Source organism: Hevea brasiliensis, chromosome 12 (assembly GCF_030052815.1).
Source record: "Hevea brasiliensis isolate MT/VB/25A 57/8 chromosome 12, ASM3005281v1, whole genome shotgun sequence".
Classification (NCBI taxonomy): domain Eukaryota; kingdom Viridiplantae; phylum Streptophyta; class Magnoliopsida; order Malpighiales; family Euphorbiaceae; genus Hevea; species Hevea brasiliensis.
In genome coordinates, this window is record NC_079504.1 from 20481799 (window position 1) to 20625977 (window position 144179).

At 32.7% G+C, this 144179-nt stretch overlaps 3 protein-coding genes and 2 long non-coding RNA genes across 8 annotated transcripts; all 5 read right to left on the bottom strand.

Moving 5' to 3' along the window:
• Nucleotides 1-5365: 5365 nt before the first annotated feature.
• On the bottom strand, nt 5366-7866 carry LOC131171352 (endoglucanase 9-like). Its single transcript, XM_058131252.1, has 6 exons — nt 7566-7866; nt 6927-7430; nt 6619-6768; nt 6425-6536; nt 6094-6257; nt 5366-5993 (listed from the first exon to the last, which is right to left on the bottom strand). The coding sequence occupies exons 1-6, from the start codon at nt 7761-7763 to the stop codon at nt 5661-5663; spliced, it is 1461 nt and encodes a 486-aa protein (XP_057987235.1). The 5' UTR covers nt 7764-7866; the 3' UTR covers nt 5366-5660.
• A 5776-nt stretch (nt 7867-13642) lies between these two features.
• On the bottom strand, nt 13643-16482 carry LOC110651982 (uncharacterized). Its single transcript, XR_002494296.2, has 6 exons — nt 15860-16482; nt 15590-15692; nt 14895-15117; nt 14422-14485; nt 14051-14338; nt 13643-13957 (listed from the first exon to the last, which is right to left on the bottom strand). It is a non-coding gene; the product is annotated as an uncharacterized LOC110651982 (long non-coding RNA).
• Nucleotides 16483-47086: 30604 nt separating this feature from the next.
• Nucleotides 47087-47497, bottom strand: LOC110667968 (E3 ubiquitin-protein ligase SIRP1-like). The gene has a single exon (XM_058130586.1). It carries the CDS (start codon nt 47495-47497, stop codon nt 47087-47089), a length of 411 nt encoding a protein of 136 aa, XP_057986569.1.
• An 8672-nt stretch (nt 47498-56169) lies between these two features.
• Nucleotides 56170-57447, bottom strand: LOC131171353 (uncharacterized). The gene is made up of 3 exons (XR_009142025.1): nt 57426-57447; nt 56920-56978; nt 56170-56342 (listed from the first exon to the last, which is right to left on the bottom strand). It is a non-coding gene; the product is annotated as an uncharacterized LOC131171353 (long non-coding RNA).
• Nucleotides 57448-79705: 22258 nt separating this feature from the next.
• On the bottom strand, nt 79706-105353 carry LOC110667969 (SCY1-like protein 2 B). 4 transcript variants are annotated; one of them, XM_058131253.1, is made up of 14 exons: nt 104569-105353; nt 101989-102093; nt 100857-100967; nt 99558-99740; nt 95573-95699; nt 86637-86698; nt 86406-86492; nt 85995-86081; nt 85238-85351; nt 83801-83929; nt 81763-81825; nt 81400-81561; nt 81186-81304; nt 79706-81023 (listed from the first exon to the last, which is right to left on the bottom strand). In XM_058131253.1, the coding sequence occupies exons 1-14, from the start codon at nt 105061-105063 to the stop codon at nt 80084-80086; spliced, it is 2784 nt and encodes a 927-aa protein (XP_057987236.1). In that variant the 5' UTR covers nt 105064-105353; the 3' UTR covers nt 79706-80083. The 4 variants fall into 4 exon arrangements, with proteins under 4 accessions (XP_057987236.1, XP_057987238.1, XP_057987237.1 ...); XM_058131255.1 differs by having other exon boundaries at nt 100857-100974; nt 104569-104715; XM_058131254.1 differs by having other exon boundaries at nt 104537-104677.
• Between the last annotated feature and the right edge of the window lie 38826 nt (nt 105354-144179).

A 144179-nucleotide genomic window follows, 5' to 3' on the forward strand; every position in this document is an offset into this window, starting at 1 on the left:
GTTCCGGTACACAGTGTGACATATCTTGCTCGGCTATACTGTAGACGGGTAATGGGTGTCATATATTTTTTTGAAAGATTTATGTTAATTGTTATTATTCTTTATTGTTAATGATGAATAATTTAAGCTTTTGAATTGTTGTGCGTTCATTATTGATTTGGTTTGTGTTGTTGATTATTTGCAATGACCTGAGAAATTATAACACAAGAGATAGAATAGCAAAACTAATGAACCAAACCGAACAAAAAATTTTTGGTTCAATTTGATTCAGCTTTCCATATAATATGTCCAGTTTGGTTTTTATAATTTCAAAGTTCAGTTTTGCAATTAGTTTGGTTTGATCCATTCGGAATCGAATCGACGAATTGTATACCCCTACTTTCACCCTTCTCATCTCTCCCTCTCTCTCTCTCTCTCTCTCGGTCAAAGGTTAGTTTCTTATTGAAACCGATGGTTCCTAACCCTTGACAAATTGAATAGGAGCTGGCTCGGCTGTAAATAGTTGAAGTCAATTCAAGTTCCTTCTCAATTTCAAGCCGATTTCGGTTCAATTCAAAAGCAGTTATGGGTTTGATTTTGATAGTTATGGTTTCGATTGGGCCCTATTTGGTCCGATTCGAGGCCGTTTTCGATTCTAGTTTTGATTTTCAAAGTAATTTTTTTTGTCAACAATATAAATTAATTACATTGATTATTAGAAAAAATAAAATTGATTTTTATTTGAAGATAAATTTTTATGAACAACTTGCATTTTTATTGATATACAAATTTGTTACGACAATTGTAAAAATAAAAAAAAATACAATTGAAATTATACAAATACATTAATCTTGTTGGAATTATAAAAAATTTACAATTTAAAGAAAAAGAAAAAAAAAACAAAAAATGGCTTAAACTTAACTATGTAATTAAATTAAGTTGCCTACTTATCCTTTTGGGTTAGAGAAATCAAAGTCCTTATAGTTCGCTTGCTGTGAGTTTACAACTTTCTCCCACTAACCTAACTAATCCCAAATGTGGCCATGCTATGACTTGTGAATTCTTCTTCTATGACTCAATTACTTTATGTGTTTTATGAGTATAAGTTTTTGTCCAATCGTCCAACCAAGTAAAGTTTGTGGAACTAAACTAGAACACTTTTCATTTAGTATGAAATTATTTACACTAAGTAATAGATTAATTGATGTAGTTAATGCTGGAACCGCCAATAATTCTCTTGTCATTTGATTCATTTCTGATATTATCTTCTGCCTCTGTATTAGATATTGTGAACCTCTTCTAAATTGAGAAGAAACTTCTTCATTTGATTCATTTGTTGAAGTGAATGACCTTTCACTTGAATTATACGATATGGCTGCCATATGAGAATCATACATTATTATAACATGTCGTCTTACCTCTTAAACAAATTTAGGTGCATCAAATTCCATTTCTTTAATATTTGGCATTTGATTGAACTTTAAATCTTCAAAATTCTTGAGCTTTTGCCTTCACTCACAAAAAATGCACTTCCTTGATATATTTTCATGGCTCAACATTTTTGCTAGTAATAATTTAAATTAAAGAAAATAAAATGATATTGGCTTAAAAAATATGGAAAATGATTGCCTTCAAAAAATATAAAAAATGATTCATATTTTTATGGAACACAAATTAAATGGTGTCAATCAACAAAATGTGTACTTTGAAAATTATAATAATTAGAAAGTACGTAATTAAGAGTTAAGAGAATTTAGAGATTTGAAGTATTGGTATTTTTTTTAAAAGATATTTATGGGTATATATAGGGTTGAGAAAATTTTTATTTTCCAAAAAAAAACACCCTAAGTAATGATTGTTAATATTCTACTGAGAGGGGGGATTTTTGTCTTTTTTTTTTTAAATTAATAGAAAAAAATAAAGAAAAAAGACCTTCGGCCAACGGTCCATTTTAAATGGTTGTAGTTGTGCATGTTAGAGAGGCTGCCACATGGTAGCCTCTCTGTGTGCCACGTGTTGCACATTAAAGGTTTCACGTAGCCTCTTATTGGTCTCCAATCCAAGGACCAATGAGACGCTGCCATGTGGATAACTTTGTGTGCACCATGTGACACACATAGAGGCTACCACGTGGTAGCATCTCATTGGATAGTTCAATAAAAATAAAAAAAATTAAATTTAAATCGAAACTAGACCACCGGTTCGAATTCAATGGTTCTAATTCTGATTCAAGAGAGTTGAACCATAACTAACCCACCCTCCAATCTTGGTTTGGTTTAAGGATAGGAATAATTGATTGGTCCGATTCCAAATTTGACTCATATTGATTCTGGTCCAGTTCATTATTCAAACCGGAGCGTGGCTAGGTTTAATCTCTCTACCCTGCAAGATTACACTGTGAATGTCAATTTCCAAAAAAGGATTAAATAGCAGATGACAATGAGAAGTAAAAGTACATTAAAAGTAAATTACTACTTGCTCTCGTAGAAGCAATGAAGCCTGTTAAGATTGACTCCACAAAATATTTACCTCACAGACTCATAATGTAGTAAACCAGGAATATAATGATGATCCAAAGTAAGAATCAATGTCAAGTAACTACATGTGGAGAAGTTTGAAATCTGTCAAAATTGAAATAGAGAAAAAAAAAATTAATGGCAACGTAAAGCAACCAGAATAATCTCAACAAGCAATGTAGCTCATTGTGGCACAAGATTGAGGGTGCATAGAAAAAGCTCACCCAACTAAATATTGTTTTGTGATACAGATTAATCGGAAGTATTCAGAGCTCCGGCAGTTGATGCTCTTACAATTTTTTTTAGGCAGCGCCGCATACCTTCATTATTGTGTAAGGCACTAGAGAGGCAATGCCATTAGAAAAATTATAAGATGCTCTTGGTGCAGTACTTTTTAGTGCACCATATATTTATAAGAATTTAATTATTTTATAAATTATGAGATATGAGTCATATTTATTTTAAAAGAATGAGCCTATAATCTTGAAACACCTAATAAAATCTCGTACCATTATTGTCAAAATGAAAATTAGGAACAAAGTACTATTTTCTTAATGTTATTTTTTATGGTTACTTAGTTTCATATAATTTAAAATTACTTTGTTGAAAAAATTAAATGATTTAATGTAAATTTACAACTCATCTCAAAAGATTTTTGTGAAATGATTTTTTTAAAGTAATTAATTACAAACATTTTATTAACTTAACAGAAAAGAAATAAAGTTTCCTTATAATATTTTTAATAATATTAAAAAATATTAATTATAGATAATACCAAATGAGGTATAGTCATCTTACATTTCACATTTAAAACCTGATTAGATTTTTTAAAAAAAATATTATATGTGTTTTTTTATGTGAAAAAACTTTACTTTTTTTTATTAACTTAATAATTTTTTTAATTAATTATTTTATAAAAAAAGGTATCAATTTATAAAATTTTCATGAGATGAATGGTAAAATTTTATTAAATTATTTTATTTTTCGTAACAAGGTAATTTTACTTCATAACAAAATTAAATAACCATAGAATACACCTTCTTCAAAGAAAGGGGGAAGGGAGGAGGGATGGGCAAGGAGAAGGGAATATATTTAAGGGAGGTTAATTTAGTAATTTTATTACTAATTAATGGCAAAAGGATTAAAAAAAGAATGGAGAGACTACTTAGTTGACGGAATAGAAAATTAAAGACTTTTTAATGTAATTGTTAAATTATAAAGACGAAATAATGAATAATAACTCTAAGGATCTTAGTGTAATTCACTCTTTATATTTTAATTATAATATTTGCATTATTTAATCTTATTTAGTTAAAGGAATAACACTTAATTTTGTAGGGTCAAATTCGAGTCATCGGTCTCTTAATTAACTCTACCTAATTATAATAAAAAAGGCATTGAGCTTTTTTACTTTGTAATTGTACTACAAATAATTATAATCTTACTAATAAACTAATTATTAAATCTCTATATTAATAAAATTTATTTTATATTTTATTATATAATTTAAATATTTATAAATTAAAATATAATTTGCCTACATGAAACGGCCAAGCTCAAAAAATTGCACATATAAAAGTAAAAAATGGGATAAGCAAAATTACCTAAAGACCCTTTGTGATGAAATTAAAATAACTAATAATCATGCTCATAATTAATAACTAATCCATAAATATTCATTAAAATTTAAAATAACTAATTAGCTATTCCTATTTGTAATGAAATGCTTATACAATTATGCAATTTTTATTCATAAAAATTGACAAAAAGAGTTTTAGCATATATAAAGAAAAAAATAATTTTTACATAAAAATTGAAAAATACACTAAAAATGTTTGAATTATTTTCATTGTTTAGCCTAATTTTTGTCATCCTCTTTATTTGGGTTTGGGCAAATTCTTTAGAATTGTTTGACATTATTGTTGGAGTTGGTATTAAAAAAATATTTTTTTATATATAATAATTAAAGAATATTAAAAAAATAATTTAAAATTAAATTTTATAAGTTTTAATTACAAAAAAAAAATTAAAATAAAAATATAATTTTTATCAACTTCTATTTTTAATGACATCTAAAATAATACTTAAAAAAAAATTAATCCTTCAACCTGCCAGACAAACACTTAATAAATCAACTAATATATGCTTTTACAAGTAAAAATGCATAAAAACTATAAAATCAGTTAAAATTTGAAAAACATCATAAATAAATAATTAATGATCAAATTATTTAATGTGAATGTTAAAATTCATGATTATGCAAAGGCCATCATGACAAATTTGTAAAATTTATATTAAATAACAAATATTATGCACAAAATTCATAGAAATAAAAATCAAAATTGAAAATTTTAAGCTTTTAACTTTTTCCCAGTTTGTTTAAATGTCAATTCAAAATTACTAATATATTTTTCATGTAGTTTGTAATTATAAAAGTATAAATTGCTAAATTCTATACAAATCAAGGACCAAAAAAATCTATTTATATTTCTATTTTGCTATTTATATTTTAATAAAAATACTTTTAAATTATTAATTTAATAAATTAATTAATTATATAAATAAATTTTATCTAAAATTGTGTTCTTGCTACCTTTGCAAATTGATAAATTATTAATATATTCTGTATACTAAAAAAATAGTGTATCACTCACTCATAAAAAAGTAAATTTTCCTCAAATTTAGGAGCACAAAATCTATTTTTCTGTAAGTGAACTGAGAACATATATAATTTATCTAAAATATAAAAAAAATTACAAAAACGACAAGATTAATTTTATCCAAAATCACATCACAGAATATATATATATATATATATATATATATATATATATATATATATATATATATATAAATTAGAAAGTCCTCACTTGGATTTTCAGGAGGCATATGAAAATTTAGATTACACAATGAGAGACTCTCCCATTACCTAATCGTCACGAGACTCCGAACATGTGCTCTAGCAGAAATTGAATTTAGGATGCCTAAGCAGCTTAGGCTAAGCTGTTATCCTAAATTCCTACAGACACTGCAGATTTTGAAATAATAATCAAAACAAAGTAGACTTACTTCACCCTAGTTTTGGGTGGCAATGGCAAAGACCCCATTTGGGGGCTAAGCATTGGGAAATATTTACAACATTAACTATCTAGCAAGGGATTTCCATTAGTTGCTATAGCTCCCAGCAAAAAATGCCAAAGGACCAACTATAGCAGCATTGATATATGTTGCAGGCTCTGAGTGACTATAGTCAGATCGATCATCTGAGTACCCATCATTCTGGTTCGGGCCGCCGACGATGGCTCCGATTAAGATGTTAGGGTTAGGGTTTGCTGAATAGTAGAAGGGCTGGAAACCTCCATCACAACCTATAGCTTGTGGGTGTCTTGCTAGAGATGGCAATGAAGATCCCCTGTGGTGAATTCTCTTTGGATAATATGGCCCAAATCCTACCATATATGACATTTTTATTGGGTTCACCCCAAGGATGTAGTCTACCTATAAAATAAACAATAAAAAAATTAATTAAATCAATATTTAAAAAATATAGAATAATAGAACAATTTAGAAGTAATTAAAAGAGTAATTAGTGACTTGCCTGTCTTTTTGCTACATATAAGATGGAATTAGGGGTGACAAAGAGATTGCCACAGTTGAAGGTGTGCTTTGTTGCTCTCATGTACTTGGCATATGTCGTGAGCAAAAATGTTATGGATGTTACATATTGAAGGTTACTTTCAGGTAGCTTGTACATGAGTCCCCCTGCATTTCAATTCAATTATTATGTTATGGATCTTCTATATATTATTAACAAATTATTAAATTTTTATTTATATATTTTGGGCAAAAATTATTATTAAATTAGGCTATGCCTAGTTGGTCCACCCCCTTCTGTTCATGAAATTAATTAGTCAAATTATTTTTATTACCTTGTGTGTATTGTGTAGAACTAGAGGGAGAGTTGGGTAAGATCTTGCATATGAAATTTTCAGCTTCTTCTTTGTACTGCTCAAAATTCTTGTCATTGTTGAGCAGAGCCCTCTGCAGAGGAAAAAAAATATATTTTAATGGAAGATATATAGTTTTGTACTTATAGATTTAATTCTATGTGCTTGTGAATTACCCTTGACAAGAGCACATGAGCGCCAGCATACTTATTGTCCCAGCTGAAAAGGTCTGGTTGGTCATCAGCTCCCAAGGATTTCAACAGATTGTAGTAGTACATTTGATTTGTTGCCCTGAACAGCCATGCCGCTCCCCATAGCAGCTCATCCTACAAATATCCATGGAATAACAGAAACGAATCAAGGGTTAGGGAGCATTTTTGGTAAATAATATAACATAATGATGTTCATTTAATTGCCTAATTTGTGTATTACAATTTTGTAAAACTGGTCTGTTTTCAACTACTAAACTATTAGCATATCTTACCTTATAGCCAGAATATGAGCAATAAAAAGGGCAAACAGCTGATCCAAGTGAATCACTATAAGCACCCTGATATTGCAATGCAAATTGCATAACCTTCTTAGCAGTGCTCAATAGCAACCTGGAGTATGCTGGATCAGCTCTCCGAAAAACCATGGAAGCAGCAGCTAGAGCAGCAGCAGTTTCACCTGCAACATCAGAGCCAGGGTTGCTTGGAGACACCGCGTACACTGTACGGACAGTGTCCATGTCCTCAGGCCTCTCCCAGCATTTATGATCAACATTAGGATCACCTACACCAACATAGAGTTTTCCAGGGGTGGCTGTGGCGCATTTCAGAAGATAATCTGTAGCCCAACGGATTGCAGCCCTTGCATTTTGGAGTTCAGGGCCCATTCTTCTGCCATATTCAAGGGTACCCCATGAAAGCATTGTAGTAGTGAAGGCCATTGGGAAGTTAAATTTCACATTGTCTCCGGCATCATAATAGCCTCCAGTTAAATCCACCTGTTGCAAATGAAAAGTAATTTAAAACCCAAAAACCATTAATTCCAAGAAAGGCAAATGATTCAACATGATGGAAGCTTAATAAGAAAATTGGATAATTGAATAGTTGAAAAAATGATGAAAATGGGGACATACATGGGCAAGTAAGCCATCAGCGAGGCCAGAAATGGACCTCCAAGTGATTTCTTGGGAAGCAGGGAGCCTCCCAGACTTCTGACCTTGAAAGAACAAAATGGATTTTGCCAAGGCATCCTTGTAGTTAGGACTGGCTTGGACAAAACCCAAGAGCAAGAAACACAAGGAGAACACAAGGCAGAAAGAAACTCCTCTCATTGTTGTTTTTCTCTGGGGTACCTTTGTCTAATGAGTACCCTTGCTCTTAGCACCAAACAACAATGCTTTTGTTTTGCTTTGCTTCGCCTATGACTTTAATTCAACAATGACAAGTGTTTATATAGTAGAGTGTTATTAGGCTTTATCACCAAAGCGCCAATCAAGGCTTTTCCATTCAAAAATTGATTTCTTTATTGTTGTTGAGTAATAAATTTTAAATTATCTTTTTGGTTTTATTTTATTTTTTTGCTATATGCATGTTATTATTATTATTATCATGTTGAAACATCTTGTCTAAGTAATTTAGGGGTTAGAATGATGAAAAAGTGACCATGCAATGTATATAGTAATTATGGCCATATATGGAAGTGCTTATGGTCTTAATTATGCCAACTTAGTTGACTAAATATTGGTGGGTCATTTCCTTTGTAATTGCATAGTTTAAAGCATAAAGAAGCAAAATTTTGTTTTAAAGTCTTATTCTTGCCCAAAATTAAAGCAAGCAAGAAAATGTTCAAGATTCTAAGGGAAAACCAATGTTTATCAAAAAAATTTTGCAAATATATAAAAAAAAAGTGTCAAAAAATAACTTATAATAACATTTAATTGTAATCAATAAGCTTTAGTTTAATTATATTAATTAGAATGGTCTCAAATGCTGTGAGATTTTAAATTTGAATTTCAATTAAAATTAATTATATAAAAAAGTTAATTATAAATTATGTTTGAAAAGATGGTAAGGAAAATTTTCTAACATCTCATCAAATTTGTTGATTGTTTAGCACATAGAAAAAATGTCTTTTTAAGTAGTCAAAATATGTAATTTTGCCATTTTATGTGCTTACTCAATTCATGGGTATCATGGATTTTCCTAACTTATTAACTTTATGGTAATTTGGTTTTCAATAGTGGAAAGATTTCAATTTTCAAATCTCATTGAATTAAGATTTGATAGTTAGTATGCCTTGTATAAATTAACTAATGAAATTAAATTTTATTTGATAAACTATTGAAAATCTTTTCCATATTAATTATATGGTATATTATTAAAGGAGAAATTTCAAGATTTTTAAAATCTAAACGTTTTATTTAATAATTTAGAGGTTAAAATGTTTAACTAAGGCTTTGTTTGTTTTGCAAAAAACAACTTATATATAAAAAATATTTTTAATGAAAAATATTTTTTAAGAAAATATTATTTGATTGTAATATTAAATTAATACTATATTAAACTAATATGTATTTATATCATAAATATATAAATGTTATATTTTAATACGATTGTCAAAATTTAAAAAATGGCTTGCTCTTTTAAAAAGAAAAAATTATTTTTTAAAAAAATAATTTAATTTTTCTTTCAATCAAAAAAAATATTTTATGTTGATCTATTTTTCTAGAGTATCATTTTTCTAGATACTCCAAACTTTAGAAAAATGTAAAAAATATTTTTCACAAAATATACTAGCCTAAATTATAATTTTTTTTTCTAAAAAATAAAAGTGTGTATATAATTTTAAATATGTAAAACTAAACTATAATGAAAAGGATTTAATGGTTTATAATAAAACCTAAACTGTAAAGCTGTTATATATATATATATATATAAAATTGAGTTCATAGGTAACAGAAAAGTTATTAGTTAAATTAGAATTTGAAACCATAATGGAAGTTTTTGAGGAAGAAAACATGGCTTCTACCTATCCTCCATGTTTCCACTGTAGAATCATGTATAACTTTTTCTTCCATAGAGCCCATAAATTGCTTACCCTTTTCCCCTTAAAAAAATTATTGCTATTGACCACAATTTGATTCCCAATTAGAGAAAAAAAAAATGCTACATAGCTAACACCATGTTTGGAAGAAAATTTTTAAATTTAAAAAATAAATTTATTTGGGAGATATAATTTTAAGGGATGTAAGATTTTTAAATATTTCATAACCTTTAAAAACATTACTTTTTAAACCCACCAAATTAATTACCAAAATATTATTAATTTATCTTTTATTATTTTACCTTTTTTATTTAAAAAATAAAAAAATTTTCCACTTCATCCAAACACACCATAAATCAGAAAAATAGGACCCAAAAAGGGCAACTCTGTATTTCCCGACTAACCCACATACACACTCAAGTCACTCATGCACAATGTCTCTTCATACTGTTTGGCCAATTCCCGACCAAAATTAGCATCTTCTACCAAAAATTGGGCATCTGGGTTTTGTTTAGTGGGAGAAAATTAACGCACTATTACCGAAAAAACTGCAAAAAATAACGGCCAATTAGTGGAAAATTTTAGGCCAATTTCTTTCTTTGTTTGGCTTCTTTATGTTAGGTTATTATTGGTGAAAGGAAAAAGAAAGACTTGGCGTGAATGGCGCGCTTTGATAGGCCCTTGGATCGCGCTAAGAAATCGGCGCCAAATGTTTAAAAATTTATATAAACATTGATGCTTTTTTGAATGCATTGATTATTGTTTTTTCTTTTGTCTTCTTGGGATTCCCTTACTGCCATGCTTTCACCTTGTACTTTAAGACCAAGCTTGTACTTTTACCCACTTTGTTTTGAGTTTTTCTCTGTAATTTTGAGATAATATTTGTGTTTTATTATTATATAATTTGATTTAATTCTATATGATTTGAATTCAATTTCAATTTAATAAAATTTAATAAATTGTAGGGACCAGGTTAGTTGTTTTCAAGTAATATTTTAACTTGGTATACTAAAACTATAAATTGACTTTTTTTATAATTAATTTTAATTAAAATTTAAGCATACTCTAATATTATTGAATGAAAATTATAAATTGCCTTTAAATCTTATTATTACAGTTTGTTTAATTATTTGACTTTATTTTTAAATAAGAACTCTAAGTAGCTCAACATTTTGAATTCAAATATCATGAGAATTGATTTGGGTAGCTTTACTAGTTATCTCACATTGGTTTGAGATAATGTGTCTGTAATATATGAGACTAGGGCATACATTTTCTCATCTCCTTAAGCTAGCTCTAAGTTTGATTTATTTTTTCTGTATGGTATCAGAGTCTACCTCACTTCAATATATGCTTTTTTCATGCTTGGACATAAGAGAGGTGTGTTGTCTTACATTGATTTAAAATAAAGTGATTATACTATATATAAGACTTATGCAATCAAGCTTATTTGAATTCATATTTGATACTTAAACTATAATTAATGAATTGACTTGGAGTATTTAAAGTATTTTATTGAATTGAATTTGAGCTCTAAAAATGTCAAACTTAGTCAAATTTGGTTGAATTTTAAAATTAAATCGAACTCAAATGTAATATAAAACATAAGGATCCTCTAAAATTGAAGTTCAAAATATATGTGTTTTGATTGAGAGAAGAAAATAAAGCTCTATTTATTAATATTGTTCAATTTGAGATGAAATTTGCAGCCTTTAAGCTTGAAGTCAATGTGAATTGGATAAGTTTGTGTTCCAATTTGAAAAAGCTTTGTCAACAACAGGAAAGTATACATATTCATAAGCTTTGTCAACAGGAAAGTATACATATTCATACTTCAAATAGGAAAAATGTGAAAAAGGAAAATTATTCACTTTGCATTGCAGATGAAAATAAAGAAGATAAAACTACAAATCAATGTTCAACATTACTTTCTTGTAAAATGTGAACTTTACTTTTGTGTGTCAGTGCAACAAATTATTGTAAAAAAGAAAACCTATTTGTTATTTATAGGTAACAAATTAAAAAATAAATTGAAAAAAATAAACATGTGAGACATGTTGAAGTCCATTTTCATATAATCAAAGTTAATTATTTACTTATACTGCCGTAAGTCTTTTCTTTTTTTATCAATTTGGTTACTTTGTGAGTTTGTAACACAGTAAAAATAGATGAGATCAATGGCCTATTGGCTAACAACTCCGATACTTAAATTAGTGTTTAATTCAGAAAAAAATTAATAAAGGTAAGAGTTTAATAGCAATTTTGACAAAATAAATATATCTGATTTATACGCTATTCTGATATTTATATGTTAGTTATTGAAGAATTGCTTAATTTCAAAAATTTTAGTATGCTCAGTTGCTATCTCGAGATCCTCATCTATAATTTTGCCTCTTATGTTGACTCATTTTGCTAACGCTTTGTTAGTTGTTCCTTATGGCTTGTTAGGCAAGCATCCGATTTAACTATCATTTGGATGGTTTCATTTAAGGATATTTTCGGTTCGGATCAGTTCGAGCCATACGATGCTCATGTTAGTCATTTCTAGACTTTCTTAACCTCTTGATTGTTGACTTTTTGATCACTGTGCTGACTATTTAACCGGGTGTTGAGCCTTTAATTCAGTTTTGGACGGGCTATGTCATTAATATTAATTAAATTTAATTAAATGATATCAAAGTCACTTGGGAATCTGTAAAGTTAATTGAACAAAAAACCCACATAAAATCAAATTAATAAAAACGTTAATTAATTAAATAATAACTGAATATTATGTCTTCTACTACAATTGACGTCTTAGTATAATAGTAAATGGCCATATATCTTGATATCAAAATTATAATCTAAATTTCTTGATATAAATAAAAAAAATTCAAATTTTTAAGTTAAATTTCTTGGTTTAGACTTATTTTTAGGTTACATTAATCTTAAATTGAAATTTCTAGGCTAATTTAGATAAAAATAAAAAATAAAAATAGATTAAATTAAACTTCTTTAATAAATACAAAGATTTAATTGAACTTTAAGCCAATAAAAATAATTAATTTAGAAATCTTATTTAGATAAATAGTAATTGATTTTAATTTTATTTTATAGTTGAACAACATATAATGAAAAATAACTTCACTTTTCTTTAATGTTTTACAAGACAATATAGAATAAAGAAATATATTATATAATGCCCCAAAACATATGCCAACATAATCATTTACCTGTTGAACGGCAAAATTTTATGGGATAAGCTTAATTCTAGGAAAAGTTACTTATTAGAATTTTGGTGATCATTGAATATCCATGGGGTATATAGCACTTTGTTGCAATTTGAAGTCTTGGACTTGAAGAATTGCTTAACACCTTTTAATGCATTGCATTGTGCTTAGTGTTCTAATCTCGGCCTCCAATAATTGAATCACTTTATTATTACTCTTAATACTTTGTTTGCTTTTAGAGAATAAAATAAGAAGATAATCACATAATTAGAAAAGTAAAAGCTAACATAATATAAATTTGAAATGCAAAATTACAATTTTACATAAAAAAAAAATTAACATAAATTAGCAATTACTTTGATGAAGAATCTAATCATATTGATAGAGCATTTGAGTTCACTGTTAAGTGAGAAGGATACTCTACTCGGTAATAATTCATCACAGTTCAATTTTATGGCCTTTTCTAAAAGTCTGATCTAAAAATCATCAAACTTTGATCACTCCTGCCAAAAAAACAAAACAAAACAAAACAACTAAAAACTCCAATGATAAAAAGGAAAAAAAATTATACCCTTACAATGGAGGAAACAATAAATCTTAAAGACTAATGACATGCACAAGTATCTTAAAGATTGACCAATTTTAGACCATTTTAAAATCAATAATCAACTGAAACAAAGTTCCTTCAACTTGATTAGTCATATGAGAGAACTAAGTTGTCGGACAGTAGTACCGAAGGCTCCATAAAAGACCAATAGACTTCTAAATCCTTTTAGAAGAAAACTTGGTCTAGTGGAGATGATCAACTAAGCAATCGATAAAGAAAAAGGAAGGAAATCGATGTGGGTTGGGCAAGCAATATGAGAATAAAAACTCCTCTCTTTCATTTTGCAGCTCCATAACTAACATAACACGCTTAAAAACAAAAGATGGGACTTAGATAGGACTTATTAGCTCATGAAAGGAATGTTCAGAAACATTAATTTAATTTTAAAAGCAGTCACATGAAGTAGCTGTTTGCTGACCAGGTACAGCAGCGATCAAGGAAGATTCTGATTGCAAAGAAGCTAACTGAATTGGCTGATTGCTCGAAAGAGGGCGATCAGGACTTATGGTTCCCGATGATATCCTTTCAGAAAGTGCATATAGATTGCATAATTCATTTCTCAGTTCTCAATCTGGTATTCTCACGCATATATTTGGCAAACTGCTGAACATTTAATTGTTGGGCAGTGAGAAGAGGGAAAAGCTCTGCTACAAATTCTACTCCATACTGACAAGAATTAAGAAAAAGGACAATGACTCAGATTCCTCTACTATAATCAATGAACGCAAGCTAAAACACGAGTTGGTTAAAAACTATTACCTCTTTACGAATTGAATTTACAATTCCAACCCCAAGGGTTAACATAAGGGTGGGAGCAGAATGGTCAACAGCTTAAAATGTTGAATTGTTTGCAAGATTTCCAGAACAGCATGTTTATCAAGTGTGTGAACAAGATCCCCAAAGCATAAGAGAGCATTGACTATTACCTAACAATAGATACAAATTCCCAGCTTCTGATTAACATCAGCACTTCAACAAAAAGCATGGGTGCATTGTAAATCTCACTGGTACACCTTCTCTTTAGATATTCATATGAACAGATACCAGCTTCATTAAAATTAGTGACATTAAAAGACAGAATAATAATGAAAGAGAACGTAAATGATGAATAAATACAGAAACAAGCATACTGGAGCAACAGTTGTTTTTTAGTGCTAAGTCATTGACATGAGGCAAAATTGAATGTTTCACTGGCTGCAAAGAATAAAATAAAATCAAAAGAGATATAAAGAGAGAACAAGATAATATAGACTGCAGATTTTGGTACATCCCATTCCTGGCAAGTATGCCAGCAAGAATAAAATATCAATACTAAGTAGTATTTGTGGCGCTGCGCCAAACCCCGCCCCCTTTCTTCCCTTTTCTCTCTCTCTCTCTCTCTCTCTTAGTGCTACAATGTGAGCAAAACTAAAAAGGGAATATGATACCAATAATTATGCAAATGCAAGAGTGAAATGCAAAAGTTTACCTACTATCAGCATGTGTGATAATCCAGTTTATACAGTTTTTCTTACATTAAAAAATATCATTAAATTGCTACTAAGCTCCAAAGGGGTACTATCTCAAAATTAAGAGAGGCTTATACAAATGAAAAGGAACTTACTTAATCAGAAGCAATATGCTCATCCAGCAAAATTCTGCACCAAAGACAAATGAAAAAAAACTGGTCCCCTTCTAAGGAGAACAGAAAAAAATTTTTTTTACATAATTTGGACCGCACCCTGAAGCTGCCTACGTACCTCCTTACAATACAAAATGGAGGATCAGGTCCACGTAGTTCTCAAATTCTCCCTAAAAAAATAAAATTGTACATTTCACCACGTGCCCTGTTAAAAACAAATAAATATGTATCAATACCACAACAATATATACCAACTGAACTAATTTCCCATAGGAAAATGAATTAATGAGTTATTTTCAAACATTGTACATCAAAATTGAATGAAAAAATATCTAAGGGAACTTTAAAAATTTTTAATTATTTACAAATAAAACGTAAGTGCTGGAGGATCATGGAATTCTGCACTAGTATGATATGAATTATTGCATTATCTACTAGTACTGCAAATAAAACATGGCAATGACAAAGTGAACATGCAAAGAAAACTTATATTCAGTGAAAAATCACCAGAGATTAATGATGCATGTGATAGATCAACGTGGGACAGGAGAAAAATATCAGAGATTGCCTAGTAGCCAAATCAACTGGTATGCAAATCAGGCCCTAAATCAGTTGCAAATAGACCAGCAAGCACCACTATTCTATTTCAAAAACAGAATGCACATATGCAAACCAACCTGTTGTAATGGCCCGATAATATTCTTGACATCCGAATAGTTTGCTTCGCCTGGAATCCAAGTCTTTTGCCCAGAGGTTCTCTTGATGAAGAAATTATCTCTGCTACGAAATAATAATAAAGAAAGTATTTTCAAATATCTTTTTTAACAAATCATCAATTAATCTTTAAATAATTCTTGAAATTCTTGAAATAATTAATCTTTTCATCTCTGCCACAAAGCCAAAGAAAGATCATTATGAGAAATTAATCAATTAGGAGTAACCATTACCATCCAATGAATCTTTCCAACGATCGATCAACTCGCTCGACATAAAGGGCATGTCTTGCTCTTCTTCAGCCACTCCTCGATGCAATTGCCATGATAAAGATGCGAGCATGGCAACCGCCTACCTTCCGACCCTATCGACAATTTATCCAAGCAAATCGAACACTCCAAACCCGATTCTTCGATTTTGACCGTCTCCAGCCGTTCAACGAACTCGGCACTCGCAGGCTGTGTCTGTGGATCACCATCATCAGTTGCTAACTCTGTCATCATCGAAGCATCATCTTCGTCGCCCATCAAAACCAGTAACGGTAAGTGCAAATCAGGGGAGGACTCGTGGGAACTTGCTCGTTGCCCCAAGAAACCCTCAAGATCTTGAGCGAGAAAATCCTCAAATTCTGGGTTATCCCCAAAGAAAAGAGTAGAGAATAACTCCGACATTTTTCTGAAGCAATGAGCAGAGGCAGAGCAGAGAAATTTATGTATTGGGGAGGGGAGAGGCGGCCAAGATTCATTTCATTCATAATCCCTTGTTTGTTTGGAATCAAACTTAGAATTTTGCAATGAATTAAACTCAATAGATTTCTTTTGATCAATCCTACGTCGGAAAGAAGAAAACGTGACCGTTCAATTGAATTCTTTGTGTCAATTGACCCATTTAATTTTATTTTAAATATTTCTATTAATTACCTACATATTATAATTTTACTAATGGACAAAAAAAAATCACATACTAAAATAATTTTTTTATTTTATTAAAATATTATTATATTTAATAACTAAGCAGAACACATGCGCATGATAATATATATATATATATATATATTATTTTTAATTAAAAAAATTTTAATATTACTATTTAAAATATTAAAATTTTAAAATATTAGTGATAAATTTTAATCAAATAAGTTAATAATTACTCTCAAATTAATGAACTTAATAGTTATAAATTTTTTTTAATGACCATAAATTATTTTTCATATATAATAATAAAAAATCATTTTAAAATAATAAAAATAAAATAAAAATAAAGTAAATTAAAATTTATTAAATGTATAAATAGAAGAGAAAAAACTTTTAAATATTAATTTTTCTTCAAAATAAGTATGAGTCTTAATTTTACTGTAATTGACTTTTTAAATTAAAAATTAGGAACATAATAACGTGTGATAATTATATTTAGTACTTATATTATATCTGTTTAAAAAATAAAGAAAATACTTAATGTTGACTTTCTCTTTTAAAAAATTAAAAATTAATGAAAAAGCATTACCTTTAATAATTCGACATGTTTAAAAAAAATTAATTATTAATTTCTCACAAAAAATTAATTATTAATTTCTCATAAAAATTCAAATATGCTTGATTATAATTTAGAGCAGATATTTTAAAAGAAATTAAACTTTTAGTTATAATAATAATTAGATAATCATTATAATATTAGTTAAATTTTAAAATTAAAAGTTTTGAGTTGTCAAATTATTAGTAATTAAATACTATATTTAATTGTAATAAATATATTTAAAAATATTTTACTTTCCTTTAAATAACTGCCATTAATTTTTTAAATTAAAAAGCAGGAAACTTGTAATGAATGTCAATTATATTTAGTAATCAATATTTTTCTATTATTTAAATTTGAATCAAAATAATTAAGAATCGTACTTAAAAATAAAATTATATAATAATTATATATTACAACTGTTTAAGAAATATAGAAAAATTGTTATTAATAAATTCAATTAAAAATTACTGCTTTTTATAAATATGACAAATTTAATATCCTATCTCTTCTTGAATTTATTTTATAAAATCTGAAAAACATCTTCATTAAAAAGTGAATATGCAATATACATAAATTAGTATATGTGTGTTCATTGAGTATAATTAATAAATTAATATGATTAACTTTTAGTTTTTCCTATATCTAATTAAATTAAAATTTTCTAAATAATAATAATAATAATAATAATAATAATAATAATAATAATAATAATAATAATAATAATAATAATAATAATAATAATAATAATAATAGCTACTTATTATAATATTAAAATGTAATAATTATATAATTTATAACTTACATATACATAATTTGAGAATTAGTAACTTAATCATAATTTATAGAAATTGTATCATTAATTAATTTTCCTAAATAATAATAAAATAATATAACATAATATGATTAATATTAACTAAACTAATAATATTAATTATTTATTAATATACTATAAAAAAATATCAAAAAAAATAATGAAAATCGAATATTAATTTAAATTTATTATTTACCATAACTATGAAAATAAATTTTTATTTCATTTCATTTTTTCATAATTTTTTTTATATAGTATTCAATATATAATTAAAAATATGTCTTTATTAAATGAATACTAAAATAAGATAAATAAAAATAAAATAACATTAAAGTAAATTAAAATTTATTAAATATATAAAAGAGAGAGAGAAAGAAAGCAAAGTATTTAATTCCATGTGATTACTTTCATAGCATAATTTTAAGATATATATAATTCTTAAATATTTTATAATTAAATGAAATAATTAAAAATTTAAGAATCATTAAATGAGAAATTTATAAAATTATTAAAATATGCCTAATATTTTTAATTAGTTAATCATAGAAATTATAATAATAATGATAATAGTAAAAATAATTAATGATAATAGTAATGATAATAATTAATTACATTAATTAATATAATTATTAAATATAACATATATATATATATATATATATATATATATATATATATATATATATATATATATAATAAAGAGTTTTTCCTATATTTAATTAAATTGAGGTTTCTACATAATAATAATAATAATAATAATAATAACTACTTATTATAACATTAAAGTAACAACTAAGTAAATAGTTTGTAACTTATATACACATAATTAAAAAATTTAATAACTTAATCATAATTTAAAAAAAATTATATCATTAATTAATTTTTCTAAATGATAATAAAATAATATAACATAATTAATATTAACTAAAGTAATAATATTAATTATTTATTAATATACTATAAAAAATATAAAAAAATAAAAATTGAATATTGATATAAATTTCCTATTTGCCATAACTATGAAAATAAAATTTTATTTCATTTCATTTTTTCATAATTTATAATATATATATATAATAAGTAAAAATATATCCACTGATTTCTTATTTTAATTTAAAGCATATATTTTAAAGAAAATTAAACTTAATGAAAATTTTTATCATTAATTTCTAAAAAAAATTTAAATATCTTTTGATTCTTAGTCCTAATTTTAAATAGATATTTTAAAGAAAATTAAACATAATTATAGTACTTAATAAATTTTCATTATTTAAATTTGAAAGATCACATTAATTAAGAATTGTATATAGAAAATTAGATTATATAATAATTATATATTGCAACTATTTAGAAAATATAGATAAAATTTAATTTTGATCTTTTTTTTAAATAACCTTTAATAATTAGACAACTTTTAAAACAAATTCAATTATTAATTTCTTATAAATATTCAACTATCGTTGATTCTTAGTTTTAATTTAGAACATATATTTTAAAAAAAATTAAATTTAATTAAAACTATTTAGGAAATATAAATAAAATTTAATGTTAACCTTTCATTTTTTTTTAAATTAAAGATTTTTAAATTTAAAAGTTATATAATAATTATATGTTTCAACTCTTTAGAAAAATACTAAAAAGATTAGGTCTCTAAGGCAGAGTTTTTTTTGTAGTTACCATTCTTTTCTTCTTCTCCTTCAAAATTATATATATAGCAAAATTACCATAAAGAGTGGTAGAAGAAGTGAGAATCCAGAAAGAATCATAATTGGGATTGTCATTTTAAAACAAAACACTAATAAAATGAAGGAGAAGAAGAAAAAAAAAAAAAAAAAATATATATATATATATATATATATATATTCATTTGACTTGGTTACACTCGGTTTTATGCTCTGTTTCTTATTGAGATTATTGATTTTTTTTACTTAATTTCTCTAAAAAGAAAAATATTTCAACTTTATTTTCAAAGAATACGGGAAACCTTCCTTACCAAGAAGATTGTTTTTTTGGGCTTGTTCTTTTACAAGAATATGATCATTATATTCTAATGCCAGTTAAACAAAAACTGCCTTTATTTATTTATTTATTTATTTTTTAATACTATGGGAGGCATGTTTTATTTGTTGAGGTGAATCTGATGATAGATCTTCCTAGTGTTTGATTTGTAAATTTGAGATTGTAGTGCTAATCTAATAATATATTTGTGGTACAACCTCCAAATGAAGACGCATGGCCTGCAGTGATTTCTTTATCTCACTTCAAGTCTGAAGAATCATTACAATTCACAAATGATAGAATTTGGATCACAGATAATAGAATATTATTCTCTTAATTTCTTGTACTCAAGAAATTGAACTTTGATATTAATAAAAAAGAAAATATGTGTATTTAGGCATATTGAAGATCTTTTTTATGTGTATTTAGGTAGTAAAAAGTTAAATTTGGATTATAACTTAAAAATTAAATAAGAAAAAAAATTGCTATAAATAAAATTAATAAAATAAGGTAAGGAAAAAAATTGCTAGTAATAAATTCAATTTAATATAATTGGCATACGTGGGAAGGAGAAAATATTGCTGGCAATAAATTCAATTTAATATTGTCACTTGGCATTGCCACTTAGCATAAGAGAAAATTTGACTACTTTAAATAGTGCAACGTGACATAAATATAATTATTTTAGAATCCTATATTACAGTACCGGGGGAAAACCTATAATTAGTGCATGTGGCAAGGCAATAAATTCAATTTAATATTGCCATTTGGCATATTACAACTTCAGAAAATATAAAAAAATAATTATTAATAAATGTAATTAAAAATTACTAATTGGTATATATATGATAGGTTTAAAATCTTACCTCCTCTTAAATTTGTTTTATAAAAATATGTACCACTTTTTTATCAGAAAGTGGAAATACAACACATATAAAATTAATATATGTTTTTATTAGGTAAAATTAATAAATTAAATCAATTAATTCTTAATTTTTCCTTTCTCTAATTAAATTGAACTTTTCACGTATTTATAATGATAATAATAATAATGATAACAATAATAATAATAGTTATTTATTATAGTATTAAAATATAATAATTAAATAATTTGTAACTTATATATGCATAATTAAAAAATTAATAACTTAATAATAATTTAAAGAAATTATATAATTAATTAATAAAAAATAAAACTTCAAGTGAAGGCAGGTGTACATATATATATATATAAATTTTCTAAATAATAATAAAACAATATAATATAATTAATACTAATATTAGTTATTTATTAATTATACTATAAAGAATATAAAAAAAATTAAATTGAATATTAACATATATAAATTTCTTATTTTTCATTACTATGAAATAAAATTTTATTTCATTTTTTCATAATTTATTATATATACATAACATTCAATATATAATTAAAAATATATTTTTGTTAAATATGTGTTAAAATAAAATAAAATCAAGGTAAATTAAAATTTGTTAAATATATAAAAAAGAGAGAGATGACAAATTTTTTAACTCCATGTGATAAGAGGACAAAATATTTAACTCTATGTGATAATTTTTATAGTATAATTCTAAATTATTTTATTAATTTTAAGATGTATAATTCTTAAATTTTTATAATTAAATGAAAAAATAAAAAAGTTAAGAATCTTTAAATGAAAATTTATAAATTTTTAAAATATATCTGCTATTTTTAATTAGTTTATCATAAAAATTATGATAATAATGGTAATAGTAAAAATACTTAAAAGGAAATTAGAATTAAATAAAAAAATGAAATTAAATACTTAATATAAAAAATAATAATTACTTACATTAATTATTATAATTGTAAAATATAATAATTTTTATATAGTAAATGCCACGTGACAACACTAAAATTTAGAGTTCCACGTGGCAATAGTAAGAGAAAATCTCATTGCTTTATATATATATATATATATATATATATATATATATAAAGTAATATAATTGGTATATGTGGCAATGCAATAAATTCAATTTAATATTGCCATTTGGCATAAATGTATTGGTTTTAGAATCTTATGTGCCACCCCAGGAGAAAACTTAACTATTTTAAATATTGCCATGTGGCATAAATATGAAGATTTTAGAATCTTACATGACAGCGCCAGGGGAAAACCTATCTGCTCTGCCATGTAAGATTCCAAAATCTTCATATTTATGCCACATGACAATATTTAAAATAGTCAAGTTTTCTTCTGGGCTGGCACATAAGATTCTAAAACAATACATTTATGCCAAATGGCAATATTAAATTGAATTTATTACATTGCCACATATACCAATTATATTACTTTATATATATATATATATATATATATATATATATATATATATATATATATATATAGATTTCAGACTTAAACCTTGTTTGGTATTGAGTTTCAGAGGCTAAAACTGTTTTTCTGAATAAAAGTAACATTTTAGATATTGTTGAGAAAATCAGTTTGGAAAAAACTGTTTTGTTATTTTATTGTTCTTATGACTAAAACTGATCAAATTTAATTTTTAATTATTTTTTAACACTCTCTAACTAGTATATTTAAAATGTGATTTTCTCAACAGCAGTTTTAACACCAATGCCAAACAGGCCCTTAGTGTTTGACAAACGTACAATTGGCATTTGCATTAATAATTATTTTAAAATTAACAAGTGAAAATTTTATTATATCCATTAATTTATTTGCTTATAAAATTAATGTTCATGCCACATATTATAATTGTAAGTATTTAAAAAGTATTTCTGCAATAAAAATTATGAAAACTCAATTTTATAATCGAATTAGAAATCAATCATTGAATAATTATTTAATTATATATGTTAAAAGATGTCTTTGACAGTATTGATAATGAAGTAATAAAATACACTTTCAAAAAATTAAAACTCAATGAGAAAAAGTGTAAATTTATATTATATGGATATTTTATTACTTTATAAATTTTTTTTTTCTACTCAATTTTCATTATATATAAAAAATTTACATATATTATTATTTCTTCTCCCAAGAAATAATTTATTATTGTATACATTATTTTCTTTTTCTTTAAATTAAATAAAATAATTTTTTTACCCCACTGACTCGTTTTCCTTGCTCCGTACCTACTTGCAAATAATTTATATTTCAAAAAAAGTCAATATAATGTTCCAATATCATAATTTTTTTTTAGGAAAAAAATTATGCAACTAATAGTAAATGAAATATGAGGTAAACCATATTCAAAAAAAGAAAAAAGAAAAAAAATAACAAACAGTTTAACATTAAAAAAAATCAAAGTTCAACTAAGTTAATAGATTTAATAAGATAAATATGGAGTATAAATAGTAATTGATTTTAACTTTACTTCATAATTGAACAACATATAATGGAAAATAACTCTTAACCTTTCTTGAATATTTTGTTAGACAATGGCATTGTTTGCAATATTAGCTTTTCTAGTAGCTATTAGTTATTTTAGTAGTTGTCCACTGTTTTACTAACTGTTAACTATTAGATATTAGTCGTTAGTAGTTAGTTATTTATGTAGTGATTTAAAGTAGAAGTATTCGATAAAAATAAATGTTGGATTAGCGGTGTTGAACCTAAGTCAAAATGCTTCCTCAACCTTGTTAGGAGGGATAACTTTTCTTAAACTACTCTCTTAATTTATATGACATTAATATAAACATTATGCCACGAAAAAATATAAATAAAAAATATAGTGTTTTGACTAAGGTCAAGACACTAAACATTATGTTAAAAGCTGTTGCTGAGTAGGGCCAATACAAAATAAATAATATATATAATATAGGCATGTCATTTACAGAAATTCCCCAAAACGTATGCCAACATATTCCTTTACATACCCATAAACAAATTTAACTGTTGGATGGCAAAACTCTATGTCATAAGCTTAATTCCAGGATAAGTTGTTTATTAGAATCCTAATGATCATTGAATATCTTTGGCTTATATAGCACTTTGTTGCAATTTGAAGTCTTGGACTTAAAAAATTCCAGGAAAAGTTAGACTTTCGGTAACCGAAAGTCCCCTCGGCAGCAGGTGTATAAATAGCCATTTCAATTCAAATTTCAAAGAAAAAGTGAATTTTCCTCTCTCTTTCAAACTCTTTGCATGCAAAAGAATTTTTGAAGAAATTTCTTGGATTTGAAGCTTGAATAGTTGATCCTAGTTGGGGAGTTCAAAAGTTCAAGAATTTTTAAAAAGTTTACTCAAACCTCCCTCTCACTCTTGGTTCCAAGAGAGAAAGATATTTTCTCATTTTCAATTGAATTTTTCTATATGTTTTTAATATACATGCATGGGTAAAAGAATGTAGTTTTAATTGCATGTGTATTCTAAGAAGTTTTTGAACTTGGTAAGGTTAAGGATAATTATTGCATGTTAGGGTTCTGGTAACCTTGCTGCAATTAACTATTTTGTTATGAGTTTTGTTTAAGTTTCATATGTGTATAGGCTTAAACTAGCTAGTTTTTCCTAGATGCAATGAAGTGATATATGTTAATATTTTGTCGAGTTAATTGGATATGTTGATCCTTATTGTTTTCCTTGAATCAAGTTAGAAAGAATCTTGAATTCTTGTTGTTGATGGATGCATGTAGCATCGAAGGATGCATCTAAGTTCATAGATGCCCTAGAAATGTAGTTTTATAATTTGATTGTGTTTTGAAGTCTTGAGGTTGATTTTTGAGTTATTTGGGCAAGGTTTTCTATAGGCTTACAATTTGAGAATTCTAAAAATTTCTAAGTTTGGCTGCTAAAAACCATTTTTCTAATAGTTGAAGTGGCTGTAGTTTCTCGAGAAAGTCTGAAAATTTTCAAGTTTGGCAATCAAAGTCCCATACTTTGGCAGTCACAGTCACTATTGGACAAAAAGGGCATTTAAGGTTCAGAGCTTCGGTGGTCGAAGTTGGTTCTGCCAGCCTTATTTACCTTTTTATTTTAAGGCTCCAAAACCTATTTTAATGACCCAAAATTATCAAAACTAAAGATTTAAGGATCTGTATATGTTTTTAGAAAGTGTTGTATATAGAATTTATATGTTTGTTGATTCATCACTTGATTAGAATTAGTGATCAATGTCTACGGAAGTTAGGCCCTACGTCAGTTTGATGTCAGAACACCTAAGGATCACGTGTAACACCCCTCACCCATCTACAGTATAACCGAATAAGGTGTGTCACACAGAGTGCCGGAGCACTTGATTTTATCTGATTTCATTATAGTTCTTGATTTACTTGTTCAAAAACTTTATCTGAGGTTTAGGCTATTTTTACTGTTTATCAAAATCTGACTAATTTGGAAATTTTAAAAATTTGAACGACAATCTGGCAGAGTGCTAGCTGTAATTTGGACTAACAGTTCTTCTGAACCTGCCAAAAACAAATTCAATATATACTCAATTTCATAACTCAGATTATCTCAAGGCATTCTCAACATTTTCTCAAACTCAGATTCAGTATCAAAATTTCTCAAACTCAATTTCATTCAGAATCATTATGATTAGATAATCAACTCAAATATCAGAATTCTTATATTTCATTAACTTATATAATTTGTCAACTAAATTACATAAGTTTGTCAAGTACAGGATATACAAATAATTTACAATATACTTAGAATGAACAAAATACCTAACATGTGTAATTATGAGTCCTATCTACATGCATTGCTGAGGAGGTGACAACCTAGAACTCTTCTGACACTTCTACAGATCTGGACTCTAAAAATTTCAGTCGACAGTCTACTGGTTTTACCTTCAGTACCTGCGCGAGGAAGCAATTCCATCGTACTAAGCATTTCTGCTTAGCGGTGCAATAGTATAACAAGAAATAATATATACAAATAAAGAAAGGATAAAGCATAATTTAAATATTGAATAATCAATTTGATTTACTGGAATGTTTCTAATATTAACCATCTTATATACTAGTTTGTTCCTCTTTGGAAGTGCTAAATTTATAACCTTTCAGTAATACTATCCAGTATACAAATTATTCTAACTGTATTGTATTTTAAGTCTCTACGGTTTTGCAAATTATATTTTTTTTTTGTTTCTATTGCTAATCTCTTTTACTCATTTCATTCAATACTTAATTTTATTGTACTGAAATTTCATTATACTTAACTTAACTTAACTGCCTGAATTGAATAATGTTTTAATTGACTGCCCGTGTAGCCTATACATTGACCAGACTGGATAAATGAATATACTAGCACTGGGTACCTAGTACCTCAGGCCGTCACACCATCAGTCACAAAGTATCTCCCGGTATGCAAACAGTGTAGCTAAAAAGCCATATAATCAATCAGGCATTAAGCCGAGTATAATAATACAATCTGTATAGCCATAAGCTATTAAAATCATAGTATGGCATAATAAGCCAGAAAACACAGTATGACGTGAAGCCATTTACAGAACAGCTGTTAGAATCCTATTGGCATGCCAACCTATCCAAACTAGTCAACTAGGCAAACTAGGGCATATTACAAGATTAAATATTTTTTTTAGGGTTTACTGGTCATTATACAATTCATTGGTCAATAAAAATGTTGACCTTTTCATACATCATGCATAAGTTGATTCTAGTATCAACATGTCACAATTCGCATTTCAATATGCTACCAGTATAGTGCAATTTACAATTCTCACAAGTTGGCATTTATTGCTAAATTACTTCAAAGCTTCATTGTATGTTAATGTCAAATTTTCAGTTTTAGTGTGCTAGATTGGTCTACCTTAATGTCCTATTTCTCTTGGTTTTTAGCTTTTGGTCAAAGAAGCAAAATTGTAGCTCTATGTCTTATTGAACTTTTGGCACAAATTTCAAGTCATTCTGAGTTGTATAGACCAAGATATGGTCAATTTACTAAAACTGGACAGATTGCATCTTTAGTGCAAAATTTGATCAATTTTAAGTCAAATTCAGTTCTGGCAGTTTTGGTACCCTAACTTGGGCAGGCAATTTGACTTGGTTCTGATTATTTCTGGGCTTTGGTGTCTTCATAAGAATTGTAGCTCTATGTCTAAGCTTTCCATGGTATAAATTTCAGGTCATTTGGATCTATTTTGAGTGAGTTATGGTTATTTTAGTGACTACTATTCATATAGTCAAATTCTGGGTTGCAATGGTTCTGGACAGTTTTGTTACCTCAACTTGTGCAAGCAATTTGACTTAGTAAATGACATTTCTGGGTTCTGTGATCTTCACCAAAGTTGTAGCTCTATGTCTAAGCTTTCCATCTATATAAAATTCAGGTCATTTGGAGTTGTGTAGACCAAGATATGATCATTTTACTATGGCTGGTTTAGTTGCACTTATATTGCACAATTAGGTCATTTTTAAGTCAAAGTCAATTTGGCCAGTTTTTGTAACCTAACTTGGGCAATCAATTTGACTTGCTTAATGGCATTTCTAGGCTTGGTGGTCTCTACCAAAGTTGTAGCCCTATGTCTAAGTTTTCCATTGATATAAATTTCAAGTCATTTGGACCTGTTTTAAGTGAGTTATGGCCAAAATACTAGCTATTGTTCAAATTGTTAGTTTTCAGGTTTGCAAGGTTGCAAATCCAGATTTGGTCATTTCTTTAGGTCATTTCTAGACAGAATTTTAGCATAACTTCTACATGAAAATTGGTCCATTACAAGTCTAATTTTACCTCCAATTGGCCTCATACCAATTGGGGTCACACATTTTTATTTATGGCTCAATTTATCTACTGTTTTCAACACAACACAACCTACACATGAAATAACACTTCCAATTGTCATTCCTCCTCCTCCCAAAACTACAATTCTGAATTCAAGACACTTCTATATCATTCATCACATCTCAATTTTGTCAATTTGGGCAGTATATACAAATCCTCAACACACCAAATACAAACCTAATTCACAAAGTCAACATTAACATAATATCTACATAAAAACACCCAACAATTACATATAATTCCAACAATAATTTACATACACTTCCATTAATCCCTTAGTACCATAATTCATCAAGTAAATTCATGAAATCAAGCACTCTTCATTGAACCTCAAGGCTGCCAAAAAATCACCATTGGCCAAAGTCTTCCACAATTTCTTTCAAACCCCAATTCTAAAGCTCATTCACACATACACATGGAATTAGTTCACTAACAGATCAAATTACTTTAATTAACCTTAATTCCCATCAAATTTATGTAAGAATAAACCACTTACCTTTCACTTCTATGGCTGTCCAAAATTGAATATATCAATAACTCATCAAATCCTTCAAATTTCTTCACCATTCAACTTATCTCAATCTTAATACAAACTTTAATGAAGCAAGGGATGCAAAATTAGCACTAACCTTTTATGGAGCTTGATCAAACTTCATCAAATGCTACCCTTTTTGCTCCCTATGTGTTGCTCATGATGTGTAGAACAACTTTAGTGAAGAAACTTATAGGAAAAAAATGGCTTGATCATGAGTTGATGAAGCTTGCTTCATGGACGTCCATGGAGGAACCTTGAGAACTTCAAATCGGCCATGGGAGAGGAAGGTTGAAGAAATGAAATAGTTAGTGGAGAAATCTGTCCACTATGGCCCTTTTATACCCCATTATCTTTAGGTTAAATAATATATATTATACTCCACTAACCTTAGGTTAATTAGTTTAATAATCCACTTTTAATTATTCCAAATTATACCACTCATTTTTCCTTAATTGCATTTCATGTATAATTTCATTTTTCATGTAATTTTCAAAATTTAATACTACATATTTTTAATGGACATTTAGGTCAAAAGTCAACTCTAGGTGTCAATTGACCAAATGCCCCTCTTCGGGTTGTATTTCAAATTTTTCGATACTATCGATTTACTCCTTGTACCACCGATTTCTTTAATTTTCGTTTTTCATTTATATTGACTTACTAAATTTTCTTTGACATTTTCAATGTCAATTACACCTCAGTAGACCTTTAATTAGGTCCCGAAAATATTTTCCCGAGTTCCCCGCGGTCTAAGGCTAGTCAACGGTCCTCGTCGTAACTTCCCAGTGCAGTCACCCATCACTACGAGTTCGGCTTGTTTAACTTATTCACATTTTATCTCTTTTATTTTTCCTTAATTTTTCTCATCACATATTTCATTATTTTATGCTTTCTCACTATCAATTAAGTGTAGTTCCAGACATTCCGACTTTCCGGGGTAGGCATTAGCCGTCGGAACAGTAGGACGTACAAACTACGAAAATGAGGATGTTACATCACGCATAAAGTTAAGGCCTACCTGCCAGACCTAGGGGGGGTAAGTATAATTGAATAAGCTCGACAAGAAGTAAGTATAAACTGCATAATTTAATTTCAACTGCATTTTTATTACTATAATTTCTACTTAAGCCTAATCATGCATCATGAAATGCATTGATATTAGAATGTGACGCACTAGAAATTTGTGTCTGAAACTATCACAAAAGTTAATTTTGTGCAAGGAAGTTAGAATTTTCAAAAGAAAAATTCTAAAAATAAGAGAAAGTTTTCTAAAGCAACAGGCAACAGTACTAGTTATGGCAGTAATAACAAATCAAAGAAAGGAAGAACATGTTACAATTGTGGCATGAATGGGCATTACAAATGTGAATGCAAGTTTCTAAAGAAACATAAGAAAGAAGATATAAATAATAGTGCTTAGAATGTCAATAAAGCAAATATAGTTGAACAAACTACTGAATTGATTGCAATGATATCAGATTTGAATATTGGAATGGTAACAGAACTCAATATGGCTACAACAACCAAATCCAAAGATTGATGGTATGATTCTAGGGCTACTGTTTATGTTTATAATGACAAGACTCAATTTAAAAATTATGAAGAAGTTGTGGATGGGCAGAAAGTTCGAATGTGCAATTATGATTCCACTAAAGTGTTGGGAAAAGGAAGTTTTGAATTAAACTTCAGTTCTGGAAAGAAGTTCTTATTAGTAAATGTACTGTATGTACTAGAAATAAGGAAAAATCTTGTGTCTGCTAGTCTGTTGTGTAAGAAAGGTTATAAGGCTGTTTTGGAGTCTGATAAAATAATTGTGTCCATAAATAAACTATTTGTGGGAAAAGATTACTCTTGTGATGAAATGTTTAAACTCAGTATTAATAATAATATGAATATTTCTGTTTATACTATTGAGTTATCTTTATTTTTGTGGCATGATCATTTAGCACATATTAGTTTTAGTCTTTAAAATTTATGGCTAAACATGGTTTAATTTCATATATAGATGATCCTGTGAAATTTGTATACAAGCAAAAATAATTAAGAAATCTTTTCCAAAAGTTGAAAGCTCTTCTAAATTATTAGAACTTGTGCATTTTGATAATTGTGAATTAAATGAAATATTGACTAAAGAAGGAAATATGTATTTTATAACTTTCATAGATGATTTCTCCAAATATACTTATGTTTATTTAATGAAAAATAAAGATCAAGCATTCCAAATCTTTCATATTTATAAATCTAAAGTTGAGAATCAAAAAGAAAAAAAGATCTAAATTTTGAGAAGTGACAGAAGTGGTGAGTAATTTTCCATTGAATTTTCTTCATTTTGTGAAGAAAATGGAATTATACATCAAATCAATGCACCATATACACCATAACAAAATGGGTTGGCAAAAAGAAACAATAGAACCTTAGTGGATATGCTTAATTCTATATTTGTGAATTCTAATTTGTCAACAAACTTGTGGGGAGAAGCTTTACTTACTGCTTATCACTTATATAATAGAATTCTCTCTAGAAAATTTAAGGTTTCTCTATATGAATTATCGAAAAATGAAAGACATAACTTGAGCTATCTAAGAGTATAGGGTTGTTTAGCATTGTTTAGCATATTATAGAGTTCCAAAACCTAAAAGGACTAAATTAAGTCCTAGAGCTTTGAAAGGAGTTTTTGTTGGTTATGCCAAAAATTCTAAAGCTTATAGAATTTTGAATTTAGACTTTAATGTAATTATAGAATCTAAAGATGTTGAATTTATTGAAAATAAATTTCATAATGATTCTATACATGAGCCCATGAATAATTCAAGTCAAGGCAATAATTCTAGGATTGATGTTAATTTTGAATCAGCTTCTAGCAACAAAAGAAAGTTAGATTCTTCAAATGAAATTAGAAGAAGTCAACGTGTTAAAAAAGAAAAGAATTTACATCCAAATTTTATATCTTCTCAAGCTATTGTCTTTCTAGTAGAAGGCAATAGGTCAGTTGTACTTAATAAAATACCAATTTTGTTAAATGTAGAAGATGATCCTAAAACGTTCCAAGAGGCAATGACTTCAAGGAATGTGGCTTTTTGGAAAGAGGCAATCAATGATGAAATGTATTCATTATTATTTAATAATACATGGGTTCTAGTTGGTTTGCCACCTGGTTCCAAATCAATAGGATGTAAATGGGTTTTGTAACACCCCCCGTTGTATAGCCTGGTATATTTCACTGTTCCGGTGACCGGTGTCGGTCTGGACAATTAATGGGATTAGGGCCACACTTAAGACAAATTGAGAAGCCATAAACACAAATAATTAGTAATATTTAATTAGTTAACTATAAATAAGAAAAACAGAACATAAGAGGTTAAACGAGCCGAGAGTTACAGCGATGAGCGACCTCCTCGGGAACGAATGCGAAGTCATTTTAAACTCAAATTTCGAACCGTAAAAAGTGACGCTGCGGTCCTTAGGACCCTTATGAACACAGTGGAAAAGAGAAAATCACGAAAAAGAAGCATAAGCGGTCAAATAATTAGGTCAGGGAGCCAGAAGAAATATTAGATTATTTGCAAACCGGGATGAACCGGCGAGGGGCAATTTGGTCAATTGACCCCGAGAGCTGACTCCTGACCTAACTGTCAAATTAAATCAGAGAAAAAAAAATTTCGGAATCAAGAATTAAATTAAAGAACTAATAGAAAAATAAAAAAAAAAGAAAAAGAGATGAAAATGAAAAAGTCAAAAGTTATGACATCATGCATGATGTCATAACTAAATTAATAAATTGAATTAATTAATTTGAATTTAGTGGTCTTCCATAAGCAAAAAACGTATAAAGGAAAGAAAAGAAAAAAAAATTAAAACCATCTCATTTCTTCTTCTTCTTGGACGTTTCATACCTCTCCCTCCCTCACCACCATGTGCAACCACCATTGATGAATGCATCAAGCTTCCATAACTTGATTTTAGCCTTTCAAAATAAACCCTAAACCCTAAAAAGCTTCCAATCTACACTAGAAAAGAAGATTACAAGAAGGAAAAAGAAGCAAAAGATAGGGTTTTGAAGATTTAAGTTGAGGTTAGTATGTTAACCCTTTTTTTTATTCATTTAAATGCATAATTAGTTGTGAAAATGAGCATGGAATTTATGAAATGAAATAAAATCATGGGAGAAGGACTAAACTAAAATTTTGGGCTGGTTGAAGGGAGTATGAATTGCATGAATTTAATGAGTTTAAATGAGTGTAGAAACCTTAACTAGTTGAATGATTAGCATTAAAACCATTAATGTAGTTAAATGCATGAAATTGATGAGTTAGGGTTTTGAATGCTAGGGTTTGTGAACCAAAATTTGGAGAAATGCATAAATGGCATGTTTGACCTATTTTGAAGTGAAATAGTGGTCAATTATGACCAAATGAATTGTGTGGGAATGGTAGGAAATTAAACCAAATTCGTAGGTCAATGGTCATCTTTTGCAAAGATGACCAAACCCACTTTGAAGGACCAAAACTCAAATTTTTCAAGTCCAATTGATATGCCACCAATTGGGGATGAAAATAGACATAAAAGAGCACAATTTTCATTAAGGAACCATGGCAAAAAACTGACCAAAACTTGGTGAAACAATTGACCAAAGTGAAATGATAGCAGGCTGCCATCGATTAAATCGACCAAATGAACAAGAATCGCTCATTTGGTCATAACTCGAGTTAGACAGGTCAAATTGACCTGAAATTTTACCAGGGGTTAGAGGAGATATAGATCTAAAATTTCATGAAGAACATCACCCCAAATTATGCCATTAACCCATTCAAATTATTGAGCAAAGTTGGGTTATTAAACCTGCAACTCTGTAGATTTTCATTTGGGCAGTAATGTTTGGATAGCTATAACTCTCTCTAGAAAACTCGGATTTAGGCGATTCTTGAACCGATGGAAACCTAAGACATAGTAGAACATTTCATATGAAGAAAGTGAGACCAAATTATGAACTTAACTTGATCAAATTACTGACCAAAGTTGGATCAAAATCTGCCAGAACCCAAAATTACAGCATGAACAGTGCACGTGAACAGTAAACTTATTTTGGCCATAACTTGAGCTACAAAACTCCGATTGAGGTGATCCAAAAATGAGAATACACTTAAGACAATAAGGAACATTTTCTATGAAGGAAGTTTTGTCAAATTCCAACAGTAGATCGATCAATGGAATAGTGCAACTTCGGAGAACCAAAACCGAAAATTGGCAATTTTGCCAAAATGACCTAAGCTTTAAACAAATGACCAAAACCAACAAGTTTAATGACCAAAATGTGGTATGTGGGTGAAGTTAGAGTTCCCATACCTAGTAAGCCTTAAAAGGTCAACTATTTGACTTGAATAGTATAGTGAATAGTAACCCAAAACACAAAATTTCGAGAACGTCGAATTTAACACGTTAGAGCTAGGTAAATGTGAAGTTAAGTTTATTTTGGATTTATTTTAAGTTTTAGTACTGAAACATTGGAAAATTTCGTATTTCAGTGGAAAAGAATACCGGGACAGAACCCGAGGAGTCGAGTCAAGGCCAACAGGCGACTCGTTTGAGGTTTGTGCACAACATATACTGTTATAATCATCTTTTGCATATCGTTTTGAATAATGTGAAATATTGGATTATGGCATTCTTATGATGTTTGATCTAAATTGTTGAAAGTTATTATGTATATTTGAAAAGACAATGTTTAGCAAATTGTTAAGATAAGTTTTGAAACCACAGTGTCATGACCACATATTTGAACACCTCACTAGCACGACTAGTGGGGGTAATTAGTTTCGAATTTTGATTCCTTCTCTGGAGAAGTGTTGAGGTGTGCCAGTAGAAGAGGATGTGAATGGATATCCATATATTTGAGCTAGCTAGCCTTGTGATATGATTTCTCTTTAGCCTCTGGCTATCGAGATTCATGTGATTTCTCTTAGCCTCTGGCTATTGAGATTCTATTTGTTTCGAATGGCATGATCTAACTGTGGGTTTTATGAAATGTGTTTTGATACCTTGGAATAAACTTGGTTTACATATAAAATCTCACAATGCATGATTGTATTTAATTTTCATGTTTAGTCAAATTTTTGAATGAATGTGCTTTAAGTTTTGCATAAAGATTATTTTAGTATATTGTGCACCACTGAGTCCTAGTACTCAGCGATAGCTTTTATTGCTGTCGCAGATACAGAGACTAGAGGAGTAGCAGACTGAGCTGTTGAGGTGTGAGAAGCTACCAGCCTAAAGTCTTCGGGTATAATTTATACCCTAACTGTAAATATTTCTTTTGATGTATATATTGCACATAAATGTATGGACATGTACATGGGTCTTGAGCAGCTTGTACAAAGTTTGTATAAAAGTTGTAATAAATTTTAGTTTGGACTTTTTGAATGTAAATTTTAGTATGATGAATATATAAATTGTTTATCTTGAATGGAATATGAATAAATGATATTGATGGACAGTATTTTGAAGGAATTATTGAACTTGTGAATTTGAGAAATTGATTGAGATTGAGTATGAATTTGATGCAGTGGTTAGAAAATTATTGAAAGTGCTTTTATTTCAGGTATTTGAAGAACTAGTTTCTCAAAATACAGAGGGAACTCTGTCAAAATTTTTATAAAATTTGCGTAAAAATAAAATGGGCCAAAAATATTAACTAGTTTTAGTTTAATTACATGTTTTAAGTACTTATTAGAAAATGCTCACCACTTATCAAAAATAAGAAAATTGTTTTAAAATCCCTTGTAGGGTACTTAATGAGTTATCGGTAGGTGAAGTGCGGTAGTTCATTAGGTATTCTACGGGATCATGTGATGCCTTACAGAGGGGTAAGGTGTGACAGGTTTTCAGAAGAAAATATAACATAGATGCATCAATTCAAACTTTTAAAGCTAAATTGGTTACAAAGGGTTTTAAACAAAAAGAGAGAATTGACTACTTTGATACAAATGCACCAGTGGCTAGAATAACATCTATTAGAGTACTTTTATCTTGGGCATCAATATATAATTTATATGTACATCAAATGGATGTTAAGACAGCCCTTCTAAATGGTGACTTAGAAGAGAAAATATATATGGAGCAACCTGAAGGTTTTATTCTACCAGGGAATGAAGAAAAGTTTGTAAATTAATTAAATCTTTGTATGGTTTAAAACAAGGACCTAAGCAATGGCATAAGAAGTTTGATTCTGTAATTTTGGAATATGACTTTAAACATAAGAGTGCTGATAAATGTATTTATTCCAAGTTTACAGATGATTTTGGTGTGATAATTTGTCTTTATGTTGATGATATGCTTATAATTGGAACAAATATGGAAGGTGTGAATGATACAAAGAAGTATCTAACCTCAAAATTTAAAATGAAAGATTTAAAGGAGGTAGATACAATCTTAGGTATCAAACTAAAGAAACATAGTGGGGGTTTTGCTCTTTGTCAATCTCATTATATTGAGAAAATATTAAATAAATTTAATCATTTAAAAATCAAAGAAGCAAAAACTCCATATGATGTCTCTTCCAAATTAACTAAAAATTCTGATAAGGCAATTGCTCAAATTGAGTATGCTAGTGCTATTGGCAGTTTAATGTATGTTATGCATTGCACTAGACTTGATATCGCTTTTGCAGTATGTAAATTATCAAGACATACTAGTAAGCCTAGTATTGAACATTAGAAAGCAATTTCAAGAATTCTTGGTTATTTAAAAAAAACTATAAACTTTGGTTTAATTTCCAATTGTATTAGAAGGTTATACAGATGCTAGTTGGATAACTAGTATTAATGATAATCAATCAACTTCTAGTTAGGTTTTTACCTTAGGAGGATGTGCTATTTCTTGGGTATCAAAGAAACAAACTTGTATAACCCATTCTACAATGGAATCAGAATTTATAGCTCTAGTAGCAGCTGGTAAAGAGGCAGAATGACTAAGAAATTTTTTTCTAGATATCAAGTTGTGGCCACAACCGATGCTTGCTATTTCCTTACATTGTGATAGTCAAGCAACAATGTCTAGAGCTTATAGTAAAATTTATAATGGAAAGTCTAGATATATTAGCTTAAGACATGAGTATGTGAGACAATTAATCTCTGATGGAATTATTACTATTACTTATGTCAAGTCTTGTAATAATCTGGCAGGTCTGTTTACAAAAGGGCTCTCAAGAGATATGATAAAAAATACATCTGCTGGATTAGGATTAAAAATATTTTATTAAATTTACTAGCGATGGAAACCCTATTTTATAGTATTATTACTAAAAAAAGTTTAAAGGGTAATAACAAGTCATTAGTAAATGTTGTAATTAATTACTTAGTGTACTAAGTTAATGGAATAAGGATGAGTATTTACACTCTTAATGAAGTTTAATATTATTACAAAGGAAACTTCACCTATATGAACATAGGAAGTGGTTCCGCTTCAACAAAAAATGAGAAAAACTTTTATAAATGTTCATGAAAACAGGAGGTAGCACAAGGCTATATTCGTGTTAAAATTTTGGTGAACTTTTTAATTCGAACTAATTAGTTTATGTATATAGTATTTCCGATTCTATTTAATAGGAATCTAGGTTTAAGCTGAGGTCAACATGATTTCTTTAAAACTTTGAAATACCACTAAGGAAAAAATTTAAATCGAAAGATACTTTTCATTATGCATGAAACAATGGAATTTAACAATACAAGCTAAGCGGGAGATTGTTATAAATAGCTTGCATGTTAGATAATATAGAGAGAAAGAATTCCCACATTATTGAAATACATGACAAGGAAGAAATGAAAAGATATATATATATATATATATATATATATATATATATATATATATATATATATATATATATATATATATATATATTCTGTTATGGCACTTAGCACATATGTGTGTGAAATAAAATAATTATCTTATATTAATTCTTGCAAATAAATTACAAGTAGATGTGTCTATTAATAACAAACATGTCTATTAATAAAGTGTTGAAAATAATTATTTAGACTGTAGAGGAGTTAGAGACCCGAGCGAGCATTTGTAAGATTGGACCTAGAATAGATTTCTTGTAGGCACTGGATGGGCATTATAATTGTTGTTGTAGGCTGAGGCCTTGTGTTATTGCTTTTGGTTAAATTTTCTTGCAGGGGGTTAGGTCCAGTTATAGGGGAGATTCTGCCAAAATTTTAGCAGGACCTTAGGATTTATTTTTCATTCTATAGTTTGAATTAATTAGTTAATTTTTATCAGTCTTTTGATAGTGGTCAATGTGTATGTTTAGATGATCAGTGCCGGCCGTCATCTCCTTCCAGTCAGACTAGTTGTAGTCAAGTCGACTAGTTTATGAGTTAGATATTGATTATTTTTGTAATTTCAATATTACTTATATATTTAGCATATTCATGCATTTTATAAATATTTAATTAGTTAATATGTTAGGGGTATTTTGGTTGTTACATATTAATTATGGTTATTTGTTTGTGATTGCCACTTTGAGGATAATTTTGAGCTTGGTGTGTTATTTTATATGGGATACATGGATATGGATTGGACGAGGAGTTGTGACTTGAGCTAGTCTCGCTGGAATTTGGTCCTTATAGATATGGAAAGTCGGGGTGAGGCACGACTTTGTGTTGATCTCGCTGGTCCCTACACATGGATTTAAGTGAAAATCGGCTTGAGTTGAGCTCGTTGGTGGGATTTGGATTAAGAGAGCTGCATAGGGGATCAACTCCTATATTTATGTATTGGTATGATACACAAGATGCGTGAATAGCTCTAAATTATCTTTTCGTGCAAATATTGGATGAATTATTTGTTATATGTGTTGAATATGCATTTCATGTTAGGATTACATTAGTTGTAGATAGTTATAGAAATTACATCTATAATCAATATCTAAACTCTCTGAATCGAACGCTCATTCCTATTCAAATATTTTTCTCAGGTTGTAAGAGGATCTAGTTTATTTTTTAAGTCTAACCTGTTTTCCTCTGCAAGTTGTGGTACTTCTTAGTTTAGTAGTTTTTATTGTGTCTATTTATTTGTTTATCTATTTATCCATTTGTTTAATTACTAGAACTTTGCTGTTACATTGGCTTATGAATATATTATATTAATTATTGAAAAATTTATGATATTAAATAGTTTGTACATGTTGTGTATTAGGTTTAACCTAGACTTCCCTATTAGTGGATTTCTGATAGTTATCGGGTTGAATTGGCCCCCAAATTAATTTATAATATTTTATTTTGTTTTGTTTTGCATGTTGAGCCTTGAATTTTTGAGTTTGTTCTTGGGTTTGGGAGCAATAAGGCTTACTATGGGTTTTGAAGGACTTATGCTGGCCTAAGTCTAGTGTCGATTTAGCCCATGGAATCGGGTTGTGACAAAAGGTCTATGAGTATGCTATTCCCATGAGAACAATTCTAAGTAATTTCTTGTTTGACAAAATAAGGTTATATGGATTACAACAGTCTTACAAAGGATACAAAAAGAGCTTAGTTTTGTACAAATGAAGTAAAGTACAGTAACAATGATAATGAATGATAGAAACTGAAAAAGGAATTTCTGCATAATGCACTTTAAATTTTAAGCTCTTTCTTTTGAGTACGAGTCTTAGGGAGGAATGAACCTCTCTTAGACTTTAAGAAAAGTTTCAAAATAATTAATTGGGTCCTTAGAAGGTCAAAATTTATAGTCTTAAGCTTGCTACAGATTTCGGCAGCCTTAAGTTGACCTGTTTCCTAGCGCTAGTGATGACCCCTTGGTCAGGTCGTTATAATCATGTACAAAAAAAATGTTCACAAAAAATGTATAAATGAGGTGGAATGTCCTATTTAACCTTATATCATTTAGGCTCCAAATTGATTTATTTTTCCTCTAAAACTATTTCTCTCCAAAATCCAACCAATCATTACCCTCCTTTTCTTTGACAATCAGCTGTCACAAATCTTTAACCAATCACATACCACCAAATCTTTAACCAATCAGTTCTCGCCAATTTCTTAACCAACCGTATATCACCAAGTCTTCAACCAATTAATAGATCCAACCAATCTATTAACTAATTATAGCACACAAAAAATTCAATCAATCATGTATAACCACACTAAAAACTCAACCAACTACAATTGATTTCATGTAGTGTTGTTGGAATCGAACTGGACTAAATCAGTTGAATTGGTTTAACCAAGAACCAGAAAATGCTCGATTTGGTTCAAGCTTCAAACCTTTTATTTGACAAACCAAAATTGAATCATCCCAACTGGCTGAGTAACCAATGAACCAATTAAATCATAAATCAAATAACTATGACCAATTAAATTATAACCAATTAGATCGATTAATCAAGTAACTATTAATAATTAGATTAACTAATCAAGTAATTGTGATCAGTTACATTGTAATCAATTAGATCAATTAATCAAATAACTATTAATCACGTAACTATTAATCAATTAGATCTTAAATCAAGTAATTATGATCAATTATATCATAATTAAGTACTATCGGATGTTTTATCAATTAATCAAGTAGATTATAATCAATTAGATTATAAATCAAGTAACTATGATTAATTACATCATAGTATTTTATTAATTAATCAAGTAAATTATAACAAATTAGATCATAAATCTAGCAATTACGATCAATTACATCATAATTGAGTAGAATAGTGTATTTTATCAATTATTCAAGTAGATCATAAATTAAATAAGTATGATCAATTACATCATTATAAAATACTATCAGGTATTTTATCAATTAATCAAGTAGATCATAATCAATTACATTATAAATTAGGTAACTATGATTAATTACATCATAATCAATTAATCAATTGGATAAGAGTGAGTATTATTCGCAATTTAGACTGAAATAACTAACCAAATTGAATGGAGCTATTTTATCAATTAATAAAGTAGATCATAATCAATTAAGTGATAAATTAAGTAACTATGATCAATTACATCATAATCATTTAATCAATTAGATAAGAGTAAGTATTATTTAATTTAGACTGAAATAACTAACCAAACTGAATTAATTCAAAATTTTGGTTCAATTTTTATAGAAACTTGGTTTAGTTCAATTTTTATTTTTGAATTTTTTTGTTTATTTGGTTTGGTTTTGGGGACAACCAAATATTTTTCTTTTCTTTTTCCTCTTCTAAAAATCGAATTGCCTAACTAATTAGACCATAAGTCAAGTAACTATAATTAATTAGATTAATTAATAGTCAAGTGACTATTAACAACTAGATCAATTCATCAAGCAACTATTAATCAATTAGATTATAAATTAAATAACTATGCTTAATCACATTATAGTTGATTAGATCAATTAATCAAGCAACTATTAATAATTAGATCAATTAATCAACTAACTATTAATCAATTATATCTTTAATTAAGTCACTATGCTAAATTATTTCATAATCAAGTATTATTGAGTATTTTATCATTTAATTAAGTATATCATAATCAATTAGATTATAAATCAAATAATCAGGATTAATTACATCATAATCAATTAATCAATTAAATAAGAGTGAGCATTAATTGATTTAGACCAAAATAATTAACCAAACCAAATCGAGTTATTTATCAATTAATTAAATAGATCATAATCAATTAGATCATAAATTGAGTAACTATGATTATAATCAATTAATCGATTAGATAGGAGTGAGCATTATTTGATTTAGACCGAAATAACTAACCAAATCAAATTAATTCAAAAATTCAATTGGATTTTTGTAGAAATTTGGTTTGGTTCAATTTTATTTTATAATTTTTTATTTGGATCGGTTTTGGAGACAACATAATATTTTTCTTTTTCTTCCCTCTTATGAAAATCAGATCGTCTAATCAATTAGATCATAAATCAAGTAACTATGATCAATTAGATTTGATCAATTGCATTAGAGTCAATTAGATCAATTAATCAAATAACTATTATTCAATTAGATCTTAAATCAAGTCACTATGATCAATTAGATCATAAACAAGTACTATCGAGTATTTTATCAATTAATCAAGTAGATCATAGTCAATTAGATAACAAATCAAATAACTATGATCAATTACAATATAATCAAGTATTATATGGTATTTTATAAATTATTCAAGTAGATTATAATCAATTAAATAATAAATCAAGTAACTATGATCAATTAAATCATAATCAATTAGATTAATTAATCAAATAACTATTAAAAATTAGATCAATTAATCAAATGACTACTAATTAATTAGATTTTAAATCAAGTAATTGTGACCAATTAAATCTTAATCAAGTACTATTGGATATTTTATTAATTAATCAAGTGGAATATGATCAATTAGTTCATAAATCAAGTAACTATGATCAATTACATCATAATCAAGTAATATAGGGCATTTTATGAATTAATCAAGTAAATCATAATTAATTAAATCATAAATCAAGTAACTATGATCAATTATATCATAATCAAGTATTATTGGACATTTTATTAATTAATCAAGTAGATCGCAAATCAAGCAATTATGATAAATTACATCATAATCGAGTATTATTTGGTATTTTATCAATTAATCAAGTAAATCATAATCAATTAGAACATAAATCAAGTAATTATGATCAGCTATATCATAATATGTTTTATCAATTAATCGATTAGTTAGGGATGGCCATTATTCAGTTCAGATTGAAATAACTGACCAAACTTAATTAACTTTTTTGTAGAAATTTGGTTCGGTTCAAGTTTTATTTTTTTGAGTTTTTTGGTTTATTCAGTTTGTTTTTTGACATAATATAATATTTTTTTTTTTTTTTTACTTCCCTCTTGTGAAAATCGGATCACTTAATCAATTATATGATAAATCAAGCAACTATGATCAATTAGATCATAAATCAAGTAACTATAATTAATTACATCATAATCAATTAAATTTTAAATCAAGTAACTATGACCAATTACATCATAATCAAGTATTATCTGGCATTTTATTAATTAATCAAGTAGATCACAAATCAAATAATTATGATAAATTACATCATAGTCGAGTATTATTTGGTATTTTATCTATTAATCAAGTAAATCATAATCAATTAAAACATAAATCAAGTAATTATGATCAACTATATCATAATCAATTTTATCAAATAATCGATTAATTAGGGATGACCATTATTCAGTTCAGATTGAAATAACTGACCAAACTTAATTAACTTTTTTGTAGAAATTCGGTTTGGTTCAAGTTTTTTTTTTTTTGAGTTTTTTTGTTTTTTCAGTTTGTTTTTTGACATAATATAATATTTTCTTTTTTTTTTTTCTCCCCTCTTGTGAAAATCGGATTACTTAATCAATTATATGATAAATTAAGCAACTATGATCAATTAGATCATAAATCAAGTAACTATAATTAATTACATCATAATCAAATAGATTTTAAATCAAGTAATTGTGATCAATTAAATCTTAATCAAGTATTATGAGGTATTTTATTAATTAATCAAGTGGATTATGATCAATTGGATCATAATCAATTGGATCATAAATTAAGTAACTATGATCAATTACATCATAATCAAGTATTATAGAATATTTTATCAATTAATCAAGTAAATTATAATAAATTAGAACATAAATCAAGCAATTATGATCAATTATATTATAATCAATTTTATCAACTAATCAATTAGATAGGGTGACCATTATTCGGTTCAAATTAAAATAACCGACCAAGCTTCATTAACTCAAAAATTCGGTTTGGCTTTTGTAGAAATTCGGTTCAGTTCAGTTTTTATTTTTTGAGTTTTATTTTTGGTTTATTCAATTTGGTTTTTGAGATAATATAATATTTTCCTTTTGTTTCCATCCCTCTTGTGAAAATCAGATCGCTTAATCAATTAAATCATAAATCAAGTAACTATGATAAGTTATAACATAATAAATTAGATATGAGTGAACATTATTCGATTCAGACTGAAATATTTGCCCCCCATTATTGTAGAGTTTGAAGAGTATATGAGATGGAAAATATAAATTTGATTTAAAAAAAAAGGAATACATGAAGAAAATGCTTGATATGGGTTATGAAGTCTCTTGCTTGAGAAGGGTTATAAACCACTTATACAAAATATAATAGCAATAATCTTGATTTAAAGAACTTCAACGTGTTAGATAGAGCATTTAAGTTCATCATTTAGTGAAAAGCACGCTCCACGCAGTAGTAATCCTATATTGTTTGATTTCATGTCCTTTCTACAAGTCTAATATGAAAACCATCAAATTTTGATACGACTTCTACCCAAATATCAAAGTAAAATAACTAACAACTTCATGATAAAAAAAGAAAAAAAAAACAGATTCTCGTGATGAAGAAAATACTAAATCCTCAAGAGAAGAAGATAATAAATCCTCCTAAAAGGGGAGAAAAAACTTAGATAATTTGAGGACAAACACAAATTTATTCTAAAATGATAGAAATATGGAGAATGTTCAGAAAAATAAAAAAAAAAAAAAAAAAAAAAAAAAAAAGACAGTCACTAGTGAAAATACTCACTGGTGACTGTCCCATAAAGCTCATAAGGAGAAGAAAGAGAGATAGGAAACATAAATAGCTATTACTTATATATAAAATAAGTATTTCAAAGATAATTAGTTAGATTTATGCATGATATCATAATAATAATAACAATAATAATAAACTGTATATTTCTATTATTGTATAATACAAAATCCATGGAAGGAAATAAAATATTTTATTTTGACATTACATATTTAAATTTTTATTTTTGTCTATTATATTCTTTATTTTTTTTGCTTTTATAATTAATAAATATAAATTTCTTAACTTAATATTAAATAATCAAGTAAAATATCAAGTTTAATTCATTATGTACATAGTGATATATTTAATTAGTTTTGTCAATAAATTTGAGCATTATGCCTATTAATTATAAAATAAAAAAATAAAGGATGTAATAGATAAAAATAAAAAGTTAAGGGTGTTATGAATTTGAATAAAAAGATTGCTCAGTCGTACTTCCGTTTTGTCATATCTATTTAGCGTTGAGCCTTGTGGCCCTGAATCGACACGTATGGTTTATTTGATTGGTTGATTCAATAAGCTTCCAAATTGGACACCCAAATATGCGTACAGATATAATCCTAAAGATTGACCTATTTTAGACCATTTTAAAATCAATACAAATTAAATCAACGGAAACAAAGTTCCTTCAACTGTATGAGAGAACTGAGCTGTTGAGTTGACTCGATGATGACAAACTCTTTGCTTTGGAGGAAGTTTACGGAAACTGTTACCGCCGTTGAACCAATGCTGGATGCTAGTGCAATCGCAGGTGACTTCTATATCCTTTTAGAAGAAAACTTGGTCTGGCGGGGGTGACCAACTAGGCAATCAATAAAGAAAAACGAAGGAAATCGATGTGGGCTGGGCAAGCAATATGAGAATAAAAACTCATCACTCTCATTTTGGAGCCCCATAACCAACATAATATGCTTTGAAAAATAAAAGGATAGGACTTGTTAGCGGATGGAAGGAATGTTCAGAGACATTAATTTAATTTTAATAGCAGTCACATGAAATTGCTGTTAGCTGACCAAGTACAGCAGCGATCAAGGAAGATTCTGATTGCAAAGAAGCTAACTGAATTGGCTGATTGCTCGAAACAGACGATCAGGACTTATGGTTCCTGATGATATCCTTTCAGAAAGAGCATATAGATTGCATAATTCATTTCTCAATTCTCAATCTGGTATTCTCACACATATATTTGGCAAACTGCTGAACATTTAATTGTTGGGCAGTGAGAAGAGGGAAAAGCAGTGGAAGGACATGCTTTGCTACAAATTCTACTCCATACTGACAAGAATTAAGAAAAAGGACAATGACTCAGATTCCTCTACTATAATCAATGAACGCAAACTAAAACAAGTGTCAGTAAAAAAACTATTACCTGCTGACGAATTGAATTTATAATTGCAACCCCAAGGGTAAACATAAGGGTGGGACCAGAATGGTCAACAGCTTACAATGTTGATTGTTTGCAAGATTTCCAGAACAGCATGTTTATCGAGTGAGTGAACAAGATCCCCAAAGCATAACAGAGCATTGACTATTACCAAACAATAGATACAAATTCCCAGCTTCTGATTAACATCAGCACTTCAACAAAAAGCATGGGTGCATTGCAAATCTCACTGGTACGCCATTTTTTTTAGATATTCATATGAACAGATACCAGCTTCATTAAAATTAGCTACATTAGAAGATAGAATAATAATGAAAGAGAACGTAAATAATAAATAAACACAGAAACAAGCAAACTGGAGCAACAGTTGTTTTTAGCGCTAAGTCATGGACATGAGGCAAAATTGAATGTTTCACTAGCTGCAAGGAATAAAATAAAATCAAAAGAGATATAAAGAGAGAACAAGATAATATAGACTGCAGATTTTGGTACATCCCATTCCTGGTAAGCATGCCAGCAAGAATAAAATATCAATACTAAGTAGTATTTGAGCGCTGCCCCCGGCCCCCCTCCTCCCCCTTCTTCTTGCTCTCTCTCTCTCTCTCTCTCTCTCTCCCTCTCTCTCTCTTATTGCTGCAATGTGAGCAAAACTAAAAAAGGAATATGATACCAATAATTATGAAAATGCAAGAGTGAAATGCAAAAGTTTACCTACTATCAGCACGTGTGATAATCCAGTTTATACAGTTTTTCTGACATTAAAAAAATATCATTAAGCTGCTACTAAGCTCCAAAGGGGTACTATCTCAAAATTAAGGGAGGCTTATACAAATGAAAAGGAACTTACTTAATCAGAAGCAATATGCTCATCCAGCAAAATTCTGTACCAAAGGCAAATGAAAAAAAAACTGCTCCCCTTCCAAGGAGACCGGAAAAAAAATTTTTTAACATACTTTGGACCGCACCCAAAAGTTGCCTACGTACCTCCTTACAATATAAAATGGAGGATCAGGTCCACGTAGTTCTCAAATTCTCCCTAAAAATTAAAATTGTGCATTTCCCCACGTGCCCTGTCAAAAACAAATAAATATGTATCAGCACCACAACAATAACTGAACTAATTCCCATAGGAAAATGAATTAATGAGTTATTTTCAAACATTGTACATCACAATTGAATGAAACAATATCTAAGGGAACTTTAAAAATTCTTAATTATTTACAAATAAAACGTAAGTGCTGGAGGATCATAGAAAATTCTGCACTAGTATGATATGGATTATTGCATGATCTACTAGTACCGCAAATAAAACATGGCAATGACAAAGTGAACATGCAAAGAAAACTTATATTCAGTGAAAAATCACCAGAGCTTAATGATGCATGTGATAGATCAAAGGGGGACAGGAGAAAAATATTAGAGATTGCCTAGTAGCCAAATCAACTGGTATGCAAATCAGGCCCTAAATCAGTTGCAAATAGACCAGCAAGGCACCACTATTCTATTTCAAAAACAGAATGCACATATGCCAACCAACCTGTTGTAATGGCCCGATAATATTCTTGACATCCGAATAGTTTGCTTCGCCTGGAATCCAAGTCTTTTGCCCAGAGGTTCTCTTGATGAAGAAATTATCTCTGCTACGAAATAATAATAAAGAAAGTATTTTCAAATATCTTTTTTAACAAATCATCAATTAATCTTGAAATAATTCTTGAAATTCTTGAAATAATTAATCTTTTCATCTCTTGCACAAAGCCAAAGAAAGATCATTATGAGAAATTAATCAATTAGGAGTAACCATTACCATCCAATGAATCTTTCCAACGATCGATCAACTCGCTCGACATAAAGGGCATGTCTTGCTCTTCTTCAGCCACTCCTCGATGCAATTGCCATGGTAAAGATGCGAGCATGGCAACCGCCTACCTTCCGACCCTATCGACAATTGATCCAAGCAAATCGAACACTCCAAACCCGATTCTTCGATTTTGACCGTCTCCAGCCGTTCAACGAACTCGGCATTCGCAGGCTGTGTCTGTGGATCACCATCATCAGTTGCTAACTCTGTCATCATCGAAGCATCATCTTCGTCGCCCATCAAAACCAGTAACGGGAAGAGCAAATCACGGGAGGACTCATGGGAACTTGCTAGTTGCCCCAAGAAACCCTCAAGATCTTGAGCGAGAAAATCCTCAAATTCTGGGTTATCCCCAAAGAAAAGAGTAGAGTATAACTCCGACATTTTTGTGAAGCAATGAGCATTGGCAGAGCAGAAAAATTTATGGAGCGGCGAGGGGAGGGGCGGCCAAGATTCATTTCATTCATAATCCCTTGTTTGTTTGGAATCAAACTTAGAATTTTACAAAGAAATAAACTCAATAGATTTCTTTTGATCAATTCTACGTCGGAAAGAAAAAAACGTGACCGTTCAATTGAATTCTTTGTTTCAATTGACCCATTTAATTTTATTTTAAATATCTCTATTAATTACCTATATATTATAATTTTACTAATTGACAAAAAAAATCTATATTAAAACCTTTAAAATATTATTATATTTAATAATTTTAGACTTATTATTTTAATAAATATATAATTAATGTTTAAATTAATAATTATTATATTTATCATATCCATTAATTTATTTACTTATAAAATTGATGTTAATATTTCCTATTATAATTGTAAGTATTTAAAAAATATTTTCTGCAATAAATAAAGTGATCCTTCAATTGAATTCTTTGTTTCAATTGACCCATTTAATTTTATTTTAAATATCTCTATTAATTACCTATATATTATAATTTTACTAATTGACAAAAAAAAATGCCTATATAACGTTACTAAAATAATTTTTTTATTTTGTAAAACCTTTAAAATATTATTATATTTAATAATTTTAGACTTATTTTGATAAATATATAATTAACGTTTAAATTAATTATACTTATTACTTTATAAAATTATTTTCTTTTTCTACTCAATTTTCATTATATATAAAAAATTTAGATGTATTATTATTTTTTCTCTCACTAAATAATTTATTATTGTATATATTATTTTTTTTCTTTAAATTAAATAAAATAAATTTTTTTTATCTGATTGACTAATTTTTCTTACTCCGCCTCTACTTGCAAATAATTTGCATTTCAACAGAAGTTAATATGATTTTTCAATATCATAAATTTTTTTACTAATAGTAAACGAAGTATGAAGTAAACCATATTAAAAAAAAAATAGCAAATAGGTTAACATTAAAAAAAAATCAAATTTCAACTAGATTAATAGATTTAATAAGATAAATCAGGAATATAAATAGTAGTTGATAAATTTGGAGTATAAATAGTAATTGATTTTAACTTTACTTCATAATTGAACAACATGTAATGGAAAATAACTCTTCACTTTTGTTGAATATTTTGTTAGATAATGGCATTTTTTTGGCAATATTAGTTTTTCTAGTAGCTATTAGTTGTTTTAGTAGCTGTCAACTATTTTATTAATTGTTAGTTATTAGATATTAGTTGTTAGCGGTTAGTTATTTATGCAGTGATTTAAAGCGGAAGTACTTGATAAAAATAACTATTGAATTAACGGTGTTAACCCTAAGTCAAAATTCTCCTTTAACCTCATTAAGAGGGGTAACTTCTCTTGAGCCACTCATTCAATCTATATAATATTAGTATAAAAACTATATCACTGGACAATATAAATAAGGGAGGTAGTATTTAACTAAGGTCAAGACATTAAATGTTATGTTAAAAGTTGTTACTGAACAAGACCAATAGAAAATAAATAATATACATAATATAGGCATGTCATCTACAGAAATGCCCCAAAATATATGCCAACATAATCCTTTATGTACTCACAAACAAGTTTAACTATTGGATGGCAAAACTCTATGTCATAAGATTAATTCCAGGAAAAGTTATTTGTTAGAATCTTAGTGATCATTGAATATCTTTGGGGTAAAATTTGAAGTCTTGGACTTAAAAAATTATATATATATATAACCATGATTGTAACACCCACTACTCTTTCAAAGATCGAAATTCCTATCATGGATAGAAAATTCTCATGAAACTTGGGGTTTTATGGATAAGAGAAATAGTGATAAGTTCTATATGTATGATATGATATATTAAAAATGTATTTAACAATGAAAATATTTTAATTGTTTTGACTAAGAAAAGTTTTAAGTATTGTTTTTTGATAGAAAAAATTTTGACAACCGAAGGTTGGACTTTCAGCAGCCGAAGTCCTTTTTACTGTTCAAATGTTCTTTTGGACAGAATAGATTTGGGCAGCCGAAAGTCCCCTCAATAGTAGGGGTATAAATAAGCGCCATTTCAATTCAAATTTCAAAGAGAAAGTGGATTTTCCTCTCTCTTTCAAACTCTTTACATACAAAAGATTTTTTGAAGAAATTTCTTGGATTTGAGAGTTTGAATAGTTGATCTTGGTTGGGGAGCTCAAGAATTCAAGAATTTTCAAAAAGTTTACTCAAACCTCCCTCTCACTCTTGGTTACAAGGGAAAAGGTATTTTCTCTTTTTCAATTGAATTTTTCTATATGTTTTTAATATATATGTATGCATAGGTAAAATAATGTAGTTTTAATTGCATGTGTATTTTGAGAAGTTTTTGAACTTGGTCAGGTTAAGAAAAATTGTTGCATGTTAGGGTTCTGGTAACTTTATTGCAATTAATTGTTTTGTTACGAGTTTTGTTAAAGTTTCATATGTGTATAGGCTTAAATTGGCTAGTTTTCCTTAGATTGAATGAAGTGATATATGTTAATGTTTTGTTGAGTTAATTGGGTATGTTGATCCTTGTTGTTTTCCTAGAATCAAGTTAGAAAGAATCTTTAATTCTTGTTGTTGATGGATGCATATAGCATCCAAGGATGTTTTAAGTTCATAGATGTCCTAAAAATGTGTTTTTATAATTGGATTGTGTTTTGGAGTCTTGAGGTTGAGTTTTGAGTTGTTTGGACAAGGTTTTCTACAAGTTTACGACTTGGGAATTCTAGAAATTCCCAAGTTTGGCTGTGAAAACCATTGTTTCGGCAATTGAAGTGGCTATAGTTTCTCAAGAAAATCTAGAAATTTCTAGGTTCAGCAGCTAAAATTCCATACTTTGGCAGCTGTAGTCGCTACTGGACAAAAGGGGCATTTAAGGTTCAAGACTTTGATAGCTGAAGTCCCATATTTCAGTAGGCATAATCACTACTGGACAAAAAGAGTATTTAAGGTTTAAGACTTCAGCAGCCAAAGTCCAAGACTATGGCAGCCGAAGTTAGTTCTACTAGCCTTATTTACCTTTTTGTTCTAAGGCTCCAAAACCTATTTTATGACCCAAAAATGACCTAGAACTAAAGATTTAAGGCTCTGTGTATGTTTTGTAGAAAGTCTTGTATATTGAATTTATATGTTTATTAATTCACTACTTGATCAGAGTTGGTGATCAATGTTTAAGGAAGTCGGGCTCTGAGTCAGTTTGATGTTAGAACACCTAGGGATCACACATAAATTTAAGGCCTACTCACTAAACGAAGGGGGGAAAGTATAATTAAATAAGCTCTACAAGAGGTATGTATAAGCTGCTTAATTTAATTTCAACTGGTTTTTTATTACTTTAATTATTGCTTAAGCATAATCATGCATCATGAAATGCATTGATAGTAGGATGTGATGCACTAGAATCATACCTTCTTGCTACTGCATAAATGCTTATGATGTGAGGTAGATTATGGATAACCCACTGACTCCCAAATGATATACAGTATCATGTTATGTTATGTTATGTATGGTTTGAATCCAAAAAGCTGGGTGAGGACCCTATGAGTCCCATGGCACATGACACATGTCATGTTTAAAAGAGAAAGTCTTGAAGAGCATTTTTATGAGCAAGGCACATTGGTTATATTAAGCGAAAGTCTTTAAGAGCCTCTATATGAGCTGGACACATTGGATTATTAAGGGAGTCACCCGTGACATGATTACCGTGTATGCAAATATTTAATGATTGATACATTCATGTGATTAATAACCATATGTATGTAATTAAAAGAACATGTAATTGCTTTAAGAAGTTTATGCTTACTGAGCTTCCCAGCTCACCCCCCTCCAGTCCAAACCAAAACAGGTTTTATAGGTAGCAGATGTACAAACATCTAGCAGAGCTTTGGCAAGCTATAAGGATAGTTATTATAATAATGTAGATTCATCACAGTAATATAGTGTCTTATGTATAATAGTAAGTTCTAAGTATGTATTCATGTTATCCTTGTTGACATGTAATGTTGTGTGTATAATCCATTAGTGGATTTATGTTAATGTATGGGCATGTATGTAGGGTGTATGATAGAATGTGAATGTGCTTGCAGTAGAAATGTATGGTTATATGTGTTAGTGAATGATTCCCTTATAATGAAATGGAAGTGCGTGATGGAATTTAAATACATAAGATATAATTGAATAAGTATAAGAAGGGAATGTGGAGTCCCCTAAAAGAAAATAGTTGTAAATAGGGAAGTGTAAAAGTTTGAAGGGTAAAACCAACCAGTCAAGCCCTCTCCACAGTTAATTGAAGTATGATGCATAACCAACGCAATATTTAAAAGAAAGAGCAAATAATGGCCTACTAATTACAATTAACATGAGATATGTAATGGAAGTCTACTAAGGTAACAAAAAACCCTCTTGGGCATTTACATACCAAGGGTAGACTAAATAATAAAAAGAAAAGCCATGTAACGGTGAGTAATATCACATAGTTAAAGTTTTAAATGACATGATCATGTAAAAGAGGTTCCTTAAGGGAACTATTCCAAAGTTAATGTTTTAGATATGTTGAATAGCTGTAAAAGAAATAAGAAAGAAAGAGTCTATGAGTATGCTCTTCCTATGGAACAATTCTAAGTAATCTCTTGTTTGACAAAATAAGGTTATATGGCTTATAACAATCTTACAAAAAATACAAAAAGATCTTAGTTTTGTACAAATAAAATAAAATACAAAAAGATATTAGTTTTGTACAAATAAAATAAAGTACAGTAACAATGATAATGAATGACAGAAATCAAGAAAGGAATTTTCACATAATGTACTTTAAGTTTTAAGCTTTTTCTTTTGTGTTCGAGTCTTAAGGAGGAAAGAACCTCCCTGAGACTTTAAGAAAAGTTCCAAAGTAGTTATGTGGGCTTTTAGAATGTCAAAGTCTATAGTGTGAGGCTTGCTACGGGTTTCAAGAGCCTTAAGCTGACCCATTTCTTAGCTCCGGTAACGACCTCCTAGTTAGGTCGTTAAAATTATGTTAAAAAAAATGTTTACAAAAAATGCACAAATGATTACTCTTAACACAATGTTTGCTTTTTGAGAATAAAATAAGAAGATAATCACATAGACAACTATTTTTTTTTTTTTAGAAAATAAAAGATAACATAATACAAATTTGAAGTACAAAATTTCACACTACTATAATTTTGCATTAAGAAAAGTTAAGGTAAACCACTTATAAAAAATATAATAGTAATTATCTTGATTTAAAGAATTTGATAATGTTGATAGAGCATTTAAGTTCACCATTCAGTGGAAAGCAAGCTTCACTCTATGGTAATCCTATACTATTCCATTTCATGTCCTTTCTACGAGTCTAATATGAAAACCATTAAATTAAGAAGAAATAGGGAGACCTTTTCATCATGAATTGCCAAACACCCACACCTGCCACTGTTATGGTTACTGAATCGATACCTTCTGATCTAGAAAACCTTAGCCTCTAAATTAGAAAACCTTGTAAAAATTTCCCATATCCCTGATCGAGCTCAGGTTGAAATATCTCTTTTTCCTTTGCTTAACCCTTATAACATATATCGAAGATCTGAATCTCTAACCAGGAGTATTCAATCTATTATTTCATCAAGGAGATCTCTACCAAAAGAATACATCCAAACCTCTCGAATGGATCAATATAGCCTCAAATCTACAACTGCAAATTAATATGTAACTCTAGAAGTTCCTCCAACCTAGTTTCCTATTTGGAGAAGACAGTGATACTCCCATCTTCACTTTGGAGTTTTCAGAATAATTCTCACTCTCCATGGCAGGAAAGGACTTCCAGTCACTACTAGACTCTCCTTATTGGACACACGATTTCTGCACTAAGAACGTGCTACGATTGGAACTTGTATAACCACTCTCCATGCTGGAAGTATGGCTCTTACCTTTTTTCCAAATTACAATATGTCTTTGTAAGATCTAAATTTATCAACAACATTAAAAGTCTAAGTGCAAATTGTTAGAGCAAAATAGAATACATCCTCCATGATGGCCACCTTGCACCATTAGATAATCTACATGCTACAAGATCATGTTGTTGATCTCTCTTAGCCTGGTGTTTCTAATGAAGCATTACTTATATTAGCAGATATAGATACCAACCCACCATTGTCTAGATTCCTCAATAAATCCCTAGAGATGAACTTAAGAGAATCATCCCAAGGGTGTGGCTTAAAAATTATGAGAGGCTTCACAATAGTTCTCATCCCATCCAATCATGTGAGCCCACTTTCCAAAGACAGACAAATGGCACAGTCCGAACCATTTTCAATCCTCTCAAAAATTCTACCAGTACTCCTCCCATCTTCTAAACCATAATGATTTCACCAGTACTAGGGTCCCATGAGAAGATCCCTATTGTTGCTTTCAATAATAAAGGAATACCTTTCTATACACATAAGATTAATGGGCACTTTATCTGGGATGCCCCTAGATCTGGGATGTGATTATCATCTGGCAGACTATAACGAAGATGATTATCCTCGAGGATGAAGGAAAAAAGCACCTAAGGGTGCAAAGTTAGCAATTTTGAAATTTTATAACCCTCGGGTTTCATGCAATACATTAACAATTTATACTATTGCAAAAACACTTAGATTTGGTCATAAAACATATATCACAATTGCTAACAAGCCTAATTGCCATTAGGAAACAAAAGCCCTAAAATTTAACTAGGTAAAGTTTAGAAAAATTTACCCTTAGGCGCAGAGTCAAATCCTAACACCAATCCAAGGAGTGGAGACCACCAATTGTTGGCCCTCTAGCTTGTGCACACAAGCAACTTTATCAAAGTACCTTTGAATCAATTGAAACCCTTGCCTTGTTCTTCCTTGAATTCGGCCAAGGTGGAAGTAGTGTAAGGTTTGGGGTTTTCTTTGTCTCAAGTATATGGAAGTGATGAGAAACACTTTCTCAAACTTCAATTCAAGAGTTGGATCACCTAATCAATTAAATCATAAATCAAGTAGCTATAATTCATTATTTCATAATCAATTAGATAAGAGTGAATATTATGTGGTTCAGACCGAAATAATCGATGGAACTAAATTAATTCAAAAATTCAGTTCAGTTTTTTAGAAATTCGGTTTGGTATAGTTTTGATTGTTAAACTTTTTGATTCATTCGATTCGATTTTGGAGACAAAATAATATTTTTCCTTTTTCTTCTCTCTTATTAAAGTCAAATTGCCTCCCATTGTTGTAGAGCTTGAAGGATATATGATATAAAAAATATAAATTTTATGAAAAAAATCAGATACTCCTACTTGAGAAGGGTTATGAAGTTAAAAGGTTGAGACATGTCATTATTAGTTAGAGTAATAATGGGCTCTAATTGGTTAAAGGAATAGTGGGATGGTCTTTGATTAACTGAATAATTGGTAAGAGATGATGGGTTAGAGAGTTGGTGTGTTTGATTGGATGACCAATAATAGAAAGAGAGAACTAGCAAATTTAAAATTTAAATTTGAAAATTTCACAATGAGCTAACTAGACATTGTACATGTAAAAAATACTTTCAATTTACTAAATTACTATCATTTGTACATTTTTGTACACCAAGTCAAGTCCATATAAAAATATGTGAAATGGAATGCTTAACACCATTTCATGCATTACATTTGTACATTATAATCTTAACCTCCAATAATTGAATCACTTTATTATTACTCTTAACACACTTTTTGATTTTAGAGATTAAAATAAGAAGACAATCACATAAATAGCTATTTTTAAGAAAATAAAAGATAACATAATACAAATTTGAAGTATAAAATTTTACACTACTACAATTTTGCATTAATAAAAGTTAAAATAAACCATTTATATAAAATATAATAACAATTATCTTGATATAAAGAATCTGATTGTATTAATAGAGCATTTAAATTTATCATTAAGTGGAAAGCACGCTCCACACCGTAGTAATTTTATATTATTCTATTTCATGGCCTTTCTACGAGTCTAATATGAAAACCATCAAATTTTGATATGACACCTGCGCAAATATCAAAGTAAAACAACTAGCAACTCAATGATAAAAAAAAAAAAAAAAAGAAAAAGAAAAAAAAATAGATTCTCGCAATGGAGGAAATACCAAATCCTCAAGAGAAGAAGACAATCAATCCTCCTTAAAAGAGGGAAAAAAAACTCAGATCATTTAAGAACAAATACAAATCTATTCTAAAATAATACAAACATGGAGATTGTTCATAAAAATGCAAAAAAAAAAAAAAAAAAAAAAGGCAAAAAGAAAAAGAAAGAGACAATCACTGTCACGACCCAACCTATGGGCCGGACCGGCACTAGGACCTGGGCCAGCCTAAAGCCCCCGAGGCCCGTAGTAAGCCTTAACTGTTCATTTACCCAATTCTAAGGCCCATTGGGCCCAAATTCAAGAAACCAAACGGACAGAGTCCGGCCATAAAATGGACTTTCCAACGGGGAGTTTTTGACTCACCCGACCTGTAAACACAATAAATACTCAATTGGGGAGCTCAGCTCACCCTCCACATACTCATCAACACAAAATAAATGGGAGCTCAGCTCCCTCATCCAATCCATCAACATGCATAACATATTTAAGTTTACAGGTCCAACATGATAAAAATATTACAGACCAAATTCAAATAAATACTGCTAACACATGCGGAAATTCTAGGAGTAATTAAAATTACACAAACATGGATAAACAACCTGCGAAGGATAAAAGCAGGTTAACCCAGAATAAAATATCCTCCTGTGGCCTGTAAAAATTTTTGAACAGGAGTGAGCGTTCGACTCAGAGAGTAAAATATCAATCTTAACTATAATCTCTATAACTATCTGAAACTAATGCAACCTGTAGAGTGAAATGCAACATTAACATCATATTCACATCATAGCATCAAAAAGGTAATTTGGAGCACTCACGCACCCTGTAGCATCAATCATAATATATTGGGAGCTGATCCCCTGTACAGCTCTCTTAAATCCAACCTGGTGCCAGCGAAGAACTCAAGCCGGACTTTCGCTTAATAAACCAAATCGAGGGTCCCAAGAAGAACTCAAGCCGTGACTACCCTCAAGGAACGGGTCCCGCCAAGAACTCAAGCCGTGACTACCCCGGCCCTATCCATAGTCCACACCACATCACACGCACGCCAACGCACGCACACTGCTCCAAATTACCACAACAACACTCATGGCACATTAACAGTTATGAATGCAACATAAATCGTGCCTAGAGTTTAACTACATAAATATATTCATATAAGTGATGCATGGGCATCTTTGAACATATAATAATATCGAAATTATAATTAAAATTAATATTTTACTCACAGACTTGACGACAAATTACTGTGGCGGCTGGGCGGAGGAAGAAGGCTGTCCCGGCTCACCTGACAATTACATTACATCTAATTAATACAATCTGACTCAATACAAACAAAGAAAAAGACCAATTACGTCCTAAGTCGTGCCGAAAATCCGGCAGAGTCTCCCCTATACCTAGGACCTACCCAACCTGCAAAAGGGCTAAAAACGCACTTCTATATTCACAATCCATATATCAACAGTTCAATCATATCACACAGCCCCTCCTGGGCCCATCAAATCAATTATCCATCACAATACGCAAAATTTCAATTTAGTCCTTATTATTGATCATTTTTGCAAAGCGCCAAAACAAGCTCTAAAAATTATAAAACTTTGCCCCGCGGTCCTTAGCAATATTACTAAGCTATTGCAAAAAGAATCGTAATTTTCTAAGCTACCACGAATATTTTACGGATTTTTAATCCTATTTAAGCACTAGAAAATTACGAAAAAACAAGGTTCGGGTTTACCTTTGCCGATTCCGACCTCGGACGCGCCGGGACTTCGACAATGGGGGTAGGCAAAATCTCGGCCCAATTCGGAGACTTTTCCGGTAACGGGTCTGTCTGGCCGGAATTTCGCAGACCCGGTCAACTGTCGAATTTCCGCGAATTGAGAATACCTACACGAAGCCCATAACACGGGGGTTAGTACATAAATTTTTCAGAATTTTCTAAGCTCATTTAATGTTCGAAAAACATCTGCGGTTCCGTGGGACCCACCAAAAACGTTGTCGGAAAATTTTGAAATTAATATCCCGAAGCTCGTCGAGTGGAGCGTGCTGGTAGCCTCGGTTTTCTCGTGGGATTCACGGATTTCGAGAAATCTAGCCCAAAAGTCGAAATGGGCGAAAATCTTCCCGAGCAAAAATCGGACAATCCGCTCGATGGATTTCGGCGTTCTTGGTGTCTATGGAAAGCTCTCGCCGAGTAGATGATTTTAGACACAAGACCCGGTCCAATCGGTGGCCGGATCGGCCGGATTTGGCCGGAGAAACTAGAGCGACGCGCGCGCGCAGGGGAGGGGAGGAGAGAGAAAAGAAAGAGAAAAGAGAGAGACGCGCGCGGGAGAAGAAAAAGGAAAGGGAGCCGGTTCGATTCGACCGGTCCGATCCGGTCCGGTTCGATTCGGCCGGTTCGATTCGAAATACAAAATTTTGAATTTTTACTCTGCCTCGGGACCGAAAACGAGGTCCAAAAATTCCGAAAAAATTCCAGAAAATTCAGAAAAATACGTAGACTCCAAATATATTTTTAGTTTTCCACGTGGTCTTTAAATTAATTTTTAAAAATCATCAAAGTTTATATTTTCGGAAAATCGAATCCGATTTTTAAAATCCGAAAAATCTCAAAAAAATTCCTAAAATTTAAATAAAATTTAAATATAAAAAATATTCATAATTAATAAAATTTTGGGGTGTTACATTCTTCCCCCCTTACAGAAAATTCGTCCTCGAATTTTTTACACAAGGCAGAATAAAGTACATGATTATACATTGAACAAGTAAGGGTACTTGCTACGCATGTCCCGCTCTGACTCCCAGGTGCACTCTTCCACTGACTGACTCCTCCACAAAACCTTGACCATAGGGATCTGTTTGGATCTCAGCTGTCTCACTTGGTAGTCCACTATGGCTACAGGCTGCTCCTCAAATGTCAAGTTCTCTTTTAGCTCTATCACATCCGGCTGCAGTACATGAGAAGGATCGGGAATGTATTTCCTGAGCATGGAGATGTGAAACACGGGATGAACGTGAGAAAGGTTGGGTGGTAGCTCCAACCGGTAGGCAACTGCTCAAACTCTATCAGTAACCTCAAAAGGTCCGATATACCGAGGTGCCAACTTGCCCTTCTTTCCAAATCTCATGACTCCCTTCATTGGAGATACCTTCAGGAATACATAGTCGCCCACTGCAAACTCCACATCCCTCCGTCTGGGGTCTGCATAACTCTTCTGCCTACTGAAAGCTGTCTTCAGTCGTTCCCTGATTAAAGGAACTACCTCTGAGGTGTACTGCACTAGGTCTACATCATGCACTTTCGCTTCCCCCATTTCTGTCCAACACAGAGGAGACCTACACTTTCTTCCATATAATGCCTCATAGGGTGCCATCCCTATGCTGGAGTGATAACTGTTGTTGTAGGCAAACTCCACCAAAGCTAGCTGCTCATCCCATTGACCTCCAAAATCCAAGACACTCATGCGGAGCATGTCTTCCAGTGTTTGGATTGTCCTTTCGGACTGCCCGTCTGTCTGAGGGTGGAAAGCCGTACTGAAGTTCAACTGTGTGCCAAGTGCCTCCTGCAACTTTCTCCAAAACCGAGAAGTGAACTGGGGCCCTCTATCAGATATTATGGAAGCCGGAATTCCATGCAATCTGACTATTTCTCGAATGTAGAGCCGGGCATACTGTGCCACAGAGTATGTAGTCTTTACAGGTAAGAAGTGAGCTGATTTGGTCAAGCGGTCCACAATTACCCATATCGAATCATATCCTCGCGTGGTACGAGGCAACCCAGTCACAAAATCCATAGTGATCATTTCCCACTTCCATTCTGGGATAGGGAGCTCTTGCAGCTTCCCTGACGGTCTCTGGTGTTCAAACTTCACCTTCTGACAAGTCAAGCACTTGGACACAAAGTCTGCTATGTCTCTCTTCATGCCATTCCACCAATAGCTATCTTTCACATCATGGTACATCTTGGTGGAACCTGGGTGGATACTGTACAGTGTGTAGTGTGCCTCTTGCATGATTTCATTCCTGAGATTGTCCACATCGGGCACACATATTCTAGAACCTTGCACTAGGGCGCCATCATTGGCAAATCCAAACTCACCACCTTCACCTTGCTGTACTTTTTCTACGATCTTCATCAATTGTTGGTCTCTGTGCTGGGAAACTCTAACTCTGTCCCTCAAGTCTGGCCTCACTGAAAAGTGAGCCAACAATACCCCCTCATCTGAAAGATCTAGGATTAAACCTTGATCCATCAACTCATGTACCTCCTGAATCAGTGGTCTCTTCTCTACTGAAATGTGCGCCAAACTGCCAGAAGATTTTCTGCTCAAAGCATCTGCTACAACATTGGCCTTCCCAGGGTGGTACTGGATGGTGCAATCATAGTCTTTCAGAAGCTCCATCCTTCTCCTCTGTCTCAAATTTAAATCCCTCTGTTGGAAGATGTACTTCAAACTCTTATGGTCAGTGTATATCTCGCACACTTCACCATACAGGTAGTGTCTCCAGATTTTTAGTGCAAAGACTACAGCCGCCATTTCCAAATCATGGGTGGGATAGTTCTGCTCATGCCTCTTCAGCTGCCTTGAAGCATAAGCCACTACCTTTCCATTTACGCATCAAAACACACCCTAGGCCAACTCGAGGCGCTACAATACACGGTGTATCCTTCACCACTCACGAGTAGTGTCAACACAGGCGGTGGTTAGACACTCCTTGAGCTCGAAACTCTCCTCACGATCATCCATGTCCAAATGAATGGAACATTCTTCCTAGTCAATTTAGTTAGGGAGCCGCTATCCCGGAGAAATCTTGCACAAACGCTTTGTAGTAGCCACTAAACCAGAAAACTTCGCACCTCGATGGATTGTAGGCCTAAGCCAATCGATTCTGACTTCAATTTTCTTGGGATCCACTTGAATGCCGCTACTAGAAACCACATGTCCCAAGAATGAGATGCTTTCTAGCCAAAATTCACATTTTGAAAATTTGGCATATAGTGGTGCTCCTCAAAGTCTGCAACACTTTTCTCAAGTGCCACACGTGTTCTTCCTCGGTCCGAGAGTATACTGAATGTCATCAATGAATACGATGACAAACGGTCCAAAAATGGCTTGAACACCCTGTTCATCAAGTCCATGAAGGTCTTTGGTGCATTAGTGAGTCCAAAAGACATCACCAAGAACTCATAATGACCATACCTTGTCCTCGAAGCCGCTTTTGGACACGTCCTCATCCCTGATTCTCAACTGATGGTAGCATGATCGCAGGTCTATCTTGGAAAAGAATCTAGCCCCTTGGAGCTGATCAAATAGATCATCGATCCGAGGAAGTGGATACTTGTTCTTCACAGTCACTTTGTTCAGCTGTCTATAGTCAATACACAACCTCAACGACCCATCCTTCTTTCTCACGAATAGAACAGGAGCACCCCAGGGTGAAGTGCTCGGACGTATGAAACCCTTGTCCAAAAGCTCCTGTAGTTGCTCCTTCAGCTCTTTCGATTCACTGGTGCCATCCTGTAAGGTGGCATTGAAATGGGGTTTGTACCCGGCACAACATCGATGCAAAACTCTATTTCCCTTCCTGGTGGCAACCCTGGAAGCTCCTCTAGGAAGACATCCATATATTCTCTGACAACAGGAACATTTTCCATGCTGACACCTTCTACAGATGTATCTCTCACCAATGCCAAATACCCTTGGCATCCACGCCTCAACATTTTCCTAGCACTAATTGCCGACACCAAGTTATATGGAGCCACGCTCCTGTCACCATCAAAGCTAAACTCTTCCACACCAGGTATGTGGAAGTACACCTTTTTGTTCCTCGGTCTAAGGTGGCGTAATGAGTTGCCAACCAATCCATCCCCAAAATTACATCAAAATCCATTACTGGTAAAGGAACCAAGTCTGCTGGGAGGATCTTTCCATCCACTACTACTGGGCTACCCGGAAAAACCATATCTACCTCTATGTTGTCACTAAGTGGGGTAGCTACAGACAAAGGGCATTCTAAAGTGGCAGGGTTTCTACCCAATCTCATGGCAAATACAGGGGAGACAAATGAGTGCGTAGCACCCGGATCTATTAAAACACGAGCCTCATAAGAACAGACCAGAAGAATACCTGCCACAACTGCGTTTGAGGCCTGAGCATCCTGGTGGGTCAGGGTGAAAACCCGAGCTTGACCCCTACCCTGAGTGGCGGAACCTGCATCGACTCCTACCTCCTGATCTGCCTCCATATCCACGTCCCCCTTGTCCTCGCCACATCGAATCGATCGCCGCCATGTGGGAAGCACCGGATCTGATTGGCGAACGTTGGCAACAGAACCCTGTGACCCCATCTGTGGCTCACTGAAAACGGGGCATTCCCTAGCAAAGTGACCTGGTTGGCCACACCTGAAGCACACTCCTGATCCCATCAAACAAGGTCCTGAATGCCCTCTTCCACATTGTGCACAAGGTGCCAAAGAGGATCCTGATCCAGACCCAGAACTACTGTACCCTGAACTCTGACCACTGCTGGATCCGTACCCTGGTCTGAATCCTCGAGGTTTATGCCTAAATCCACTTTTCTTATTTCTACTCTTTCCTCTGTAATTACTCTGGCCACCACTGTCCTGAGTACCCATGGGAGGGACACCTGAGGAACCTTCTGCTTTGTTCTTCTTTGCTCTTCCGCTGTCATCCGCAGCGTAACTGATCTCTATCTGTCTGGCTCGGTCAACCACCACGTCAAAAGACTGATCAGACATCATGGCCAGGTTCGCATACCTCCTGTCCAGCCCCTTTAAGAACCTCTTCACTTTCATAGTTTCTGTAGCAACAGCTGTAGGGGCATATCTGCTCAATTCCAGAAACTCTGTAGCATATTCATCTACAGACCGGCCATTCTGTCTTAAGGCCTCAAAAGCCCACTGTTTCTGATCTCTGTAGCTTTCTGGCACAAATCGATTGATGAAAAGTTCTACAAACTGAGCCCATGACAAACCCTCCATCCGGGGTAACACGTAGTCATTCATCCATTGCCTAGGCATAGGCCCCATGACATGCTGTACACACTCTATCAGTCTTCTATCAGTCAACTGTAGTTCTGTTCCTGCCTGTCTGCAGGAATCCAAAAACCGATATGCGTCATCTGACACATCAAAAATACCAGGCACCAACTTCTTGAAGTTTACAATCTGTTTGTAAGGTTCTTCTCTTGGTGCGGTGAACTGCTGCTGCTGTGGGGGGCGGACCATATATTGAGCCATCATGTCGATGGTTCTCTGTAACCCAGCTAGGGTAGCTGCCATTGGGTCCATGGAACCCTGTGCCATAAAGGACTGATCCTGTACTGGGGGTGGCTGCTCCTCTACTTGAGCAGCTCTAGGCCTCCTACCCCGCCTCCTTGGGGCAGGTGCCTCATCCTGTGCTGACACCTCGTCAGGCACATTTGGTTCTGGTGCAGTGGCAGCTCTCCTGCTTCTACGCATTTTCCTGAAATTCAGCAGCATTAGCCCACAAAATTCAAAACTGCACATTACATAGCTCTATAGACTCATATTTACACACAATATATGAAGCAGAAACTAGAAGCAAAGACGACAATGCAAGACGAATGTGGACCCTAATTTTCCGCATGTGACTCCTAGTAGACTTTTCCCAACACTTAGACAAATTTTCCTAAGAACTGGAGCCTAAGCTCGATACCACATTTGTCACGACCCAACATATGGGCCGGACCCAAGACTAGGACTGGCCACCTAAAGCCCCCGAGGCCCGTAGTAAGCCTTAACTGTTCATTTACCCAATTCTAAGGCCCATTGGGCCCAAATTCAAGAAACCAAACGGACAGAGTCCGGCCATAAAATGGACTTTCCAACGGGGAGTTTTTGACTCACCCGACCTGTAAACACAATAAATACTCAATTGGGGAGCTCAGCTCACCCTCCACATACTCATCAACACAAAATAAATGGGAGCTCAGCTCCCTCATCCAATCCATCAACATGCATAACATATTTAAGTTTACAGGTCCAACATGATAAAAATATTACAGACCAAATTCAAATAAATACTGCTAACACATGCGGAAATTCTAGGAGTAATTAAAATTACACAAACATGGATAAACAACCTGCGAAGGATAAAAGCAGGTTAACCCAGAATAAAATATCCTCCTGTGGCTCAGAAAATTTTTGAACAGGAGTGAGCGTTCGACTCAGAGAGTAAAATATCAATCTTAACTATAATCTCTATAACTATCTGAAACTAATGCAACCTGTAGAGTGAAATGCAACATTAACATCATATTCACATCATAGCATCAAAAAGGTAATTTGGAGCACTCACGCACCCTGTAGCATCAATCATAATATATTGGGAGCTGATCCCCTGTACAGCTCTCTTAAATCCAACCTGGTGCCAGCGAAGAACTCAAGCCGGACTTTCGCTTAATAAACCAAATCGAGGGTCCCAGCGAAGAACTCAAGCCGTGACTACCCCTCGAAGGAACGGTCCCAGAAGAACTCAAGCCATGACTACCCCGCCCTATCCATAGTCCACACCACATCACACGCACGCCAACGCACGCACACCGCCTCCAAATTACCACAACAACACTCATGGCACATTAACAGTTATGAATGCAACATAAATCGTGCCTAGAGTTTAACTACATAAATATATTCATATAAGTGATGCATGGGCATGCTGAACATATAATAATATCGAAATTATAATTAAAATTAATATTTTACTCACAGACTTGACGACAAATTACTGTGGCGGCTGGGCGGAGGAAGAAGGCTGTCCCGGCTCACCTGACAATTACATTACATCTAATTAATACAATCTGACTCAATACAAACAAAGAAAAAGACCAATTACGTCCTAAGTCGTAGAAAATCCAGCAGAGTCTCCCCTATACCTAGGACCTACCCAACCTGCAAAAGGGCTAAAAACGCACTTCTATATTCACAATCCATATATCAACAGTTCAATCATATCACACAGCCCCTCCTGGGCCCATCAAATCAATTATCCATCACAATACGCAAAATTTCAATTTAGTCCTTATTATTGATCATTTTTGCAAAAACTGCCCAAACAAGCTCTAAAAATTATAAAACTTTGCCCCGCGGTCCTTAGCAATATTACTAAGCTATTGCAAAAAGAATCGTAATTTTCTAAGCTACCACGAATATTTTACGGATTTTTAATCCTATTTAAGCACTAGAAAATTACGAAAAAACAAGGTTCGGGTTTACCTTTGCCGATTCCGACCTCGGGGACGCGCTCGGGACTTCTGACAATGGGGGGGTAGGCAAAATCTCGGCCCAATTCGGAGACTTTTCCGGTAACGGGTTTGTCTGGCCGGAATTTCGCAGACCCGGTCAACTGTCGAATTTCCGCGAATTGAGAATACCTACACGAAGCCCATAACACGGGGGTTAGTACATAAATTTTTCAGAATTTTCTAAGCTCATTTAATGTTCGGAAAAATACTGCGAAGTTCCGTGGGACCCACCGAAAAACGTTGTCGGAAAATTTTGAAATTAATATCCCGCGAAGCTCTCGTCGAGTGGAGCGTGCTGGTAGCCTCGGTTTTCTCGTGGGATTCACGGCCGAGAAATCTAGCCCAAAAGTCGAAATGGGCGAAAATCTTCCCGAGCAAAAATCGGACAATCCGCTCGATGGATTTCGGCGTTCTTGGTGTCTATGGAAAGCTCTCGCCGAGTAGATGATTTTAGACACAAGACCCGGTCCAATCGGTGGCCGGATCGGCCGGATTTGGCCGGAGAAACTAGAGCGACGCGCGCGCGCAGGGGAGGGGAGGAGAGAGAAAAGAAAGAGAAAAGAGAGAGACGCGCGCGGGAGAAGAAAAAGGAAAGGGAGCCGGTTCGATTCGACCGGTCCGATCCGGTCCTGTTCGATTCGGCCGGTTCGATTCGAAATACAAAATTTTGAATTTTTACTCTGCCTCGGGACCGAAAACGAGGTCCAAAAATTCCGAAAAAATTCCAGAAAATTCAGAAAAATACGTAGACTCCAAATATATTTTTAGTTTTGCCACGTGGTCTTTAAATTAATTTTTAAAAATCATCAAAGTTTATATTTTCGGAAAATCGAATCCGATTTTTAAAATCCGAAAAATCTCAAAAAAATTCCTAAAATTTAAATAAAATTTAAATATCAAAAATACTCATAATTAATAAAATTTTGGGGTGTTACAATCACCGATGAAAATACTCACCGGTGTCTATCCCAAAAAGCTCATAAGAAGAAAGAGAGATAAGAGATATAAATAGCTATTACTTATCTATAAAATAAGTATTTCAAAGATAATTATTTAGATTTATGCATAATAATAATAATAATAATAATAATAATAATAAACTACATGTTTCTATTATTGTTTAATACAAAATTTATGGAAGGAAATAAAATATTTTATTTTGACTTTATACTTAAATTTTTATTTTTATCTATTATATTCTTATTTTTTTACTTTTGTAATTAATAAATATAAATTTCTTAACTTAATATTAAATAATTAAATAAATTATCAAGTTTAAATTATTATATATATAATGATATGTTTAATCAGTTTTGTCAATAAATTTGAATATTATGCCTATTAATTATAAAATAAGAAAATAAAGGATGTAATGGATAAAAATAAAAAGTTTAGGGTGTTAAGAATTGGAATAAAAAGATTGACTCCGTCGAACTTGGGTTTTGTCATCTTGGTTATATCTGTTAGGCGTTGAGCCTTGTGGCCCCTAGTTGGTACGTATGGTTCATCTGATTGGATGATTCAATAAGCTTTTCAAATTGGACACTCAAATATACGCACAGACTAATGATTTTAAAACCACTAACAAATTAAATCAACGAAGACAAGTTCCTCCAACTTTATATGCACTTTATTCCATCATACAAGAGAACTGAGCTGTTGAGTTGACTCGATGATGACTAACTCTTTGCTTTGGAGGAAGTTTGGGGAAAATCTTACTGCCATTGTTGAATCAATGCTGGATGCTAGTGCAATCGTAGGTGACTAGTGCACAGTAGTGCTGAAGGCTCCATAAAAGACCAATAGACTTATAAATCCTTTTAGAGGAAAACTTGGTCTGGCGGGGGTGATCAACTAGGCAATCAATAAAGAAAAAGGGAGCAAATCGATGTGGGTTGGTCAAGCAATATGAGAATAAAAACTCATCTCTCTCATTTTGCAGCTTCATTACTAACATAATATGCTTAAAAAAAATGATAGGACTTATTAGCTGATGAAAGGAATGTTCAGAGACATTAATTTAATTTTAAAAGCAGTCACATGAAGTAGCTGTTTGCTGACCAGGTACAGCAGCGATCAAGGAAGATTCTGATTGCAAAGAAGCTAACTGAATTGGCTGATTGCTTGAAACAGAGGATGAGGACTTATGGTTCCTGATGATATCCTTTCAGAAAGAGCATATAGATTGCATAATTCATTACTCAGTACTCAATCTGGTATTCTCACACATATATTCGGAAAACTGCTGAACATTTAATTGTGGGGCAGTGAGAAGAGGGAAAAGTAGTGGAAGGACATGCTCAGCTACAAATTCTACTCCATACTGACAAGAATTGAGAAAAAGGACAATGACTCAGATTCCTCCACTATAATCAATGAACGCAAAACTAAAACAAGTGTCAGTAAAAAAAAAATATGACCTGCTTACGAATTGAATTTGCAATTGCAACCCCAAGAGCATTGGCTGTTACCGAACAATAGATACAAATTCCTAGCTTCTGATTAACATCAGCACTTCAACAAAAAGCAGGGTTGCATTTTAAATCTCACTGGTACACCTTCTCTTTAGATATTCATATGAACAGATACCAGCTTCATTAAAATTAGCTACATTGGAAGATAGAATAATAATGAAAGAGAACCTAAATGATAAATAAATACAGAAACAAGCAAACCAGAGCAACAGTTGTCTTTAGTGCCAAGTCATGGACATCAGGCAAAATTGGATGTTTAACTAGCTGCAAGGAATAAAATAAAATCAAAAGATCTAAAGAGAGAACAAGATAATATAGACTGCAGATTTTGGTACATCTCCTTCCTGGTATGCATGCCAGCAAGAATTAAATATCAATACTAAGTAGTATTCGTGCCCCCACTTCCCTTCTTCTCTCTCTCTCTCTCTCTCTCTCTCCCTCTCTCTCTCTCTTAGTGCTGCAATGTGAGCAAAACTAAAAAAGGAATATGATACCAATAATTATGCAAATGCAAGAGTGAAATGCAAAAGTTTACCTACTATCAGCATGTGTGATAATGCCAGTTTATACAGTTTTTCTGACATTAAAAAATATCATTAAACTGCTACTAAGGTCCAAAGGGGAACTATCTCACAATTAAGGGAGGCTTATACAAATGAAAAGGAAAGAACTTAATCAGAAGCAAAATGCTCATCCAGCAAAATTCTGTACCAAAGACAATTGAAAAAAAGCTGCTCCCCTTCTAAGGAGACTGGAAAATTATTTTTTTAACATTCTTTGGACTGCACCCGAGAGCTGTCTATGTACCTCCTTACAATACAAAATGGAAGATAAGGTCCACGTAGTTCTCAAATTCTACCTAAAAAATAAAATTGTACATTGCCCTGTGCCCTGTCAAAAACAAATAAGTATGTATCAATACCACAACAATATTACCAACTGAACTAATTTCTCATAAGGAAAATGAATTAATGAGTTAGTTTCAAACATTGTACATCACAATTGAATGAAACAATATCCAAGGGAAATTTAAAAATTCTTAATTATTTACAAATAAAACATAAGTGCTGGAGGACCATAGAAAATTCTGCACTAGTAAGATATGGATTATTGCATTATCTACTAGTACTGCAAATAAAACATGTCAATGACAAAGTGAACATGCAAAAAAACTTAATTCAGTGAGAAATCACCAGAGATTAATGATGCATTTGATAGATCAAAGTGGGACAGGAGAAGAATATTAGAGATTGCCTAGTAGCCAAATCAACTGGTATGCAAATCAGACCCCAAATCAGTTGCAAATAGACCAGCAAGGCACCACTATTCTATTTCAAAAACAGAATGCACATACGCAAACCAACCTGTTGTAATGGCCCGGTAATATTCTTGACATCCGAATAGTTTGCTTCGCCTGGAATCCAGGTCTTTTGCCCAAAGGTTCTCTTGATGAAGAAGTTGTCTCTGCTACGAAATAATAATAAAGAAAGTATTTTCAAATATCTTTTTTAACAAATCATCAATTATGATACTGATCACTGATAAAATTCTTGAAATAATTAATCTTTGCATCTCTGCTACAAAGCCAAAGAAAGATCATTATGAGAAATTAATCAATTAGAAGTAACCATTACCATCCAATGAATCTTTCCAACGATCAACTCGCTCGACATAAAGGGCATGTCTTGCTCTCCTTCCGCCACTCCTCGATGCACTTGCCATGGTACAGATGCGAGCATGGCAACCTCCTACCTTCCGACCCTATCGACAATTGGTCCAAGCAAATCGAACACTCCAAACCCGACTCTTCGATTCTGACCGTCTCCAGCCGTTCAACAAACTCGGCACTTGCAGGCTGTGTCTGTGGATCACCACCATCAGTTGCTAACTCTGTCATCATCGAAGCATCATCTTCGTCGCCCATCAAAACCAGTAACGGTAAGAGCAAATCAGGGGAGGACTCGTGGGAACTTGCTAGTTGCTTGATCGAGAAAATCCTCAAATTCTGGGTTATCCCCAAAGAAAAGAGTAAGAGTATAACTCCGACATTTTTGTGAAGCAACGAGCAGAGGCAGAGCAGAAAAATTTATGGAGTGGGGAGAGAAGGGGCGGCCAAGATTCATTTCATTCATAATCCCTTGTTGTTTGGAATCAAACTTAGAATTTTACAAAGAATTAAACTCAATTGATTTCTTTTGATCAATTAATTCTGCGTTCGAATGAAGAAAAAGTGATTGTTCAATTGAATTCTTTGTGTCAATTGCCCCATTTAATTTTATTTTAAATATCTCTATTAATTACCTATATATTATAATTTTACTAATTGAAAAAAAAAATACCTATACAATTTACTAAAATAATTTTTTTTATTTTATTAAAACTTTTAAAATATTATTATATTAATAATTTTAGACTTATTATTTTGACAAATATTATACTTATATAATTAATATTTAGATTAATATTTATTATTATACTTATTATTAAATTTTTTATACCCATTAATTTATTTATTTATAAAATTAACGTTAATATTAACTATTATAATTATAAATATTTTAAAAAATATTTTCTATAACGAAAATTATGAATACTCAATTTTAGAATTGAATTGAAGATCAATCATTAAATAATTATTTAATTATATATATTAAAAAATTGTCTCTGATAGAATTTACAGTGCAGTGATAAAAAATGCTCTCAAAAAAGTTAAAATTCAGTGAAAAAAATTGTAAATTTAGATTATATAAATAATTTATTATTTTATAAAATTATTTTCTTTTTTTACTCAATTTTTGTTATTTATAGAATATTTATATGTATTATTAATTTTTTCTCCCACTAAATAATTTATTATTGTATACGTCATTTTCTTTTTTTCTAAATTAAATAAAATAAAATTTTTTACCCACCGACTCATTTTCCTTTTTTCTTAGGGGTAAGTATCCGAAGCGAACCGAATTAAATTATAAAAATTAAATTTTAAATTTTAAAAACTGAACTGAACTGAAATGGGTGAAAAATCAAATCGAACTAAGTAGTTCTATTTTGATTCGATTTAATTCGATCTGTTTTGATTTTTGATTGATTTTTTAATTTAAACTTAATTTTCAAGATATTTGATTTAATTTTGACTTTGGTTTGAACCTAATAACCATTAATCAATGAAATTAAACAATTAATATATATATATAATTAAATATAATTGATAAATTTTCCATAAAAATAAATCAATTCAAAAATCGATTCGATTTGATTTGGTTCGATTTAAATATATAAATTACCATTCAGTTCGGTTCGGTTTAACTGATTTTTTTCTCTTCAAAATCGAACCGAACCAAAATAACCAAAATTTTTATAATGTAAAATCAAATCGAACCGATTAAATTTTAAAACCGAACTGATTGAATTGAATTAATTCAGATCGATTCGATTTTTCGGTTTGAACCGAATTCTGCTCGGCCCTACTTTTTCTGCCACTGCTTACAAATAATTTATATTTCAAAAGAAGTTAATATAATGTTTCAATATCATAAATTTTTTCAAAAGAAAAAATTATGCAACTAATAGTAAATGGAGTATACAGTAAACATATTCCAAAACAAAAAATAGCAAACAGGTTAATCAATTAGAAGTAACCATTACCATCCAATGAATATTTCCAACAATTGATCAACTCGCTTGACCTAAAGGGCTTGTCTTGCTCTTCTCCAGCCACTCCTTGATGCACTTGCCACGGTAAAGATGCGAGCATAGCAACCGCTTACCTTCCAACCCTATTGTCAATTGGTCCAAGCAAATCAAACAATCTAAAACCAAATCTTCGATTCTGACTGTCTCTAGCCGTTCAACGTACTCGGTACTTGCAGGCTGTGTCTGTGGACCACCTTCATCAGTTGCTAACTCGGTCATGATCGAAGCATCATCTTCGTCACTAATCAAAACCAGTAACGGTAAGCCTAAATGTGGGGAGGACTCGTAGGAACTTGCTCGTTGGCCTACCCAGAAAATTTTCAATCTTTTCTCGGAGACAATCTTAGGGTTTGGAGGTAGCAAAAATATGTGGAGCTCCTAAAAACTTTTTCTCCTTTAAAAGAAAAACTTTCTCAAACAATTGTGATACTTTTAAATACTCATTTCTTACCTACCATCATTTCACTCATAATCCTTTGTTTGTTGCGAATCAAACTTAGAATTTTACAAAGAAGTAAACATATATTTCTTTTGATCAATTCTATGTTGGAATGAAAAAAGTGATAATTCAATTAAATTCTTTGGTCAATTGACCCACTTAATTTTTTTTAAAATTTTTCATATATGTATTATATTAATTACCTATATAATTTTACTAATTGACATAAAATACCTATATAATTTTATTGAAATAATTTTTTTATTTCATTAAAACCTTTAAAATATTATTATATTTAATAATTTTAAACTTATTGTTTTGATAAATATTATACTTATATAATTAGCATTTAGATTAATAATTATTGTACTTATTGTTTTAAAATTGATATGTAATATATGAAAATTTTATTATATCTATTAGTTTGTTTGCTTATGAAATTAATGTTGATATTACTTATTATAAAGTTTAAATAGTATTTTATGCAATGAAAATTGTGAAAACTCAGATTTGGAATTGAATTAGAGATCAATTGTTGGATGATTATTTGATTAGGTACATTAAAATATGTCTTTCATAGCATTGATAATGAAGTTATAAAAAAACGTTTTTAAAAAAAAATTAAAACTCGTTGAGAAAAATTCTAAATTTAAGATTAAATGAATAATTTAATTTTATAAAATTATTTGCTCTTTCTACTCAATTTTCATTACATATTGAAACTCGTTGAGAAAAATTATAAATTTAAGATTATATGAATAACTTAATTTTATAAAATTATTTTCTCTTTCTACTCAATTTTCATTACATATTGAAAATTTACATGTATTATTTTTTTCCTTATTAGATAATTTATTATTGTATATAATATTTTCTTTTTCTCTAAATTAAATAAAATAAAATTTTTTAACGCCAGTGGCTCATTTTCCTGACTTTGCCCCCAATTGCAAATGATTTATATTCCAAAGAAAGCCAATATAAAATTTCAATATCATAAATTTAAAAAAAAAAACTTATGCAACTAATAGTAAATTAAGTATGCAGTAAACCATATTTCACAAAAAAAAAAAAAAGAAGCAAACTGGTTAACAATTAAAAAAAAAAATCTTCATATTTCTTTTACTTTTAAGTTGTGCTCTAAGCTGCAACTTAAATTTGAAGTGAATTTTTTTCTTAATTAGAAAAATCTTGAGGATAAAATTTCTCAATAAGAGTGCATACATGATCAACATTAAATTATTTGAAGGCATCTCTATGATTCAAAACTATGCTTAACATAAGAAGCTTTTTCACTTGCTCACTAATCCTGTTATTTAGCTCCTACAATTGATGATCTATAGTAGCTATAAATATATCTACTTGAAAATGATGCTCCACTGCCATTATGTCCTTTCGACAGCAAGATAATCAAGCATTCATATCAGGAACTTGAGAATTGTGATAAGTATAAAATGATACCACATTCTCTAATAGAGTTTCCCAACCCTTATCTCTCAATTTCTAGATCAATTGCTTTGTACTAAAGACTAGATGCATAGCATTTACAACGTCCTCAGATTTTTGTTACAAAGTCTAGCAAAGATTATTAGTAATATTTCATGTAAAACAAAAACAAAATCGAAAGACATGCATTAGCAAATCACAAAAGAGTCATCACCACACTGAGAATAGGTGGATTCTTCGGTTGCTATGCTTTGGAGTATTGAGTAAGTTGCATTAAACATTCTCATAAGGCTAAAGATTGAGTTGAAATGAGAGCTCTATCTAGTATCTCTAGATCATTGCAAAGTTCTAGCTTAGTTAGCTCCTATTCCAGTATCAAGCTCATCAATTTCAAACAAACATTCAATTTTAGTTTCTTGGTTGGCTTGTAACTCATTATTGCGTTTATAAGAAGCACGAACAATATTAACAATAAAAGTTACATTTTGGAAAAATGAATGAACATTTGCTACTTCTCGAGCTACAGTTATAAATCGATAACTTGAATTCTTGACTATTAAGAATCAAGATTTCTTAACCATGAAGATTTGCAAGTTGGAAAGTTATCTTGAAAAGAATTAAAAAATTATAATAAAATACAGCTTGTCCAAGTTGCAATTAAATTGTCGTCTTTGGCAATTGTAAGCCAACTTTTATTTTTCATGCCTATATAAAGGATTGAATCTCTGTTTATAGTAATCTTTTTTTGAGAGAAGAAAATTAGATAGAATTTTGCAAGTTGGAAAGTTTTCTTGAAAGAATAAAAAATGAGTAAATAAAATACTTGTCCAAGTTGCAATCAAATTGTTGATTTTGGCAATTGTAAGCTGACTTTTTTCTTTCCATGCCTATATAAAAGAGATTGAATCTCCATTTGTTGTAACCAGTTTTTGGAGAAGAAAATTAGAGAGAATTGTCTCATAAGTTTTGTGAGGTTTTGGGTGCAATTGGGTTTGAGAGTTTGACTGATTTGTGGGTGAGAAAAAAATTGAGTGTTTGTAAATATTTTTCTCATAATATTAACAAAATTTGAGGTGGAACCATGCAATGGGAAAATTAATTTTAGTTTGTGGCAAAGCACTGTGAAAGATGTCGTTGTGTAACAAGGATTAATCAAGACAGTAAACGAAAAGCAGCCGTTGACCTCTATTGATAATGATTAGGAGGAGCTTCAACAAAAGGCGGTGAACATGATTCGATTGACGGTAGTCCATGATGTGAAATATAATATTCTTGAAGAGACTTTGCCAGTTGCCTTTGTGAAAGAATTTGAAGAGTTTGTAAATGTGCAAGTCACTCACTAATCACTTGTATTTAAAGGAGTTGTACCAACTCTGAATAGAGGAAGGTACTGATATATCAAATTAATAATTTCAACAAATTAATTACCCAATTGGCTAGCATTGGTGTGAAGATAGATGATGAAGATAAAGTTCTTTCACAATCTTATAAAAGCTTGGTGACAGGTTAACAATTAGGAAGGAGACATTAAAGGTGGAGAAAGTTTCTATAGTAATTTTGATGATGAGAAGTTCAAAATGCCCAATGGTAGCACTGAAGGTGGAGCTTTGTTACTATTTTTAGTCATGGTAAAAGCAATTCATGTGAAAACATTATAGAAAAAAATAGTAGATTAGGCTTGAGACCACGAGTAGATTATGTAGAAAAAGAATGCTACTATAGTCATCAAAAGGGTCACATTTAATACACTTGTAAGAAGATGACGAAAGATCTTACAGACTTCAAGGAATTCAAGAAGAGTCATTGAAAAGAAGGTACTACTACAATTACAACTGATGAAGATATTGAATGTGATGTTTTAAATGTGAATGATGATAAGGAAAAGATAAAGGATCCATTACAAGATGAGTGATTAATGGATTCCGCTTGCCCTTTCCATAGTTGTTCAAAAAGGGAATAGTTTGATACAATTGAAGAGAAGAAAGACGAGCGAGTAAAGTTGGCCAATGGTGAGAAAATGGAAGTTGAAGGTATTAGTAAAGTAAAAATTAAGTTGCAAGGTGATCATGTGAAAGTAATGTGAAAATATTTGACGAAGTGAGATATGTTCCTAAGTCTTAAAGGAATTTGATTTCCTTTGAAAAATTGGATTCCTTGGGTTATTAGTGTTCCATTCAAGGTGGAGTCAAAAGAGTTAACAAATGTGCTCTTGTGATCATGTAGGGCGAGAAGCTTAGCGTGAGGAATCTCTACCAATTAGAAGGTAGTACACTGGTTGGAAATAAGTGTGTTGAAGCAAGGGGCAATATCGACAATTGAGAGTGCTGAGAATTACCTAAGCGGAAATTGATTTTTACAGAAATTGTGAAGGTTAATTTTATATGACTTGAAAATGAAGAGGGTTGAAGAAATTATTTAATTGTTATAAAAGAATTCATGTGAAGGTGGAGATTTATAATTCAGTGACTTGAATTCCTGGTTGTTAAGAATCAAGCTTTCTTAACCATGAATTTTCTTAGCCATGAAGATTTGCAAGCTGGAAAGTTGTCTTGAAAAGAATAAAAAAAAAAAATTAACTAAAATGCAACTTTATCCAAGTTGCAATTAAATTGCCGACTGTTGCAATTAAATTGCCGACTTTGGCAATCGTAAACTAACTTTTTTTTTAATGCTTACATAAAGGAGTTTGAATCTCTATTTATAGTAACCTTTTTTGAGAGAAGAAAATTAGATAGAATTTTCTCTAAAGTATTGTGAGGTTTTGGGTGTAGTTGTGTTGAGGGTCTAAGTGATTTGTGAGTGAGAAAAATATCATGTTTGTAATTATTTTTCTCATAATAGAAAATTTATTTGTAGAGTAAGCTTACGTCAAACTGCTTTAATTTTATATTCTCTTATTTGTAAGTTATTTTCTTAACAGCTACAATAAAAGCTAATTGTAGCTGGTAAGCTAATTGTAGCCGGTGAGCTAAACAATGCATATAATATGCATATGGACATTATTTAATAAATAAAGTTTATTGTGTGATTGTTACCTTGTATCCACACCCATAAAGATTATGTGATTGTTTGCCTATGCATGTGTGTAACACAGGTTATATGTGATATGTATTGAGTGTAGACTAAGGTAAGCATGTGGGTTGAAAAATGATTTTCACAGTTTATAATTATCTTAATATTTTGTGGACTTATGTGGCCTCTTGGGATATCATGGATGCATGGTAGGTCTGCTATGTGCTCTGATGACTTTAAGTCTTGCTGTTCCTTAGTACCTATGGTGATTCCAATTTCAGGTGGTTATAATGAGTGCAAATCCATGACACATGTAATAACGAATCGTATATCCCAAAAAAGGAGTACACTCAACAATGCACGTCACTAACACATGCAATAATGTGTTAATAAACATAATCACAACCATCCATTTCTCTCTCTCTCTCTCTCTTTGACTACACCTTTGACTCCTCCTCCACCATCCTCTTCCCCATTCATTGCTTCCTACTTAAATACCTTGATTTCTCACAATTTGAAAGGGGAATAAGATGAAAATTTTAGGGTTGTTGAAAAGAGGATGAAATGAGGTGACTAGGATTTTCTGAGAAAGAGAGATTTTCTAATTTCTTTTTCACCTACTTCTTCGTTGCCATTTTCATGGAGCCATCAAAGCATCGTCAACTTGCCATTAAAGCCCAACAATCAAAACTCTCATTTTTTTCTACCGTCCATTTATACCTTGAACTTTCAGCAACAAAAAATGCTTGCTAACGTTATATTTTCTTCACAAAAACCTGAAACTGGCCTTCAATCATTAGTAATTACATTCCTATTCAAACATGTTCAAATCATAGACTACCTAAAACCAGTTTAATTACCATACATTATTTCTTTCTTTTCAGGATAAATTATAACCCGAGACACTTCTAACTCTAGTTTGATTCTTCCTTCAAAATTCTTTATTGTCATTGATAGTGGGTGTGCATGGTGTCTCACTAATCTAGTCATGATTCTTGCAATCACTAGCTTTAAATAAATAAACCTAGTGATTTTGAGCTTTATTGAACCTCTAAAGTGATCATTGTTGTTCTGATTGGGACGAGATTGCTATCTCATTAGGTAATTTTAATGCTTCTTCTATGCTAATCTTGATATTCAAAGTATTTTGCCTTTAATTTTTGCTACAAATTAATCATTGTTGTTATAGTAATCTATTTCTTTATTTTGTATTCTAAAAAATTTTGAACTCAAGAGATTCAACATTGTACCATGTACGGATTAAACTAGAGCTATGGGATTTCAAGAGTTGAGATTTTTATTTGATGTGTGTTATGATTCTTTGGACAAATGGATCGATTTGAAATTTTATTTCTATTTGTTTTCTGCGATTTTGGATACATATTTATTACTTGAGTGAAATTGATTAGTGTTAGTGTTAAATAGTGCCTTGAATTCTTCACTTGCCACAACTTTTCTTAGCCTTGAAGAACTTTGAAAAGTTGGAGTCAAGCTATCTTTCTTTAGTCAAAGAAATATCCTTCTTAATAAATTAAAACGATAATGAAAAGGGAAGCAACTTGGGACAAGTTGAAATCAAATGCCGATTTTGGTAGCCGACAATATATTGCTATATAAAGCAGATCATTCTCCATTTTTGTAGTAGCCCAATTTTGTGAGAGCAACCCAATTTTGTGAGAGTTGAGAGATAAGATAAAATTAGAGAGAATTTTCTCCAAACCTTTGTAAGGTTATGGGTGTAATTGATTTAGAGGGTTTGAGTGATTTGTACGAGAGAAAAATATTTGGTGCTTGTAATTAGTTTTCTTATAATAGAAGATTTATTTATAAAGTAGGCTTACGCTGAACCACTTTAAATTTTGTGTTCTTAAATTATGAGTTATTATTTTCTCACAAATTGTTATCAAAGCCGAGGTTCGATATCTAAAGATGACAAGCACAAAATTTGAAGTAGAACCGTTCGATGGGAAAAATAACTTTAGTTTGGGGTAAAGCACTATAAAAATGTCTTTGTACAATAATGATTAATTAAAGCTTTAAACGGGAAGCAACCGGTGACTATCAAAGATGAGTACAATTAGATTGATGTTAGCCCCTAATGTGAAATACAATGTCTTGGAGGAGACTTTGTCAGTTGTTTTGTAGAAGTTAGAGAGCTTGTACATATCCAAATCACTCACAAATCGATTGTACTTGAAGGAATTGTACCAACTCAGAATAGAGAAAAGGTATCGATGTTAGAGATTACCTTAACAGCTTTAACAAATTAATTACTTAATTGGCTAGTATTGGTGTGAAAATAGATGAAGAACGTAAAGCCCTTTTGCTTTTAACCTCTCTTCCACAATCTTACAAAAGCCTAGTGACGACTCTAATAGTTAGGAAAGAGACATTGAAGATGGAGGAGATTATTGCAGTTATCTCAAATGATGATAAGTCTAAGAAAACAAGTAATAATAATGATGGTGGAGCTTTTGTTGCGAGTTCTAGCGATGGTAAAAGCAATACACGTGAAAGCAATTCGAGAAGAAATAGTAGATCAGACTCAAGACCACGAATAGACTGTAGAGATAAAGGATGCTACTACTCTCATCAAAAGGGCCACATTCAATATAATTGTAATAAGATGAAAGAAGACCATGTAGAGTTTAATGAATTCAAAAAGAGTCGCAGAAAACAAGTGATTGTTGCAATTGCAATTGATGAAGATATTAAATGTGATGTTTTAAGTGTGAATGATGGTAAAGAAAAGACAAAAGATCTATTACAAAATGAGTGGTTAATAGATTCTGCTTGTCCTTTCCATATATGCTTAAAGAATGAGTGGTTTAATAAAATTGAAGTAAAGAAAAGAGAGAAAGTGAAGCTAAATAGCAACAAGATAGAAGTTGAAGGTGTTAGAAGAGTGAAGATCAAGCTGCAGAGTAATTGTGTGAAATTGTTTGATAAAGTGAGATGTGTTCCTAAGTCTAAAAGGAACTTAATTTCACTGGAAAAATTGGATTCCTTAGGGTACGCATGTTCCATTCAAGGTAGACTTATGAGAGTTATTAAAGGTGTTTGAAGAGTGAAGATCAAGCTGGTGGGTGATTATATGAAATTGTTTAATGAAGTGAGATATGCTCCTAAGTCTAAAAGGAACTTTATTTCTCTAGGAAGATTGGATTCTTTAGGGTATAGGTGTTCCATTCAAGGTGGATTCACAAGAGTTAACCGATGTGCTCTTTTGATCATGAAGGGGGAGAAGCTATGCATGAGAAATCTCTACAAATTAGAAAGTAGCACATTGATTGGAAAAATATAAGCTGCGGTAAAGGCTAATATTGACAAAAAGGAGTGTAAAGATCAAATGCAAATTAACTTTTGCAAAAATTGCGAATGTTAATTCTATATGAATTGAAGATTAAGAGGGTTGAAAATATTATTTGATTGATGCAAGAGAATTTAAGTCAAAGTAGAGATTTATCCTTGAATTCTTCACTGTTAAGATTTCTACAACTTTCCTTAGCCTTGAAGAACTTTGAAAAGTATGCTTTTAGGGCACCTGTTGGAAAAATTACCTTTAAATTGAACAGATCCGTGTATAAAAGGTCGTCAGAAAGCAAGTTCTTGGTGCACCTGTAAAGTCTATGGCGCATCTGTAAAATCCGGGTAGGGCACAAACTCAAATGAAATATTTTTCCTTTTATAATTTCTAAACCAGTTGCTCGAACTGGAATTGTATTGAAGATTACACTTTCCAGCCACAACTATTTCGAAACAATGAAAAATTTAAGACATCAACTGAACATCATAATCCATTTTTTTATTGAAAGAGAGAGAGAGAGAGAGAGAGAGAGAGAGAGAGAAGGACCAATCAGAATAAGCTACAATAACTCACAACAATCACTTGATGGACCATGCCATTCGCTAAGCCCTCTGGCAACTGGTTGCCCAAAATGAACTTGGGTTGACATAAAAACTAAATGCCTCTGTGCACGGGATGGCTACTTCAAAAGTTCCCATCCTGAACCTCTCCATATGGCAAAGGTAATCCAACCCATTACAGTAAATCCAAAAGAGGCGGCTGTCCCGACTGTTGTTTGGCATGGTTAGGCCTTGAGGTAGATGTGGCCCCCCTTCCTCTTCCTCTGCCCACAGCAGTTGATGGTGGTGGAGCAAGTTTAGGCGCAAGCTGCTCATTTTTGCTGGAAGCAAATATAGATCCAAGATCTGTTGATTTCTTATCATTATATGAATCCAAACTAGACATAACTTGATTCTGTTTCATGAAACGGATTGAATTCAGAGGATTATGGCCACTATTCAAACTAACCACATTCATTGTAGAAGTCACTTGTTTTGGTCTCAATGGCTCAAATGAATTTTGATTGTTGAACCCCCCGATACCATGTCCATTGGCTTGGAAGTTCATACTATTGGCAGAGCTTGCATTCAGACTGGTACCATAATTGTTTGCCAATGATCCCAAAGATCCATTATTAGAAGTTCCAGATGCACTGGAAGTACCACCAGGTCTTGGAGGCCAATTAGCAAAAGGATCTAGATCATCAAAATTTGAAGAAGATGATGCTCCTGTATTCGATTGCTTATCAACATTACTTAACTGAGGGGTTAGACCTGAAGATGCTCGAGGAGGCCATTCTATGTCAACTGGAGGACATGATGTAACTGTTTGCTGACCAGGTACAGCAACGATTAAGGAAGATTCTGATTGCAAAGAAGCTAAGTGAATTGGCTGATTGCTCGAAACAGAGGGAGTAGACAATGGCTTGCTTTTAGAAGGCTGGTTTGTAGTAGTACGTCCTTTTGAAACAGGACCCCAATCCTCATCCCATGAAGGGCTACTTTTTGATGCAGGAGCAACAGTTCCACTTGTTTTACTTGAGGCTTGAGAGTGAAGCCCATTGGGAAAAGGTGCTGTCTTCACCTCTGGAATTCCAGAATCAGTTACTGTAACCCCTCTTTTTTCTTCTATTATCCTATAATAAGCTCAAACCATTGAAAGCAGACATAAAAGATCCTACTAACACTAACAACATAATCAAAATGATTGAAAGAACATAAGTGATTTAACTAGCGTGGATGAAAGTAGCCAGGAAAGAAGTTTTGGAGGTCTTTGGCACAAAACATTATTATGGTACCTGAGGATATCCTTCACAAAGAGCATATATTTGGCAAACTGCTGAACATTTAATTGTTGGGCAGTGAGAAGAGGGATAAGTAGTCGAAGGACATGCTCTGCTACAAATTCTACTCCATACTGACAAGAATTAAGCAAAACGACAATGACTTAGATTCTTCTACATACAACCAATGAAGGGAAATTAATACACGTGTATCAGTAAACACTATTACCTGCTTAAAAATTGAATTTGCAACCCCAAGGGTACACATAAGGGTGGGAGCAGAACGGTCAACAGCTGTACAACGTTGAATTGTTTGCAAGATTTCCAGAACAGCATGTTTATCGAGCATGTGAACAAGATCCCCAAAGCATAACAGAGCATTGACTCTTACCTGACAATAGAAACAAATTCACAGCTTCTAATTAACACTGCACTTCAACAAAAAAGCATGGGTGCACAGTAAATCTCACTAGTACACCTCTTTAGGTATTCATATGAACAGATACGAGCTTCATTAACATAAGCTACATTAGCACAAAGAATAATAATAAAAAAGAATGCAAATGATAAATAAATACAGAAACAAGCATACCGCAGCAACGGTTGTTTTTAGTGCTAATCCATGGACATGAGGCAAAATTGAATGTTTCACTAGCTGCAAGGAACAAAATAAAATCAAAAGAGAGAGAATGAGATAATATAGACTACAGATTTTGACATGTCCCAACCCTGGCAAGCATGACAACAAGAATAAAATATCAATGTTTAGTAGTATTGCCAACCACAACAACGCCCCACCCCACCCCCCCGCCCAAAAAAAAAAAAAAAAAAAAAAAAACAACAATCCTTTTTTCCCTTTCCTCCTCTTAACAGTGCTGCAATGTGAGCATAACAACTAAAAAAGGAATATAGTACCAATAATAATGCAAATGCCAGAGTATGCTATAATGCTAAAGTCTACCTCCCATCAGCATATGTCATAATGCCAGTTTATAAGTCTTTTTTCCAAGACATTAAAAAAAAAAAATATTAATCTGCTACTAAGGTCCAATGGGGTACTACCTCAAAATTAAGGCAGGGTTACACACATGAAAAGGAATGAACTTAGGCTCCATTTGTTTCGCGAAAAATATTTTTCATTTTCTAGCATTTGGCGGCACTTAGAAAAATGAGTTAACAGATAATATTTTCCTGATTAAAGGGGATACTAATTTATTTTTAAAGAAAGTGACTTCCTTTTTTGAAAAGATGAAATTATTTTTTGAAATTTAACAATCTTATTAAAATGTGAAAATATTTATACATTCATGACATAAATACATTACACATTCCTTTAGTTTAGTATTGCATATATATATATATATATATATATATATTTTCATGGAAACATTTTCTTAATTTCCATGGAAAACATTTTCTATATGTCAATTATTTTCTGCAAAATAAAGAGCCTTAATCAGAAGCAATATGCTCATCCAGAAAAATTGTCCCAAGGACCCAAAAAAAAAAATACTTGCCCCATTTTTAAGGAGACTGTCGGTGATTAAATCCTCTCCAAGATGCCTCACACAAGAATGCTAGTTTAGATGGAGCCCTCATCTTTCAAATGCTCCTCCATGTAAAATTAAGCTTTCCATCAGGATTGGGAGCCTCACTTGTCTTATAATAGAAGGGCTTAAACAAGAACCATCCAGTTGTCCACCTAACATTATCCTCACCAATCTAGTAATTTTTCACACTGTCCACAACTGGAAAAACTAGATAAGAAATAAAGCTCCTAATCTGGCACACATCCCATGCTACCTGTTTGTAACATTCATACAAAGATTATCCAAGTCCCTCACTTCTGCTAGCAAAAGAAATTTATGGAACTGAATTTAAAAGGGGAATATGTTGAATATCATTGCTAAAAGCCCCCATCTCAAAGAAAATCCACACCTAGTTTGGACACCCATGACCCAACCAATAAGCTTTGCAAATGACAACCTTCCATTCCATGACTGGTTACACATTTTTGACATGCCAAAGGATCACACGTGAATTAGTATGTCAAGCACCAAGAACAACTTGGATACTGTTTGCTAGATTACGGATAGGAAACCTATATGAATAGAAAAACCAGTCAAACATTGAACTTTTGTTATTATGTACTCCAAAAGAGACTAGTCAATTTGATAATGATCAGTGACATGGTTCTTTGGCCGGACCCAAAAAGTCCCCTAGATATGATGCAAAAAAGATCTTGTTCTATCCTTGAAGTTTGATCAGAGATTTCTCTATGAAAAATCCAAATCAGAGTTTGAAATACTATCACAACATTCATTCTTATTAATCATTGACTATAATGTCCTCTTCCCTGCAATCTTGAATCATATCTTTTAGGCTTTTTCATTTGTTGCCTCTCTACATGGATTATATCATTTAACTCTTTTCATCAACTCTCTCTCTCTCTCTCTCTCCCTCTCTCTCTTTCTCTCCCCTTTCTGCTCTATTTATAGTGACAGACTTCCAAGGCAAGGATGAAAAGCACCAGCACATGAAAATGAAAGTATGCATTTACATTCATGAATATAATATATTGTCCGTATACACAGAAAGTAGACACACAAATCCATACAAATGGAAGTCACCTGAACATCAAGTTGCTTAGCAAGAGAAGGAGATTTTTTCAGGACTTCCTCTTGAATGCGTGGATCAGTATCATCATAAGCTCGAACAAGCAGTGGCAGGACACAGGATATTAAGTGCTCCTGACTTGTCTACAACAATTAGATAAGAGACTATCAGTACTGAGTATGATTCAAGGTGGAAAAGATGTTTATAAATGCAATAAAGGAGGGGAGAGGCACAGACAATGAAGGGAAAGGGACAAAAACAAAGATGCCATTCAAAGCTAATAGTTTAATATTCTTATTGGTAATTCAGCTAAGAAACACACAAACAGAAGTACAGAAGAAGAGAAACTAAATCCATAAGCCAGCTATGATTCATTGATACATGTCAAAATAATTTAGACATCAACCTTCCTCCTTTAGAAGGAGAATTTTATAGTCTATGTTTTAATAACTTGACAAGATTATAAAATTTCAGTACCCTAAACCCGATGGGCCTAAAACCCCTTTTAGTTAAAAAAAAAAAATAATGTAAAGGGACAATGAAATTCAAATAAAGGTCCTAGGGAAGAGAATTTAGAACCAGAATTTTTGCATTAAGCTGATCACAAGACTCATGTCTACAATCTATCAGCTGCACACCCCAAAATCTTTTACTATAAACAATAACATGGCAGGAAATTGCAATAATGATTTGATGATTCTAAAGTAAGACTTTTTGGGAAGAATGCAAAAATCCAGCAATGTAATAGGGTTGGCATGAGAAGCTTTTCCCAATCATATTAAATTTTTAACTTCAGCGGTTCAGCCACTGAGAGAATACTTGTGCTTCGTGCTACCTATTGCTCAGGCTTGAACCCAGGATCCATATCCCAAATCCCCTTTCATTTTACAGGATGTATGGACACTGGACCAATAATTATTAAGGCTTATTAAGACTTGAAACATTACTAACAAAATCAAAGCCCCAGCCACAGATTGTGAGGGGGGAAAAATCGACAACCAAAGTTTCCAGCAAAAACAAGATAAAAGGTACCATCAAACTGTTAAAAAAATAATTGAAAAATAAATTAAAACTAAACAAAGGGTGATATTGTCCCATCAAAATGGATTCCTGAGAGAGAATTTGAATAAAGTCCCACGGCATCTTTGAATGAAGTTGCCGCTCTCAAATTTCAGTCCTGCATCTTGAGGTCGCAAGTTGCAAGTCCAAACTATTACCAATACACAAAGTAATGGCCACTAAATCACAAGTAGACATTTAAAATAAATGAACCATAAAAACAAAAATGCTTGAAAATATCAAATAAACTCCATGATGTAAACTCCTTCCCAATTTCTTCAATATATATATATATATATATATATATATATATATATATAATATTTCTAAGATCATAGGAATTGGTCTAATGACTTGAATGATATTCATTGGAACACCAATACTTCATGTACCTTGTTAATAATAAGTTCAGCACGCTTTACAAGAAGCAGAAGTGTCTCGCCTGCAGCGGTATTCAGGACAGGAATAAGAGCTGGAAATGTCGATAGCCCAAAATCATTTTTATCCTACAACAGAATTTAAAACATCAAATTGTTTTTCTAACCAAGATACTAATGCATTTTCATGATATAGGTGGAATAAAAAAAATACACACACACACACACACACACACACAGAAATGGATAGAAAATAATGTTAAAACTAGATTGAAGAAATCAAGGGACTGATAGGTAAGAACTTTTAGCATTTACTAATAATATGCTCATGTTATTACTAAGATTATAGGGATTACTATCAGAAAGATTGAATAGATAAGATGATGTCAAAGATAGCATGATGATGTTCAAATCATTCATAATTCTCATCAGAAGTGACCAGATTGAAGATAAAATCAAGTAGCTGCAGCAAGCTATGAAAGACTACAGGAAACAAAGCAATGGAAGAAACAAGATGTCTGCTTGAGTGAAACAATACAGGAAACAATGCAATGGAAGACGGATGCATGAGTGACATTATAAGCCCATTAAACAACTGTGATACAGTGATACTTATTCAACACCATTATGAAAAGATTACCCTCACTAGTTAATTGAATCAGCTAACCACCAAGAGAAACTAAATTATATTGGAAATTGGTAAATAGGGACAATGAACTGCATGAATGAGCCAACCATTGACCTAAAATAACTAGGATGAAAGAAGCAGTACCTGAGATTCTGCTATTGTGAGAACCATGGGGAGAATCATTGGTTGCATCACCATATTCCTAAGTTCTGCACATAATGGTGGAAGTACCTACAAGAAAATCTTGTTTACTAAATATGTTCTTCCAATTTTGGAAAAAATAACTATCAATAAATGTTTCCATTAAGCTAAATGAAACAACAGCTTAAAGTGGAAGCAAAGAATATTATAAGCATGGAGGGATAATGTAAAACATGCTGGTAAACAAACACTGGTCATCAAAAAAATCTTTTTACAAAATTTTTGCTTTGCTATAAAAATCACACAGGGTATATTAATGTTTATTGTTTAATGAGCATCAGAAAGTAATTATATACAACTGAATGATAAAAAATTGAACAAGACATCAAATTAATGAGCAATGAAAATACGAACCTTGTACCGCAATACACGGGAGTCAAAATCTTTCCACATATCTGATAATGCTTTTAAGAACTCAGACTTCTGCATGTTATCTCTTTCCTGCAAGAAAACAAAAAATGACATTATCATTTCTACCACACCATTTACTTTTTCTTTCTCCCTAGAAATTTCCTTCAAGCGAAGTATCCCAAGTGAATTAATCCCAGATGCATTAGCCAGTTAAGATTAAATGCAATAGCATACAAGCATGTGGTCCAGGAAGCGAAGAGCACGCAACCTAGTGTCATTCCGGAAAAATGGAGAACCTGCAATGGAGGAACATAGAACTTAAAAACAATTCTAAAATTCACAAAAGAGGCCTTAAGTGAATGTTATGGAAAGTCAATCACTATATTATTTCTCTGTATATTCTGTATTCTATATTCCTATTTAGGATTTCTTATTTAGGATTTCTTCCTAATTAGTAAAACACAATTATAGGAATCAATTGTATATATATACCCATGTACAGATTAATTAAAATTAAAAAGAATCATCTCTTTCTACATTGTATCAGAGCAGGTTCATTAAGGAATCTAAATCTGAAATTTTTTTATTTCCCCGGTCTGTTTCTGGACTGAAACCCACTGTTACCCTAGGTCATCTATCTAGGGTGACTATTTGTTCTCACCACCCAGCTCAGGAGAGACCTTGGCCGCCGACCGGCCGTCTCCTCTGATCTGGTCGCCGAAATCCAAGCACGTGAGGCTCACGCACCCAACTCAGGTTCTCGCCGTTTCTTCACTCGCAGGCTCGTGGAGGCGCGTCCGTCGACAGTTTTGACTCCTATCAGCATTGCCGGCATCGCCTCAACCCCCTCATTCCATCACTATGTGCTGTTGCCTGATCCAGTACACTATTAAAGGACTTCTGAGGTTTGGCTCTCAGATCCTATTTCGGTATTTGCTTGATTTGTAATTTTGGATTATTTTGCGGCTGTAAGCACTTTGGATTAGCGTTTCGATTAGTTTTCTTTGTCTCAACCAATGGCAAACAATAAGAATGTTATTTCTGATGTGATTCCGGTGATGACTAAGATCACGGAACACAAACTTAATGGTTCGAATTACCTGGAGTGGAGTAAGACTATGAGGGTCTATTTGCGTAGCATTGATAAGGATGATCACCTTACTAAAGACCCACCTACTGATTATACACGGCAAACTTGGCTAAGGGAGGATGCTTGATTATTTTTGCAGCTTCGGAACTCAATTCACAGTGAGGTAACTAGTTTAATTAATCACTGTGAATTTATTAAGGAATTAATGAATTACTTAGATTTTCTGTATTCTGATAAAGGGAATATGATAGAAGCAGCCCATTAGTGAATCATGAAGACTTGGGCCAAGATCAAGCACCAAAGCCCTTAAGGGTATATTATAGAAAGAAGCTGGGAAAGAAGAATGAGCTGGCAGGAATAGAAGATTCTGGCAATGAGCTGAGTCATTGGGAAGTTAAGCAGTTAGAGGAAATTGCGGATGAAGAATCGCATGGCAATTAGTACTGTTGAAGCATTTTCTTTGTATATAAATAATGAAAAATTGCAGAGGGGATGGGCAGAGAATTTTGTATTTAGCAATTTGCTAAGAGCTAGCTTGAAGCTGGTTGGGGAGAGTGTCTCCTGGTTTGTTGGGTTTATGTATTTAGCATTTTGCTAAGAGCTAGCTTGAAGCTGGTTGGGGAGAGTGTCTCTTGGTTTGTTTTATTTTAAAGGAACAGAGTACTCTAATTGCTGTATGAGCATTCACTATTTTATAAAAAAAAAAAAAAGCTAAGTTCCATTTCTATTCTGATTATTTACAATTTTGTTCTTCACTCTATCATTTGGTCCGACCTGCCATTGTTTTTCCTCCATGCCCAAAACAAGAATGGAGGGACGAGTTGATTCGGTAGAGAAGAACATCACAGACTTACAACAGTTGGTTTCCGCCATGAAACTTGAACAAGAGCAATGTATGCCTTCTTTTCAAGCAAAGACAGACCAGCTTTCTCGCATAGAATCATTGCTTTCTTCTATAGCTCTCGGCAAATCTACAGTTCAGGAAGTGGACCCTTCTCTTCAGTCTCCTACCCACGGCACTTCCACTGTTCATCCAGTCACTCCACCTGCTATAGTTGACGCTGTTGGAACTTCTACTTTATCCCAAGAACCCAACCGCTTGTCGTTAATGATTCGTCCCTTGCTATTAAGAAAGTTGAGCTTCCGAACTTTGATGGTGTAGATCCGGTTGCTTGGTTGGCTAGAGCAGAGCAATACTTCGCCATTAACAATACGCGAGAGGAGATGAAAGTTCAACTTGCCTTGGTGTGCATGGAAGGCCCGGCGTTGCTGGCGCTTGCGTTGCCGTCACAGACACCCAATCTTTCTTGGTCCCAGCTTACTCTCGAACTCCTGCATCGTTATGGGGGAAATATGCGAATCAATCCTTATGAACGCTTGTCTACTTTGCGTCAAGATTCTTCTGTTGATGCTTATATTGATGCTTTTGTAGCTCTTGTTTCTCAAATTGAAGGCTTGTCAGATCAACAGTATTTGGGTTTTTTCCTTAGTGGTTTACGTGATGATATTCGAGTGCGCATTCACTCTCAAGATTCCACAGATATCTTTCGCACTATGACTCTGGCTCGTGAACTTGAGTTGGAAAATCAATTTATTCTGCAGTCTTCATCTCAACTGAAGCGATGGAATGACAGTGGAATTCGTTGGTCTCCTCCTGGGTTTAGCCCTAAAATGGATATGGGTAAACAAAGTTATGGGGCTTCTGTTGTTACTAAAACCCAGCCCATTTCTAGTGTTTCTAAATTACAAGAGTTACCAGTACAAAAATCTCCAGACCACAACTCTTCTGGTCCATCTAAGCCTTCCTTTCTTCCCACAACATCGACACCACCTCGGCCATCTTCCACCTTCTCTCGCAACCGGGGCACCCGACACTACACCCACCAAGAATTCCTAGACTTGCGAGCTAAGGGACTCTGCTATAAATGTAAGCAGCCCTTCCACCCCATGCATGAGTGCCCAAACAAGTCTTTGAGAGCTTTAATTATTGGCGATGATGAAGAGAAACCATCAGATCCTGATTTGGGTTTATCAGAACTTGACCCTCCTCAGATTGAAGTGATTAATGAGGCTCATTTCAACACTATGGACCTTCCATTTTATTCTATTGGAGGCATTTCATCACCAAAAACCTTGAAGCTCCAGGGCAAAATTCATGGTACTGAGGTCACGGTTCTTATCGATAGTGGAGCCAGCCACAATTTCATTGCAGGTAATCTCTCTTCCAAACTCAATTTAATGGTTGAATCAACGCCCTCTTTTGGTGTCCGATTGGGTGATGGCCATAGGGTTCAATCAATGGGTGTTTGTCGACAACTTCAAATCGATTTGGGAAATTTGGAAGTTACAGTTGATTGTTATCTATTTCCGTTGGGGGGTGTCGATATTATTCTTGGAGTAGCATGGCTGGAAACTTTGGGGGAAGTTCGAATCAATTGGGCCACTATGCAAATGTCTTTTTCTTGGAAACATGAAGTTATTACCCTCTCGGGCAACCCTTCTCTTACAAGATCTGCGGTAACTGTTTCTCAATTGCACAAAATTATTGATGTTGATTATTCAGTATATTTATGGCAATTATCTACTGTAGCTGCTGCTTATGAATTTGAAAATGAAATCTCTCCATCTAAACAAAATCAATTGTTGTTACTTCTGAATCAATTTCAGCATGTTTTTGGTGATATTGAATCTCTACCCCCCCATAGGCAGCATGATCATATTATTCCTTTGGTTGCTGGCACCACTGCTGTGCATGTCAAACCATATAGATATACTCATTTTCAAAAGGATGAGATAGAGAAGTTAGTGCGGGAAATGCTTGCTGCAGGAATTATCAGACCCAGTTCTAGCCCTTTTTCGAGTCCCGTTCTATTGGTACGAAAGAAAGATGGCAGTTGGCGTTTTTGTGTGGACTATCGGGCTCTAAATAAAGCTAACATTCCGAATAAATACCCCATTCCGGTGATCAGTGAAATGTTAGATGAGCTCAACGGGGCAAAATATTTCTCCAAGCTAGATCTTAAATCGGGTTACCATCAAATTCGGGTAGCCGAGGAGCACATTCCAAAGACTGCTTTCAGGACTCACTCTGGCCATTATGAGTTTGTGGTAATGCCCTTTGGATTAACGAACGCTCCAGCAACCTTTCAGGCTACCATGAATGACTTATTCTGCTCATACTTGCGCAAGTTAATTTTGGTTTTCTTTGATGACATCTTAGTATATAGCTCAAGTTGGGAGGAACACCTGCAACATTTGCAAATGGTATTTCAGCTTTTGTCCACAAACCAGTTTCGGGTTAATAAGAAGAAAAGTTCTTTTGGGAGAACAATGGTTGAATATTTGGGGCATATAGTTTCAGCACAAGGTGTCGCAATGGATCCCGCAAAAGTAACTAGTGTGCTCAATTGGCCACAACCGCAAACATTGAAGGCAGTGCGGGGATTTCTAGGGTTAACTGGCTATTATAGACGGTTCATAAAGAATTATGGCTTGATCGCACAATCTCTTACTCAATTACTTAAGAAAGAATCTCAAGGGAAATTACAGTGGACACCTCAAGCTCAGGAAGCTTTTCTTTCTTTAAAAAATGCTCTTGTTTCTTCTCCGGTTTTGGCTACTCCGGATTTTTCTAAAACATTTGTTTTAGAATGCGATGCCTCGGGAAAAGGTTTAGGTGCTGTTTTGACTCAAGATCGAAGGCCTATTGCTTTTTTTAGCAAAGCTTTATCTGCTCAAAACCTCGCTAAATCAACATATGAAAGGGAAATGATGGCTTTAGCCTTGGCAGTACACCATTGGCGCCCTTATCTTTTGGGCAGAAAATTTTTAGTCCACACAAACCAGTGTAGCCTACGGCATCTAGTGGAACAGCAATTGCATACTCCTGCACAACAGTTTTGGGGTGCAAAGTTGATGGGTTATGATTTTAAAATTGCTTATAAACCTGGAAAAACAAATGCAGCAGCGGATTCTCTTTCTAGGCGGGATGGGGAACTAGAATTGCAGGTTATTTCTCTTCCACAGTGGATAGATTGGTCTCAGCTTGCGAAGGAAATTGCTCTTGATCCTCAACTTAAAAAAATTATGCAAGACCTTCAAACTCATCCTCATTCTCACAAACATTACTCTTTAATTCAGAATCATCTCTTCTACAAGGGACGTATTGGTCTTACCTGCATCATCAGAATGGATACCTAAGTTTCTGACTGAGTTTCATTGTACTCCAACCGAGGGCATTCGAGCATTCATAACTTACAGAAGACTTGCTTCAAACTTTTATTAGCCAGGCATGATGAAACGAGTTCAACAATTTGTGGCAGAATGTTTGATATGTCAGAAACATAAATATGAAGCTTCATCTCCAGCAGGGTTGTTACAACCTCTGCCAATTCCTAATCGAGTATGGGAAGACATCTCCTTAGATTTCATTACTGGTTTACCTCGCTCATTCGGAATGGATGCAATTCTAGTGGTGGTAGATCGTTTTTCTAAATATGGCCATTTTATTGGGTTAAAGCATCCTTATACTGCTCGCACCGTGGCTGACGTGTTTGCTAAAGAAATAGTAAAACTACACGGCCTGTCTCGGTCAATAGTAAGTGATCGCGACCCCATCTTTCTTAGCCTTTTCTGGTCTGAACTTTTCCGTCTTCAGGGCACTCAGTTGAGGATGAGTACTGCTTATCACCCTGAAACAGATGGCCAAACAGAGGTGTTGAATAGGGGGCTTCAGACATACCTTCGTTGTTTCATTTCTGAACAGCCAAAACACTGGAGTAAATGGCTATCATGGGCTGAATACTGGTATAATACTAGTTATCATTCAGCAGCAGGAATGACTCCATTTGAAATAGTCTATGGGAGACCTCCTCCCACTCTCACTCAATTTTTACCTGGTGAAACTAAAGCTGACGCAGTAGCTCAAGACTTGTCCACCCGAGATGAATTGCTCCGCCAACTGTCTTATAATCTCAATAGAGCTCAACAACGCATGGTTAGGGCTGCTAATAAGCATCGAAGAGAAGTGGAGTATAAGGTTGGGGATGTTGTTTTCCTTAAGATTCGCCCTCATCGACAGTCTACTCTTTCTAAGATCATTCGTCCAAAATTAGCGACCGCTATCTTGGTCCATTTCCAATTATTCAAAAAATTGGTGCAGTTGCTTACAAGTTGCAATTACCAGAGTCATCAAAAATACATCCCATCTTCCACGTTTCTCAATTAAAAAGGGTTGTTGGACAGCATCCAGTGGCTACTAATTTACCTAAAGACATGGAAGTTGATGATGAGTTAGTAGAGCCTGAGACTTTATTGCAGAAAAGATTAGAAGTAGTTAATGGGATTCAAGTGCTACAGGTCTTAGTCAAATGGAAGGGCAAACCCCTAGAGGATGCTACCTGGATGTCATATGTTGATTTTGTGACTCAATTTCCAGCTGCCAACCTTGAGGACAAGGTTGTTCTCCAAGGGCGAAGTACTGATAGAAGCAGCCCATTAGTGAATCATGAAGACTTGGGCCAAGATCAAGCACCAAAGCCCTTAAGGGTATATTATAGAAAGAAGCTGGGAAAGAAGAATGAGCTGGCAGGAATAGAAGATTCTGGCAATGAGTTGAGTCATTGGGAAGTTAAGCAGTTAGAGGAAATTGCGGATGAAGAATCGCATGGCAATTAGTACTATTGAAGCATTTTCTTTGTATATAAATAATGAAAAATTGCAGAGGGGATGGGCAGAGAATTTTGTATTTAGCAATTTGCTAAGAGCTAGCTTGAAGCTGGTTGGGGAGAGTGTCTCCTGGTTTGTTGGGTTTATGTATTTAGCATTTTGCTAAGAGCTAGCTTGAAGCTGATTGGGGAGAGTGTCTCCTGGTTTGTTTTATTTTAAAGGAACAGAGTACTCTAATTGCTGTATGAGCATTCACTATTTTATAAAAAAAAAAAAACAAGCTAAGTTCCATTTCTATTCTGATTATTTACAATTTTGTTCTTCACTCTATCAGAATATCTCCCATATTTATAATATGTGTAAGGCATTCTACCTTGCTGAGAAATAATATAGGTCTCTCACGGCATTCTACCGTGCTGAGAAAGAAGCTGCTCTCCATACTGCTTCTAATCCGGTGTTTCATGAGCAGACCAAACATATTGAGATTGATTGTCACTTTGTTCGTGAGAAGATTCAACAACAGATCGTCTCAACAGGACACATCAAAACTGGAGAGCAGTTAGAAGATATGTTCACAAAAGCTCTGAATGGAGTTAGGATTGACTACATTTGAAACAAGTTTGGCATGATTAACATCTATGCTCCAACTTGAGGGGGAGTGTTATGAAAAGTCAATCACTATATTATTTCTCTGTATATTCTGTATTCTATATTCCTATTTAGGATTTTTTTTTTTAGGATTTCTTCCTAATTAGTAGAACACAATTATAGGAATCAATTGTATATATATACCCATGTACAGATTAATTGAAATTAAGGAGAATCATCTTTTTCTACAGTGAAAATCCTACTGTATCTATCATGTGATAAGCCACAGAAATTGTTAATATGACATTCAAGCATCTATCAGGTAATGAAAATATAGCCATTCAAAACCTAAACCTGATGATAGCAGTCAATTGCATTTCTGTTACAAGAATTATAAGACATTGGAGATTGCATTATTAATAAGAAAATGGAAGAAGCAATGGCCCGCTAGCCTTTCATCAAGAACAATACCAGAATGTACAAGACTAAATGGTAGGGGTGTTCATTTGGTCAGTTCAGTTAAAAACCGAACTGAACTGAAAACTGAATTTGAAAATGAATTAATAAGGAAGCCAAATCGAATCAAACTAAATATTTCGGTTCGGCCCAGTCGGTTCTTGACATCAATGCGAAAACTCAATTGAAGGATGAAGAATACGGAAAAAAGTAATAACACAAGTTCAAGATTACCCAGTAAAAATTCTAGCACATCTACAAAATCTGCAGCATAATTATTTTTTTTTTAAGAAAAATTAACAATTAGTACAGATACAAACCACCAAATCAATTCCCATAACCTATATCAAATTTGAATTAATCATAACACCAAAATCAATTTCCATAATTCAAACAATGTAAATCAAATATGAATTAATCATATTTGATTTTGTAACAAAAAATCAAAATCAAGTAATTCTAAAACACCAAGGTGTGGTGAATAGCAAATCTTGGAGTGGAGGTCGCAAATGGAGGCTTCAACAAGGAAACACTGGAAAAGAAGTAAAACGGCTTTGTGATATTGCCGACAAGGAACAAAGAACAATGGCAAGTGACCAACTGGATTATCGTTGGCAAGGAAAGAACAAAGTAGAAAACCAAAAGAAGAGCAAAGCCAACTGGATTATCTTCGACAATGACCACAAGGGATGGGGTTGAGGCTATGAAGGCGAGGGAGTAATGCAGTCAAGGAAAACTGATTGGAGGAACAATTTTGATTTAATTTTTCATCTTACAATTAAGAAGTTTAGGTTTCTATTATTTAGGAAATTCAATTAGGAATTAATATTTTAATTATTTAGGAATTCTATTGGTTATAATTTCCTAGTTAGTACTGGGTTTTATATTCCTAATTAGTGTTGATTTAGTATTTTTCTTATTTTCTTATTTAGCAACCATATAGGCATAAAATTCATACAATAAAGACTTCTTTACTCCTAATTAATCTTTCCCACATCCTACATTTCAGCTTACCAAACCCAAGGAATTAGAACGAAGGTTTGTCATTCTAGGTCTCATATCCACAGTAGCTAACAAGGCCTTAGTAGTTTTTGTTTGGGCCCTCATGCAAATTATTTATGACAAGAAACACCCTCCTGCGTTGCAAAACACCTTACTTTCCTCACTCTCTTTTGGTAAATGCCAATTATTTTCCATCTTGCAGTACATCCCATCTAACATCATTATTTGTAAAAGTAGCAACCAAATGAAAATTGCATGTAACTATGTATTTGCATATGTAATATTATACCTACACTACAAAGATGGAATGATGATAAATATATAGAGTATGCACCCATATGAAATTGTCCAGAGGCCCATGTTGTACCTGTAAAATCCATTGCTGTTGGCCTGAACGACTCATTTGCTGAGATCATCCTCTGCAGGTCAGGAACTAAATCTTGCGGAATAGAGGAGAAAGCTTCACTGGACAAGTAATTCAAGGTATTCATGTACTGCAGAGAGGAAAACAAATCAACAAATGCTAATTGAAGACAAACCAAAAGTGGTGCAAACTTATTAATGCAGTATGGGAAGAAAGAATTTAGGAATTATTCTCATTGTAAAATTAGAAAATTTTTAGAGTTTTATTACTTAGGAATTTTATTCTTATTAGGTCATGATTTAGAAATTTTAGTATTTCCCAGTATATTTTGGTTTAATTTAATATTCTTAATTAGAATTGAATAAGGGTTCTAAAATCCTAACGTGATTGGGATTCCTAATTCGATAAATAAGATCTAGGGTTTCTATTGTTTAAAGAAGCTTTGTTATGATAATTTCCATGAGATCAATAATATCTTGAGAATTAGTTCTCTTTTCTTTAAGGATTGGTCCTTCATTTCTCTTTGTTCTTGATTCTTTCCCTTTGTTCTAAATCTCTTATGTACCGTTAAATAATGAATAACTATGATTTAATGTCTCAGCTTCATAAGAAGGTTTGACAACTGATTCTCAACTTTGAACTCACTCTAGAATAGCCAACATGCAATGAGATGGAACAAAATATTAAAAGGCCCATTCCCAAAATTATAAAGTGTCAAATACATTTTGAATGGTTCAACTATCTGTATGTGTCAACATTGTTACCATGGTATCTAATGAATAACCAAAAAGTGCTAACCAAAATTTTCTCTTACACCTAATTGTTTCCAAAGTTGTTCTCCCATCTGAGAAAATTATGTATGTTCTCCAAAACACTTTAAAATTAAAATGTGCTGGACTTTGGACATTCACCAGATGGGAAATGGCCCTTATAAAATTTTATTTTTCATATATGAGTAAAAGAAAGCATGAGAACCACAAGGGAGTTAACAGCATTCAAAAACTAGTACATTAACAAATGAGATATATTACCACCAAATCCCCTCAGCTTATACCCTTACTTCCCTGTCAGCCTTTGCCCTCTGAACGATAAGAATTTATTCAGTTGCAACCATAATATGAACAACGAATACACTCTAACCGTTGATTATGATCAAACGCACAAGAGATCCACTATAATCAATGGTCATAATAAAACCATTGCGTATACAACCATTGTATTCTAAAATTTCTCTCTCCTGAACTAGACCCGACCAAAAACTGGAACTAGACTGGTTCAAACCTGACCAGAATTGATCAAAATCGTGGTTGACTTGAACCATGATTGAATTAGACCGGAATCAGCCCATTTGGTTTCAGGCCAAAACTGGATTTTTTTTTTCATTAAAAAAAATATCTACTGTTGGATTCGATCAAAACTCGGTTGAACTGGAATCTGAACCAGAAACGGAACCATGGGAGGACCTTGGGGGCCAGTTCAGGTTCAAAACCAGTGAACCAAAACTGGCCCATGGCTCATCCTATCCAAACATCAAATGCAAGTATAATAATCCCTCCTTTGGAATAAAGCTTTCCTATCACCCATAAAAAGGATGAACATTATTATTAGAGGAACCCATGAAATAAAAGGATTCTGGACCAAACTCAAGGACTTGGACTATTAGACACCTAAAGTTAATCTTTTACTAGGACGTGTGATGCAGTATTGGATTAGAATACTTAGGAATTATAGTTATTGTAGAATTAGGAAATTTAGAGTTTCTATTATTCAAAAATTCTTCAAGATTTAGTATTTAGTATTTTATTTAGCAAGTTTATCTTAATTTAATATTCCTAGTTAGAATTAAATTAGGGTTGTAAAAACAATAAATAGGCCTAGGCACCTAGCTTTTCTGTTATTATTATCTTGATTATCATGAACAATTAAATAAAGTGTTCTTTTGAGAATTTGTTTCTCTATTTTCTTGAGAATTTGTTTCTCTTGGAAATTAGCTTTCCTTTAATTTTCCTAGTTCTTCATCAACGTGCTTTGCTTTCAAAGCTGCCGCACAGTGAATTCCATGTTCACCAACCTTAGATAAAATTCCACCAATTTTTTCTTAGTTGCATGCTTATATTCAACTTTGTTGAGTTCAAGCCAACAGGAGACAACTAGTGAGGAGATCAAACAAGTCAAATCGCATGAGGCATGGACAGACATGACTACACACATCTGATTGCTCATTTTCATGATAAGTGTTCAATAAAATAAACTCTTGACTTCCTAGTTAAAATACTTAGAGAATTCAATCAACATAGCAACGTCTTTATGTATACACTTCAAAACAACCACAGGAACGTTGAGTAATTTCCATCAGCACCTATCACCCCAAAGGCAAAAAGAACCTTGCTAAGAGTACCACAAGATAACCCGTAGCCACAAAGAACCTTGCTAGAAGTAGTATGATTCCATTAACATCATTTAAATCTAGCAATGCCTTCAAAACCACCTACACTGATATGCCAGTAAAACAACAAATAAGAAGCAAATTCAGCACATTTTCATAGGACTTTTCAAACTTTAACAAGTTATATAAACTCATTCATTAGATCAATAATTGTCATTCCTGCCTTTAGTTTTGAAGATATTGGTCCACTGTCTATATCTAAAGAGTTCAAGGAAAATGACAACAGAAAGAGAAGTGGGGGTGGGGCAATTATTTTTCCTCAAACATCTCTATCAATCTAAACCTTTTGCGTTAAATTTCACTCATCACTTACTTCAATTTATAGTGCAAAATTTACTGAACTTTACTTCTCATTTCGTAAGGTCACAAGGACACTTTCTGACAAGTTTACTGAAAATATTATATGGAAATCTAGAAAAACTAGCTTATCGCAACTATAAGATGCAAACGTGGATCCCTTAAAACTCAAATTCGCTATCTCACTCTCTTCATTCTCAAGTGATGTCATTAGACATTTCTGACAGGTTGGTAAGTCAGATCAACATTTCCAGCAACCATTAACAAGAATGTAGCTTGAATGACCTTATAGAAACAAATATAAATTTTTGCAACTTTTGGTGCAAAACAGTTACGGTGGTGAAAGTAATAATATGTTGAGTGACCATGGGTGACCAAGTCATTAATACAAACTTGAATAATTTTTATACAAACTCAAATTTATTGACAATACCTCACACATCACCATCATGAATCAAATTTATAGACACCCTCTGAGTCCCTAACAGGTGTAAGCCACTACTCAACTATGCTTTGACCAACATGTGAAGAAGGAGAGTACTTGGAGCAATCCTACCCTTCAGCATTCTCATGTTAACTGGTTGCTTTAACAAAATAAGGTATTATAAATGAAAGATGACAACAGCCCTAAGGTGACAGCTCAGTGGAAACTTGAGAGTCCATCTTGGCAGTATCAAGTTCAATCATGGAAAATGGAAGGTAAGAGTTTATCAAATGAAGGCTACAGAGACCAAGGCTTGACAGACCAGAAAAATATATAAACAAATAAACATGCTAAATAGTATAGCTAAACCCTGATAACAACCTATGCCACTCATCACCTTCTTTTTCATCCCATGTATTTGTTTATCTTTTGCAAGCAGAGCAACTTTTGAATATCCAATTCACACATAATGCAGCAGATTTTTCCTGTCAACAGGTATGGTAATTTTTGTTTTCCTCTAAGCTTTTTCTTAGTTCATTGATATTCATGTTTATATTCTAATAATTTTGGTTCAGATGTCATTTAACTCAGGTTGAGAAATACTAAGAAAAGGTTGAAACTCTTGAGAGAGAATAAGGACTGAAACTTTTTAAGGTCATGTAATTTTTCCTGATCACACAACACAATAAAGAATATCCTTCTTTAGATAAGACACACATGCAACTTAGACATGTTCCTGTTTCTAGAAAATAGAAACACATTTAGATTTACAAATGATGTCAATATGTCAGAAAAAGGCTAAGTTTCAAATTAAAGTATACCATCTTGACATTGTTGTGGCAGTCAAACAAAGGCTTGCGAGCAGTCAAATGGTACGCAAGACATCCAAAACTGAAAATATCAGAAGAGCATCCAGCTGAAGGTGATTTGCTTCGAATAAGTTCAGGAGCAGTATAATTTATAGATGGCTGAAGTGGCAATATAGAATCCTCAACATCATACTCCTGGATGATTCACACAGAAAAAGGAAAATAATAGATAAATGGAGTTCACTCAAAACATACTTCAATCATCCATGTGATGAAACTGAATGGACTACAATTAATAAGTAAAACTCCATACAAGATGAATTACATAATAAACATAACAGTCATATAGTTCATGAAAAAAAGAGTAGGTCACATTTTCACAACATTCAGGGAAACCCTGAACAACTTAAGAGAAGTTGATGAGTACATTAGACGGAAGAAGGAGAAAAGATTAAATACTTGCAATAATTACTTATTACTATAAGCAAAATACATAGAGCAGCATGTCATACAAGGACTTTAAGATGAAATGTGTAATCATGGTGCAAGAAATGTTTGAATAAGGATTGGACTTTTTAACAAAATATAACTACAGGTCTACAGCACTAATTATGGAAAAGCTGAGAATAGGCCATCTTAAGATGGCTTGACCATATGCAACATTTAACTTTACAAGCAATGATGAGTAAGGGTGATTATGTTCAAGTAGAAGAGGCAAGGACAGAATAGCTCAGTATGCTTCATCAAAATTAACTTTTCTGTGGAACATATTTTTCAAAAAAAAAAAATTCAGTGCTTGGTTTTAAAACTAAAAAACCAGCGGAATTATTTTATGGCACTTACATTACATTGGAGAAAGTTGATTATTTTTCACTAAAGAATACCGTGAGAATATTTGGACCCACAAGCACTCAACACTTTTCCAGTTTGTTATTGAATACAAAAGGAAAAGGCAAATTGCAGTGGCCAAAAGTGACCAGTGACAATTGACCATGGACACTTGGCAGCAATCATGGACTAACCACACATGCCCATATGATTCCTTATGTTCCTTTCCATTTGATGAGTTTCTGAAAATTTTTGGAAATTAGCATCTATATTGAAAACAAAAGGTTTTATTTTTCCTCAAAAATGGATTAATTTTCTAGACCATATAAACATTTTCTGTTGACCAATCTTCTTATGCAGCCCAAACACCAAAATATTCAGAAAAACTTTACAATGAAATGAACAGAGCCTTAGAGAGTATACAATAAATGTCTCTTTTTTTATGATTGTTTTTGCCATAAACTAATTCAAAATTCAACTCACAGCATAATGAAAGGCCTGAGAACTAGGCAAGTTGCCTGAAGCCTGGTCTGTTGTGATTGCAAAGCCAAATCCACTAAGCTTCCATGCTCCTATTGAAGTGATTAGGATATTCTGCAAATTATAAGATCATGTTGAGATATGTGAAAGCCTAACTACACAAATCAACGTCATAAGTTCTCAACCACAGATTTATAATATTCAAATTAACATTTAAAGGAATTGCACAAACAAATCTAGCGGAAAAAGATAATGAAATGAGATTTGTCCTTTAAGAAGGGGGAAAAAAAAAAGAGTTGCTGCCTTGTAAGAGACAATGGACAATTGAAGTCCCCTCATTTTGACATATGCCCATGCACATATCAGGCTCAGCATGCATGCAAACAGCAAGTCTTGCTTTCTATATCTCATTGCAATATTTAACATTACATTGGAAACTTTGAAGGAATGTATAAGTAGTTTAGTTTGAGTTGTTATGGGTAGAAAAGAGCTTTTACACTACAGATGTGAATATGTGATCTGGATATATTTCGTGCAGCTTGTCATCTTGAATTAGATCATTTACTAGTTAAGTTAACACCACAGATGCTATAGTTCTCACAATTACCATCATAATTATTACCAGTCATCTTTCCACCAATAATGACGTAGTTCTCACCACCTTCCTTGAAGTGCCGATGTAGCTAGAGTAAACTTGAAAATTGCCAATTGTGATCTTGTATTTTTGGGTCAACCTATGTTTATAGGTGGTTATCATTTTCTTCACAATCTTACACTCTTATAGCTTGTATTAAACATGCCTCTGTAATTATATATTCTTTGCACTGCTCTATCATTTTTCTTTTATGGGTTTAGCATTTATTTTTTTAATGTAATTAAAGTATCATACATAAAAAATAAAATGAAATTATCTTATTCTTATGTACTTTTTTAATAAAGGTATCCATCCCTAATGCATGTGCTTGCACTTTGGGTCTATTCCCCAGGTTTTGATAAAAATGACTCTGAGTATCTTGAAACTTGGGGAAGGAAACCACCCATGCCCCAGATACAACTTTTTCCTTAATATGTCTTTGATAAATATGCAGCTGAATATCCTAAAAATGGGGAGAGAAACAAAGAATGAAGCGCAAACCTCAGGCGATATTGCCCGATGAATGAGATGCGCATTGTTGTGGAGAAAGTCTAAGGTTTCAGCAACTTGAAGTAAACCATGTTTCACCTCCAATAAACTCATTTCCTGCAGAGAGGGGGAGAGTTTTCAGAAAGTATAAATACCATCACAATAATAGAACAATATATCAACAAAAGTTAGAGATAATATGCACGCGCTTTCCATGGATACATTGGTTCAAATCTTTGAAAACATAATTTCATTGTTAGAACTCAGATTTGAGTTCATACAAGATACTCCAGTTCAACAAAAGTTAAAGGACCTTAAGATCTCAATTTTTTTTCTATTAAATATAGCTACAGTCATTATAAGAACTCTTCACAATCACAGGCAGTCTATAACTGCCAAATAAGACAACCCTGCAATTCTAGCCCTTGTCTATACCTATGCCATATAGGCCCAACTATTCCGGCCTTGAAGCTCTTCAAAAAACCTATGCTAGCCAGACTCCTCCTAAAGAGACTAGAAACATAATCACCAACTGTTTTATGAATTATGGTTGTCAAAATAAGCATAATATGTGAAGCATAAACCTTGTACAGATGTAAAAAGAGGGCCATGAAGTTAATGGGCATGCCAGAAAGTGACCTCAAAAATGAAAAACTTGAAGAATATTCAAAGAATAATGTAATACGGTCCCAAGCTAAGGATCGTGTCAAAGGACGATCATAGACTTGGACTTGTTCTTTCCCCAACCTATTGTGCCTAACTGTGAGCTATATGAGGGAGCTCCAACCTTGCAAGCTCAATAAGGGAGCTAGCAACCTTGCAAGCTCAATGAGGGAGCTAGCAACCTTGCAAGCTCAATGAGGGAGCTAACAGCCTTTACAAAAGAAAGAAACTATGATCTGAATTTTTCCACACCTTATTTAGATTGTAAGTTTAAATATACATGCTAGGAGAATATAATTAGAAATTACAAGAGATCTGGGATTGATTTAACCTATTACTATAATCTTGGGATAGATAAGAATTAATTACTGGTAGTAAACCTCTGCAATTACAGAGATCATTATCTTCCTTGATCACACTTGTATTCCTGTACTGCTGCACCGATCTGCATTCCCTACTTTATTCACTTGGGCATCTGATCTTCTTTACTCAAACCAATTGACCATCCTCTTTAACAGATTCTTTCCAAATGGTCATCTGATCTAGAGTTATCTACCCTTAGGTCAGTTCTCTCTTCTTATTCACTCGGTCATCCGGCCTCCTTTACATAAACAAGTTAACCGTCCTCAACCTACTCCTTCCACCTGGTCATCCAGACCTATGCGGGCGGGTCACTCACCTTCAACCCGATCTCACAGATGAGTGTTTCCCATCCTCACGTTGACCTGTTCCTCCTTTCTCTTACATGATCCATATCATAATGAAGAAAGAAGGCATGGGGATGGGGAATGAACTTGTCATTAGGCTAGTCGCTACACTAATCATATGGCCAATGGAAGAATAACTCACAAGCACAAGCTCAACGCAAAAGATGTAAATGAGCTAATTAATACTAAAATGGATTTTATGGGACAATGGAGAAGAATGCCTGAAGAATGATGGAAGAAAATAAAAATTAAAAAAAAAAGAGAAAGATAATAATAATAATAATAATAATAATAATAATAAATAAAAATGAAGAAGAGGTCATATTCCAATTTAACAAATTCAAACTTTGAAAAGGGAAATTGATGTGAGAAAAAATGCTACTTTAGCTTAGCGCTTACAGAAATATTTGGTCAATAACTAATATCAAAATGAATGTCTATTGAAAGAACTAGCGATTTAATATTTGGTCATTTCAAATTTTCAATACCTCTTAAGTGATTTAAAAGGCTATAGTATTGTATTCTTTCTTAAGAACAGACATCTAATTCCATGAGAAAGATGGAAGACAAACCTAGAATCAGATAAGGAGAAATGCACCGTGCTTTCAAGTTTACTGAAGCATCTCAAGTTAACATAATTTGTTATTGAAGCAACAATAGATCACACTGCTAGCCGATATATGAATAGAAAAGAAACTGAAACATGAATAAAAGTTTGCAAACTCACTTTTATCATGCAGTTTGCATTGGTACATGAAATTATGAACATTAGCTTGCAAACTAAAATAGCAACAATAGATCACACTACTACCCTAAATTATTGAGGAAAATGCAAATATAGATAATTACATACCAAAGCAATATAAAATATGTGGAATTCATGCCGTAATTAGTAAAATGAAAAAAAAAAAAAAAACACACACACACACACACACACACACACTGGAATGTGAAAAACCATGAAACAGAAAGTTTACAAAGTGAATAGTCAGTCACCAGGTACACGGTGAAAGACGCATAATCATTCAACTAAAAATGGATATTCATTAAATAGCACCCCAAAATCAGAAAGCCTATTGAATTGAATTTCAGCTTGGCATTCGCTAAATCACACACGCTCCATTAAAAAAATCAAAGCAGTATTGAACAATTGTAAATTGCAAAAAAAAATCCAAATTCAAGCAACTAACCACCGCAGTCGAAGCCAATCACTAGTGCTTACCATTCCCTTCAGCTCCTTAGGCACCTTCGCCACATTCTCCATATTCCCCAGCGCATTGGCTGCTGACGCAAAAAGTGGCTCCGTTACCATAGCCATCGCATTCTTATTCTCATCCAACGCCTGCACCACGTGCACCACTCCCGGGTGCCTCAGCCTCACTAGCCTCGCTGCATCAGCCCGAATCACATCCAAAAAGGCGTCCTCCGTCGCCTTCGACAGTCCCGCCCGAACACGAGCCTCCGACAATGTCCTCTTGTCTAGCACCCAAACACACACGGTAGGGTACTGGTGCGCGCGCGTGGACTCACGTGCAGCCTTAGCAGAGTACAATTTCCAAGAGAGACCAGGTCCAGCGGAGCCGATCTGGTCAAGGAGCTCATAATCCTGCAAGGCCTTTGGACCGGTTACTTCCTGTACGGTGGTCTGCACGGTCTTCTCGATCACTGCTGCCGTCTTGGCAAGCGCTTGGGTTAGGGTTTTCATGTTTAGAGACATTTTTTCTTCTAGGTGACACTATATGGATGATGCCACCAAATTACAAATCAATGAATACGTATATACAAGTCTCTATATATATGTAGTTGGAGGATTCAATGGGCGGGAAGACGAAGAATAAGGAGGAGAAGGTGGGGAGGTCGGTGGTGGTGGTGGTGGTGCTGGTGGAGGGAATTGAAGTAAGAGATCACCAAGGTTGGTTCATATTTTGCTTTCCGTCCACCTCTACTCCCTCTTTCTTTCTGCAATTTCCTTTAATTTCCACTTCTTCTCGCTTTGGCTGTTGGTCTTTTTTTAAATGTCTAACAATTGATTAATAAATTTATTTTTGTAAGAGAAATATTTTCCTTAATTAAAATTGATTCTGTTCCACGAGGGATCACTATATGGTATTAACGTAGGGCTGTGCGATTCCAGTTGTTTTTTAAGAATCAAACTAAAATCCAACTTGAATTTTTTTATTTTTTGAAATTAAAAGGGAAATTAAATTTTAGTTTCGATTTGGTTTTAAGTATTTTTAATTTCTGTTTAGTTTTAATTTTAATTCTGCTTTTGATTTCAGTTTCAATTTGATTTAATTATCAATTTCTACACTTAAAATTACTTGTATTCTTTTTAAAAGAACAAAATCAAGTATATATATTTTTAACATCAAAATATAAATAAAAATACTAATACTAATATTAAAATAATAATATCAATATCAAAATAAAATATCAATAAAATAACATATACATAATAACTTATTCAAGAGAAATATTAAAATCAAACTAATAGTTCTCATATAAAAATATAATATAACACTAAATATTCATAATGTTGACACTGAGTAGGATAACTCAGTGGACTAGCATTCTACTTAAATTCCTTCGGCCATAGCGCTTGATCTGTTATTCTATAAGGGGATTGGAGTTGTGATTCTGCTAAAAGTTTAAACTTTTAGCACTGCAGTAAGCGCTTTATCCTACAATTGATATCAGAGCCGAGGTCATAAGTTCGAATCCTGACATGTGTTGAGGGTGGATTGTTGGCACAAATAGCTTAGTAAGTCAGTATTTTACCCAGATTTCTTCGACTCATAGTGCTTGGGCTGTTATGCTACAAGGGGTTAGAGTTGTAACTCTTCTAAAAATTTAAACTTTTAATACGATAGTAAGCGCTTGATTCTACACATGATAAGTTATATAATATTTCCATCTAAGTTAGGATTAATGCAACCTTAGCCAAGAGAACAAAACTATGCAATTTTTAGCTTTAGAGAAATTTTTTATTATATTTTTATTCAACTCTTTAAAATTAAAATTTTGTTGGATAATGTATAATTTTTACTAATTTAAATTTTGATTCACAACACTGAGTATTAAAAATAAATTTAATTTTAATATAGTAGATGTTTATAAAAATTTTGTAAATTATAATTAAAACTTTTTCAAATTAAAAATAAGATAGTTAATGTAATATTAAACTTAGTGAATTCAATTATTAACACCGACTCTTAAATATTATTTTTGCCCATTCTCCACTATCACCACAGACCTCACAAAATATTTTATTCAGATTGCATCACTAACATTTTGAATGGGTCATAATTCAATTTTATGAAATAACACATATATAAATTAAGTCACTTCATAACATATATCTTAATAAATATGTTTTACTATCTTATACATATTTTTCAGTTATATGATTTTTAAATAGAAAATATAGTACATTATTAGAAGGTGATTTAATAAGATAATTAATGACTGTAAAGTAATTTAATATATTTATAATTAAAAATAATAAAAGCTAATATAATGTTACATATATACACTTATAATTAATAACAAATTAAATTATATATATAATAATCTTAATTGTATATAATATATATAATTTTATTGAAACTATGTAATATATCTAAAATATATATAAAAAAAAAATATGTATGTATAAAATTGATTCTTTGATTCGGTTCCGATTCAGCTCGGTTTTAATCCAGTTCCTGTTCGATTCTTGATAAAGAACTAGAATCCAACTAAAATAGTAAAATAACTTCAGTTTAGTTTGGTTCAGTTCCCACAATAATGGTTCTTTTTTGTTCCAATTTGCTTTAATTCGGTTTGGATCCTCAGGAACCTTGCACAACCATAATCAGTGGTAAATGAGCTTATTTGATAGGGTGTGTATTATTTTTTAAAACCGAATAACTGAACAGATGAAATTCAATTATTTTGTTAAAAGTATATTTGATTTGATTTTTATTAATAATAAAAAAAATTTTAGGTTATTAATTTAGTTATCTTTATTCATAATCGAATTAATGGAAATAATTGAATTTCTATTAGTTAATATTTTAATTATAGTTTTAGTAATCATATATTTATTATTATTATTATTATTATTATTATTATTATTATTATTATTATTATTCTCTTAGTAATATTAAATCATATTTATTATTTTTTGTAAATAAAAAGGATTATAAATATATTTTTATTAATATTTAATTAATTAATTAATAATATAAAATATACTTTTATTTTTTTATTATTTCGGTTATAACCAATAACAGATAAAATATTTTCAGTGTCATAATTTTAGTTTTCTTTCAATTTCGGTTTTGTTCGGTTAATAACTTGATTAGTTAAAAATTCAGTTTGATTCAGTTTGATTAACCGCATGCTCACCCCTAGCGCCTAGCATAAGTTTTGGAAATGGAATAATTATATGAGAGATGGATATTTTCTCTCAATTGTAAGAGTCGTTGTTCTTATAGGACTAGTCAAGCTTTGGTGTTTGCTCATCGATTTTCCCCTGCCTTTGATACTTTTTTTTAAATTTATGACCTGGTCAAGGAACAGCCTTCTGCGAGGTAGATTAGTCTGTACATGAGTCTAGTATAGTTTGGTTGATCTTTTTAAATGCATGTATTCTTCAATGAGAGGGCATGATTAATGACTTGCTCTAATGGTAATGGTTAGAATCTTGCTAATGGAAGGATGGGTCTGCTTTTTGTGATGAGTGGGTCTTTTTGTGATGGTTGTATTGCATCTCTAGAATTCACTTCTACATTAAGGCTGGGAAGGTCTTCCTGTTTAATTGTATGTGCCAGCGAGCTCTACGATAGCCCCCATTATCCTAGTTGAGCTAAGCTAAAGTTTCAATTAAGAAGAAGGAAGGCCTATATTGGGTTGACTTGCTTGGCAATTGATGGGACTTCATGCTTGCAATACCCATTATTTTTTGATATCGAAATATCTATCATTGACAAAATATTCTGGTGAAAATTAAAAAACTTTACTAATAAGAGAGTGGTAGTAAGATGTGAAAAATATTTATGTATGTGTATATGTTTATTTATGAGTGTTTGAGATATTCAAAATGTATTTAAAAAAAATGAAAATACTTTAAAAGTTTTCTTTCCTAAAAAGTTTTAAGTATTTGTTATGAGCAGAAGAAATTTCAATAGCCAAAGTCCTTTTTATAGTTCAAATGCCCATTTAGGCATAACGAACTTCAGCAACCAAAAGCATGGCCTTTGACAGCTAAAAGTCCTTTGACTATCAAGGATATAAAAGGGACCAAAACTCATTTTTCTGTAAAAAAACACTTGGGTTTTCTCTTCTTCTCTTTCTCTCTACTATTGGAGCATACATGGAGTTCTTTGAAGAGATTTTCTTGGGTTTTTCAAGATCTGAAGGTAGATTCTTCCATTTAAAAGTTTGAAAGAGTAGATTCAAGTTTTGAAGTTTTGATTCTCTCACCTCCAAACTTCAATAAAAGAGGTAATTTTCTTTTCTTCTTGATCTAATAGGTAGATCTAAGAAAGTTGATAAGGAATTAGGTTTCTGTAATTTCAATTTCATGAAAAGTTATTTTTAAGATGAGTTTTGGAAAGTTTTTGTATGCTAGGGTTATGGTTTATGATTTCGTGTTAAAATTGCATATTTTGTGTTTAGAATAGTTATGTTTAAGTATTATGGGCTTTAAATGGCTAGTTCTCCTTGATGGATTGAGTAAAATCCATGTTTATGTTATTTTGGATTTGGGAAAAACCTAGGATTTGAGTTTTTAATTAATGTATGATGGTATTAAGCATATTTTCAAGTTATTTTAGGCCTTAGAAACTTGTTTATATGGTTGGTTTGAGTTTTAAAACTTTGGAGTGAGTTTGAGTGTTGATAGGAGAAGGATTCTGCAGGTTTTTAACTTAGAAATTCTAGAAATTCTCTGGTTCGACTGCCGAAAACTATAGGTTCGGCTGCTGAAGCATGCAATTTCTCAGAAAATCTAGAAAATTTCTAGGTTCAGCAACTAAAGTCTAAGACTTTGATAGCCACAGTTAGTATTGGACAAAAAGGGCCATCTGAAGCCTAAGACTTTGGCAGTCGAAGTTCAGGACTTTGGCAGTCAAAGTGAGTTCTGCCTGACTTTTTCTCCCTTCTTTCCTAAGGTTCCAAAACATGGTTTCATGATTCATAAGGACCTAGAATAAAATATTTATGATTTGTATAGAGTTTTAAAACCTTGTACAACTCTCTAAGGTCCATTTTTATAGGATCAAGCTTGAGGCCCGAAGGTTAAGGATCCAAAGATAGCTACTGTTTGAGTTAGGTGATTAATAGGCTAAAAGAGGTGAGTAATTCTAACATTAATAAATATAAACTTTTAAATTTAATTTATTATTATCCACATGTATCATGTCATATTTATTTAAGATGTATGTATCTAGAATATAAAGATGTTACATAATTGCATAATTATTATTGGTGCATTAACTCCGCCTAAGTAGTTTGCGCTTAGCCGGTCCCAAGCCCGGATAAAGGAGGAGGGTTGCGGTAGGTGACAAGCAGCGTAAAAATTTTGTCACACCCTATGATATGGATTCAAATGATATAAATATTGGGGCGTCCTCTACTAACGACGCGCTACATCGGAGCCCGGGTGTAGTGATAAATATGCAAGGGTGTAGGCGTTCACCGAAAGCGACGCGCCATGCCGGCGCCCGAGTGTGGTGTTAAGTGAGCAAGGGTTCCCACATCATGGACGGGTGTGGGTAAAGAAGTTAGTCCATAGAACAGATAGTAGAACAAATAGTGGAATAGAACACAAGATAAACATAGAAAACAATAGAAGATATCATAGAAGGAGACCAATTAGGAAGGAGCAGGATAGGAGGAGGATCAGGGTTGATACTTAGAATGTTGGATCACTTACAGGAAAATTAATGGAGCTTATGGATACCTTGGAAAGGAGAAGGGTGAATATTGCTTGCATTCAGGAGACTAAATGGGTAGGAGAGAAAAGTAAGGAAGTGGGTAATTCAGGGTACAAACTGTGGTTTACCGGAAAGGAGAGAAACAAGAATGGAGTGAGTATAATCATAGACAGGACATTGAAAGACGCTGTAGTAGCTGTGAAAAGAGTAGGAGATAGAATTATACTAGTAAAGCTAGTACTAGAAGGAGAAACAATAAATATAGTTAGTGCTTATGCCCCACAAATAGGACTAGACAGTGAGAGTAAACAAAGGTTTTGGGAAGATATGGATGATTTAATGCAAAGCATACCGAATGAAGAGAATGTTTTCATTGGTGGAGATTTGAATGGACATGTAGGAAGTGATAGACAAGCTTATGAGAATGTTCATGGAGGTTTTGGTTTTGGCAGTCAAAATGAGGAGGGAAAAAGTATCCTGGATTTTGCTATGGCATACGACCTAATACTAGCAAATACCTACTTTATAAAAAGAGAGTCACATTTAGTGACTTTCAAAAGTGGGCAACATAGAAGCCAAATCAACTTCCTCTTAACCAGGAAGACAAATAAAGCTCTATGCAAGGATTGCAAGGTCATTCCAGGAGAGGCTTTAACAAGTCAACATTGGTTGGTGGTCTTGGATGTCAAGTTTAGGAACAATTCAAGTAAGGTCAGAAGAAATAGTGTAGCACGAACAAAGTGGTGGGAGTTCAAAGGAGTAAAGCAAGTGAAGTTCAAAAATGAGCTTCTTGAGTCCGAAGTATGGAAGCTGGATATGGAGGCCAATGATATGTGGATAGAGAGGCATCAAAGATTAGAGAAGTAGCTAGAAAAGTACTTGGAGAGTCTAAAGGATATGGATCACCCTCAAAAGAGAGATGGTGGTGGAATGAGGAAGTACAAAAGGCAGTGAAGAGAAAAAGGGAATGGTATAAGAAATTACCTAAATGTGATAATAATAAGGCATATGAACAGTACAAGATAGCAAAGAAAGAGGCAAAAAAGGCAATTAGTCAAGCAAGAGCACAGGCCTTTGAAAAGTTATATGAGAAACTTGGAACTAAAGAAGGGGAGAAAGATATTTATAGACTAGCAAGGAGGAGAGAAAGGAAATGTCAAGATCTCAATCAAGTTAGGTGCATTAAGGATAAAGAAGGAAAAGTGTTGGTGAAAGATGAGGACATTAAAGAAAGATGGAGAAATTATTTTAAGGATCTCTTTAATAATAGTCAAAATAGTAATAGCGTGAATATAGATTATAGAACAATAGAAAAAAATGTGAATTATACTAGAAGGATTCGATCTTTAGAAGTAAAGGAAGCACTTAAGAGAATGAAAGTGGGTAAAGCTTGTGGACCCGATGAAATACCAATTGAAGTGTGGAAGTATTAGGGAGATATGGGAGTGACATGGTTAACTAAATTATTTAATAAGATTCTAAACTCAAAGAAAATGCCTGATGAATGGAGGAAGAGTATTTTAATACCTATTTTTAAAAATAAGGGAGACATACAGAGTTGCTCAAACTATAGGGGAATCAAACTCATGAGCCATACTATGAAGTTGTGGGAGAGAGTTGTGGAGCATTGACTACGTCATGATACTTCTGTCTCTCTCAATCAATTTGGTTTCATGCCCAGTCGTTCAACTATGGAAGCGATCTTTCTCATTAGAAGCTTGATGGAGAAATATAGAGATGTGAAGAAAGATCTACACATGGTTTTTATTGATTTGGAGAAGGCTTATGATAGTGTTCCAAGAGAGGTCTTATGGAATGTGTTAGAACAAAAAAGGGTATTTATTAGATACATACAAGTATTGAAAGATATGTATGAAGGAGCAACTATAATTGTGCGCACAGTGGGAGGGGACACAAGAGATTTTCCGATCTCAATTGGATTACACCAAGGATCAGCCATAAGCCCTTACCTTTTTACATTAGTTTTAGATGAACTGATGAAGCATATACAAGAGAGTATTCCTTGGTGCATGATGTTTGCGGATGATATTGTTCTGATAGATGAGACACGAGAAGGAGTTAATAGAAAGCTAGAACTTTGGAGAAGTACTTTAGAGTCAAAGGGTTTTAATTTAAGTAGAACGAAGACAGAATACATGCATTACAAGTTCAGTGAAGGCCAAACTGGTGATAGGGAAGGAGTTAGTTCGAATGGAGTGGTACTGTTCCAAAGTAATCACTTTAAACATCTAGGCTCAGTCCTTCAAGTAGATGGAGGATGTGAGGAGGATGTTAGTCATAGGATTAAAGCCGGATGGTTGAAGTGGAGACGTGCCACGGGAGTTTTATGTGATCATAAGATTCCCAATAAATTGAAAGGAAAATTTTATCGTACAGCCATAAGACCGGCTATGTTATATTGTAGTGAGTGTTGGGCACTGAAAGAGTCATATGCATCTAAGATAAGAGTTGCAGAGATGAGAATGTTAAGGTGGATGAGTGGCCATACTAGACTAGATAAAATCCATAATGAGAGTATTAGAGAAAAGGTAGGAGTGGTGCTAATTGAAGATAAGTTGAGAGAAGGGAGATTGAGGTGGTTTGGTCATGTGAAGCGTAGACATACGGAGGCTCCAGTTAGACAAGTAGAGCACATTAGGTTAGAGGATAGAAAGAAAAAAAGGGGTAGACCTAAATTGACTTGGAGGAGCGTAGTACAACATGACCTAGAAGCATTACACATTTCTGAGGATTAACCTAAAATCGTTCAGAGTGGAAAAAGCGAATCCATATAGCCGACCCCAAATTTTTGGGATAAAGGCTTAGTTGAGTTGAGTTGAGTTGTATTATTGGTGCATTGATGGATGATGGATGACCTAGTGACTCCTATATTTATGACTATGTTATATTATGTATGTTATGGATCCATAAATAAATCCCATGGGGAGATCTTTACGATGCCCCGTCAGGGAAGATCTCTAAGTTGCCCTAGGTGCATGAGACATGTCATGATTTAAGTTAAAGTTCTAAGGAGCCTCTGTATGAGCCAAGCACATTAGATTTGGGAAGTTACTGATGATAAGTCCATCCTACATGAAATGTTATGATGTGATAACTTATTTGGATGATACATTGCATATGTATGAAATGAATGATATAATCAATGTTGGTTAATTTACTCACTGAGCTTGTTTAAGCTTGTCCCTTTCCCCTAATCCCCTAGATGCAGGTTTGTAAGATTAGAAGAGTTCTTTGAAGAGAGGTCATCAGAGATAGTTTTAGTGCTCTCTTTTATGTATGATGTATGGGTAGATGAACATGTAAATTATGAATGGATAGTACTGTGTTATTAATTATAAAAAAATTAGAGTTACATAATATTTTAACTGTGAAAGATGATGTTTATGTTTATGTTAAATCTTTTAAGAGATACATGTTAAACCATTATGCATTAGAGTTTTATGTATGTTAAGGTTCAAATTCTAAACTAAAATTATGTTATGGATGTCTAAGATGACTAAAGTATAATGGTTTAGAGTATGCTTAAATGGCGAGATACAAGAATATGTGTATGTTTATAAGTTTTAGGCTTACTACGGGTTTCGACAGCCTTCAGCTGACCTGATTCCTAGTGCCAGTAATGGCCTTTGGCTTGAGTCATTATAAAATTGGTATCAGAGTTCTAGGTTAGATGAGTGGACCTAGATGCTAGGAAAGAGATAGGATAAGTATGAAAAGGAAGTTTATTAACCAGCACAATTAGGAAAATACATGTCAAGTAGGGTTGAGTCCCTGTATGTTATATGACGAATGTGATGTGTATTTTAGGTTTCATGTTATGCCTGATGATATATTGTCTATTCATGTGACTCCACATGAACTTTTTATATGTCAACACTTCTTATTTGCTTTCAGAAATGCGAGGTTCAAGACGGTCCACTAGATTGACCAGTGCTCCACCCGAGAATGAGGATATTAGAGCACTTACCTGCCAACCCTGTTGTCAGGGAGAGAGCAAGTAAAAGTGGAAGGGAAGAATCTTTAAGAGGTCCTAGAAGGTCCTTTGAAATTAGTAGGGAGACTGCATATACACTCAGAATGTCTGTAGATGCATGAAGGAGTCCTCATAGCTTCTCCCAATAGCATGAGAATCCTGAGTCTACAAGCATAGGGAGAGTGAGAAAAGATAGTTTTGTGGAAGGAAGAGATGAGTCAAAGTTTGTATCTCCTCTGCAGCTAGGATCGGAGTATGGGTTTGGATATCATTATCCTCAGTAGGGAAGTTTTGGAAACCTTGGGTTTACGGGCTATCCCCAATATCCTTCTTTCATGCCCTACCCACCTTACTTCCCATTGTTCAACCCATATCCCATGTACCTTCCATAACAACACACCCAAAGTTCTTTAACCTACTTAAAATCTCGTGGAAGGAGTTACAAGAGAGTAAGTACCACCACCCCCTGTAGGCCCTACGATTCCTACACAAGAGACTGGGATAAGTAGTTTAAGTAAAGCAAAGATGTTGAACTACTTAAAGCTAGATGCACCCAAGTATAAAGAAGGAAATGATCCTTTCAAATATGTTGAGGCAATCAAAATAATAGCCGATTAATTGGATGCCAGTGATAGTAGGGCCATTCAAATGGCTGACTTTACCTTGAAATGTAGAAAGGTGAAGGAATGGTATAAGTCTTATGTTATTGACAAGGTCGATAGTATGGTCTGGTCTCAATTTGTGGCAAAATTTACTAATAGGGCTTTCCCAGAAAGCTCTAAAGAACTAAAGGTGGTGGAGTTTGAGCAGTTGAGATAGGTTACTGATAAGAGTATTTGATCTTCTGCAGTATGTGGGGTAGAAATATGATACAGATAAGAAGAAAGTGATACACTCAGAGGCTGCATTCTAGATATTCCTCATTGATTTTAACTGTAGAAACCCACAATTTTCATTCTATAGTAGATGCTATAAGAAAGATGGAAATTGAGGCTATCATTGAAGGGAGTCTAGAGTTAAAAAGTTTAAAAGCTAAGCAATCCAAAATTCCTAAGGCTACAGATGTAGGGAGATTCAGTTACTTAACTAAGACTGTTTCTTCATCTGAAACTAAGAAAGATAAAGGAGGAAAGTTTGGTAAAAAGCAAAAGAAGCTGGAGCAGAATTAAGTCATGCCTTGGGGTGGGAAGCAGATCTAGTTCAGGATTGAATACCTCTGGTTGTGTCAAATGTGGGAAGCTTTATCAAGGAGTTTATAGGTTTGGAACCTCTCAATGCTATAGGTGTGGTTAGGAGGGGCACATGTCTAGGAAGTGTACCAATATGGAAAGGGTGACTTCTCAACAAACTAGGTTAGGCAGTGTGTCTCAACCGATAGTGAGACAGACTTTTATGGGTCCCTCATTAGGAGGGAGATAGGTAGAGGACAAGGTTCTTCTTTCTCTATGGCAAGCTCATAAGGGAAGGGTTCAATAGCACTGACTTGGATCTTTGTGATCACACAATAGGAAACCAATATCTCTAACATTATGGTGTCAGGTAACCTTTGTATTGGAAGGGCATCTCATTCTTTTGTTAACCCTGAAGCAGTTCTAGGATTGGATTTAGTAGTTTTGAGTCTACAATGTCCGTTGCCTGTTAATGGGCCTAAGTGTGATCCTTCAGTAACGGAGATGATCTGTTATGCCTATATAATGACGGTGGAGGATAAATGCTTTCTAGTTGATCTAGTGGTCCTAGAATTAATGGATTTTGATGTCATTATAGGGATGCATTGGCTTTTAACCAATTATGCTACCTTAGACTATAGGAATAAGGTAGTTAATTTCAGAGCACAAGATGGGTCAAAGGTAGTTTTTCAAGGAGATCAGACATTATCAATGAAGGGGATGATCTTTGCGATGCAAACCAGAAAGATGCTCTGAAATGGATGTAGAGGGTCCCTAGCCCATATTAGAGAGGTTGTGGATAACAGAAGTAGACCGACATCAGTTCCTATTGTAAGAGAGGTTTCAGATATGTTTCTAGAGGAACTACATGGGTTTACCTAAGAGGGAGATAGATTTTAAGGTTGATCTCGTGCCATGTACTAGGCCCATATCTAGTCCTCCTTATAGGATGGCTCTTGTAGAGTTGAAAGAGTTAAAAGAATAGCGACAAGAATTAGCAGATAAGGGATTCATTCTACTGAGTACCTCTCTTTAGGGTGCTCTAGTACTATTTGTAATGAAAAAGGATGGATCCTTAAGGCTGTGAATTGACTATAGGCAGTTGAATAAGATCACTGCAAAGAACAAGCACCCTTTGCTCTATATTGATGACTTGTTTGATCAGCTAGCTAGAGCTAGTTATTTTTCAAAGATAGATTTGAGATCCGAATATCTCCAGTTGAGGATTCAGGAGTCAAACATTCTGAAGACTACCTTTCAGACTAGATACGAGCATTATGAGTTTCTTATGATGTCGTTTGGGTTAACCAATTCCCCAGCTACATTCATGGATCTCATGAACAGGATGTTTAGGCCTTATTTCAATCACTTTGTGATTATCTTTATTGATGACATATTAGTATACTTCGGAAGTCCTAAAGGGCATGCACAACATCTAATAATGGTTCTTCAGACATTGAGGGAACATTAATTGTATGCCAAGTTCTCAAAGTGTGAGTTCTAGTTAAAAAGTATATTCTTCTTGAGGCATATAGTGTCAGAGAATGGAATTGAAGTGGATCCTAAGAAGGTTGAAGCAGTGGCAAATTGGTCAAGGCCGACTACAATGACTGAGAATAAAAGTTTTCTAGGTTTGGCAGGCTATTATAGGAGATTTTTACCTGATTTCTCCAAGATAGCTACTCCAATGACTAGGTTAACTCAGAAGAATAAAAAGTATGAATAGAGCGATTAATGTGAGGAGAGCTTTCAAAAGCTTAAGGAGTGTCTAATTTCAACACCAATGCTGGCTTTGTCTATGGGTAATGAAGATTTCACAGTTTACTGCGTGCCTCCAGAGTGGGTTTAAGATGTGTTCTTATGCAAAATGGAAAAGTAATAACTTATGCTTCAAGACAGTTGAAGAAGCATTAAACTAATTATCTCACTCAAGACTTAGAGATGGTTATCGTAGTCTTTGTCCTAAAGATGTGGAGACATTATCTTTATGGGGCAAAATGTGAGATCTTCACAGATCATAAGAGTCTCCAGTATATCTTCAAGCAAAAAGAGTTGAATCTCAGGCATTGAAAAAGGTGGAACTGCTAAGTGATTATGATTATACAATTTAGTACCATTCGAGAAAGGCAAATGTTATTTCAGATGCCCTCAGCCGAAAATCATTTGGCAGTTTAGCTCATATATCTGTAGAAAGGTAGCCTATCTTGAAAGAGTTGCATCAACTAATTGGAGAAGGGATGTAACACCATCACTTTAGGTAGTCCATACATTCTACTGTTTCGGTGACCAATTTCTATCTGAACAGCCAAAATGTCTGGAACTATATTTAAACTAGAGTGAGGAGTCATAAATAATTCAAATAATGATAAGAAAAATTAAGGAAAAATTTTAGCAATGAAATACAATGAAGTTAAATGAGCCTAAGCTACAGTGATGGGTGACCTAGCAGGAAGTGACTGCAAAGGCAGTTAGCAACCCTAGACCTGAGGGGAACCCTATAAAATAATTTTTGGGACTTCAGTGAAGAGTTATTGAGCCTTAGATAGCAATGGAATGCCAAGAAAATGCTCAGAGAATTTTCTAGATCAGTACAGACAATTTTAGTCCGTTAAGCTAAACGAAGAGCATATTGGTCATTTCACCTTCAGAGATGATTTTTGACCAACTTGTCCATTTAAGTAAGTGAATTATATGACATGGTTTAAGGAAAAAGAAATGGATATAATTTGTTTGTAATAGGTAAACAGTGACACTCACCATGCATTAATAAAAGCAGAGGAGACTCTATCTGGGTCTCCACGAAAATAAGATATGATAAAAAAAAAATCTACACATAAGATAATATAATTAAATAGACATTAAATTAATATTGTACATGACAAGACAGGATATGGTGCTCCGGCACCGAATGTAGCACACCTTACTCGACTACATTGTAGACGGGTGAGGGGTGTTACAAGGGATGCTGTTAGAGTTATTAGCTAAGGATACTTGAATAGCTCAAATGAAGGTGACACTAGTCTACCTAAAGCAAATAGCAAAGAAACAGTATGAAGACCTTGAATTGGTAAAGATAGCACAAAGCAGTATAGAAAGGTAAGATCAGTGACTTCAGTTTTGATGGAAAAGAAGTGTTAAGGTATGGCAACAAGTTGTGTGTACCAAATGACATCCAACTTAAGGGAGACATTATGAAAGAAGCTCTTAATGCTAGGTATAGTGTGTACCCTAAAGCCACCAAAATGTATTAAGATTTGAAGAAAGTGTATTGGTGGCTTTCCAAGAAGAAGGAGATTGCACAGTTTGTGTCTGCTTATGAGGTTTATTAGAGAGTAAAGCTAGAGCATCAAAAGCTAGTAGGAATGCTCAACCCACTACCCATTCCTGAGTGAAAATGGGAAAATGTGGTCATGGACTTTATTGTGAGGTTACCAATAACCTCCAATAGACATACTCAATATGGGTTATAGTGGATAAGTTGACCAATTCTACTCACTTCATTCCTATTAGAACTAACTATTTTGTCGATTAAGTTGGCTCAGGCCTATGTGGCAGAGATAATAAGGTTGCATAGAGCTCTAGTAACAACAATCTTCAATAGAGGACGTTAGTTCACATCAAGGTTTGGCGTTGTCTTCAAAATGAGTTATGCACTATGTTAGACTTCAGCATGACTTTTCAACCTCAGAGAGATAGATAGTTAGAAAGCACCATACAGACTTTGGAGGATATGCTAAGGATGTGTGTACTTGATTTTGGGGGATTATGGAAAAAGTACCTTCCTCTAGTTGAGTTTGCATACAACAATAACTATCACCCTAGTATTAGTATGGCACTATGTGAAGCTTTATATGGGAGAAAGTGTAGGTCTCTTGTATGTTGGGAAGAAGTAGGTGAAAGAGCTTTAGCGAGAATAGAGTTCGTGGAAATCAGCAATCAAGCCATGCCTTAATCAGGGCAAGGTTAAAGACAACAACCAGTAGATAGAAGAGTTATGTAGATCACCATATGAGGGAAGTGGTTTTCCAGGAAAGGGACAAAGTACTTCTAAAGGTATCTCCAATGAAAGGTGTCATCAGTTTGAAAAGAGAGGCAAACTAGCTTTGAGATATATTAGACCATATAAAGTGCTGTAAAGGGTTAGGAATGTATCTTATAAGTTAGCTTTGCCACCAAAAATGGAGAGAATCTATCTGGTGTTCCATGTTTCTATGCCGAAGAAGTTCATTTTAGCTTTGAACAAGGTTATAAGTAAACCAGACATAGAAATTTTGGAAGAATCTTTCTTATGTTCAATAGCCTATTTGAATTGTTGATACTCAGATAAGGAAGCTCAAGAACAAGGAGATACCTACGGTCAAGGTGTTATAGAACTGCCACAACATGGAAAATTGTACGTGGGAAACTCGTTACTCCATGATGCAATAATATCCCAACCTTTTCTAGGTATGTTGTGTAAGTTATGTATGTTATGTCATGTTTATTATGTGTTTGTTTTAACATTCGAGGATGAATGTTCTTAAGGGAGGAGAATGTAATACCCGCCATTTTCCGATGTCAAAATATCTGTCCTTAATGGAATATTCTGATGAAAATTAAAAACCTCACTAACAAGGGAGTGGCAGTAAGATGTAAAAATATGTTTATGTATGTGCATATGTTTATTTATGTATGTTTGAGATGTTCAAAATGTATTTAAAAAAATAAAAATGTTTTACAAGTTTTTTTCCCCTAAAAAGTTTCAAGTGTTTGGTTTGAGTAAAAGGAACTTTAGTAGTCAAAGGATGGACTTTCGACAGTCGAAGTCTCTTTTATTGTTCAAACGCTCATTTGGATAAGACTTTGGTAGCTAAAAGTCCCTCGACTATTAAGGGTATAAAAGGGATCAAAACTCATTTTTCTACAAAAACACTTGGGTTTTCTCTTCTTCTTCTTCTTTTCTCTCTCTCTCTCTCTCTCTCTCTCTCTCTCTCTCTCGACTGTTAGAGCATACAAGGAGCTCTTTGAAGAGATTTCCTTACATTTTTCAAGATCTAGAGGTGGATTCTTCCATTTAGAAATTTGGTAGAGTTGATTCAAGTTTTGAGGTTTTTATTCTCTCACCTCCAAGCTCCAAGAAAAGAGGTAACTTTTTTTTTCTTCTTGATCTGATAGGTAGATCTAAGAGTTAATGAGAGATTAGGTTTTTATAACTTCAATTTCATGAAAATTTGTTTTTAAGATGAGTTTTGGGAAGTTTATGTATGTTATAGTTAAGGTTTGTGATTTTATGTTGAAATTGCATGTTTCGTGGTTAGAATAGTTATGTTTAAGTGTTATGGCCCTTAAATGGCTAGTTCCTTTTGATGGACAAAGTAAAATCCATGTTTATATTATATTGGGTCCAGGGAAAACCTAGGATTTGAGTTTTGGATTATTGTATGTGGGTATTAAGTATATTTTCAAGTTGTTTTAGGCCCAAGAAACTTGTTTATATGGTTGGTTTAAGTTTTAGAATTTAGAGTGAGTTTGGGTGCTAATGAGAGAAAGATTCTACAAGTTTTCGACTTGGAAATTTTGAAAATTTCTAGGTTCGACAGTCAAAGCATGTAATTTCTCATAAAATCTGAAAAATTTCAAAGTTTGGTAGCCAAAGTCTAAGACTTCGGCAACCACAGTCAGTACTGGATAAAAGGGCCGTCTGAAATCTGAAACTTCAACAATTGAAGTAGGTTCTACCTAACTTTTTTTCCCTTCTTCTCTAAGGTTCCAAAACATGATTTCATGGTTTTAAAGGGCCTAGAATAAAATGTTTTTGATGTGTATAGAGTTTTAGAACCTTGTATAACTCTTTAGGGTCTGATTTTATAGGATCGAGCTTGAAGGACCCGAAAGGTTAAGGATTCGAGGATAGCTACCATTCAAGTTAGGTGGTTAATAGGCTACAAGATGTGAGTAATTCTAACCTTAATAAATGTAAACTGTTAAATTTAATTTATGATCATCCTCATGCATTATGTCATATTTATTTAGGATGTATGTATCTAGAATACGAAGATGTTGGATAATTGCATAATTGTTCTTGTTGCATTTGATAGATGATGGATGACCCACTAACTCTCCCCATGTTTATGACTATGTTATATTATGTATGTTATGGATCGATAAGTAAATCCCATAGAGAGATCTTTATGATGCCCCATCAGGGAAGATCTTTAAGTTGCCCTGGGTGCATGACACATGTCATGTTTTAAGCGAAAGTCCTAAGGAGCCTCTGTATGAGCAGGGCACATTGGATTTGGAGAGTTACTAGTGATAAGTCCATCATACATGAAATGTTTATGATGTGAAAACCCATTTGGATGATGCATTGCATATGTATGAAATGAATGATATAATTAATGTTAGTTAGTTTACTCACTAAGCATATTTAAGCTTACCCTTATCCTCTAACCCTAGATGTAGGTTTTCAAAATTAGAAGAGCTCTTTTAAGAGAGGTCATCAGAGATAGTTTTAGTGCTTTTCTTTATGTATGATGTTGTAGGAGCGGAAGCATGGTAATTGGTGTATTGGAGCATTGAATTTTAAAAATTTTCTTTTAGGGTTTCATGCATCATGCCACATCTCTTATGTGCCTAATTAATTTCAATGCTCAATTGCATATTAAAATACTTTTAATATGTATTAGGATCTTCATTTGCCATTTAAGGTTGTGAATTAACAAATTAATTCAATTAAACCCTAATTTAAAAGAGAAATTTGGGCATTAACCTCTTTTATGCACTGTGAATGCAATTGACAACTTTAAGAAGCTCTTAGGACCCCAAGTATTGTCTCTCTAGCTTGTCCACACTAAGATCACCAATAGGCAGCCCCCAATTTTGCTTCTCAAGCCTTGCCAACCAATTATAATTTGGGATTTTGCTTTTAGAGAGGTTATATGTGTGTATAGGACACTAGAAATAATTTCTAGCAATTTTAATTCAAAGGGAATGAACGGTTTCTCTTTGAATTAATGAAGAAAATAAGAAGAGGAGATGGGAGAGAGGTGCCGCCACCTTTGAGAGACAAGAGAGAGCTATGTGTTTCTTCTTTTCCTTTTCCTTTTATAATTAGGTCAAATAATCACTTAAACCCTTTGCCACATGTCACCACCACATTGCTTCTTATTTTTAATTGACTTAATCACATTAAGCTAAGTGTCAAAGTTAGACTTAATATTAACTTTGATCATCTTACATGATAGGAAGACAAATAACAAGCTTATATGGTGCCATGTGTCACTATCTCATGGTGCCACATGTCACCATGTGAAATGACCAAATTACCCTTATGTTTTAATTTTGAGTTCTTAACCCAAAATCATTATTTCTCCTCTTTTAATCAATTTATATCAAATATAAATCAATTAATTAATCTCCATTAATCAATTTCTCACAATTAAATTCATATTTAAATACTTTAAATATAATTTAACTTATACTATACATCTAATAACCTATATTTAGTTTCAAGCTATGCTAGGGACTTTGCAATCTTATTGCAAACCAAACCTATTTAATTAATCAATTAAACTCTTTAATTAATCAATTAAATCACATTTTACTTGGTGATTAACTTGTGTATGTGTGTGACTCACTAGGCTCATCACTAATTGGCAATGAGATATGATATCAACTCTTAATATCATTAGAACTTCTTCTTACCATGAATGATTTCTCTAAATCATTTTAGGCATCTCATAGACCATGGTTGATACCTAGCATAGATTGCCATGGCCACCCAATCAGTAATAAGGAATACCTTAAATGAACCTAAAATCATATGTTACCATGCACTAGAATATCTCTGTTACAAAATCCCAATTTGAGCTAGAGTCATGGTTAATGTCAAACCACATTTGCTATGAAAATTATGTTCTCTTTTAATTTTAGTTCTTGATTAATTAGATTTTCTTGTTAGAAACTCTTTTCTAACTAAATCTGTCTATCCTGGCCAGGAGCTTAAAACATCCAGAACAATTAAATGAATATAGGATTTTATCCCTATTTACTTAGGGTAACAGATTCCATCTTGATCAACACCTATCTCCATATATAACTAGTAGGAGCCAACACATGCCCATATACCCATACACAGTACAAGTATGAAAGCAGTATCAAACTCAAACCACTTATATACAACATAACTGTGTTATCTCAGGTCTAAAGATTATATGCACTGATATGATATATGACAATGCATTGACAAGAGTAAACTCCATGTGCTTGTCATATGTGTCATTGGTTCGGCCTACTTATCATGTATAAGTGCCTATCATGTTTGTTATGTGGCATGAGACTCACCACTCCATCTTATTTATATCTCATATAAATACCTTGGGAACAAATATGATTACAATCTTTCTGGATAAGTCATGTCCTGTGTGAAGTATCCTCGATTGTGAATCAATTTATGATACGTTGTGTTAGAAATACTGTTACTCATATTCTTAACAATTTAAAAATAGAATTTCTAACAAAATATCAATGGACCTCTTCTATTACACATAAATACATTATGTAAACGGAAAAGTGAAATTGCCTTTTATTAATAAAATATGTACAAGATACATACTAAATGATATGTTCTAGGGCATACTACTAACAATCTCCCACTAGCACTAGAGCCATTTATTGCTATATCTTAGACCCATCTTCTCAAGATGTCGGTCTAATTGAGTTTGTGATATAGGCTTTGTGAATGGATCAGCTAAATTTTTAGCTGATGCTATTTTCTGCATGGCTACATCGCCTCGCCCAACTATCTCTCTGATAATGTGGTAGTGCCTTTCTATGTGTTTGGATTTCTTGTGAGACCGGGATTCTTTAGCCTGTATGACCGCTCCATTGTTGTCACAGTAGAGTGGAACTGCTGACTCAATGAAAGGAACTACTGCAAGTTCTGACACGAACTTCTTTATCCAAACAGCCTCTTTTGCAGCATCTGATGTAGTAATATACTCCACCTCTGTAGTGGAATCAGCAGTAGTACTCTGTTTGAAACTCTTCTAACTAACTGCACCTTCATTACAAATGAACACAAACCCAGAGGTAGACTTTCTATCATCGATATCTGATTGAAAATCAGAATCAGTATAACCATCCAATTGCCAGTCACCACCTCCATAAATCAAGAATAAATCTTTAATTTTTCTCAAGTATTTGTGGATATTCTTGAAAGCTATCCAGTGTTTCAAACCTGGATTGGATTGAAACCTGCTAGTCAAACTAATAGCATATGCGATATCCGACCTAGTACACAACATTGCATACATTAAACTTCAAATAGCAGAAGCATATGGAATCCTGACCATTTTATCTCTTTCTTCTGGTGTCTTTGGAGACATCTCTTTAGAAAGGTGGATACCATGTCTTACTAGTAATAATCCTCTCTTGGAATCAAGCATGTTAAACCTCTTTAACACCTTTTCTAAGTATAGACTTTGGGATAAACCAATTATTCTTTTCGCTCTATCTCTATAGATGCGAATTCCAAGAATATAGGTTGTCTCCCCTAAGTCTTTCATGGAGAATGAATTTGACAACCATACTTTTACAGTTGTCAACATACCTATGTCATTACCGATCAACAGAATATCATCCACATATAAGACAAGGAAAGTGATAACACTATCACAACATTCTTATATACACATGGCTCATTCATATTTTTGATAAAACCAAATGACTTAATGGCTTCATCAAAATGGATGTTCCAACTCCTCGAAGCTTGTTTTAACCCATAAATAGATAGCTTTAGCTTGCACACCTTGGAACTATCTTGGGATTCAAAACCTCTAGGTTGTTCCATAAAAATGTTTTTATCAGTGTATCCATTGAGAAAAGCTGTTTTGACATCCATTTGCCAAATCTCATAATCATAGTATGCAGCTATTGCTAATAGAATCCTAATTGATTTAAGCATGGCAATAGGAGAGAAAGTCTCCTCATAGTAGATTCCTTGCCTTTGGCAAAACCCTTTTGTTGCTAGCCTTGCTTTATAGGTCTCTACCTTTCTATTAGAACCAATTTTCTTCTTGAAAACCTATTTATTCCCTATAGGTATAATACCTTCAGGTGGGTCAATAAGGTCCCAAACTTGATTCTTATACATGGAATCAATTTCAGATTTCATAGCTTCAATCCATTTTGAAGAATCTATATCTGATATAGCTTCTTCATAGGTAAGAGGATCATCTCCATGATCTACTTCTTCATGAGTAAACAACTCTTGTTCATCTTCATGAAGAAAACCATATGTCACTGGTGGGTGAGATATCCTGGTCGATCTGTGAGAAATTACTGTAGATGTTTCATCAATGGGTGTAGGTTGACTAGATGGATCTATATCCATTTGATCTATTGATTGGTCAGAATTCTCTAATTCTAACTCTATTTGCCTTCCTTTGCCACCTTCTTCAATGAATTGTTGTTCAAGAAATATGACATCTTTGCTTACCACAACTCTTTGTGATGTAGGTAAATAAAGATAATATATAAAACTTTCTTTTGGATGCCCAACAAATCGACCATTTTCTGACTTGGTTTCCAATTTGTCAGTCTTCAGCTTTTTGATATAAGCTGGACAACCACAACTCTTAACATGTTTAAGACTTGATTTTCTTCCATGCCATATCTCATAAGGTGTGGAAGAGACTGATTTAGATGGAATCCTATTCAGAATATGCAAAGCTGATTCTAATGCAAATCCCTAAAAGGAGATTGACATGTCAGTATAGCTCATCATACTATGTACTATATCTAGTAGGGTACGATTTGTCCTTTCAGATACACCATTCAGCTGTGGCATTCCTGGAGGAGTCAGCTGGGAAATAACGCCATGTTCTTTCAAGTATTCATCAAACTCAGTACTTAAGTATTCACCTCCATTATCTGATCGAAGAGTTTTAGTACTTTTTTCTATTTGATTTTCTACTTCAGATTTAAATTTTTTGAACTTTTCAAAGGATTCATGTTTGTATTTCATTAAATACAAATACCCAAATCTTGATTTGTCATCAGTAAAGGTAATAAAGTATTGAAAACTGCCTCTAGTCATTTCCTTAAATGGACTACATACATCACTATGTATCAATTCCAAAATATTTTCAGCTCTTAGCCCTTGTCCAATAAAAAGTGATCTAGTCATTTTGCCTTAAAGGCAGGATTCACAAGTTGGAGTAGGTTCAAAACCCAACGAGGATAAAATTCCCATTTTCTCCAGTTTTGCAATTTTATCTTCTGCAACATGACCTAATCTTAAGTGCCAAAGATGTTTTGGACTAGATTTGATTTTCATAATGGCATTACCTTCATTTAGATTGCTTGCATTCAATTTGTGTTTATCATTATTATTCAAATAATAAAGACCATCATGCCTATAACCGAAGCCAACATATTTATTTCCAAAATAAATATTGCAAATATCATTTGTGAACTGAAATTCATAACTGTTTCTAGTCAAACTAGATATAGAAATGATGTTCTTAAAACCATCAGGTACATATAAAGTATTATTTAAACATAAAACATGTCCACACATGTAAAAAGATTTAGATCCTATGACTAAGGCTTCAACAATTGAGTCATCGCCAATCTGGAGTCTAACATCTCGAGTATGCAAGCTGCTACTATTTGCTAGTTCCTGCATATCATAAGAAATGTGAGAACTGGTATTAGTATCTAAAACCCAAGCTGTAGATGAACTATGAGCATCATCAGCATCTAAATAACAAGATATAGACATACCTTCTGAAGGTGTATCCTTCTTATCCTTCAGAGAAGCAAAATACTCAGAACAGTTCCTTTTCCAGTGCCTATCCTTCTGGTAGTGGAAACACTTTCCTTTGCCTCCATCAGCTTTGGTCTTCTTTTTTTGTTTGGCTATCTTCTTGGATAGTCCAGGAACCTGAGGTTTCCTTTTCTTATTGCCCTTCTTCTTTTTGGACTTTCCAACATAAGAAGAAGATGCAATCAAAGCCACCTCTTTTCTTTTATTGTCAGGCATATTCTTTTGGGCGATAACCAGCATGTTAAGTAAACTAGCCAAGTTGTATTCCTGCTTAGTCATATGGAAATTTGTCACAAAATTCCCAAATGACTCAGGTAGGGACTGAAGGATCAAATCCGTCTACAGTTGGAAATCTATGTGAAAGTCAAGATGTTCTAGCTGCTCAATAAACCGAATAATCTTGTGGACATGATCTCCTATATTCTGTCTCTCAAACATCCTCATGCGGAATAGTTGTCTAGATATCTCATACCAAGCATTCCTGCTGTGCTCACTATATAACTCTTGTAGGTAAAGAAGGATCTCACTTGCACTATGCATGTTCTCATGCTGCTTCTGTAACTCATTACTCATAGAAGTAAGCATGTAACATTTGGCTCTCATTTCATGCTCCTTCCACTTGTCCAAAGTGTCATGTTCCTCTTGAGTGGCCTCTGGAGGTAAGGGACCAGGAACCTTTGAGTCTAGAACATATCCAATATGTTCTAGGTTCAAGACAAGTTTTAAATTTCTGAGCCAATCAGAAAGATTAGGTCCCGTCAACCTATTGTGATCAAGTATGCTCGCAAGGATATTAGATGGTGGTGGTTGTTGTGTGCTCATTATTATCAAAAAATTAACTGCAGAAAATAACTAGATTAATTAGTAAATGTATCAAGTAATTAATCAAAATTATTATGGTCTTTTAATCAAATTGGTCCTCCCACTAACTTGGTGAATCCTACACTTCCAAAGTAGGAAACGGAAATCCTAGTTAGATGGATTTCTAGTAGGTGATTGAATTCTTATAGTCTTATTGATCATCCTCAGACACATCCATTATTGGAATTACAATAAACTATAAGTGAGTAACTCCTTGCCCATCACATCTCATGTGAGGTTCAATCATTTATCTAGCCCCTAATGCTCAAAATCTCAGGCACATCCATTATTGATTTATCTTGCATTAGTTAAGTTGATCCCATTGAGCCAGTAAACATGCAAATAATTTTAATGTCCTCAGGCACATCCATTATTGGCCATCAACTATTTACATATTTATAACATCTCATGCTTAACAATTATTCTTAAGAAAATCTTTTAAATTAAATGCATCACATGCAAGTATTTAAAATTTCTTAAAATAATTACCTCAATGGAGGGCCCATGATATAATTACTTTGATTATGTCATTTCCAACTTAATCATTTGTTTGGAAGATTTAGTGGTCGGCTTAATTACTATTATGGTCTCACTTTGCACATTATCCAATTAGCATGCATATATCATATACTTGCATACATTCCCATACATCTCATGCATAAACAATTAATATGGTATGATCATGGACTTTCTAAGGGATTCAATTTTGAGCCACCAAGAATTGAATCAAGGCATTCCTAAGTGTATTTCATTCATTCATTTTACAAGAGTTGCTGAAGGAGTACATAATCAACACTTGATCTTGATTTCCTCCCATTGGTCCCACCAATGCTCTTGACCTCCTTGATCTTCTTGCAATCTAATTACATTGTAATCCTTGGCATACCAAGATGAATTTACAAGAATATGGACTTTAAAGTCCTCAAATAAATGAAATTACAACCCAAATTATTACAACACTTATAATACATGCCACTAAAATAAAATTAATTATTTTACAACCCAAAGAAAAATAAAAGAAATAAATCCAATCACATTGATATTTTATTATCCATGATCATCCATCATGTATATTAAAATTTAACAATTAAATAAAATATACATACTAAAAAATTAAATTGAATATCACATATTCAACTAAAAAATTCAGATTTGAATCTCATTCAAATCAATTTAAATTTAGAAACTCTTTCCAAATTTAATACCTTGAAAACATTTTTCAATAATTAATTATGTGATTAAAATTTCTAATTAAACAATTTAATTAGGAATGGGCCTAATTATGGGCCTTAAGATATACAATAATTGCATAAAGAAACCCAAAAACCCAAGCCCAAAACAAATCGCACCCTTAGGGTGTGAATCACATTCATGCTGCCACCCATGATGCACCTCAACATACATGCCGCCACACATATGGCACCCAAACAGCTTTAGATCAATCCAAATTTGATCCAATCACACAATTAAATCTCATATTCAATCCTAATATCAAATATAGTGGCTCTGATACCAATTATAGAAGTGAAAGCATGGTAATTGGTGCATTGAATTTTAAAATTTTTCTTCTAGGGTTTCATGCATCGTGCCACATCTCTTATGTGTCTAATTAATTTCAATGCTCAATTGCATATTAAAATACTTTAAATATATATTAGGATCTTCATTTGCCATTTAAGATTGTGAATTAACAAATTAATTCAATTAAATCCTAATTTGAAAGAGGAATTTAGGCACTAATCTTTTTGATGTACTATGGATGCAATTGACACCTTTAGGAAGCTCTTAGGAACCCAAGTGTTGTCCCTCTAGCTTGTCCGCACCAAGATCACCAATGGGCAGCCCTCAATTTTGCTTCTCAAGCCTTGCCAACCAATTATAATTTGGGGTTTTGCTTTTAGAGAGATTATATGTGTGTATAGGACACTAGAAACAACTTCTAGCAATTTTAATTCAAAGGGAATGAATGATTTCTCTTTGAATTGATAAAGAAAGCAAGAAGAGGAGATGGGAAAAAGGTGCCGCCACCTTTGAGAGACAAAAAAGAGCTATGTGTTTCTTCTTGTCTTTTCCCTTTTATAATTAGGTTAAATAATCACTTAAACCTTTAGCCACATGTCACCACCACATTGCATCTTAATTTTAATTGACTTAATCACATTAAGCCAAGCGTCAAAACTAGACTTAATTTTGACTTTGATCATCTTACATGATAAGAAGACAAATGGTAAGCTTATATGGTGCCATGTGTCACCATCTCATGGTGCCACGTGTCACCATATGAAATGACCAAATTACCCTTATGTTTTAATTTTGAGTTCTCAACCCAAAATCATTATTTCTCCTCTTCTAATAAATTTATATCAAATATAAATCAATTAATTAATCTCCATTAATTAATTTCTCACAATTAAATTCATATTTAAACACTTTAAATATAAATTTAACTTATACTATACATCCAATAACCTAGATTTGGTTTCAAGCCATGCTAGGGACTTTGCAATCTTATTGCAAACTAAACCTATTTAATTAATTAATTAAATTCTTTAATTAATCAATTAAATCACATTTTACTTGGTGATTAACTTGTGTATGTGTGTGACTCACTAGGCTTATCACTAATTGGTAATGAGATATGATATCAACTCTTAATATCATCAGAACTCTTTCTTACCATGAATGATTTCTCTAAATTATTTTAGGCATCTCATAGACCATGGTTGACACCTAGCATAGCGTGCCATGACCACCCAATCAGTAACAAGGAATACCTTAAATGAACCTATAATCATATGTTACCATGCACTAGAATCTCTCTGTTACAAAATCCCAATTCGAGCTGGAGTCATGATTAATGTCAAACCCCATTTGCTATGAACATTATGTTATCTTTTAATTCCAGTTCTTGATTAATTAGATTTTCTTGTTAGAAACTCTTTTTTGACTAAATCTGTCTATCCTAGCCAGGAACTTAAAACATTAAGAACAATTAAATGAACATAGGATTTTATCCCTATTTACTTAGGGTAATAGATTCCATCTTGATCAACACCTATCTCCATATATAACTAATAGGAGCCAACACATGCCCATATACCCATACACAGTAAAAGTATGAAAGCAGTATCAAACTCAAACCACCTATATATAAGATAACTATGTTATTTCAGGTCTAAAGATTATATGCACTGATATGATATATGACAATGCATTGACAAGAGTAAACTCCATGTGCTTGTCATATGCGTCATTGGTTCGGCCTACTTATCATGTATAAGTGCCTATCATGTTTGTTATGTGGCATGAGACTCACCACTCCATATGCATGTTAAGGTTTAAATTTTGAATCGAAATTATGTTATGGATGTCTAAGATGACTAAAGTGTAATGGTTTAAAGTATACTTAGATGGAGAGATACATGAATATGTGTATGTTTACAGGTTTTAAGCTTGCTATGGGTTCTAGTAGCCTTAAGCTGATCCAATCTGTAGAGCCAATAACAGCCCCTGGCTTTGGTTGTTACAGTGCTCCTTGCGTTGCTAGCAAAAGTTATTGGCTCAGGTGGTGGCAAGCTCAAGGGGAGGTCGTGGTGAAATCATTGTTGCTTATTTTTACTGTAACCCTATATACTTAGGTTATGAGTTGGTTTGGTTGTTGTTAAGGGTTGGACTGATGGGTTGAGTTACTGCCATTACTATTATGGGCTTTCTTTTCTTTTGATTTTTAGACCTTATATGTTTTTTTTTTATATAAAAAGGATAGATAGATTTCATTAGTAACAATGACATGATTATGAAGCCCATGAGCCATACAAAGATGAAGGGTTCTAATATGAAAGAATCTAGGCCTAACAATGAAAAAGCCAAAAGCCAACAAAATAAACCTAGCCTATGTGGGTCACAGACCTAAATCAAAGGATCCAGCAAAAGAAGAAAAAGCAGCCGCCCATCCTTTAAGAGAGATGAAGCAAAACCAGAAGTGCTAGGGCTAGCCATCAACATCATGTAAGGCTTAGTAAGCAACAACAAGCCAAGAGATTTCCCTGCAAAGATCCTTCTCCATGTTCAGTCAAACAAGAACCCATCTAAACAAACAGAAGCAACCATGACCCATGGGATAGAAAAACAGAGCTCTTGAATGTTAACCTTTGGAAGGGCAATAAATAGAGCTCACCAGCATTTCATGACCCTTGAAGATCGATCTCCATAAACCAGGTAAGCTGAAAGACACTGGAGATGCCTACTAAAAGTCAAATATATAAATCCTCCACAAATATAAGAAATGAAGGTTGGCAAAAAGAGACTCTATAGAAACTCCTCTAACAACCTGATTACAAGTGTGCATCACAGCTAAAACAATAAGACAATAGGAGGGTAGATCCATGATAGAGATCTCTCAACAAGAGCACCAGATCTGCAACAAAACTAAAAAATGGAGTATTTACACCCCTCCAGGGTAGGAGAGAGAGAAAACCCACTACTCTAGCTTGAGGAAGGTGTTGTCCCCCACTTGAAAGGGACAGGGAACGACCAAAGCACGGCAAGAACAGAGAAGACTGAGCCTATGAAGCAAAAGATAACACTAGTATATTCCATGGGCTTTTTATTGCAATTTGCATATTATAAAAAAATGAAATGGAATACTTACAATGACTCTGGCCTAGAAACACTCTTAATTAATCAAGAATAAGTAGGTTCTTCAAGGGTAAAATGTCCTTCAGTTATATTCAAAATCTCAATTTAGGCTTAATTTTTTTACATCTTGATTAGGGTTTTAATGTTTGCTATTTTTGTAATTAAAATTAAACTTAAATAGCATTAAAATATTCTTATTAATAATTTAATGAATTTAAGAAGAAAGAAGGAAAATATTATTATAATTTAATGAATTTAAGTAGAAAGAACGAAAATATTATTATTTATAATAAAAAATAATTTTAGATATTAAAATATTTGAAAAAAAATTTAATAAACTTATTTTATGTGCAGCTTCACTCATAATAATATAAGTATCACTTTTCATAATTTATATGAAAAAAATTATATTATATTAGTATATCAATAATATATTATAATTTATCCTCAATAGAAAAGCACTAAAAAAGGAAAATAAATAACAAACTTGGATATTTTTTTAATGTTTTAGATCTTAAATTTTTTTCTCTTGTAGTTAAATTTGGTAATTCTCATCAATAAAAAAACAAAAGACCTAATAAAAATTCTTCACCAGCATGCAAAATCAAAGAACTAGTAAAATTCTTCTTCTTTCTTATTCTTCTTTTGCCTTGGTAAAAAACTCAAGAATATTCAAAGAAATCCTTCACGACGAAATTCATGTATAAGGAAGAATTTGATTCAAGAAACCAAAAACGACCCAAACAACCAAGAAAAATATTAGCGACTTATAACATCATCTTCCATTGCTCTATTTATAAAGAAAATGAAAACACACTAATTTTAAAAAGAAAGAAATAATAAGAAAGAATGTTAACAAGAAGAAAAATTAGTAGAAGAAGCATGAGCGCACTTGCTTGGATTTTTGCAGTTGTTTGCCATATAATTGAATAATCTCAAATAACTTCTTCTTTCTAAAGGAAAAAGAATGAATAATTTCAATCTATTGTCACTCAATTTTAATTCTTGCTTGGTATTACTTGAATTGTTATTTTTTTTTTCTTGTCACTATAGGGTAGTACAATTGTGAAGCCTCGAGCACTTCAATTCAATTTTGCTCCAACTACCTTTTCTCACAATCAACTTGATTTTCTCTATGTAATCCTCCACCTATTTTGGCATCTCCAATCTTGATATATTGAAAAATTGCGTAGGTGAAGACCTCTAGTGGTCCATAACTCTATTACTCCAAAACTTGACCCATCTCTAGGTTCTCATTTTGTTTGCCATACACTTGACCAAAGAGTGTTGCATGCGATTTGAAATGAGACGCTAATGATTGAAAGATCAAGCAAGGCACGAAGAAGGAGGTGAGCACCAATGGAGTGCCAGTCTAAGAAGCTAAAACCAACAAGCAAACCAGCGAAGAGTACAATGCGAAGATTGGGAAGGTTTGATTGCTAATGGACTTTAAAATGCCAAAAAACCAAAACATCAATCCATAAGCCAAATCTAAACAAAACAAAAGATGGAAAGGAAAAGTTTTGAAAATGCATAACAAATTCTATGCATACAACAAAATAGACAACAAAACAAGATAAGAGAGCAAAATTTAGAGCACAATCATTTTTACTTTGACATAACAATTAATTTCGAAGAGAAGAAAATCGAAGATATAATTAATTGCAAAAAGCTAAATCAAAGCACAATTGTTTGGCTATCAGAAAAATTATGGGTTGCCCTCTCTTTTTTCTTAACTCCTTTTTTTCTAGTGAGAGTTTGATTGCTGAAGAAAAGGGAGTAATTTTTATCTTTTTGTTTTTGACAAAGTGATGTTGCTACATCAACAGTTAACTTGAAAGCCGTGGATAAATTGCACCAACCGTCCTTAAAATTAAGGATTATGTCATTTATGTCCTGAACTTCAATTTCTTAAAATAAAATCCCCTAAATTTGTTTTTATAAAAATCCTTGCAATTTACAATAGCAGGTTTATAAGTAAAAATTAATGAAATTACCCTTTTACCCTTTCCTTTTTACTTATCTTTTCTTCAGGTAACCCTAACTACCCCTACTTGTAACGTCTTCACTTTAGCTAGTACGTACATTCTACTGTTCCAGTGACTAATGTCTGTCCGGACAGCTAGAATATCTGAAATTTTATGTAAACTAGAGTGAGGAGTTATAAATAGTTTAAATAATAACAAGAAAAATTAAGAAAAAAAAATTTAAAAAATGAAATGCAGTAAGGTTAAATGAGCCGGAGCTACAGTGATAGGTGACTTAACGGGAAGCGATTATAAAGATAGTTACCAACCCTAGACCCATGGAAAATCCTGTGAAATAATTTTTAGGACTCCAGTGAAGAATTATTGAGCCTTATATGACAATAGAATACCAAGAAAATGCTAAAAAAATTTTTTAAATCGGTACAGACAATTTTAACTCATTAAGCATAACGAATGGCATTTTGGTCATTTCACCTTCAGAGATAATTTTTGACCAACTTGTCCATTTAAGTGAGTGAGGTTAATGTCCTAAAATGTGAATAAATATTGCTAAAAATTTAACTAAAAATGAGTAAAAAGAAAGAAGAAAGGAAATAAAAAGAAAAGAAATTAAATAAGGATTATTACATATGCATGATGTAAATATGATGTAATTAAAAACTTCCATCCAATCAAAATTTGACAAACCCTTATAAAAGAAGTCAAAACTTACTTAAGAAAATAAAACCTATCTTCTTCTTCCTTTAGCTCTACCAGCCAAACCACCTCCATTAAAAATCCTCTTCCTTTTCTCTTCATCTACCTTAATTCTCTCACTCATCTCATCATATTTTTCCTAAATCCCAATAATAAAAATTGCCCTAGACTCTAGTTAAGGTGTTCGGCAGCTAAGAAAAGCTAAGAATATGAAGATCTAACAAAGACATAATTGGCTCGAAGGTTAGTGTCAATTTCTTCCTCTCTCTCTCTAATTCCTTATTAGGATCATGAATTAAGTTAAGAATTGTTGAAATTTAAATAAAATATGCATGTTTGGACCTCCTTTAAATTTCGGCAGCCATGACTTGAAGATGGTCTTGATGAATTTTAATGGAATTGAAATGGTTTAGTGATGGTTTATAATGAGTATACAAGTATTAGAACTTTGATTTGTATGTGTGTCGCAAAAATTAAAAACTTTGGGAGTTAGGATTTGAGCAAAATTAGGGTTTTGTTGAATTGATGGTGAAGTGATGTTCTAATGGTCAACAAGTGAGCATTTGATAAAGTTTGACCTGAAAATGAAAGCATTTGTGACATTGAATTGGAAATTAGAGATGCTGCCCTAAGTGCCAGGAATTCTGGACTTGAGTCCAGTGTGTTTGGGCAGTAATAACTTAACTTGTGTAGCTTCAATTGGTGTAAGGCCAATTAGAGGTGAAACTAAGGACATAATGCCACGTTTTTGGTGTAGAGACCCTACCTAGAAAACTAACCTAAGGTGACCTAAAATTTGCTTAAATCTGGATATCCCAAATCTAGACCTGGAAAATGACCAAATGAATAGTATTTGTTCATATGGCCATAACTTTGTGTAGAGAGGCCCAAATGACCTAATTTTTGAACCCATGGAAACCTTAGACAATGTAGAACAACTTTTATGAAGAACAGAAACCCAAATTCTGACCAGAACCAATTTAAATTGCTAGCCAAAATTAGGATACACAAAACTGCCAGAACCAAATTTGCCCAGAAAAATCTGGGAATGGACCAATCCGTCCAGTTATGGTAAAAATGCCATAACTTGAGCTACAAAACTCCAAATGGAGTGATTCAAAAAGAGAATTAAAGAAGAAACATTAAAGAACAACTTTAATGAAGAAAGTTTAGCCAAATTCTTACTGTATATTGGTCCAACGGAACAGTAAATATAAGGAATGAAATATGAAAATTTGAAATAACTTCTAATGAGCCTTGAATTGAGTTTGGCAACTAATGCCAACAAATGTAACATCCAAAATGTGGTATTATAGTGTAATTAGAACTTGCATATCTATTATTTATGAAAAAGTCAGTATTTATGTATGAATAGTAAGGTGAATAGTAACCACCAAGCACTAAGTGCAAAGAACTAAATAATCAATTTTATTAATATGCCCTAGTATGCCTAGAATGATTACTTTGGATAGGTTGGTATGTCAATAGAGTTCTGATTGTAGTACTGCCTATGGCTTTTATGCCATTTCGTGATTCATGGCTTTAGTGCCATTTAGAGATGTTATAGCTTTTGGCCATTTTGATACTCTTGACATATTTGGCTTTATGCCTGATAATTACTATGACTTGTTAGCCGTTTTATTATACACCTAGAGACACTTTGTGACTGATGGTGTGATGGCCCGAGGTACTTGGTACCCAGTGCCAGTTTACCCATTTATCCAGTCCAGTCAACTAGTATAAGTTACTTGGACAATGAAAATAAGTCTTAAAGATTTGTAATCATGAAATGAACATAAAAGTCATAAAATTAAGGATATTACAAACAATTATCAAAAATTTCAGTCTGGATAAATTAACAGTATAATATTTTGTAATTATTTATTTAGTTTATTTTTATTTTATATTGGCACTACTAAGCTTTATGCTTAGTGCGTCACTATTTGCCATGCGTTGATACTAGAGACTAAGAGCGAGAGCCCAATAGGCCTTAGACTGGGAATTAGAGTCTTGATCTGCATTGGGTCACGGTGTCACCCCATCCAGCAGTGCATATTTTGGTAGACTTCATTAGTCTTGTATTTTATTTTTGAAACTTTGTAATTAAATTTTAGACATGCAATGTAAATTATATATTTTTATACATTAAATATGCACATGATGTAAATTAATAAAGTTTGCAATTTCATATTTGAATTGTGTATGTAAGGAAATGATTGGGAATTTCATATGTATTTACATGAGTGAGATTAAATTGATGATTTGAATGAGAATATGAGAATGAAAATGTTTATAAAATTGTTTTTCAATCAGGTGGGAACTCCTCAAAATATTAATAAATTACGGGAAACTCCGTCAGTTTCTCCAGTAAATAAATTGACCCAAATTAATAAAATAAATATGAATAATAAGAAATGTAATAAGTTAAGTTAAGATGCTCCGGTAAAGAGTGTGATATGCCTTGCTCGGCTACACTTTAGACGGGTGAGGGGTGTCACACTACCTACCCTTTCCGTGCAACATACCTCCATCTCCCTCAACCTCATGCCGTCACCACCCTCCACTTCCCAACCCACATCGAGCTCCCTCAATAGACCCATTACACTTTCTCACTCCACCTTGACATCGCAACTCTGCTCCCTTGACCTGACGCCTTCTCACCACCATCAATCCACTAAACTAGACCAACTAACAAAAATCTTGTAGTTCCCTTTTATCCTCTTCCACACCGAGACTCATAGAGCCATAAAAAACCATATCATGGAGAATCACAATTGCTTGAGCTAAATGACCCATCTCTCTATTTGAGAACATCGTAAAGGCTCGTGCAAGTGGTGGAGTAAAGAAATTGTAGGCATGGATCCCTTAAGTGATTGAACCAATGGTGTTCTTACTCACTAGCGGCATGCTTCTGGGTCTGTAAGGGGTAGTCACTTAAAGGCATGGTTGTATTTGAGATGTGTTTGTGGTGATGGTTCTATGGTGAGGAGTTAAGGGTGGACGTTGAGGGCTGTATGCGTATGTTAAGGGTTGACTTGAGATGAAGAAGATAGAGTGGCAGGAAAGAAGGTAGAGAGAACACATTTGTGGTGAAAAGGGAAGGAGTTAAGTGGTTAACAGGACAGGGGATGTGGCAATGTTGGTTATCAGATGATAGGTGAGTCTCGACATTGACAGGGATGGAGTTAGGAGGAACGACAAAAGAAATAATGGAATTTGGATAAGAAAGTGGAGGAAATAGTTGATAATTTCAAATCAATTAAATTTTGATTAATAATAATTTATAAATTTATTAAATAATATATATAATAATTTTATTAATAAATTTCATAAGTAAAATAAGATAATTTTATTGATGCATAGTTATCAATTAATTTAATTATAAAGATAAGAGAGAGAGAGAGAGAGAGAGATAAAAGAAATTGAAGGGCAAAATAGTGATTTTATTTTTTTGAGAGAGGGGTAAAATGATAATTTTATTTTTTTAACCTGTAAATCTACAATTGCAGGTTACAAGAATTTTGATGAAAATAAATTAAACTTAAAGGATTTTACTTTAACAAATTGAAATTCAATAACAGAAATGAAATAAGCTCTAAGTTTAGAGACGCTTGGTGCCATTCACCTTGCAACTTAACTATATCACGTAACAAGGGCTTTATTGTTATCAAATCAACGCTTATGCAGTTTTATATTATAAACTGAAGTTGATGCACAATCCCAATATAAGGACTAAAGTTAAGAGATGGTGGATGAAATTTGTTATCTTCCATAATTTTATTTCTAATGTATTAATATTTTTTGAGATTTAATTTAATTTTTATTTGAATTTTTTTTAGAAAAACATAAATTTATGAATAATATCAAAACTTTAAACATTACAAATAATTACATGAGGGCCAAGATCTCACTCCTATTAATTAGACATAAAACTTATTATCATAGATAATAAGATTCACTGATCTTTTAGTATAATGATGTTGGATCTTTCCTACTTGAAAATGATATTGATAAAAGATATAAATCTTCCAAGTAGTCACTAGTTGTTTGATTTAAAAAACAAAATAATCTCTCTAAATCTTTCATACCTAGACTGTTTTTCCAAGAATATGATGTATATGATGTACAAAGATGAGTTCAAGCTACTATGCATTAATGGAGGAACATACCACGCTACTAGACTCCCTCGGTAAAGATCTATATCTGCAAATCAAGATATAAAATCTACAACCAAATAAAACCAATTTATTTATAATAACTAAAAACTAAACCTTCACAATAGAGGGAACAACCATAAAAATTGAGAGAAATAAATTCAAGATCTATCAAAAAGAATAGATCTTTGAACAAATTTTCAAAATCTGTTTCAAAAAGGAACAGATTTGAGAGTTATTGAAAGAAAATATATAAAAAAAAAACACAAAAACAAGAAAAGAAAGGAAAAAGAAAAGATTTAAAGGAGGGAGGGAGGGGCTATCACCAACAAGAAGTAACCTCTCCCTCAGATCTGGTTGTGAGTTGAGAGAATTTCTGTAGCTCTCCCTCAGATCTAGTTGTGAGTTAACATAATTTCTGCAGAGAGAGTTTTAGAGAGAGTTCTATTTAATTTTTTTTTTCCATCTTGTGCATTTTAGCCATATTAAATTTTGTTTAATTTGCACGACACATTTTAAAAATTTTATAGGGTTGAAAAATAAGTCAAGACCTACAAGAATCTTTTGATAATTTTAATATTTTAAAATAGATTTATGTGGGTATTTAAATCTCTCCCCTATGTGAGAGAGAGAGAGAGAGAGAGGGAGAGAGAGAGAGAGATAGCACACGAGTAATAGCACGTGCAAGCTACCCTTTCCACATTCTTGACCGATTGAAAGCCACCACTTTGTTTTGCATTGAAGCCTTTTTTTTTTTTTTCCGCCCACCCTCATGTCATGTGTTATTTTCGTTAGGACGCATCACCATCCTCCATCCCAACCTCCAATGAACACATAGGAATCAAAATCATTCAAAACAGTGGATTGTGGAGATTAAGCTCGTCAAGTGAGTCGTGGACCTAATTTAGCTACCAATGGGATTTCATAGATTTTGGCTATTTTCAGCCACCTCTAAGGACGATATGACATCCAAATGACTCCACATGCATTGGGAAACATGTAGGAACAAACCTTACCTTGAATTGTTAACCAAAATATATGTTAGGGAAGAGAAGAAATTTTCCTACAAATTATTATGGTGAAAATTTGACTAAGCTACCTATCAGCTGGCATTCAGAGATTATCACTATAATCCTTACATTGCCAGCTTTCATTTGAGACCAGTGATGAGTAGTTTTGTCTCCGAAAAATTTTGGAGACCCATGAACTTTTTCGGTTTATACGGTTAGTTTTTTGACATTATGTCGATAATTTAAAAAAAAAATTGTACTTTACTAACTAACTTTTCATGGGCTTTCTATAGGTGTTTTCATATCGTTGAAATTCCATCAACACATAAACTACTATTTTCCTAGACATGTGGGACTTGAATACTACTGGAAATCTAGAAAATCACTATAATATTATACCTGATATGATCTTAGCTATTTGGGACATTTGGACGCAATCGCGAAGTTTAAAATTTACATCAGTAAACTATAATACCAATTTATAAATTTGACATAGTATGTTCTTAGAATTATTGGTGCTTCAATTACTATAAATCGGGTAGTGTTAAAGCATGGACAATAATTATTAATTAGTACAATAATATTGTGGATGTTGTGGCAATTGCCTATCCATCATAGTGCATGTTGTGGCAATTTCACATTTCACGAGTTAGCTTGTGGATCTTTAGTTTTTGTAGCTTGTGGTTCTAGCTTAGAGGTGTCCCTTCCTTGAGCTTTGGTTGTGTTTTCTTTTGCACATAATTTGCTTGAGCTGCTTGGTTTGGTCCTTTTGTTATTTTCTTAGTGGTTCGTTGATTAAGGTTTTGGTCTTCATTTTGATTGTAGTTTTTCTTTGGTCTTTGGGTCTTTTTTAGTTGGTTTGCTCTATTTTGTTGAGTCTTGTTTTTGTAGTTTGGCAAATGAGTTTTTTGTTTTGCTTGTTTGGACTTGCCATCAAAACTTTTGTTAGGAATGACAACGAGGCTGGTCGGGAGCAGGAATTGCTTCTTGCGTCCTTATCCTATAGGAGTTTGGGGTTGGAGCGGGGACTTCTCCGTTGGGGAGAGGGATGAGGCAGGTTTCCAACGGAGACTTTTCTTTATATTTTTTATTTTATTTTTCATTTCGATTCATTAATATATAATATAAATTTATTTATTAAAAAAATAAAATATAAGTTTATTACTAATATTTTAATATTTTTTCTAAAAATATAATATTTAAATACATAAATACATAGAAATAAATTATTTTTTAATAAAAAATGATAATATGTTATTGTGAGGGGCAGTTACGGAGATTCGAGGTGGGGAGAAGGTCTCCTCATTTTTGCCCTGCACAATATTGGGATGAAACCAGGTAAAAAAAAAAAAATGATTGGATTCAACATAAATCAAATTGGATTCAAAAACTTTTGCCATCCCTAGTTTTTGTGTTTCCATTACAAGGCAACATTTATTTGCCTGTTTGCTTATTATTAATAAAATTGTTTGCCTATTAAAAAAATAATATTGTGGATTGCTATAGATAAAAATCACATTAAAATAACTATAATTAAAGGTGAAAAGGATATTAGAGGCATTTAAGCAGCTAAATAAAAGTGGACTGTTGGATGGAGGACACTTAATTAAAATGTAGGCTCCAGATTGGCCTTGCATTCTTTGTGTTGCTGACCTAAGACCATGCATGCTTATTACTAGTTAAATTGAGTTTTCTTTGCAAGGAATTGTTCTACTTTTGGGAAAAACTTTGTTGGATTTCTAGCAAGATCTTGGGGCATTCTTTTGTTTCCGCAGCAGTAATCCGATCAATAAGCCGTCTTCATCAATTTAACTAGATTAGTGAGTAGAATAGTCTCCAGTTTATGAATAGATATTGAATATCATGCAATTGCATCATTATTGTTACATATTTATCATATCCTTATTTACATATGCATCCAACAAGATGACAGCGAGTGGCATCACAAGCCACTCCACAAGACAGTGGCATCCGACTTAAGAGTGCCATATGATCAACACCGATTCTTGTGTACTTAAAAGATATTTGCTAGTGTTGAGCATTCGGTTGATCAAATTGAATTGAACCGAATTCTCAATTAACCGAATTATTAATCGACTTTAAAATTATTAATCATCACAAGCCACTCCACAAGATAGTGGCATCTGACTTGAGAGCGCCATATGATCAACTCTGATTCTTGTGTCCTTAAAAGATATTGGCTAGGGGTGAGCATTTAGTTAATCAAACCAAATCGAATCGAACTGAATTCTCAATTAATCGAATTATTAACCGACTTTAAAATTATTAATCAAATCGAACCTAACTCAAGAGAAAACCAAAATTAACCAAAACCGAAAATATTCAGTCTGTTATCGGTTATAACCGAATTAACCGAAAAAATATATATATATTTTATATTATTAATTATTTAATAAAATATTAATAAAAATATATTTATCTTTTTTATTTATAAAAATAATTAATATGATTTAATATTAATAAGATAATAATTATAAGTTAAATATTATTATAAAATCATAAAAATAATAATTATAAATAATATAATATCAATAAAATTATAATTAATATATTAATTAATTAAAATTCAGTTATTTTGGTTAGTTTAGTTGCCAAATTAAAGATAATAGAACCGATAATAAAAAGACAAAAAATTATTATTATTATTAATTAAAAATCGAACCGAACTGAATTTACTCTTATTGAAACAACCGAATTTCATAGGTTCAGTTTGGTTATTCGGTTATAATTGAATAATACACACCCCTAACTCAAAATCTGATCCTTATTATTCAACTCGAAATTAATATTGAGAAGTTTAATTTCAAAAGCATTATATTTTTTAAAATTTTAATTTACAAGAGACTAAATTCCCATGTAATAAAAGTGGGTCACACAATAATAAGTAACCATCTCTCCAGAAAAACTTTTATCACATTTCACTATGAGAACAATCTCACTATTAGTAGATAGTGAGATCTCCCAATTGGCTTAGCTTTAACTTTATTACGTACCTAGGGAGTTGTTCTATCAATTATGCAGAAGAACCAATTAGGTTACTCTAGAATGATAGCTCTCCCATTATACGTTAGCTTAGTAGAGTTTATATGCGTCGATCTAACATATTTAATTTTATTAGAATTATTTTAAATTTCACAAGTGGCATGAGACTTGTAATGTTAATGGGAATTGAAAATGAGACTTCTTGATGAAAACTTTAAATGGTTACAATAGAACAAGTAACTAAACATGTTTCATCTTGAATCCCTTATGAGAACTAATGTTTTTCCCTGCATAGAGCATAACCAACATTTTTAATGGAGGATGAAGCATTTCTGTGCCCAGATCAAGGTATGTGTATTACTAATTAAAGCAAACTTAGGTTATAAAAAAAAAAAAGAAAACTTATTCATAGTAGTGAACTCATTTGGCCACTTTTTTTTTTATTTATTTCACAAACAAAAATGAATTTTATTTATATAATTAACAATATCAAATTGCAACCTTTTAGTAGAGAATTGGTTACATAGAAAAGTAAAATGTAGCAGCAATGCCCTGGCTTAGTAGCTTCCTTATCATGAGCAATAGAGC

Excerpts from the sequence above, each read along its gene's own strand:
- LOC110667968 (XM_058130586.1), bottom strand. The coding sequence starts at position 47,497 with ATGTCGGAGTTATACTCTACTCTTTTCTTTGGGGATAACCCAGAATTT.
- LOC110667969 (XM_058131253.1), bottom strand. The coding sequence starts at position 105,063 with ATGTCTCTAAACATGAAAACCCTAACCCAAGCGCTTGCCAAGACGGCA. Across the intron at positions 99,741-100,856 it reads CTCAGGCCTTTCATTATGCT|GAGTATGATGTTGAGGATTC; the intron begins GTGAGTTGAATT and ends TGAATCATCCAG. Across the intron at positions 81,305-81,399 it reads CAAATTCAATTTTTAAGCAG|TATGGAGTAGAATTTGTAGC; the intron begins GTAATAGTGTTT and ends AATTCTTGTCAG.
- LOC131171352 (XM_058131252.1), bottom strand. The coding sequence starts at position 7,763 with ATGAGAGGAGTTTCTTTCTGCCTTGTGTTCTCCTTGTGTTTCTTGCTC. Across the intron at positions 6,769-6,926 it reads GCTCATATTCTGGCTATAAG|GATGAGCTGCTATGGGGAGC; the intron begins GTAAGATATGCT and ends GGATATTTGTAG. Across the intron at positions 6,258-6,424 it reads TTCTACACAATACACACAAG|GGGGACTCATGTACAAGCTA; the intron begins GTAATAAAAATA and ends ATTGAAATGCAG.